Source organism: Haliotis asinina, chromosome 15, assembly GCF_037392515.1.
Source record: "Haliotis asinina isolate JCU_RB_2024 chromosome 15, JCU_Hal_asi_v2, whole genome shotgun sequence".
Classification (NCBI taxonomy): domain Eukaryota; kingdom Metazoa; phylum Mollusca; class Gastropoda; order Lepetellida; family Haliotidae; genus Haliotis; species Haliotis asinina.
In genome coordinates, this window is record NC_090294.1 from 17,035,099 (window position 1) to 17,179,277 (window position 144,179).

The window sequence follows — 144,179 nt, forward strand, 5'->3', positions numbered from 1 at the left end:
TATTATAAAGACAATTTGATACGGCGAGGTTTTAAAGATGTTCATCGGCCTCGACATAGAGACTGTATATGGGGGAAGTTCTGAAAGATCCAAGACATATCCCAATAGCGTAAATCGATGTTCATGCTGTTGATCACACAATTGTTTGGTCCAGACTCGGTTATTTGCAGACCGCTGGAATATAGCTGAAATTATGTTGACTGCGTAAGACAATAAACAAACATGTCTTTCCGTTGATGCAGATGGGGATTGTACGAACGCTTCCGGTGGAACAGATATGTCGAGCAGTCATCAAGTTGAAATGCACTTAGACGCATCTAGGAGGTTCTAGACGCATCAAGGAGGTTCTAAACTATCTAAAGGATCGTAACACGCTCATTTTTCACAAGACATTTCTCTTGCATTTTACATTTTGAAGGATAAATAATATGACACGTCAAAGCCGGAGACAAAGCAGTCTTGACTGATTGCATCATTAAAAGACAAACAGCGGTTAGAATCACATGACTGGGTCACTGTAAATCAGAATGAGTGGGTTGTACTTCGTTGCTTTTAGCAATATTCCGGCCATATCACTGACGGGGATACCAAAAATGGGCTTCACACACTGTGCCCATGACGGGAATCGAACCCGGGTCTTCGGCGTGACGAGCGAACGCTTTCACAGTGATCAACAACATGAGCATCGATCTGAGCAATTGGGAACCGATGACAAGTGTCAACCACGTCAGCGAGTCTGATCCCGTTAGTCGCCTCTTACGACAAGCATGCTCGCCTTTTGTGGCAAGCATGGGTTGCTGAAGGCCTATTCTACCCCGGGATTTTCACGGGTCTTCAAATCAGATGACTGTAAATTATCTTCTTCAAAGACAATACAACATTTTAGTCATGAAAGAATAATATATAAAATTGCTTAATCTATTAGTCACGTGATCATAACGAGTCCAGGTACTGAGATGGCTACCCGGATCCAACTCATTACCTACCCATCCCGGGTATCCGGGTTACCCTTCCCAGCCCCCCAAAACATAAATTACTTCGTGATATGTACCCAAATCATGCAGATGCGCCATTGGCGTTAAACTCAAAACACTCACTCACCACAGATCAAGGTTTTCATACCTTAGGAATCTTTTTACAGGTTTCAGCAGAAAATGCTCAGTACCCAATATGGCAACACTTTGAAACTTCTCTTCATCTTCGGCAAGGCAACATGTATCACTTCTACACAGATGCTTTATAACATCGATTTGATGTGGGGGACATTGATTGCTTGAATCCTAATGACATGAACTCCACTGAAACATCCTTTGTTCGATATTAACATTCCCGAACTTTGGACGCAGAACTTCCCTTGCCGACTTGCAGTCTCCATGGGTGCTTTATGGCTCCATTAGCTCGCACCATTCTCCTACTGTCCCAGTCCGTGAACTTTAGTATGCAATACAAAAATGTTTCGACGGATGGACGTAAATTGGTGTAAATCATTCTATTTCATGATTGTCGATTTCAGAAAACGTTTTTTCTAGTAATTGAATGTCTGTCACCTTTCCCTTGTTAAATGAGCCACAAAGTCAGCTACAAATGAAGTGGGGATGCTCCGTTTTACGATATTGATATCTTGCAGTCATTTCATCTGTTTTCTGAACACAACCCTCGTTTCACGAGCATAACTCGGTACATTCCTCTGGCACCTAACGCTACCCGAACATTAACACAAACGAAGACGTCCAACAATTGATCTTTGCCAACTGAAAAGATCCTATAAAACATGGCGATATTGTGTTCCTCTAGAATGGCTTTTATGTGATGTGTTTATCACGGTTTGGGTTTAAGGTCGAGATATTTTTGCGTTCTTCTCGTTTCTTTTAACACACCAGATGTTTGATATTATTTCAATATATGGATTTTGGGGGTTTCATGAAGGAATCCACACTGTACTGTTCATAAACATAGAAGATGCATTTTTATTTAAAATTATTATTTTTTTAAATCCAGTGAATTTTTTATTATTTTTTGGTTTACCAAGATTGTTAACTACCAAGAAATATTGTGGCTACATGTGTTGTTTTTTTTAAGAAATAGGATATCTGTAAGACTATGGTGTTGTATGTGGCATGAAACAGATAATCCACCGAAACAGGTATCTTTAGTTGTTAACAAAACTAGCGATGGGAATTACATGATTGGGCTACGGAAAATAAGTGATGATACCAGGTGTTCGGAAACAACTGTCAGCGGCATATACATATATAGAGTCTACTTGAAAATATTGTACTTATATGACCTTCGAATTACATTGTAGCGGAAATATAGACATTCATTCATTCATTCATTCATTCATTCATTCATTCATTCATTCTACAGTATTGTATTTGCATGACCGACTTAGATTGTAGCAGAAATATAGACATTTATTTACCCATTCAAACGGAAATATAGACATTTATTTATTCATTCGTTCGTTCATTCATTCATTCATTCCGAAATATAGTCTAAATTCATTCATTCATTCCGTAAAATTCAGAACATTTCGGTCGCTAATGTTATAAATCATGCCCCACACATGGTATATCCGTTTTATGACGTTAAATGTCAGACCTTCACATTCTTCACTTACTAAATATAAAAAGGAGAAAAGAGTTGCAAGCCATAATTCATGCTCTATTTCCTTAACTTTTGTTCTGGCACGCGAGTACCGCGTTTCTATCGATAAATTGAAAAGTGTATTTTGAATACATAGGCATCTGGGGAAAAAACAACAAAAACTATATTAAGAGATATGAAGAAATAGATAGAAGAAGAAAAAAACTGGTAAAGTGGTTTTGTTAATAGTTCATGATTTATTGGTGATATGGAAGATAGCGACAATAAAAACTGGCCATTAAGCCACATATACAAGGATTGTTCATTACATAAATATAGGTTACAGCCCATATATCAGCATGGTTAATGGTCCAGTCACTTCTGAGAGCGTTTATTTCTGTGAGCGTCTCCATGCAAAAATTCCAGTCCAATAAAGGTTCACTGGAATATGTTTTACAAGAATATTTCGCCTCAAACAAAAAGAAGTTAAGATAATTGGTAAAAGTTTAAACATGGCTCCAGAAACAGCACCGATAATTCTATATTTTAAAGCCTGTGGCATACTTTCTCTCTCTCTCTATCTCTCTCTTATATATATATCACTACATAATATACAGGTGTCACTACATAATATACAGGTGTATATGTGTATATATATAACTATGAATTAGTGCTGATAGCTACTGTCCAGAATAGTGGGCTTATCCTACCCCAGCGGGGGCCACGTCACAAAAACAGCCGAGGTAGTAAAGTATGTAATTTGAAAAATATATGGTAATAGTAAAACTATAACATTGCAAGAGACGTCATTTTTGCCATTGGTGCGTCGACGTTGGAAACGTCCAGATGTCCAGTCTCCAGATGTCCACCATAAACCTTTCATATTTCAAAGAACCACTAGCGTTGTGAATGTCGTAAATCTGATCAAACAACTTCAGAGGTAGAATCGCAAGACGTTTTCCAATCAGTGGTCTTATATAATTGCATGTTCTGTTATGCACCGTAACTTGTGCGGCATCAGCTGGGACATACGTCATACTGAATACACGCGCAAATAATCTCAGAACTCTTAACAGGAATCTACACAGAATAAACACAGACCTGCCATATTCTGTCACACTATTCGTGACTGATCGCAGTGTTACCTGGCTCTTACATGAACCTTCACTCAGGTATGTGGTTGAAAATTGTCGAAAACCAATCCATAGCAATTTATGAGCAATTGTGAATATGTTCTGCTAAATGTGTACCGTGAATACCGCCTCGTACCTGACGCTTTAATTGTCTAGTACATTACACTTGTTGATAGAGGATAATTTCACATGGTTATGAAACAGTTTTACTGCAAGCAGGGTCACCGAGTTAACGTTTCTCTCGTGATAAGGAGGCAGGGTGCACGCAAGCTGCACGCAGGGTGCACGCGGTATTATCATTGATAAAGTGATATTTATCATTGGGTCACAATGTTTCGAGTTGTGAGCGTGAATTGTGGGTCACTTTTCATATCATATATGTTCAATGGCAATAGTATTTTAGCGGCAGGTCTTCTTGATAGCGCACAAGTTACCTGCCCTTGGCAATCTGTTGTTTACTTCCTGTTCGAGAAAGTTTAAGTGAATGGCGATGTTGCCGCGCTGTGCTCGAACGTTCCCGACACTGTGTCGGTGTATAAAAAGGCTGGTTGTTGTGTTGAGGGACACACACACTTACATATAATAATGAAAAAATAGTGAATCAGGATTCGAACCTACACTATGTGTTTCCGTCGTGCCAAAGTAAGCCATAACTGAACAATGAATTGCCCGTACCTCTTTAAAACAATGCCAAACCTTACAGTATATAGGTGGGTTAATTTCATGAGTGAGTGAGTTCAGTGCAACGCACTCAACAATATTCCAGCTATATGGCGGTGGTCTGTGAATAATCGAGCCTGGACCAGACAATCCAGTGATCAACAGCATGAAACTGGGAACTGATGACAACGTCAGCGAGTTTGACCACCTGATAGCGTTAGTCGCCTCTTACGACAAGTATAGTCGCCTTTTTTGGCATGCATGGGTTGCTGAAGACCTATTCTACACCGGATATTTATGGGTGTGTTATTTTATGAGCGAATGGTGACTTTATACACTATTTTAGGCACAAGTACTACTGGCATTGAACAATCTATCTAGATTGGACTTCAAATGATTGTGCTTGAGTTATGTGATCAAGATCATACAGAATTAAATTGTTACATGTTTGACAGCTAATGATTAAATATGTACATACGTACATGAACAAACGTTAATGACAAATAATATTTGATCATGTGAACGGTTCTATGTTTGACCATATGTATACATATAGAAGGTGAAAAGATATATTAGATCATTAATGCGTATGTTTTCATTTTAAAACCTGTTCCAACACTAACATCATATTCGATCATGAGTATGTTTCACCATAAACATAATGGCTATAATATATAAACTCATCTAATATCATCGTAGGCCGAATCGTTCACTTTGTGATACAGGCATCCAAACTGGCATTATTGCTCCCTTTGGCTTCCCTGTCACGTTAGCCAATCAAATAGCCAAAATGGTTGCCATTTTTCAAGATGGCCGGAAGAGGCGACTAATGTGTTGTGAATCTCGCTGACTTGGTTGATACACGATATCGTATCCAAATTGCTCCGTATCCAAAAATCCAGATGCTCAAAATGTTGGTCACTGGATCGATTATTTCCTGTTCCCCCCTCCCCTTCTGCGGTGTAAACAACAAAACAAAATTTAAGAATACACGAAGACCCGTTACAGCGTTGCGGCCACCACTTTCATCACACCATGAGATCAACCGTTCACAGAGTGAGATGATTGCCGACCAACTTCCCCAATCCCCGGTAGAAATCGGAAGTCACGATACCAGGAGAGAGGCCACATATCTCGCGAACCAGTGGTGTAAAGGCAACGGGATGTGGACAAATTATCTCACGCCACAACACAAGGACATAATCAAACATCGGTATGCACAGAGGGAAGCGAACGGCGTAACTCCACGTGGCCTTGTACTTGCCGCGCCGTTAAGATTAATAAAGGTTGACCAGAAACGATTGTCATCAAAGGAATGGCTGCTTGGCAGTCTGGCTGATCGTATTCATACATTCGTACTGGTGAATTGTATTGGTTCTAGATAACTAGGCAGTCCCGTTTTCTGTCCAAGAGTTCCTTTGATATATCTTCTGGGCTGGTTTGATATTGCATTGTTAAAGCGGGCACTTAAGACAAACAATGTATTCATGTAAATATGTAGACACGGGTTTTAGTTCATAAAACATCTGCAACATTACACTGACTCTTCGGCAGCGTCTTGTCATCGATTTTGGACCCACAAGTACTTTTGTAGCTATCTGAAGTCAGATCATATTTGTTGGTTTCAAAGAAAATGATTTGGTCATTTTCTGATCCTGTTCGCACATTTCTTACCGTTTTTATGTATGATCAATACAACAGACAAGACACTTGTGGATAAACGAGGCGAATTGCCAGTCGTGTTGTATAAGAGAGCGTGCAGATTACAAAGATCCAAAGCTTACCGTTAAAACATTAAAAAGTTGGAATCATGCCCCATGTTTGAAGCCTATTCTTGGTATGCACAGCGGAGGGAAAAGATCCGTCGTTATATAAATATTAAGCATCCAGCGTTCACGTTTCTGCGGTAGTGAGTGAGTCTAGTTATAAGCCTCTTTTAGCAATATTCAGCAATATCAATATCTGGAAACACCAGAAGTGGGCTTCAAACATTGTACCTATGTGGGAGAATAGAACCCCGGTCTTCAGCTGACTAGCGAACGCTTAAAACACAAGGCTACCTCACCGCCACCAATTGAGAACACTCATACTCTGTTTCTTCTTTGAAATTTTATGATGTTATCAAGATGTTATCAAGCTGCTATCCCCCAAATGACCGTTTCTCGTCCCTCATTGACAGATCAACCCAGGATAAAACGAGGAAGGTCTGACATGTTTCAAGGCAGTTGATTAAATAGAATATCAGAAATGTTGCAAGCTGAAACCTTCCACGCCGATATCAGAGAGACGAACGTTGCAGGCATTAAAGTATCTGATGAAACTGATATGTTTCCCCTAAATTCGAGGTAACCAGTGAGCGCAACCCAAAGACTGGAAGACACGAAGTAACACGTGACTTAAAAAGTAATATTGAAATTCCGCACTTGTGTTACATAGTGTCTGTTTTCAACAAACACACAAACGCACAAAAGTACTATAGCCCTAGCTGGCGATACAAAATAACGAAACACAGCGAATATAAAATAGTACGTACAAAGTTTGAAGTGAAAATGACGCCATTCCGTCGATAAATGCCCTCGTAAAAATTGTTTGTTTCTAGTTGCATCATTTTGTATTTCTAGTTGCAAGGACTACACAGTCAGTACAAAGTTTTGATTCGAACCCTCATTCACAACATTCTGGCATCGATAAAGAAAGCGCCTTGCCCTACCGAAGTGCGCACTAGGTCAACCTTCTAGCGTCATACAGTGCTCTTAATTTTTTTGTAACACATTTCTAGTGCTGATATTTTTTTCGGCCACTCAGAGTAGGTAAGTTTTTTTTCTGTGAAAGGACCCTAACAATTCTATTTCAATTTTTTTGTTCTTGTCGGGGGAAGTCCCTATGGGGGTAGGTAGAACATTTATTTATAGCATTCCACCGCAATAATCTTGGCGTTCCACCGCAGTTTCGTCTCTTCACACCATAAGGAACAGACAGACGCTCCCTCGACACTGCTGTTTGTAATGTGACGACGATATGGTATCTTTAGATCATGTAATAGTTTCATAAATATTCCTAAATTCAGTTAAGGAACATAATGTCCGAACAAATCGAAAAGTATCTTTTCAAAACTTTGGGTGTTCAAAGAGCTGGTGTCCTCCTTGCACAAGCTTATGACACTTTGATGCTGCAATACTGGGTTTGAATCTGAACTTGGTTCCGGTAGACGGCTTTACGACGAATTTGTTGAATTCCAGATAATCCAGTGAACGATATCATGAGCATCGATCTATGGAAGTGGGATAAGATGATATGCGTCAACCAAGCCAGCGAACATGACTACCGATCCCGTTAGTCGCCATGATGACAAGCATAGGCTGCCGATATTCCACGATAAAAAAAACAGAGCATGGAGTGTGGAACTGTGAACGAAAACATCCTTTCTCTTCTGAAATACAATTCAATTTCAGCGAGGAAATGACAGATCTTCAACCATGATTAATTTTAAAATGAATAGATCAGCAATCTCAACACGGGAACGGGATTGGATTTCGAAATTCCCCAACTTGAAATTCAACACATTTCTGTTTTGCCTTTTTGTTAATCCCAAGTGAGAACCAAACTTTATAAAATATCTTATATTATTTATATGTTTTTCTCTTCATTTTAGCATCCAGGACACCCAAATGCCACAGAGGGGCGTATATCATTCCACGTTGACGTCATGAGAGTTTGGCAGTTGTGCGTGCTCACCTACAACGGAAACTGTATAATCGACAAATTGTCGACAGAGTTTGTTTTCTGATCAGTGGCAAGGATAGTTGGTATTAGATACCGGGTATTCAAAACCTCCGATCGCGATATTGTTCGAAATGATATTTTCAAGAAATTCTTAACAAAATCTGGAAGACTGATGTCCGTATGTGTCTCATAAGAGTGAGTGAATGAGTGAGTGAGTGAGTGAGAGAGTGAGTGAGTGAGTGAGCAGCGAGCGAGCGAGTGGGTGGTTGGGCGAGTGAGTGAGAGAGTGAGTGGGTGGTTGGGCGAGTGAATGAGTGGTTGTGTGAGTGAGTGAGAGAGAGAGTGAGTGAGTATGGTTTTATGCCGCCTTTACCAATAGTCTAGCAATATCACGACGGTAGACACCAAATATGGGCTTCACACATTGTACCCATGTCTGGCATTTTAGTGGTTGTGCAATGCCTGTAGTTATCATCGTATCATTGATATTAGGGGATTAAAATAACAAGGACTGGTTGGTTCAGCTGTGAGTGGGGTATCTGTGTTAAAGTAATGCATAGTATGCCAGTTGGGTAGCACTATGCAATCACCTTAATGACCTAGGACTACGGTGGGGATACGTACAAGCACACACACACGCACACACACGCACACACACGCTCACACACGCACGCAACTACTCATGCATGTACGCACGCACACATATGTATACATGCATTAAAGCTGCTGTATAAATTGAATTTAACGTCGAGTGCAAGATTCTTTGGACTTGTACGTACAAAGCGTCTTTAACCCGGTGTTAACCTTTGGCGGAATAGTATAGCGGTAAAAGCGTTTGCTGGTCACGCCGAAAACTCGGGTTCGATTACCTACTGGGTACAATGTAAAGGCCATTTCTGGTGTTCTCCGCTGTAATATTGCTAGATCAGTGTCAACAACGGCGAAAAACTAAAATCACACTCGAAGTCAAATTTCACATTCCTTCTGAAACGCTGGGTGAAGGTTATCCATCACTTATCGATTTCAACCCCGCCTCTGGTTGGTGTGATTACCTACAGCAATTAGGAAACACTCTCACGTCTCAGTGCCCCATGTTCAGCCATTAATGGTCATCGTCCAGAAATTGGTCGTCTGCCGCTTTTGTTAGTGTCGTCTGCTGTCGTCACTTGTTCTCGTCAAAGATGCATCTGTCAAAGTATGTCAGCTTGTCGAAGGTGTTTGAAACCCCGTTTGTTGTGGGAATGTGGACATTAAAAATTCATGTTGATCGCACTTTTCCATTTAATAGTTTAAAGCAAAACAGGTGCGTTTTTGTTTGATCTTTTGCAAGTAATTTCAGTAATGTTGCGTAAAGCGAAATGAGAGAGAACGAGCTACTTGTTCTGTCTTTCAATGACAAATAAGAAAGTTGCTCCTCATTCGATATCGATCGGGAATTTTTGTTGTGTATTTTTTACAGAATAAGGTGAAATTTGTTAACAGACTTGAAAGGAATGAAAAAGAAAGCTTTTCAATTTTTAATTTCAAATTTGTAAAATTTGCAGTCGGTGGATTCTAACCGAAGAATTAAAAATATTATGTTGACTTTTTTAAAATTCAGAAGCCAAGAGAAAACCTTTAGAAATGTTTGTCCGTATTTGGATTAGCAGTAATGGTTGCTGAATGCCTTTATTATGGCACGACTTCGTTTAAAAATAAAACCCATATTTATTTCTTTTCAAAACCCCATTTAGTGGAATGTGAAGGCGCATTAGAATGACAGCTTCGGGGCAGCCCTGGGGCCTTTCCGTAAGGTGATAGTAACTCCACTCCACGTAGTGGAACGTTGTGGGCCCCGGGGCGGTGTATATACCTTAAAAATTACCAATAAGAAAAAGTGCAATTCAAACACCCAAGATACATGTCCCTAAAAACAAAATGAGAAAAACAGATGTTCTAACGAATATGCTGATGTCGTTCCTAAACACGCAACCTATACAGGACATGGGCGGATGTTGTGGTGACAGAGACATCTGGTCATAAAGCAGGTGTTTGGAACCCCGTTTGTTGTGGGAATGTGGACATGTAAAATTCATGTTGATCGCACTTTTCCAATTCAAACACCCAACATACATGTCCCTAAAAACAAAATGAGAAAAACAGATGTTCTAACGAATATGCTGATGTCGTTCCTAAACACACCACCTATAGAGGACATGGGCGGATGTTGTGGTGACAGAGACATCTGGTCATAAAGCACTTTATTAGATTCCACCAAACACCTGCAACAGAGTCGTAATCTTTAATAATTCACGCCCTTTCCTTGCAAAAAATGCTTTCAGTGTTATTGCATTTCACGGCTGTAAATGTGGACATGCTATAAGGAAATTGCTTACAGAAGAGTTACAAGAGGACGTGACCGTTAATGCGATATTGATGAGAGAGAGAGAGAGAGAGAGGGGGGGGGGGAGAGAGAGGTGGTACGACCTAGGTAGGTCTGCATGTTTACTGAGAACCCGAGGTTTGGCACTAAGAGAGTGCGTGCGTGAATGCGTGTTCTGCCTGCGCTCTGCCAAACAGAGGTCTGGCGTGGAGCTCACGTGCGGGCGTGTGTCCGAGAGCATGTTTTCTTGTGCATGTGTGTGCATGGTACGAATGCTAACCGTCAAGCCGCGGTCTGACAGTCAATCACTGAATTGTGTGGTCTTACTCAATTATTTTCAGACTTCAGTGGCGGAAGTGAAATATTGCTGAGTACGGCGTTAAGCAATAAACAAGTACTTACGCTAAGTGAAATTGGATTCGGAGCCGATAGAATAATGTTGGAATTGCATGCAGCATGGTTAGCGCAGACAGTGTTATGTCGCAAGCGTTAGGGATTAATGAATGACTATATATATCAAGCTTCAACATAAAAGGTGCCTGGTTATTTGTATTCATTCAGCAAATTGGGTTATTTCCATAAATTTCCGATGAATGATTTCTTTTGTCTGGAACCGAACGCTGATAATAATAGACCTCAGACTGTATGTATTCAAACTCGTAATAAACTCCACAAACTACCTGTAGGTAGAGAGGTGGGCGTTGATGGTATTACCCATCAATGGGGAGGTTGGAGCAGATTTAGTATAAGGCTTGATTATAAAGGCAGTGTTTAACAAGCACAACATTCTAGGTAGTTCACGGGTAAACACAAGGGTCTTCTAAAGAAGAGAACAAACATTTATATATATACTTGATGCAATAAGGATTGTATCTTGTGGTCAAGATCAAGATTGTTTATTGTACTTAAGGTCTCAGGTCCGTTTATGCAAACAAACGAGCAAAAGAAACGACACCAAGTCGAAATCACTGATATTACAAAACGACAAACAACCATTGTGAAAAAGGAAAGTGAATTTTAGTAACAGGTGTATAGACAACATGCACTAGTCATTTACCTAACATTTGTTATTACAATTACACCGACATGCAAACTGGGCGAAATCTTCAATGTTTAGTCAATAGCTGTATATGGCCATTGATTAATTAATGTTTGTAAAATATATCCTAGACTCACTAATTGGTTTAAATCACGGTTTAAAGCATGAACTTAAATTATTGTGACGTGTTGCATCCTCTCGTCAGTATTGTGACATGTTGCATCCTCTCGTCAGTATTGTGACGTGTTGCATCCTCTCGTCAGTATTGTGACGTGTGTTGTATTCTGTGGTCAGTATTATGACGTGTGTTGTATCTTTTAGTCAGTATTGTGACCTGTTGCATCCTCTCGTCAGTATTGTGACGTGTTGTATCCTGTGGTCATTGTTGTGACGTATGTTGTAACCCGTGGTCAGTATCGTGACGTGGTGTATTCTGTGATCAGTATCGTGACGTGTTGTATCCTGTGGTCATTGTTGTGACGTATGTTGTAACCCGTGGTCAGTATCGTGACGTGTTGTATCCTGTGGTCATTGTTGTGACGTGACGTGTGTTGTATCCTTTGGTCAGTATTGTCACGTGTTGTATCCCATGGTCAGTACTGTGACGTGTGTTGCATCCGTTGGTCAGTATTGTCACGTGTTGTTTTCTGTGGTCAGTATTATGAGGTGTGTTGTGATCACTTTCACAGGCCTGTTAGAGAGAATCTTACACTCCTCCAAGAGTGAGTTCCTTCCTCTTTAAATGCCTTTCAACAGTATTCCAGTTACATCAGTCTGTGTCCAAGTACTGTGGAGGGAAGCCTGAAGTGATGCCATTTACACCATAAATGAAACTACTTAACGCAAAATTGTGCTAGGAAATCTAGAAATATGAGGGAAAGGAATTCAAACCCAGCTTATCTGTGTTTTGTTGTGCCCAAGGGAAAAACTCTTTCAGATGTTTGCTGCATCAAAACTGCAGAGGATTCAGTACTTTCACGTCTACTGCCTTGATCCTGGGTCCTCAAAATCCACTGAGCCAAAATATACTCAAACGAACATTAAACACAAACACATTTTATTGTGCACCCCTTTCCTGCTTCACATAATTTTCACCAAACAATGACTGACAAGCAACAAATGGTACACTCGCAGTTCAATGATTGACCAGCTTCCAGGTAACATAAACATCTGTTGTACATCCATTTTTACACTTTTCACAAAAGTTTAACAGCTGACCAGTGCAAAACACAGGAACACACACGATAATGTCGCTTAAATGTTTTCAAAATGTGCTACTAATATGTTCCTGTATTCTTTCAAGATATTTCACTTAATTTACACCACACTCAACAATATTCCGGCAGTGGTTTATAAATAGAGTCTGGAACTGACAATCCAGTGATTCAGTTAGCACCAAAACAATTTACCAGTAACAGGTTCTTACTTTTCTGAAGTCCTGGGTGTGAAAATATTGACCTCTCCAAACCATTATGCCGTTTGAGAAAACACTTGGAACTGATAGGAAAAAGAAGCCATTTGCATTTTTTATCATAAGGATTCATGAAAAATCAGTTTTTTTTCACCTTATTGAGATCTGCTTCACTTTTTTCCATAGCAATATTTAAAATGAAAAGATTTTCAAATTAAAAAAATCACTTTTTTGTCTTTCTTTGTCATACTCAAATACGTAGTTTAGTTTACCAAACCAGAATGCAGTTGCCTAAGGAAAGAATTCCTGACAGAGTATCATTAATTTCATCACAGTTCTTGACAATATAAAAACAATACATTGTAAAGGTATTGACAGTTAAGTGAGTCCATTGACAAGCAGAGTTGAATGGATACAGAATATCTTACTGCACCATAAACAGATCAATTAATTTGTTTGATTGTTTTCAACCATGCCAAACTCAGAATCTGTATATCTGTCACATGTAGTTCCACAGAAATATTGACCATTCCTCTCCATTGTCATTTACACAAATGAACAGTTGCAATGTGGAGTAATGATCAAATAAAAAGAAATCAGAGAAAATGTCTCAACAAACATTATCATATCTGATTTCACACTCGACAGTGATGAGTCCTAATGGAATACAATTGTGTTCATTTCAACAGTGTTTATACAGCGAAGCTAGTCATACACCAAAAGGAGCAAAGTGGACCTGGTGCTACAGACATTACAATAAGCATGTGACAGCTATATAACATAATTGACAACTGAGGGTAGTGCAATCAGAACCATTCCTTGTACATAACATAAACAAACAGACATACAATAGAAGCATTATACACACAGATATTGATATTCATGGATTTCCTGGTCATTACATCTTCAATTGCTCAGTGATGCTTTCACAACACGTAATGGTTGCTATTTATACTGATTGCATAAAATTAAAAAATTGGGTCATACCAATATTTGTTACAGATGAAGATATAGATCAAGTGCCAATATGCAAGAGTGACATACTTATTTTATTGCTTGTTCTGCAATGGGTGTTAATGAATGCTTAATGTCTTTTGAAAACAGAAATTGAAATAGGGCTTAAAATAAAAAGATAACTAAAAATTTTAACGAAAATCACTGTTTCAGTGAAAAAAAGAGGTTTCAACCTTGTTACACCAGGGCCTAATTTCTCATAACAAATTTAAATCTGAGCTTTGTCTTATGTTTTAACTCACATTTGAGAAAACAGAAAAAAATGAATTTCCTAGAATGAACTGAAATCAATATTAAACTCAAACATAGTAGACAACTTAAGTTTGGTGGATAGACTTATTTAAGTTGATTAAGCTTGTATATTTTGAAAATGCAGTTGAGTTAAAATATTCAGCCGTTTCAAATTGTCAAACTGAAGTTTGGATTTTCAGTAAAAACTTAAGTTTGCTTTGAGAAATCAGGGCCTGTTCTTGCAATCACATTAATACTATTGTATTACTAGTATTGCTATAATTATCTGAATCTTTCGTTTTGGGGGACAAAAGGGGAATTTTTACAAATACAATTTGTTCCAGCTTGTTGGTGGTTGTCTGCAAGTTGTTGAAGCTGGACTAGACAATCCAATGAGCATCGTCATAATGACCCATTTATGCAGTTGGGATTCAGTGGAATGATCTACTGACATAACAATGTTGAATCATATGATTGCTATGAAAACACCATAAAACATAGCCATGAACTTGAGAATTCTGTGGTATCAGTGAGTAAGTCAATGTAAACACAACAGTCTTCACACAAGTAAACAATGTATGGTAAACATTGGGATAGATCCAGTCAACATTTGACAGGATGTTAGTAGCTTGTCAGACTCCATAGTGCAAAAATAAAAGCAAATGAATTGTGAATGGGACATTTGATTATTCAGGTTGTAGCAAGTAGTAACATGGCTGATGTCACAAATGCCATAGTTTCAGATCAAAGTCCAGAATCCATTTAAAAGTCCATCTCAGCACTAAGATGATTAAGTCAAAGAATGACAATCATTAGATCTTCAGGTAACAAGGCCAAATCTCACTGGCACTGACCAATCTTAGAGCTAAGATCATAAGTCTGTGACTGAGAAAGAGCAACAATCAACATAGCACTGGAACTCTTTGTGTTAAAAGCAAGAGCCCACATGCACACACATATCTCATTGCTATGATAACTGTCGCTATGACAAAGTCTGTGACTGTGTAAGTGTAACTGCTTTGTGGAACACATCCCATTGTTACGATGAATGTGTCTTTAAACAAGCGCAACAATCATCATAGTCCAAGCCCACTTTCTGGAACAAGACAAAGTCCACTTCCAAGCTGCCATCTGTGAACTACAATGATGAAATGCTGGTTGTGTCTGATAAATCACTGTATACTACTAACCCTCTGGAAGAAGGCCAGGGTGCCCCTGTTCAAAACTACCATAGTGCCAAGACTACCTGAAGTCAATGTTAAGATATGGGCGTTACAGTTAGAGCTAAGATCACTTTGTACAGAGGCATCCCGGTCTCCCACTTAAGGCTTTCACAGATGTACATTAATATTATTATATAAACAGTTTTAGTGCTAAGGCCACCACACAAATGTCTTAAGTGCCAGTACTGTATTGAATGGGGGATCCATTGTTTTCCAGACTTTGTTCCTAAGCTTAACAACTTCAAAGGTTTGTGGGATGGGGAGTGAATGTCACCAATACATTATCATGACTTAAGTGAGAGAGAGAATTAGGTTTAAGTCAATTTTCAACAGTATTCCCGTCACATAACTGCAGGTAAGCTTATGTGGTAGGAAATCAAAAGTTAAAAAGAAGGATACTGTCTCCTTGGTGATAAGACTATGATAAAAATTCTATTCAATAAAGGTTTATATAGTTTTGATGCTATGACAGCAACAGAAGACTTAAGCTGCAAAGAGAATGCCTTCGCCCAATGATCTGGGGTCTTAGCGCTAAGATAGTTGTAAGTGTCATATATTAACATTACGTTAAGACTTTATTAGCATTAAGAGAGCTTCGACAATCTAGACCCCGGGACCTGGTCCTCAAAATGATCAATGCGCGAAGATGATTGTACCACCGATACTTTAACATAGACTTTCGCCATGATCCCTTTGAGGAACAGGGCCCAGGTAGTTTCACAGCAATCAATCCAGAAACACAACACAATTCATGGAACAAAACTTGGATTCGATGGAGCTATGATACCTTGTATTTGTCAACGTTTCAATACTTTCCTGGCAGTAAACAAGCAATTGATCCATAAAATTGCAGATTTCTGACACAAATGATCCTCTATCTGAACATCTATAATACAACTAGGGCAATTTCAGTTCTCTGTCACTGGCCTGATAATACTAAATGTCAGTGTTTTGGCATTGTCTTATCACCTATAAAAGTGAATTATATCAAGTTATAAAAACTCAAAATTCATATAAAAATGTTTATTAAAGCAGTATTTGATTTCTTACATCTCCTATGACCTGTAAAAAGAGTGAACTGTATGACACGTTTTACTCGAGAACATGTCTTGAACTCACAATGCTAACAGCAAGAACTCACAAAAATTTTTGATGGCACATCATGAAAGCTATGGCTGCAACCAGTTTGGAATGAATGGGTGATATGGTACCAACAGAGTTAGAGAAGCGAGGAGAGAACAATGAGAGAGAGAGAGAGAGAGAGAGAGAGGGAGAAACACAGGAGATTCACCAGCAAGAACTGATCCACAAGACAACACATATAAAACAACTTATCAGGATTTTCACACAAATTCTCTCATGAAAACAGATTCCTGACAACTCTTGTAAAACTGCCCATATTCAGGGGTTAAAAATTCCCACTGGCCGATGCCCAGGACAAGTCAGTTTTCATTTTGGGCAATCAAATAAAGGTATCTTACTTGTCCATGGACTACTAGATAATTTCCACTTATGGTTTCAGACTGCAAATAAACTTGGATTTCATTTCATATCTGCTCATAATGCAGCTACTACACTTCGCAATAAAAGTAATTTAGAGCTACTGTGCTTTGAATTTTATCACTCTTTGATAAATAGTCCAGTAAACATTAACATCAAACATTGTGTCATAGGGCAAGTTGAAAATTCGCCAGGACAAGTTACTTCCTTTAAGTCACCTGCCCTTTGGCAAGTTGCTTTTTAAAAAATATTGAACCCCTGCATATTGTGGGATCTGATCTGGAGTGACTGTAATGATAGAGGAACTAGGGATGTTTGATTATGACGGGGTGCAGGGGTGGAGGTTCATATTCAACAGTGTCAAGACGTCATCTATAATCTAATTTAAAAAGTGTACTTTTATGAGGAGTGAGTTTTACCCCACTTTTAGCAACATTTCAGCAATATCATGACCTGGGACACAAGAAACGGTTTTCCTACACTGCACCCGTGAAGGGAACCAAATTCGGTCTTCAGTGTGACACGCAAACACTTTAACCACTTGGCTACCCAACTGTCCCTGTCGGACGATAACACATAACCTCAACGTAAAGGATAGTTACAGACTAAAGTACAGTCACTGCATGATGTCATCCTACAATGACGTAACGAAAAATGTGTGTTTTATAATAGGCTTATGTAGTAAGCACCTCCTGTATATCAATGAACCAAACAAGTATACCTTGCAAATTAGGTATACTGCGAGTCTCCCATATCTACAAAACAAGGGCCAATCCCGATCCAAAAAATACACCCTGACAAAGTTGTACAAGAAGGATTGGTTGACATACGTAAACAAATCAAAAGCTGTCAGAAATCTGGTCTCATTTTCTGGTTTTATGATCCTGAGAGTTCACCCTTTACATGATCTCTGGCACATGTAATGAAACACAGTGACTTCTTAGTGTCAGATTAATTCTTACATTTCATCTTGCAGACTTGAGCAGTGCATATCATTCACAAAGCATAATGGCCGACTGACTACAGCACTATCACAAATGACGCGGAAGATTCTTATCTCTACACTCTTCCTTTGCCGGTGGATGGGACTCCCAAGTATTCCATTATGGTTGCATTTTCTTCCAGAGACAGATCGGCATGTCCCATCACAATCACAAATCTCTTCACTGATAGAAAAAGATCTGAATCTTTTCTTTCACTGACAGAGAAATCTTGAGCATTTCACATATATATTCATTCCTTCACATCCTTAAGACTCCAAATGTACTGGGGATTATTCATGTGGTGTTTTTCCAATCAGTTCAAACGGAAAGTGTCAGTACATATGGTGAATGCACTCCTGGGTAAACATGGACCTGCTTCATGATGACGATGTCCTTCATGAAAGAAATCTCAACACTGAGTAACACAGTTTGTTCAATAAGCATTGACAATAACACATGACTCTCACATTCCCCGACGCTGACTTTTAACTAATTTTAACACAAATATCCACAAGATAACACAAAAAGCATCCACATCCACAAATTTTCCATGTAACAAAATCGGAAATTCATTTGAATAAAGTCCCAGCAGAATGACGACCATGACAGCTCACTATGCATTACAAGCGTACCACATAAAGGGAGGTAACTCATCCATGGTCAGAGTCAGGCAATCACACATCTCAGTGGTACAATAATAACAATATCCTATGTACAATTTATACAACAGCAGGTGTCTTGCTGGGCCATCATGACTTCTTGGTTTCAGGCTCTGGTTTGACTATTTGAAATGAGATGAGATACTCTGGGTATGCCTGAAAGTAAAGAGAGAGAGAATTACAAATAGTTCAATGTTTTGTTTTTTTCTGCTGGAAAAAGATATTTGACATCTAAGTCTGCAACCAACATCACTGAAAATTGCAATTAAAACTTCTAATTCATGTTGACAATGCAACATCTTATATAATTACCTTGTACACTACAGTACTAAGCACAACAATGCAAAATATATCCAAAAGTTGAAAAAAAAGTGTGCATAAGCTTCACTTGATTTTGTACAGTGTGAAACTGTGTACAGTGTAGTCTGTTTTGTTGCTAATGGTTTGACTTAAATCAAATGGACCTGCAGATCTCATTTAGGGCCTGTAGTTCTTAAAGCCTGCATGTAGCAGCAGGCCCTGATGGTCGACCAGTAAATTAAAGCATTGCAAGCACTGCTTCATATCTGTCCCTGATAGTTTCCCCACGTCCACAGCGCTTATCTCAATATGTCCACATACATTTCCATAACCAGTCTCTAAATCCATCCCTCTAGACCTCATCTCCACATATCCATCCATGTCTTGTCAATTCTCGCCTGTCTCCATATCCCCACTCCTATGTAAATAAATCCATACCCTATACCTATATCTCTACCACTATCTCCATATTAGTACCCTATCTCTATTTTCCACCCTTATCTTTATACCACCTTCCTATTCTCCGTATCATGACCCTTGTCTCCATGACCCTACCAATATCTAAATCTTTATCTCCACCCTTATCTCCATGTCCCCAACCCTATCTCCACCTTTATCCTTATGTCCCCAACTCCATTTCCACCTTTATCTCCATGTCCCCAGTCCATCTCCACATCCCCCACCCCTATCACCATATCCCGACCCTTATCTCATTATCCCAGTCCCTATCACCACATCCCAACCCTCATCTCCACATCTCCTACCATTATCTCCACATACCTCACTATTATCTCCATGTCCCCACCCCTATCACCATATCCCAGCCCCTATCACCACATCCCAACCCTCATCTCCACATCTCCTACCATTATCTCCACATACCTCACTATTATCTCCATGTCCCCACCCATATCACCATATCCCAGCCCCTATCACCACATCCCAACCCTCATCTCCACATCTCCTACCATTATCTCCACATACCTCACTATTATCTCCATGTCCCCACCCCTATCACCATATCCCAGCCCCTATCACCTTATCCCAACCCTCATCTCCTCATCTCCACATCTCCTACCATTATCTCCACATACCTCACTATTATCTCCATGTCCCCACCCCTATCTCCACATCTCCAGATGCTCACCTGTTCCCCTCTGTATACCACATACTCAGCGAATGAGAGTCCGCCTGTACTGGGTCGACCTATCACAGAATGGTGTCCTGGAGGTGCATGTGCCATCTTCATCGCACTGAACTGGAGGAAAGACTTGCCTAGCGTCACTCGACATAACAATAACTGCCTACAATCAGATCAAAACAAGTCAACATTATTAAAAGTTTCAACAATTTATCTTCAAACATTTTCTAGTAGATTGGTAAGCACTGAACTTTGAACTGTTGAAACAGTAATACAAATAAATATGTCTGGTGAAACAAACGCAGAACAGGAAGTGAGTGTAGTTTCACATCATTCTAAGCAATATTACAGCAATATCATGGTGGTGGGACACCAGAAATGGGCTTCACCAATGGTACCCATGTGGGGAATCACAACTGGGTCTTCATCATGATGAGTGAACACTTTAACCACTTGGCTCTACCCCACTGCCTCAACAAGAAGTGACTAAGGTTGATTGTATGACTATCATATTCACAGGGTGCCATAAATCACCAGCAAGCTATCCAAATGTGGAATGTGATAACTCAGCATTACATTGATAGGAACAAACTATCTGCGGACTCATTACTTACCTATTACATATATAACAGGATCTATCTTTATGTACAGGGCACCCCGTGCCACCACCGATACCATACACATACTGGTTGCTCTTGGAGGAATTTTCAGCAAAATAAATACCTGAAATATACAAGCACACTATGTTGCAGTTTAAGGTACAAACGTGTGACCTATTTAACACATATTCAACTCATACTGTCATGTCCACAGTCTCCAAAATTCACACAAATCAAATAGCCACTGTTGACCAAATTATGCTGAGGACATGCAAATGACATAATCATGGCATTCCATCAGTGCCATATAATCATGGCATTCCATCAGTGCCATATAATCAATGGCATTCCATCAGGGCCATATAATCAATGGCATTCCATCAGTGCCATATAATCAATGGCATTCCATCAGGGCCACATAATCAATGGCATTCCATCAGTGCCATATAATCAATGGCATTCCATCAGGGCTATATAATCATGGCATTCCATCAGTGCCATATAATCATGGCATTCCATCAGTGCCATATAATCAATGGCATTCCATCAGTGCCATATAATCATGGCATTCCATCAGTGCCATATAATCAATGGCATTCCATCAGGGCCATATAATCATGGCATTCCATCAGTGCCATATAATCGATGACATTCCATCAGTGCCATATAATCATGGCATTCCATCAGTGCCATATAATCAATGGCATTCCATCAGGGCCATATAATCATGGCATTCCATCAGGGCCATATAATCAATGGCATTCCATCAGGGCCATATAATCAATGGCATTCCATCAGTGCCATGTAATCATGGCATTCCATCAGTGCCATGTAATCATGGCATTCCATCAGGGCCATAATTCTCAATGAGTTCTAAAAGCCACAATTTTGCTACAAATTTCAATGGAATACATCTGACAGACAATGTTACCACTTTAACGTTTGTCCGAGTACTTGCAACATTCTGATGAAGAGCATGACAACCCAGTGATCAACAGCACGAGCATCAATCTAGGCAATTGGGAAACAATGTCAGCCTAGTCAGCGATGATGACAACCTGATCCCACTGGTCGGCTGTTATGACAAGCATGAATTACTGAAGATCAATTCTAATCCACATCTTCACAGGCAATCCCACGAGAATTCCTCTAGAGAAATCGCAAAGGAACTAATGCACTACCCATCTAAGACAGGATCCCTGGAAGAAGGCAGCTATTCATTCAATGCAAGCATTCAATCAAAAATCTATACAATGGCATACTAAGATCAACATCTGAATGAATACATTTCTGTCCGAACTTACCTGCACCAAACATGCCCCCGATGTAAGCATGTCGTTCATCGAAACCCTTATGCACTATGGAGTTTGTGAAAGGGGAGCCATGGAACAGCAGCCTCTCGTTAGGGTGTCCGTGGTTTTCTTCTCCCACCTCCTTGCGACGGTGACAGTATCGCTCCCACAGTCGCTTGTTACGAACTTTCTGGATCTGGAATGGATGTAAAGTTAATTAGTTCTGGATAAAGACATTAAATTATATCCAATGAATACTTTGTTTTACATCAATGGAGGTCCAAAGATAAAGTACAAATGGTTCTAGTCCACATGATAATTTCACTCCTGCATATTCCATCTTGTATAACTTCCATTACATAAAGAAGTGAACCATCCACATCAGTTGCTAGAAGTCCATACTATTTTAAAATTAATATACAGTACCTTCAGAATGTTATATTTATTGAAGATGCCTCCAACACTGTCTTTATGGTCTCGAATAGTGCTCTGCATCTGCCAAGGAAGTTGACAATGTTGCATTAAAAGGTTTAAATAAGAATACAACACTCGGCTGACCAAATATTAAATAGGTAGTCAATGAAGATTGCTGCACTACCACTTAGTGAGAACAAATGTGCTCATACAATATAGTCTGTTTTTTAAACAACTTTATTATTTTTACGACAAAAGATCTGCAAAAGCCTCAGAGAGTTGGTACGATGTTTTGATTATGATCAGCGTTTCATTGAGTATTTTATGTATATTAGTTTTAGCGCTAGATTGCAATTCATCAGGTATGCCTTTGAGCTAAACAGACCAGTAAGTACTACTTAAAAAGTCACTGTAGCTGTTGTTTGGTATATCACATGGACATTCTGAAGCTTCTTCAAAGAGATTTCAGCTTGTTACAGTAATGAATTTCACGTACATCATTAAGGCCTCAGACTAGGACAGTATACCAGTACCACTAGTTAACTTTCTTCTGATCCATTATGTTCTAATCATTACTATTAGAGCTCAAGTCCATACACTTTCAGATGTCTTCTTACCATGATGGTTTGGGACACAAATTCTGTGATAGTCAATAGAACAACTGTGTCAACATGTGGCAAAATCTTGATGATTCCTACCTGTTCCTCTACAGAGATGTATTCTGGGTCATCTGGGGTGAGGTCGATGAGGACAGTTCCTGAGCTAGACACTCCTGACACGACAGCCGCACCTGCACAATAACATAAACATGAACAGATTCCACAGTGGGATACTCCACTCTGAGCATACACCTGTATGCAGAACAGAACTATGCCATATGTGACAATGGGATGTAATTCCCTGCTGAATATCCTGTATACAGGAACATGATATACAGTGAGTGAGCAAAACATTGTATACAGAAACATCCTGTACACTGAGTGAAAGAGTTTTTAGCATTAGCTTTTAGCATTATCACAGCATAGGGACACCTAGAAGTAGAATGGGCTTCACTCATTGTACCCATGAAGGGAACTGAACCCAAGTCTTCAGCGTGATGAGTGAACATTTTAATAACAATGCCACCTCATCACCCCATGCATACTTGGTGTGTAGTAATCTATGTTAGGCTGCTGGTCTCTGGTCATGGAGGACATGTATTTGCATCCCCCTCACCCTTGATCTGAGGCAAAACTGTTTAGATGTCAGTTGAAAACATCAGGTCTGATATACATAACAGACAAGTCCACAGAGAAAGAGACAGACTTTGTCTGCTACAGTTTAAGGGCTGTCAAGAATGGGGGTGAGATAAGAACAGCTTGTACAATTTCACCAAAAGCTCTACCTCATGAATGACAACACACAACTTCATGGTGCCTGGGTCGTTGATGCCAACCTGTGGTCACACATTTGGAGATATTGTGTTGCACATGACAATAAATTTGTTCATTAAACATTTTCGTGAAATACTGTGATCGGCTATTCCAGGCACACACAATTTGATGGCTTACCTTTCAAAATAGAGAAACATGAGACGATGGGACAACGGGAACCCGAAGTACAATGGGAACCCAACGATAGTGTAAGCATTCATCCATAAGATACAATGGCACAAGATCGATCAGGCAACTGATGAGGATTTGCGTTTATGGTCTATTCTCAACAGCTACCATAACCAAAATGCACTCAGAGACTGTGACATTAGTCAAAAGATGATTTCTCCCTACCACCTGACAACTTTCTCCAGTGATATGGATAATGCTGGAAAGTTAAGTTTTATTTTCATTTTTATTCTTTTATCAATATGACAGCCATATAATGGCAGAGGAGCACTCAGCAATATTCCAGCTATATGGCAACGGTCTGTAAATAATCGAGTCTCCACCAGACAATCCAGTGACCAACAACATGAGCATCGATCTGCGCAAATGGGAACGGATGACATGTGTCAATGAAGTCAGCGAGCCTGACCACCCGATCGCATTAGCCGCCTCTTACGACAAGCATACTCGCCTTTTATGGCAAGCATGGGTTGCTGAAGGCCTATTCTATCCCGGGACCTTCACGGGTCAATGGCAGAGGACATGATGGAGAGTCAAAACAATGAACGGTAGAAAGTGGGCACAAGCCCAGACCATTTCACATATGGTGTACAGTAGAATTTTTTTTATTACAAAATGCCATCATTTGGGCTAGCAGATATTCTTCATGGTAAATTTCCACCTCTGATAAGGTTCTTCAACATGACAATTCTTCCTTTGTTTGAACCACTACACCAACCCATGTGCCCTTTCTTCGGAACGAAACCAGGACAATTTCTTTTTAACAGTAAAAAAGATAAGGGATAAGGGCAACCAACATATTACCAGCAGAGGCTGGAGTTTGTACTTTATTTATGTCAGTTAACTGATTGTTTGTGAGTTGATCATGTGTAGGATTACCTACACTTACCTCACATTACATAACTGATGCACTGGTACATACCTTTGGTAGAGATGAGCTTCTCCACACCCTTAAGTATTTTGTGCCTGTGACCATAAGCATTAATCCCAATGTCTTTCAACTCTTCGTGTCCCATTTCAACCAAAATGTCCATTGTAATTTGTTCCTTTTCAAAAATATCCCGGAGCTGCTCGAGTCCAATTGATCCCAGGAATGCCATGACACTAACAGCTTCGATGCTCCTCTCGCCTTCTCCAATTGACCTTTCCATGTTACATCCGTCACCGACCTGTGGACTCCCTCCCACAGCACCAGCGAACCCATCTGAGCTGCTGTTGAGAAGACTGCTGAAAGAAAGATAACAGTAACGTTAGATTCATTAAGATACAACCTTCAATGGAAAGCAACTTTTTTTTATATGGTTTGTGTGACATTTCCACACAAAGTTCCTGCTGAACAATATCACAAGAACCTGTATTGAAATGTCGTACTTAAGTTTGTTAAATCCTAACGAATTTGTATATCCAAACTTCTAAAACACCACTCATAGAAGTTAGATTCTTTTTGTTGGTAGACAGGTGATACTCTTAACAAGAGCATCAGCAAATTGTTGCAAAATGTATTCATTTGCCTACTCAAACCCAATAACATGAAAAGCAAGTAGATGAAGCAAGAACTAAAACATAAGTAACCTAAACTGAACTCTGGAACATATCAAACCCTCAAATGGTGGGGAACAGATCAAGATGCTTACTTGCTGGATGAGGAACTGCTGCTGGTGAGGTTGCCCCCACCACTGCTTCCTCCACCAACCTGGGCCTTGGGGACGCTTGGGGGCATCTGCACTGGTGGCATGGCATCCTGGAGGAGTGCTCGCACATCGTCCGCCTGAGAGGAAAACATTTTAGTTACAGTAGCGTCAAGCTTTTGATTTGTTTGGCCTGCACGAAGAAATATTACCGCAGTCTGTAAATAATCCAGGTCCAGTCAAACCAGAGACTGGAATTGGGTAGAATGATCTATGCTATCTACAGAGGAGAGGGACAGAAAGAGTATGGGTTCACACTGCTTTTGGCAATTTTCTAGCTCATCATGACGAGACACTAGAAATAGGCTTGAAACACTGTACCCATGTGAGAAATACAAATTTAGTCTTCAGTCTTATCTTCAGAAAAGAAATAAAATGCTTCCTTTTAAAGGGGAATTATACTTGGAATAAGGAGGGAATATTTCAGCTTACCGTTGCAAGATCCAGAGGTGACTGGCCCTCCTGGTTCTTCATGGTGGGATCTGCTCCATGGGCAAGCTAGAATGTAGTAGGTCAACTTGTTAATATACCAAAGTCATAAACCAAGCCTATATAAAGTGCACCATCAGCACAAGAAGATAATACTCATTCATATCTAAAATATCTTAGTAAAAGCATTTAAATTAACTGCATCATTAAATTGTATTTCAGAATATCAATGGACAAATAATAAAAAAGGGGGAGTAATCAAAATTCTGTGTTGCTAATTATCTCCCCTTGATCAATCTTCCAATTCACTGCTGTGCAAAATCAAAATCAGTTGCTCCAACAACAGCATGCAGATCAGGGTCACTTTAAATCATATTCATTCAGCAATTTAAACGGACCACGTTATTCATCAATCAGTGGTGTCTCAGTACACAAATACTGTAAATGTAACAATATATTTTCATTGAAATTTTGAAAAGAACCAGCTTGGTTCAGCAAATGTTTGGCACAGCTCTCAACATTTTGAGCTTTGACAAGTCTGGAAACAATGTCTGGAGTAGACAATCCAGTGATCCACATATTGATCCATTGGCATACAATGGAATGTGAAAACACCTGATCTTGTCAGAGGGCTCGTACGACTAATATATGTTGCAGATGACTAATTCTAACCCAGATCTTCATGGATTCAATGACCATACGAATCAGTGACACACAAATACCACTTACCAGCAGTGAACAGAGCTGAGTCCGCCCCTTCTGTGCTGCTTCATGGAGAGGTGTGAATCCCCATCTGTCTTGAGCATTAACACAGGTGTTGAATTTGATTAGAAGAGCAGCTATTTCTACATGCTGAAAGAAAAAGAAACACATGTTAGCATTAACACACCATACACCTAATGCAGGTCTGCAGATGTTCCGTGGCACATCATAATTTTGATTTATTTTTACACAGTTCTAGTCCCGTAGGCGTGGTTTTATTCATAAATATACAGCTTCTACAGAGGTGAAAGAATCTGGAGTATAAGAAGACTGCATGTATGATGGCGTCTTACCCCATAAGATGACGCATTGTGTAGAGGTATGAGTCCACCTTTGTCCTGGGCATTCACGTCAGCTCCATTCTCCAGTAGAAACTCTGCAACTTCCACATTGTTGTAGCCAGCTGTAACAGATTGTAGAGTTAGCACATGTAGATGTTACTTTAGCACACTGTAGAGTTGCAAGTTGAAGTGTTGGCAATTTGTGAATGAGTTTAGTTTGATGCTGCTCTCAGCAATATTCCAGCAAAATCACAGCTGCAGACAAAACTGTGTACCCATGTGGGAATCTAACATGCATCTTCTCCGTGAATAGCGAACGCTTTAAACATTTGGCTTCACCACCACCACTGGGAGTTTGTGGTATTGATATTTTATAGATAAATGACAGCTATGTCACTGATCTGGACCACTAATACAGATGTCATATTTTCAGGGCATCTCAACAATGCTGACTGGTTCTCCATCTTCCACACTGACATCATTAAATACCATTAAATCACAATAGTCAGCCTATTTAAGTGCATAATGCAATAACGTTGACGAGGGATCCTACCTGCAAGATGTAAAGGTGTGGAATTCCTGCCCTGTGTGTCCCGACAGTTGATATTTTCCTGGGATGCAAGTTTCTGTACTCTGGCAAGGTTCCCCTTCTTTGCAGCTTCCAGCAACGCAGCATCGCCTGAACAAAGTAACATGTGTGATAAATATCAAATACCAAAACACACGTGAGTGAGTTTGGTTTTATGTCTCTTTTAAAGGTATTCCGTAGCAGATAGTGTTGGATTAATGCAGGAGATGTCAGTGAGTGAAAGGCATATTCCAGCAGAGGACACCAAAAATGGGCCCCACACATTGTACCCACGAGTCTTTGGCTTGACAAGCGAATGCTTGAACCACTTGGCTACTCTGCTGCCTCAGGTCTCAGATGCTTGGAGGCCGACAAACACTGGAAACTTTCCAGAGCTATGACACCCCGTTTACATCTGCATGACTATGAGACCTGATTAAACATCCTGAGTATTTGCACACAAACATCCCTGTGAAGATGCACATTCATTATGAACATAAGCAAGAGTTGCTTGAAGAGTGAGTGATTATGGTTTAATATTTCAGCAATATCACAATGGGGGACACTAGAAACAGGCTTTGCATATTTTACTATGTGGGGAATCTTTGCTGCACTTTCGCTTGATAAAAGAGCAAACTAACAGGATCAGGTTAGCATAGATTGCATAGATTGATGCTCATGGCACTCTTTCACTTTCAACATGTGAGCATAACACGTCACATCAGTTTTCATGGCATCAATCACTGGATTTTACAAGCTGACATCAAACAGGATGAATATCAGTTAATGATGCATTACCGGAAACAAAGAAGGTTTTTGTTTACCTCGGAGAAGATCAGCTACATCTTGGTCACCTTCCTTCACAAGGTCCAGTGGAGTATGTCCATCTCGGTTCTTCTTGTTGGGGTCGGCCCCATGCTGATGAATAACAAACAACCCTTTCTCTTTCAACATGTGAGCAAAACCATGTCTACATTAGTCCTGCCTACAGTCATCATCAAAACATCCATGGGTGAATGGGCGAACACCTTAACCACTAGACTATACCACCGCCCCATCCCTGGGGGAACATATACTACTCAAAAGAAATCATTAACACCAAATCCTTACATTAATCTCTCAAGAATCTCAAAGGAATGGTGTTTTGCTTCTTTAAAATAGCATATAGTATTAAAACAGTGTTTGCAACATATTTTATCAACCTCACGGAAAAGCGGATGCAAAAACAATTTTTACATTTTTGCGCAACTTCAAAATCTTGCTAAACACGAAAAACTCATAAAGCCCAAAAATTTTCACCTTCAAAAGCAACTTGCAGATTTCAAATTTGCCTTTTGAAGCTGCTTCATGTAATGGCGTGAACTTCCACAAGTCTGCAACATTTACACATGCTCCATGCTGCAAAAGAAAAGACAGACATATAACTATACATGATTTTTTATTGAACTATAGTGAAAATCTTTTGCAATCAATACTACAGTTCATCAGAAATATCCTTTGCCAATGGAAATGTATGACAGCCACACATCACAGATCTACATCAAAATATATCAGACATTGTTATTATTTCTCAGAAAGTAAATAACAGAGGATCTGTCTGATCTTAATACTTAAATTGCCTATATTTCTTCTCCATGGGACTAAAATTAACTAAACAGCTGATATTAACTCGCATTTAGCATTAACTTTTGCTTCTTCCGAGTTAGTGTCAGATATTATGCACAGAAATCACTGCTATTACTCAGGACAATGTGGAATAAAACTCACATGCTGAAAGGTTAAACAGTGAGAGAGTGGGTGCTGACAGACGTAGGCACATCATCAAGGTGAGTCTGAAACTCCACTCTTTACCCAACAATAACAAATAAGGAAATGTTTCAACTGACCTTAATGAGTAACTCTGTGACTTCAAAATGGCCATAGGAGCATGCATTGTGTAGAGGCACTAGTCCTCCCTTGTCCTTGGCGTGTACGTCTGCTCCTTGTTGTAGCAGGTACTCCACAACACTGACACGGTTGTAGCCTGCGGCAAAGTGCAGCGGTGTCGAGTGGCGGCCGTCAACATCACGACAGTTAACAGCATGGGGGTTAGTGGCCACAAGCTTCTAGAAGAAAATGCTAAGTTGATGAAGCAGTCAAAGATACAATCAAATTTGACCATTATATACATACATGGTTTTTGTAACATCCGGATCACCAACACTAAGGCTGTTATGATTTGCTCACATATTCAGTGAATAGAACCGTAACCCTTCATAAATTCAGAAACCAAACCAAATATTAATGAATATTTATGACTTTTTTAAAGAGAGTTTGTATTACTTGAATGCTTATGTCCTTTTCCAAAGTGAGATATGCAAGAATGGAATATGTTGTATTGTTCTAGCTCTGCAGCAGCATGTATCGTGTTAGTTTGCCAAGGCTGCACATGGTACTGTTGACAGGAACTATTACATACCAAATTTCAGCGCCATGAGATCACTGGTTAACAGATTAACACTGTCGGCATGGGCGTACCATATAGTGCATTAATCACTTAACTACAATATTGTATTTGTGAATAATTATTCAGATTCATTTCTAAGTATTCGTAATGTGTATCATATTCACCACATAGAGTATTCATTGTAGCCCTAACCAACACTGGTATTGATGTTGAGAATCAAACCTGGAGCTTTCACAAAACAAGCTAACACTAATCAGCTGTCATATTATTACATCATCCTCGTGTTCTTTATGGCGCTCTTTTGCTACACCTATGTAAACTGCGGCCCCATAAAAGTGGAAAGATTCAAAGATGAAATATGATATCATCTACATAAAACCACTCATATATAATGAATATCTATTAATTCATCAGTGGTTTGATCATTTGCGCATCACTTTAGTGACAGCTGTTTTCTCTCATAACATAAGGCCCTGGATTAGATCAGTCTGACGTACCAGTGTATCAAATAACAAGAGAATCAGACATCTAAAAGTAGTTTTGCTGGGTAGTTTAATGAGTGGAGGAATCATCTTTTGTCCTGTATGCTATCAAATGACGCAAGATTACCCAAGACAAAAGCATCTTGACATGTACTTTTATAATGCACAAAGTGTGGTGACATATCGCAGGTGTATGGTTTCACCCAGAGCTGGTAAGCCTAATTACTTATTAATTTCACGCTAACAACTGCATAGACAAGTACATCATATTACTGCAGTCAGCAAATTTCAGCTATCTAAATCTGTGGAACAGAACTATACAGCCACAAAATTTGAAGGTTACGATTCACTTGAATGTTGAAGGATACTCAATCACTGAAAATGTGAAACACGTCCGGAAATAAATCAGGGGGAAAAGTATATTTCACCGATTGCAATGGTGACTTACACACCTTAACCATTTCCATATCCCCCGCCTTTGCTGCCTCCAGTAACTGGTAGTCGATGTCCGTCCCTCCAACAGGTGGGTCCTCTGAAAACACAATTATGGTCACAGGCTATTTCTCCAGGCTGTCAACTTAACATTGTGTGAAATGTCACATGCTGATTGGGACGAGTTGTTTATTTAAAGCCAGACAATCCAGTGATCAAAAGCATGAACATTCATCTACACATTTGGGGTACGATGACATAATAATCATGTCAACCAACTCAGTGGTTTAACCATTTTCAGACAAACAAGTGAGTGACTGAGTTTAGTTTTACACTGCACTCAGCAATATTCCAGCTATATGGCAGCGGTCTGTAAATAATCGAGTCTGGACCAGACAATCCAGTGATCAACAGCAGGAACACCGATCTGCGCATAGCAGCCTTTTATGGTAAGCATGAGTTGCACAAGACCTATTCTATCCCCGGACCTTCACAGGTCTTAGACAAACAAGGTCTGCAACAATAAACTTTATATATATCAGCCAGGTCAGCAAGCAGCAGTCAGCTGATCATCAAATCCTGTTAGTCGCCTCTTACGACAAGCACATGTTACTGAGACCAATTCAATCCAGATCTTCAGAGGTAAAATTCATGTGATCAAAGTAATTTTAGCGTAAAGTTCACAGGTAATTTTTGTTCAAAGACTTGCAGTTAATAAACCAAGTACTGTCATCAAGTACTGTATTTCCTCAATAAACAGGTCCACAAAAATGTCAGATACAGTGAGACCCTGGATATACACACACATCTGTTTTTGTGTAAATTGTCTAGATAACTGAATATCCAGACATCTGGATTTCTGTAATTTAGTCTTTGCTGTTGAAACGGTAAGGAGCATACACTTCTTGGTTAAAATCACTTCCAAAACAGCATGGTCATTTTGATTTGAGCTTTCTGGATATTTGGGATCTGGGTATCAGTATATAACATTTGTCTATTTGTAGGTGACTTCTGTAAATACTACCACATGTAATTTCTTTGTGGTGATGATCATTGCATACAGATTTTCTGATAGAATTTAACTGAATTAAGATCTAGTCCATGATGAGTAATTCTTGTAAGGATAGTGAGATTAAAGCTGGAAATTTGGCTTACCAATTAGGAGCCTCTGGATGTTTTCTGTGGCAAGCTGGGCAGCCGTGTAGCCCTGGAGTGACACTATACTTGGGTCAATGCCGTATGACATCAGCAACCTACACGCCTGCATGTTACCCTGTTGCCCCACCCTATGCAGCGCTGTCTGACCATGGCCATCTAATGCATTCACCTGAAATGATCAAATATACACATCTATCTCACTGTGTCAAAATCTCTGATATAATATTAAACACTAAGTCAGTATTCCCTTGTGTTTGTTGTTTAATGCCATAATGAGCAATAGTGTAGCTACGAGGGTTGGCTGAAAAGTTCTAAGCCTCACTGTGAAAAAAAGTTACAAAGTCCACGTTTGCAATTTATTTTTCTACATAGTCCCCTTCCAAGTTCACACACTTTTGCCAGCGATGCTGCAAGGCCCGAATCCCGATCAGGAAGAAATCTTCTTCAGCTACCCTAAAAAAATCAGTCACAGCGGAAATGACGTCATCATTACTTGCAAAATGGCGACCGGTGAGTTCCTTTTTCATTTTGGGGAACAGGTGGAAGTCAGAAGGAGCCAAATCAGGTGAATAAGGAGGATGGTCAATGAGTTCAAAGCCACAATCGCGGATTGTTGACATGGCCACCACCGATTTGTGAACAGGCCGCTTTGTCTTGGTGGAAGAGGACACCTTTAGCAATCATCCCTCGTCGTTTGGCTTTGATTGCTTCTCGCAACTGGTTCGGTAGATCAGCATAGTATCTGCCGTTGATAGTTTGATCTTTTCAAGATAATCAATGAGCAGAATACCCCTGGAATCCCAAAAGACTGATGCCATCACCTTTCCAGCTGAAGGAACAGACTTGGCTTTCTTCGGAGCTGGTGAATCAGGATGCTTCCACTGTTTTGACTGTAGTTTTGTTTCTGGTTGAAAGTGATGTATCCAGGTCTCATCCACGGTTACAAATCGTGCCACAAAATCATCGGGATCTGCTTCAAAACGACGCAAATTGTCAAGGGACGTCTGGAACCTGACACGTTTCTGTTCTGCTGTCAAGAGCTTTGGCACCCATCTTGCAGAAACTTTAGTCATTCCTAATTCGTTGGTGATAATATGCTCAGCCCTCTCATGAGAGATGCCCACTACACTAGCAATATGTCGAGTAGTCAATCGTCGATCATCCATCAACATATCGAGCACTCGCGTGATGTTTTCTGGAGTGATTGCTGTTGAAGGCCTTCCTGAGCGTGGGTCATCATCAAGGCTTTGTCTGCCACGCTTAAATTCTGCAGCCCACTTCTTTACTGTGGAAAATGAAGGAGCATCATCCCCTAGAGTGGAGACCATGTCAGCATGTATCTGTTTTGGGGACATGCCTTTCTTTTGCAAGTACTTGATGACTGCCCTGTATTCAGTTTTGTCCATTTCTGATGATTTCAGAGGGTAGGTTTACCAAAAGAGCTGTAGTTGAGATAAAACTATTAGTACGTTTGTAGTTCTTGTGTCTATGATTCACTAAATGATTGTCCTCATTGGTGGCAAACACCTGTCTCTAGTTGGTGGGGAAAAAACCACTCAGGCTGAGAACTTTTCAGCCAACCCTCGTATATGACAGATGCCTGTAAATAATCAAGTCAGGACTGGATAAACCAGTGGTTGATATTCTGAGCAAAATGATCCATGTCATCCAACCGCTGCACAAAATCGGATCACTTGCTCCATGACGACCAATATCGGTTCCTGGGAATCCTACATGTGAAGTAAAGTGCTACCTCATTATCACCACATGCAACATGGGAAGGGAAAAAAATCATCGCTGAGTAAAGGCAGACTAGTAAGTTTCATTGAAATATTTCCCTTCAAAACCCAAACAAAATCAACGTGAAGTCCAGAACTATATCTTCAAGTCTGGCAGTCTAGATCTACCTAGACATTCAAGGCTTGATCTGGATCATTTTTAAAATGTTCTCCAAACTCTGAGCTATCAACTACAGTCTACTTCTGGTTGGTCACGTGATGGACAATAACTAACAATATGTCATGATACAGCCCAGCAGCACCAACATGGTGAACCCACTAACCTAAACTTGATATTGTTCTATTAACTACTGCTGCTATTTGGTTTTACCTTAGCTCCATGTTTGAGGAGGACATCCATCACATCATAATGTGCCTTATCTCCAGCAATATGTAGCGGTGTCAAGTAGCTGTGGGGGAAACAGTATGTTATTCACATGAACTTTGTCAGCATGTCATGGGACCATATACACATAATACATGAAATCTACTTTAGACTAGACATTACCTTTTATCAGACACATTTATTTCATGCAAGGTATTATTCCTTATCTTATTTTTGTTTTGCTATTCTTGTACTTTTTTGTACTATTTTTGTGCATTCTAAAGCAAAATAAAGAGAACACAACGTGCAATCCACTCTAAATCACACAGCTTCTATAAATGTGAAGTTGATTCATTGATTTCTTATCACTTTTATCAATATTCCAGGAATACCACAATGAGGGAATACCAGCAATGGGCTTCACACACTGAACCCAGGTTTTCGGTGTGATGAGCAAACACTTTAACCATGACTCTATCCCTCCATTCCTATGACAACTGCACTTACATATGAAACAACCGATCAGACTTACTCTTTGTTTTTATCGTTGAGGTTAGCTCCCTTCCTTATGAGCTGCTCCACCACCTGTTTCCTCTTCGGGAATGGCGAGGCAGCTGCACAGTGCTGCAACACAACAATTATTTCTAAATTGTGTTTTCCACAGCCATACAAATGTTACGCACTTCTGTCACATTTCTTGAATGACTGAAGGAAACAGTTTTCAAAAATGAATCAACTTCATGTTAGTACTGTGCTCTTTTCAAGTCAAGTGAGTAAGTGTAGTTTTACACTGCTTTCAACAAAATTCCAGCAAAATAATGCCTGGGGACATGACGTCATCAGCATGATGATCAAGCATGTTCACCTATAGACTACCCTACCACCCTCCTCTCAAATGATAAGCTGTAACAGTGCACTGTCCAACTCTGACCCTGTCTTTCTCGGATTGCTGTATATGCCAGACTGAACCTACAGTCCCGACGTAAACATTCTTTATAGGAAACATCTGTGTACTCTGTGTAATATTTTAGTTGGTCCTAATTAGACAGAGTGCACTGTATTTCCTTAAGTGTTCATTCAGGTGAATAGCATGTGGCTCAAATCTGTTAGCTGTATGAGAAGAACAAGTCAAGACACTTGAACACTTTCAATATTTCAGGTTAGAAATGGGGTCTATCAACCAATGGCTGTGGTATTAGGAGAGAGATTGAGCAGAAAATCTCATTGTAGTGCTTAATATGTCGGTGTTATGTCAGACCTGATTTTTCATACAACAAACACAATGAACACTTTTCAATGAGCTCTCAATTTTTAACTGCTTCATTAAATGTATGAACTCACAGTTATCAGTTCACATGAACAAGCACATACTATATCATCACTTCCACATTACTACCTACCAGAGCTGAATCCCCTGTGTAAGGATGCTTAAAGTTGACGACATCCATAGTCAAATACTTCTTCACCCTTGCCAAATCTGACTGTCTTGCTCCCTCCAGTAGTGAATGGCCTTTGTATTCAACTGGAACAGGGAAAGGCATTAAAAACACAGGCTTTAACAGGCAAGTCATACAAGAACACAAAGTTATCAACATCCCCCGCAAGAGAAAATGCTCTTATGAATATGTCTACTAGTTATGATTATATATGCCAAGTTTGGTGAAGAAATAGAGAACAGTTCTAGAGTTCTTCTCTGAAAAAGAAAACTACCACCAATTTGAGTCAAAGTCAAATTGTTGCCATGGACACGCCACAAATATTTTGTTCCAAATTCATTAACCACCAAAAGGCACCAGTACACCACTAAACCTCTCTATCTAACTGCCAGTTTTAAAGATCTGGTCAGGAAAAGACCAAGTGCACTGACGTACTGACACAGCGACAAACAGACACACATTTTAATACCCCCTGCAAAGCATGTTGCGGGGGATTAAAAGACAGAAGCATAACAAATACTCCATGAAAGCATGCATAAAACATGCTCTCATCAAACCATAAATGTAGGTAAAAGTTTTTAAGGTAAAAGATAACCTTAGAATTAATAAACAGCTTTTGCGTCGGAAAAACACAGTAATGAAAGGTGTTACAGTCCATTACAAATCTAGGAATCTGGAGCCCCCAAAATGACTATTATCATGGTTCCTGTAAATTAATGAAACAAACTGTGAGATGTATTAACATTCATATTTACCTAATATATTTATATTTTTGATGAGAACACAGTACAGTGAATATTGTTGTGTTTTGAACTTTATTTTCGATTCCTACATGTTTGTGTGGATGTACAATTCTGCAACATATAAATTCCTGCAATGGCTTGGAATCTAAAGCATTTGATAGCAGACCTTAATGGTCTTGTTAAACTTTCCTCTTTGTACTCACACTGTAGTCTCTCTTGCAGCTCCCGAGTGGGGGCCACGTCCAATGCACTCTTGGAATGACAGTTGACGAGGGTTGGGTCTGCTCCATGAGACAGGAGCAGCGAGCACACTTCTACACGTGACTTGGATGCCGCTTCATGGAGTGGCGTGAACTGCCATAAGTCCATGGCATTGACACTGGCACCAGCCTGTAACCACATCGGGTTGCACCAATTCAGCTTCAGGTCATAAAAAATCGTCAAGTACTTTATTCCAAATGCAGGCCCCAGGCTCATATACAGCATACATGTATTTGTTTACAAGTATACATGCAGGGCCTACATAATAATACATGTGTTATTTGTGCAGATTCTTATAATATTGAATATAAACATATATACTCACCTTTGTAAATGTCTAGAATGGACAAATCTTGAGTTTGATTTCTCTGATTTTATAAGCATGAAAGATATATTTACATAATTTCCTTAAAAGTGTCTAATTATTTGTTGATTAGAGGGACTTAAATTTGTAGCAGTTTGGATGTTTCTGATCTACATGTGGCAAGTATATTAGTCTAAGTGGCTTATATTTTATTTTTATATGTATTAAATATAACTCATAAAAAATATTGTTTAATTCAGGATTACGTTTTCTGTTAAGTGCAGATTCAAGGACTGTTAGGGTTCCATTCAGGATCTGAGCCCCCACACTGGGCAATCAACTATCATGTCATAGATATGTATGAAAGTCTGACAACCATTTGTTTAGATCATATGCTTTGAGCATCCTTTTGACACGTGTGAGTTCATATCGATTTACAACAAATAAACTACCATGGTTGCTTCAACAATTCTTTTCTTTCTTAGTAATGCACTGATCAGTTATTCAATAATCTGTATCAAGTGAAGGTCGTAATTTAAATGAGCAAACTGATAATTAACAAATTGTCCTTAATCACTTCAGTAGATACTGAACAGCAAAGGAAACACAACTCTGACTTTTTGTCATGTTTATAACTTGAAGAAAAGAACATGAATGCTTACTTTGATGAGATTTCATTTTTTCGAAACTTGTGTTTCTTTTGCTGTTCGGTACAGAAGCTGACAACACTGCATGTCAGTTTGCTATAAGAAAATAAGTGATGTTCTTTATACATGCATTACCAAAACCTTTGTCCAATCAAGATTAAGAAATTCCAATTAAGAAAAATGGTGCAACATTTGCACCTACATCTTCCCACAATACAACAGCTAACACACTCACCTTCAACAGCATCTCTGTGACCTCAAAATGACCATAGGAACAGGCATTGTGCAAAGGGACAAGGCCACTGAAATCCAGAAATAACAGATGTTCATAGCTCGTGGAACAAGTGTCTTAGTTAATGCAACATTCAAATAGGACAGTAATTGGGATAAATATACTTGTTAAAATGTTTTCAAAATGTTAAAGTCGCCAAAAAGACCTCAAGAGATAAAAACTTTCGACAAGAGATATATCTGAGAACACAGTCAAACAACAACTGCTTTTGTTTCTTCAGAAGGTGTTCAGCTTCAGATGGTGTTCAGCAATATTTCAACAATAGAGCAGCAAAAACCGGTTTCTAGCACAACAAACATAAACAAACCAAGAAGATGACATTTGTGACACCTGACTTTCTCAAATCACAGTACATGTAGATACAAACAAATCACAGAGGACATATCAAATGCAGTTATAAAAACAATAATAACAGGGATAAGGGAAAGCCAGTTAATAGATGTGTACACGGCAGAGTGATATACAGATAATTAGATTATATTCACCAACATCTAAAGCCTCTCAAGAATTCAAACAGGTGAGCCAGTGAATGAGTTTACTTTTACACCACTTTTAGCAGAAGTCCAGTCATACAGGCATGTAAAAAATGAATAATTTGTCTGTAATCGTGGTACCTACCCCTTGTCTTTGGCATGCACATCAGCTCCATGCTGAAGGAGCAGCTGCACTATCCTGGTTCGATTGTAGCCAGCTGCTAGATGGAGTGGCGTGGACTGTGGACAAAATGGTTACAATGAACAAGTGAATCTTGTTTAATGCTGCAATACAGCATTCAGTATGATCGTAGTTGTTTAACGCCGCACTTAGCAATATTCCAGGTACATAGCAGCAGTCTGTATATAATCGAGTCTGGATCAGACAGTCCAGTGATCAACAGTATAATCATCATGTTACGTAACTGGGATACAATGTCATGTGTGTTGTGGGCACATGTCAGTCTGAAGTCTGAAGCCCTGCATGTCTGGAAAATTAACCCTTGGGCGAAAAAATACAAGCATAAATTTAGTGTTGCCACGAAATATAACCAGGCTAACTATGATTTGTAACAATGATCTTAGGTTTCTGGTGCTACCAACCCAATTCTACATAAACCACTGGTGGTAATAATCTACTACCCCACATCCCAGTCCACAATGTTTCTTTTCGTAAGTTTAACAAATTTGCATAACTCACTGCACTGGTGTCCAGTCGACTTGCCAATGTTAATCATGTTGTTTATTTAAAAAATGAAGAAGAAAATCAGCCAGAAAAGTGGAAAAATTATCCGTGTGTCAGTGATTTTACATGTGCCACTGTACCGAAGTACACTAGCAGTTTTACAATTATTTCCACCCCTGATAAGCCATTACAGAAATTACAACTGACCTATTATGTGGTACATGCCAACAACTTACACAAATTTTCCAAGTCATTCTTCAGTTTTAGTTTGGCATTTCTTTTCTGCTATATTGGAACATCCTAAACTTACAAGCTCCTGTGTTCACAAAAGTGACAAAAGTATCCATTTGCCTCTTGAAGTCTTTACCTTAAATAACATGCATACATTATAATCCCCTGATCACCATGCCCAAATCTGTTTACATCCCCAGTGACCTACCTTCCTTCCATCGCTGGCATGACAGTTGACATTGAGAGGAGTTAACAGTGACATGAGCTTCTCCTCATTGCCGCTGCGTGCCGCCTCCAAGAGCTCATCTTTCTTGTATTCCCCTGGAAAAATAGGATAGTATCACTAAGTGGTTGACTGAAAGCTTCCTTGTCATCAAAAACTACTCACATGCTAATCCTGGATGCAAAGAGTCCAAGAAACCAGCTTTCCAAGGCTGACTGTATTCATGCATACTAGTCATTTGAAAAGGGATAATTACACGTCACTGCTTAAGTAGTTAATAGAACAACATTTGAGTATCATGGAAAGAGATTTTGCTATCAAAAGGAGTTAAGTATGTATATCTTTGTGTACCTAAAAAGATAAGGCATTAGTGTCAAGCTTTACAGCCATAATGTTTCTTAATCATAACCTTAAAGTTTATGTTAATTCTAATTCTAAAGATTTAGCTGATGGTTTTCGCGATGATTCCATAGTTTCACTGTTTTTCAATTGCTGTAAAGAAACCTCACCAGAATGAAAAGGAATTTTATGTACAAGAACAGTTTTTCTTTGCCATGATAGCTCAATCAGGAAACAAAGTAATAATTTTCTTGAACAAATGGCACCTGTTTTGATAAGATCAACTATAAAAATACCTGTAAGAACTGTCTTAGCTGTGGGGTCGGAGAGATCGAGAGCCGTTTTCCCATCAGTATTTCGGATATTTGGGTCAGCTCCATGTTGTAGTAAAACTGACAGAAAACATGCCACCATGGTTACAACAGAACAATCATGTCAATCATAAACATTAATATTGGATCAATAAAAAATGTTGAGTATGGTCTTGGCCGATATTCCCCCAGAATCACAACATTAAACACTGCACACTGTACATATGAGGGGAATATAACCTGGCCATAATGTTTGTGTGCTTGTTGTTTATCACAGCAAACAGCAATATCCCACCTATACAGCAGAGATTTCTAAATAATTGATCCTAGACCAGAAAATCTAGTGACTGACATTGACCTATGCAAATGGGAAAAATTCTAACCCAGATCTTTACAGGTTACTTATATATGATGAGAGAATGCTATAGTGATTTGGTTCCTCAGCAACTCAAAATATACAGAAAGAAGTTTTGTGCACTATTTATCACTTGTGATCAACATTCTGAAAGAGAAATGTATGGGAAAATGCTGTTCCTGGGATTTATATTTTCACAAATTAGAAACAGCAATCCTGCCTTACCAATACAGACATCCAGCTTTCCCTTAATGGCCGCCTCATGGAGCGGAGTGTAGTTCCAGTTGTCTCGGGCATTGGGGTCCGCCCCTTGTCTCAGCAGCAACTGCACCACTTCCGCATGGCCGAAAGAGCAGGCGTTGTGCAGTGGTATGAGACCCCCATCATCCTTCGCATGGACATTAGCACCACAGTCCAGCAGGTGCTCTACAACATCCTTCCTCCCAAAGCCTGCAATAGTGAACAGAACAGTGTGATGATTTTACACAAAGGCAACACTGAATCTAGGTATCTGAATCTTTATGGTATCATACTGGGTCATCAGCATGATGAGCTAACACATACACCATTTGGGTAACTCTGGTACAAAATATCATGTTGGTGATACATATTTAGGCTTTATTACTCGCCCGTTGAAGAAACTGCAGTGTAATATTTTTACGGCGATATTACACTAGTGTAATACCGCTTGATGTATAACGTCAAAATGGTTTAATGTTGTGACGTCACAATGCTAATGTCGCTTTCGTAATTTTACTAGGCCTTGCTTGACTCGCGGAAAGCCGAGAGTCCTCACACTGTAGGCAATTTCGCCACAGTTTCTGTCAATTTATGTTAGTAAGTAATAAACAGAACACTAAACTCACTTCCATGAAATACCATTTTTATTAACCTCGTTAGAGATTTAATCATTTAGTATCAGGCTCACTTTTGCTATTTTTAACAAAAATGGTATTACATGGAAGGTCATTTAGTATGCTCTATAAATCTAACACCTTCTAACAACTTACAAAAGCTTGACCCATAATACACATAACAAACATACTTCTTCACTCACAGAAATAATTGGTTATGTGAGTTTTTACATTCACTAAACATGTGTTTGTACCCTTTGACCAACCTTGCAAATTCCACATGATTATGAAAACATCAACACTGTAACAATTTTTTCCTTGCCAGCCTGTCTGCAATCAACAGTTTGCAATCTTATACCAATATAAACAAACCAGTAACAAAAAATAACTGATAAAGTGATATTTGATCTCAAATCGTAACAAGAAATTTGAACCCATATTCAGATGAGTTGTGCAATATTTCATACATGACATGGGAGTCAAACTAAATGTCAAAGGATATAAAATATTCCACAGGACTTAAAACTGTTCCATTATTTGCCATCACGCATAATTTTCAGACATACCAACATTTCACTCCTGCTCGTCAGAAATCCCACAGGCTTACATTTAGCAGTGACTGATAACGGATGTTCAGCTATCTCTCTCTTAAAGCTAAATGTTGACCTGCATGCTAGATTATACAAAGTGGAAACAGTATGCTCAATTATCCGACATAAACCATATCACATCTTCATCGTTTATATTCATTGATTGGTAACTGGAGAGATTACTGGCACATGCCTGCGTGGGGCCCATACAGCATCACTAACATCATTGATATCTGCTCAGTACGTTGAGCTTACCAATCACAACTCACCTTTGCTTTTTAAATCATCTAAGTGGTTAAACTTAGAAACACAAGAGATAGAAGGAATTCTTGCATATATTTTTATAAAGTTTCAAACATGACAATTTGTCTGTATGATTTCCCCAAAGTCTGAGTCTGACTGCAAACAATTCTTCACAGTTGCGACCGTTTTGTTGACACTGGCAAGCTCAGTTGTAACAGCAGCTTATCTGACTGGCTACTGTGTGAATGCACAGCCAGCAAAGGGAGGTAATAAAATCATCCCGCCACAGTATAGTGGAGACTTATTGGTACATATTCCTGGAGATATTGAGGATCTGCTGAGCCATAGCATGATAAAGGCATTTTTTAAAGAAACTTAGGTCACTGACAGACAGAAAGCTACAAGGAATCAATTTTACAATTAAGGAGATACTGATGTTGATGCTGCTGATGATGATGAAAACAATAATCTATTTAATTATGAGTAAATGCTGAGTCAGCTGTTAGCAAAATTCCAGCAAAATCACAGTAGTGGGAAAACCAGAATGGGCTTCACACATTGTACCGATGAGGGAAATCAAACCTAGGTCTTCACTGTTAAAAGAGCAGGTTTTAACCACTAGACTACCCCACTGCTTCTCTATTAAAGTAGTTGGTGCTCATGCAATGTACTTGACACGGTTTAGGTGAAAGTTCCTTGAGGAAAGTTTGCACACTGAATCTGAATTATCACCTGTACTTTGTCAGAAATGTTTCAATGGTAACCCTACAAAACGTTACCTTCTGTACAAACATTTAATACGTATCCCAACTAATTGGAACATTATGGCATAGTAATAGGAGGTGGTTGCCTGGAAACAAATACCTTGGAACGTTTAAACACTTCACAAAAAATTTTAACAGATTCAGAAGATGTAATTACCTGTGTGAATCATACGATGTTCACAATGGCGTGAAGAAGTATGACGTTTTTGCCTTGTTTTTCTACATTCAAGCATCACTACCTGAGCCATATGAACGATTAAACAAAATGGCCATGCAAGTAATAGCTCAAATATCCTTCTGCAGCCAGCAAGACTCAGGTGCTTGTGATGTACATGAGACAGAATCAGAATGTTTTATTCATCTACAATAAAGTGTCAAAATTTCCACTTAAGGAGATGACAGATGAGGCTAAAGAGATTGATAGGATTACCAGAACACATGTTTTTTATGTAATTCAAGTGGCATTTACAGGTAGTGGAGCATTCATTCAGATGCAATCAGGCTATTAGTTTCAATGTGTTGTCCAGACATTTTGCACTTAATGAGGTGACACTTCAGACACAAAGTCTCAATCAAAATTGTTTGAACAGCAAGGGTGTGGATGGGATATTCCCAGCCAGAGCCATGTGATTACCTCTAAACACCCCCATCAACTTCACTTGAGGCTATTGAGTGGCAAGTGTCATAATGAGGCTAACCAATCAGATGTAAGCAGCTTGCTGTTTCAGCCAATGGGAGTGTGACCCAGGCTCCCCTTTCACTGTGTGCAGCATTCAACACATGTCAAAAGAATTATCTATTGAAATCTCATCAGAGCAGAGCAAGAGATTGTGTGTAATCCCAAGGGACTGTTGACACCCCTGGCAGGTGGTCAATACTACTAAACTGACCACTAGTATTAGTCACTAGTGGTCAACTGTCACAGCTGGGCTATAGTTATAATTGTTATTTATGACTGGCAGCATGACCTGTTGACATGGACAATTTATTGGGGTTATCTGAGACCAGTGATATATGCCTGATAGGGCTTGCTTTTTACTGGACTAATGAATAATTAAAATAACCGTTTTCATTGTAAGGTTTGGCTTAACATTTCAAACAAGTTCTGATAGAGAAAAAGATTAGGAAGGCTTGTTATATGACCACAAGAAATAAACATTGATAATAACTTGTTTTCGAACGTCAATCAAAGAATGAGAAGCATGATCATGACATCACTGTCGAAATGAAAGACTAACAACTACTCCTTGAAATAAATATATTTTACAGGAAAAAGCTCATAGTAAAAACAAAATAATATAATGAAAAGGAGCCATGAGACTTAAAATCTAGAACTGCCACATTCTCTAGACTTGTATCGGCTTTCTTGGATATATTTGCTTCAGCTATGACTGATTATCAAAACTACTGCCACTACCACTACCACTTTGATATCCATACAACAGATTGTATTACAAATCAGAATTTATGGATAATAAATGAGGAAAGAGTTCAGCTCGAAAACCCCTCCTTTCATTTGGCATATTTCCTCTAGGAGAAGCCATTTCCCAGTGTAATACTCCAACACTGAAATAAGTTTATTGATTTTTTTTTACACCTTTTCTAGTTTAATGAATGTATATTTAGGTATATTTCAGCAATAGATATGATTACATTCACTGTACCTCTATATTAACCAATAATTTCCATTTCTTGCTATATCAAAAACATATGACCCCAGGTTCTCCTACATGTTTGCAGAAGACATAGTGCTGAATGGACATATACCTACAGTATGACAATGTGTTCCCTATCAATATAACCATTCAAAATTAAGTTAAAACTTTACATTACAGTTTTGGTTTCAAGTAGGATGAATCTCACAAAATTCTAGCTCTCCAAAATTAACATCCTACTGACTGAAAAAATTCTACTTCAAAAAAGGAAGATTAACCAAATTTCATGCAAGTAATCACAATGAAATTAGGTCTGAATCAATGGATGAAAGAGCTTTGCTTCAGTTCTACCTCATATTAGATATTAAATTACTTGTAATAATGTCAGCAGCTGAAACCAATACTCTTCATCTACTGGATGCACTTCCTCGGTCACCTGAAGTGTGTGTGTACTTATATACAAGTCATAAATTATTTAAGAGACTGGCATATATTTTACATTATACTCTGCATTAAGAACCCGAAATACTTATCTGATTTGCTTCTAAAGTCTTCAGTCATGTTAAGATGTATCCGTTTTTAAAGATTTCAAAGAACACTGAATTTCTTGTGATTTAGTCTACAGCTAATGTTCCTTCAACTATCTGTACATCATATTGTTTGTTTTTAAAAAGGATCTGTGAAATTTACACAGGAACCCGATATCGCACTGTAGGTTAAACATAGACCATTGATCTACACTCACGTCATATATATTAACAGAGTAATGGAGCAGCAGCTGCCATATTGCATTGTCGTGCCGACGTCAACTCGTTCCGATTTCAGACTGAAATGTACACTAAGAATTCTGTGACATTCAAAACCATGCACATGTACCTCTCAATTATACATTTCCCCACACATCCTGTATGATTTCCACGACATAACACCCATTTAATTAACTTTAATATGTCCTAAAACTCGAAAATCAAACCAAAACACCTCTTGGGTGACGTTAGCCCGTACTCACAGTCCCTCAGCAATCTCATTGGAAGTATTTATAGTATCAGTAAACAAGACGGCATGGTTTGTGAGCGAAAACTCTTGGATGAACTATGAATTTGACACCTAATGAGCCTTCAACAAAAAAAAAAAAAATGTAAATTTACCGAGAATGTAATGAACTTGTTCTGGAAAAATTACTTCCGTTCAGTGGACCAATAAGATCGCTCGAGATCGTTCATGTCATTAGTCAAAGAGAGTGACCCCGACAAGACTTAAAACACATAGTATTTCCGGTAGTAACAACACGACATGATTGTAAATATTTCAAACAGTATAAGAACCACTCTGTTGAACAAAACATGTTCTCTAATTAAACATGTAAACAGACCACTCAGGTGTCTGTCTGGAAAGAATGGTTATTGTAAGGTTCCCAATTCACACATATGAATCTTAGAGTCCCTAATGAAGTCTAGACTATGTGATTGTCTAAACCTGAGGCAACATGCAGCATCTTCCGCCTCAGGCTTACTGATCAGCTAAAGCAAAGATGGATAGCCACATTGTTGACCTGATGTCAAAGTTTGACCTAATGACCTGACCCCTCCAGGGTGACCCAGGGGAGGGGCTGTGACAGTGAATGAGGAGGGTGAAGGTTGACAGTTGACAGACACAGACAGCAGATCAGTGACTTCTGACACACATGCTTTTCTAGGTGGCCCTGTCCCTCAACAGCAGCGCCTCTCCACAAACACATATCAGATGTGACCCCATCTCAAAGGGCAATACACTCTGGCATAAACAAACAAGGATTGAGAAATGATACTCTGTGTTTAAATTTTGACCACTTGGAACAAAATAAGAGTAAACAAATTTCAATCAGGTGTGGTTCATTACCATGATTAGTTGAGCTGACTAAAGAGATCAATAATCAGAAACACTGTCCAGACAAAATATGAACAATCAATAATATCAATAATATCTTTCATGAACTATCACCATGGCATAAATATAAATTCATACACAAAGTCATGTCTGTATTTGTTTGCTACAAGTAAATTATGTTCAGAATGTTATTTCAAGAGGAATTTATGCACAAAGTTAATTAATCAATAATTATTTGATACAGGGCCATTATTCAGTTAATAATCACAAATCTCTATCACCTCAAAAGCAAGCCTGAATAATCATCACATCATAATCATATTCAGAATATTTCAACTTGTACATTTCTCCCACTTTGCTATGTTTAACATATAAGATAAGATACTTATTGCATGCCATTCCATCAGTGGCAATATTCTATACACTACAAATATAAACATAAAGGTACAGCGTTATATAAAGCATTATATAAATATACACAAATGATCCTTATCATAACAGTTAGAAACTATATGCTACATATGCCAGGTACATAGCGAGACATAAGAAAACACATATGATACAATGTATGTAACAATATGTAACATGATTTTAGAAATATCAACCTATAAAATATTGAACAGACAGGTTCTTAGAATCCATGACATACAGCGCAGAGCTTGTAAACAATCAGTATTGCTCAATTCAATTACGACTAGTGGTGCACAATGACGAAATATTGTACTGTATCTCCATACAAGACTCAGTCTTAGCTAGATTTACCCCATTCCTTCAGTTGTTAGCAAAATACACATGTGCTACCATTAAAAACAGTAGAAAGGTTTAACATACTTTGAATGTTTGGGGACTTTAATACCCTCTCAGGACAATATGTCTACAGTCCTTTAACTCCCTTTAAGGACACAGACACTAACCATGCTAACTAACTAAGCTACTAATCTGTTCACACAACCTATCCTTAAAATACATCTGCATATAGAATGATACAAGTTAAATTGATGTAGAAGCATCTGAATAGTAACAGTAACTGCCCGAGAACCAGTTTATGCAGATTCTGTTTAAAAAAAGGAGAATCTTCAGAGTGTCCACAAGCTAATGCTTCTCAGCCACATTATCCCGCCTTGGCTCTGTGGGCATTGTGATTCAACTGAAGAAGGATGATAATCAACTTATGAAATAAGGCACTTTATTGGAATAAATGTCGTATCACAGCCAGGTGACGAGTATCAATCATAATGTACTATCATATCGTCACATTCTTACACATCTAATCATGACCTCATGATAATACTTCTTAAAATTTTACACAGCATCCTGACTGTACAGGTATGGAAATCAAAAGAAGCCTGCTTACTCAGACAGTTCAGCTCATGCTAAGGAAAGATACAGGGATGAGGTTTCAAACATATTTTTTTTATCCCTACTTGGGCCAACAGAATCTTTTGATTACTCTCACCCATGACAAGGAGCAGTGATGTGATGATTATACTGTTGATTACTGGATTGTCTGGTTCAGACTTGATTACTCACAGACCATCGCCATGTAGCGGTGACATTCCGGCGTGCAGCATTAAACAACCTAACCTAACTTTTGGTTTCTTTCTGTCCCTGCAGACTGTGCAAATAAGTGACAGCTATAGACTAGAACATCTAACATTGTGGTACATGTTGCATTGTCATACGTAAGCAAACTGTCATAAATTAGCATACTGTATGCATTTTGTTCTACATGTTGACATCTTTTGTGTATTTTATTCATGGACTTATTCTGCTATTTGCAGTATCTTTGACAAAGTTATGTTGGGTTTGTTATTCCTTTGTGTATCACAAACATGACTGACAATATGTTAACTGAAGCAATGACATTTCGTGAGGTTATGTCACATTCCAAGCTGAAGAGATGAACAAAGAAGACAATCTGCTAAGTTCAGAGCAGATTACGTAATCAATCAAATGCCCAAGAAACCATGGCAACTGGATCTTAACTATCAGCATGCCACTGTCTCAACACATAGCAATCTATCAAACTGATCTGCCAATAGATTATATATAATGGTCACATAGGAGATAAACTGGCATTATTTAGATTTGAGGAAGCATGACTTAAACGGCAATTTACAGATGAGCAATAGACATCATCATGTTTGTGCTCAAATCTTTCATGTTCTTGGAATATTTAATGTGCCACCTGAGATACAGCAATGTTTATTAATATAGCTGTGTGTCAAAATAAATGATATATTATTATGATAATTGCAAATGAACAAAACATATTTTATAATATTGTTTCATTACTTTACAAGGACTTCAGGATTAAATACCTGGCTTTCTTTATTCTAATTAATCACAATTTTAGAGTATTAATCTTGACTACTGAATTTTTATAGAGAAGAACTTATCTGATTACAACTGACTACAAGTGTACATAGGACTAAGCATGAAATTAAAACAACTAAACCAGGTCAATTCATAGAACTAGTAACTGTAGTAACCAATATGTGTTAGTATATTCCGATCATGTTATTTGGCTGTCATTATGATTATGAAATTGACCTGCACTAAAAGTACAGTTATTACCTGAAACCCATAATTCTGGCACTGGTACAGAGACATGGTCAGTGAGTACTAATTCATCATGAGCAGTAGGATAGCCTAATACTAGTTGTAGTGCTCGGTTGTGAGTAAGCAAGTGAATATGGTTTTATGCTGCTTTTTGCACTATTTCAGAAATATCACTGCAGAAATGGGCTTCACACACTCTACCCATGTTGGGAATAGAATCAGAGTCTTTGGCATGAGCGAATTCAGCATCAACCGCTTGGCTACACCCTGACTCAGTATTCACTTTTCATACCAAAGAACAACAGGCCCAGTTGAACTGCCTACATGGATACAAGATGCAAAGAATATTTCTGGTGTCTTCTGTAATGATACTGATGCAGTCTACATAGTCAGCATGTGCTTCTTCAATATGCTGGATTATGTATAGACAGGTCAAGAATGAAGTGACACTAACAGATAAATCGCCTCTCAAATACAGTAGATTCTTGTATTCAGTGATTCACTATGCTGCTGGACATCAATTTTGATTTATGCCCAAACTGATCACTAAATTATACTTCCAGAAATTTACAAGAATATTGTGTTAATTCACAACATTTGTCAACTATGTAAGACAATGGAATCTTTTGGGTCCTATCCCTTTAGTGTTTTGTGGTCAATGACATAAGCCACAAAAATGAGATATCAAAACATAACTTTTCCAAAGAAATCAGATTATGACACAAGTTTACAAATTTTCTAAAGTATTCAAGATAATCACTGTTGTTCAACAATATAAAAAAAAAAAAAGAAATTAACACGGTAGACAAAGATCCAATACTGGCCACTGCACTTTCTGACACTTATTGAAATACTGCCTCTCTATGATTAGTAATGTAAAATATCAACATTTGTGATTGTCCTTATACATTCATCTCTTCAAGTGAACATGGAGTACAATGCTGAGGTGGGTGAAGTTTTAACTTTTTGGTTCCCAGTGAATCAGGATCAATCATTGCTGTTACTTACATGTTAATCTATTGACTGATTCCCAATCCCAGCAAATGAATGTCCATTACTCAATCACAGAATCATCACTTTTCACATATACTAGAATTTGGCATGTCCAAAGAACCAAAATGTTTTAACAACAAACTGTTTATCATAAAAACAAGGCAATGTTCATCAATAACACTTGTAATTTGATATTACGGTTCAGGTGTATGTCCTTATCAATCAAAATGGCCCGTTGGATAAAGATCATCATGGTGCCAATGGCAGAAATATTTCGTAATGCTTCAGCGGAATTTCTACATAACCTACCAAGGCACTTAGAAAAATCTTAATTTGTAGATACTCTGTGATGACACGCGAACGAAAAAGAGGCCTTGTTTCATTGTTTACACACCAACGTGCGGGAAACAGCTGATCGTTGGTTATGGTAAAATCAAACCAGAAATACACAAATATGTGTTGGAAACTACTATATACTTAACATACATTCAGCATATCCAGAGTTTCCTGGGCTAGCAGTTATTTTGACTTGAAAATCCTCGACGAACTTTGAGCCTTGTCAGCAAATCATGACTAATTGATCTTACTTCAACCAGCTGTCGGTGTCACGCCAGACACTTTATGTTGCTTTAAGTACTTTTTATGTAGGTTTGTTGCAAATAGGAAAACCCAATTCATAGAATGTGACATGAAATAATATGTAAGAAAAATGGAGTAGCAACATCTACAGATAACATTACTCAGTTTTGAGCACAACTGAAAACACCAGACTGCAGGCCCGAAAACACTTCCTTACCAGCAGCGAAATGAAGAGGTGTAGATTTCCTTCCAGCGGTATCCTTGGAGTTAACGTTGTGAGAATTGACTAATTTTTTAACTTTGCTTAAGTCACCATTCCTACAAGCTTCAAATAATTCCCTTCCAACGTCATTTGAAGAGGGAGAAGAAGGCTCATTTGGGAGAATAGGACGACGGCCAGTCGCCATTTTGGACTAAGTTGCTAACATCTCGTTCATCCAACGGGAATCTGCGAGACTAATTTTGAATTTTCTGCGAGATTAAAAAATAAATGATTGTTTGTTGTAAACGTTATTTTCGAATTATAAATCGAAGATAATCAATGGCAGAATATACAGACTACCAATATAGGAATCAGGGTATAGATGTTTGTAAATTTATTTTCACAAGTCTTTGACGGGCGTAATCACGGAGCTGTCATGGCGGGAAATTTATCGTGAAGTTGTTTACATTATACGAAAGTAGTGTCTTTTATTTTATATATATATACATATTAATACCGAATTATTGATAATACTGAAACATGTCGGAACTTGATGGACTTTCTCTGGAGGAAGATGAAGAGGTTGAAACCATGACAGCAGCTGAAGTGCTTCAGAAGTTAGAGGAGGTATCGACCTTAGTTTGTCCTGATTTCGATAAGTATTTGCCCACAGTGTCTGGTGGTGTAAAACATCTATGAATGGTATCACTTGGTTATTAAGGCATCGGATGAATGGGTTAAAGCAAGGGATCAAATAAAAAAGCTTCCCCTCCCCCCACCTTCCCCTCCCCCCACCCACACCCAACACACGGTGCGCGGTGGGCGAGCTGGCTAAAGCGCCAGGCTAGTGATCCAGCGAGGTTGAGGTGTCGGGATCGAGCCCACTTGTGACCGGGTGTAAAAACCTTGGATTCAACATTGTGTGCAGACTCTTTCCTTGTTGTCACAACCCCTAGTGTGCAGTACACAACCCTGTGCACTTAAACGAACCCAAGAATCCGTTGGTAGATGACCAGATGGTGGCCACACGAATACGTGCATACACCTATTTGTGGGTACAGCAACGTGCAGTAAACTGGGACAAAGTACTGTGACTATGTGTCCCAGTCCACCCAGCTGTGAACTGGGTACCTCGTTAGGATGAGAGAGCCACAATAGACTCGGTGCACCTAGTGGCAGCGAGAGTTTTATACTCCCCAGGGAGTTTAGATTGATGATACGATGTGCTGCTGAGATGGACATCCAATAATCAAGGGAAACAAATACCAGTGCCTTGAGCAAGCAATAGTTGCATGGATATGTGCGCTATATAAATATCCAATAATAAAATAATAATAACACACCGCCATCAAATGATCAAAATTAAAAACTGACATGCATACCTCACCCTAAATAAACTAGAACAGGCATAATAAAATGGATCGTCTTTAGAATACAGCACCACAACGTCTTGTGAGGACCCAAACCAGCCCAACCCTTAATCACCTACAATTACATAAAAGAGTATTATGACATGTTTGTAAAGTTTCTGATGCTGCTTTCTAAAGGTAGGCCTATAGTACAATCAGTGAACATATTTCAGCAGTTCAGTGTTGGAATATTTTACTGAGGAAGGACAGTCCCCCCTGGTGGAAATTTACTGCTTGAAAAGAGGGTGTGAGGGCAGAATTCTTTCCTAAAGGTGTTACAAGGCCCCAGTTGCCAACGATGGGGGTGTTTTTAAACCATGAGAATAAGGCACAATACAACCTTGCAGCATATTTGTTTCAGATGTAATCATGGAAGGTCAAAGAAAACAAAGAAAACTTTACTGACAAGGGATTTTCTCAGCTCCAAACTTTCAAACAATATAACTAGCTGGTGTAATTTGGAGGAAAATAAGATATATGGTCAATGCGAGATCATTTGGTATAATCCAGGATTTGCATAAACAACATGAAATTAAGAAGTGGAAGGATTCTGCTGCACAAAAAACCCCATGTCATAAGGTTTGAAAATACATGTCATATGGTTTGAAAATGTCAATTCTCCTGAATCTAACTCTTTTGTACGGATCAAGCTCATCATATATTTCAAAGGGTTTGACCTACCTCCAGGTACACTGTTGCGGTTAATAATTTGCTGTGACAAAAGGTATAAGAAATCCCCTCAAAACCAGCAAAGTATAACACAGACAAGTCTAAAATTTGCAGTAATATGTATTCAGCAAACAAGAACAAAATGCAAAGGTACACAATAGAGGTTTCATGTACAATGCAACTGAGTCCAAACTAAAGTGATGGGTCACAAATATAATATCAACTCACCCAAGTTTTGATTTGAGTATGAGCAACAGTTAAACCGAATGTAACACGGCGAACGGTCAGGCAGCAGTCATGTAGGTAGATTGTTGACAAGGGCAGGCAGATTGTGTACTCCAGTTAATCTGTGTGTCTGTGTTGCAACACAATAACCAGCCTTTATATACATAGTCACCGATTCTTCAATATTCAAGCACATGCCACCATCGCCATTAATATAGAATTTTCTTGTAGTCTCCTGGAAGTACCCACAACTAATCAAAACACACACTAAAAAGGAGGTAACTCTAATGTTCTACCTTGAAGCCTGCTGCCAAAATACGAAAAGCACTGAACAGTTATGATCCGAAATGTGACCCATAATGACAGTCGCTCAAAACTCTAAACGTTGTGCCCCAATAACAATTATCACTTAATCAACAATTTACAGGAAATACACTCTCGTAACAATATGGTTTCTGTAGAACTGAACATGACTGTCGCCATTACCAGGCTACGCCTGGTTTATACTTGTTGAGTAGGTGGCGTAAATATAGAGTAGTAGGCCTTGCATAACTGTACCTACATCTAAGATATGCATTCCATTTTAACCATACGCCTGGATTTGAATTTATGCCTGACATATGCATGCTGCCACAGGAAGACCTGTGTTTAAAAATGGAACTGTATTTAAAATGCACAAATATCCTGTTCCATATGATTCTTCACAGTGCCTCACTCTGTTGTATGCAAGAAGACCGCCCTAAAAAAACAGCATGCTGTATCTTGTGATGACTGTGACCTATGGACTCATCATGTCTGTGGTATCATGGTACTGTGAGAATTGTCAAAATGATGAGTAAGGTAGCCTTGTGGTAAAGTGGTCTTTCGTCACACCGAAGACCCGTTTCCTTTTTCCGGCACAGGTACAATGAGTGAAGCCCATTTCTGGAATGTTGCTAAGAGCAGTGTAAAAGCATGCTCACTCAAACTGAAGATTTCCCTTTCCTTTTTGTGTGCGCTGTCGTAGGATTTCTTTTGACCACATAATGGACAGAGTGAACTTTCTTTTTCATGTACGTTGTTTTATATAGCTTATCATAATCCTTTTAGTGAAGTAAAAATATAGCTCATTGTCATACTTTGTTTTATCTATGGTGCCATTTCAGATTAAAAATCAGTATTTTTGCCAGTGTGATGCCATTTTCACCAAACAAATTTGGTGCCATTTTAGCTATAACCCTCCCCACATAGGTACATTTCTTGAAGCCCATTTTCAGTGTCTCTAGCCATGATATTACTGGATTTTTTCTAGGACTAGTGTGAAACCATACTCACTAACACAGATCCAGTTAGCACTGCTTCCCATACACATGAATCATGTCATCGTATCCCAGCTGCTTATATTGATTCTCATGACATCAAGCAATGGATTGTCAGGTCTAGACTAAACTACAGCCTACCTGTAGAATACATCTTTGAACATGCTGCTTGTGTTCAGCAATGATTCGAAGGACAGCTCACCCTCATGGCATCACTAAACATGCTCATGTCTCCCTCAGTCCTAAGTGCAATCCACATTTAATGATTTATCCTTACAATGTTCCTAGTAACTCTTTTCTGTCAAATCACCCAATAATTATTTTGAAAGCATGTCACTCATGCATACTGTGAATTCAATGTCTGACTCCTGATGTCATCAGCAGTTTTCAGTTTGCCTTATATTGGTTGGTTCCACATACAGTATCTTGTAGATTGTAGATAGAATTGAACGAGCGTGGGACTGTTCATCAGTTGTCTGTAGATTAAAATCGCGGGACACTTATGTTTACACGTAACCTCCGTAGTGGTCAACGTTTTCTGTATTTTTTCCATATCTTATTACTCGCCCATGGAAGACTTTGTAGCGTAATATATTTACAGCAATATTACACTAATGTAATACTGCTAGATGTATGACATCATGATGATTCACAGTTTTGACGTCACAATGCTTATGTGGCTGCCACAATGGTACTACATCTTTCTTGATTTGCGGAATGCTGAGTCCTCACACAGTTGGCAGTGTGGCCACAGTTTTTATCAATTTGTTTTGGTGAGAATTATAGGGAATACTAAACTTGTTTCTGTGAAATACCATTTTTATTAACCTCATGAAAGATTTAGCATCAAATCATTAACTTGTCTAATAAGAATGATATTACACGGGAGATCTTTTAGCGTCCTTTATGTCTCATTTAAGACTAGATAAATTTGCACATTGTGTAAGAGTATGGACATTGTTCATCAGGTTAGCTGTCAGGCTAACAGTGTGAAGGTCGTGACTTTGCGTCTGACATATTCTCACATGACCCTCCACATGAAGTGTGGTGCTGAATTATAAAGGTGCTCCTGCACTACATACAGAAAGAACTGACACAGCTGTAGCTTGGCGTTTAACAAAAAACAAACAAACATGATTGGCTGCACACACTCATATTATTATATTTCAGGCATGGTTGGATGAGAAATTTTCCCCCGACCTCCTGGAGGCAAAGACTGACCTTGTAGACTGCATGTTGGAGCAGATCACAGCTATGGAGGAGAACATCAGATCAGCAAAGAAAGGAGATTTTAAAGTCAGCATTCATAGAATGGAGGTAAAAAATCACATGTCACTGTACGTTTACAAGGCCTTTGTCATCTATCATAAAACAGTCACTGACAGTCACATCTCCCTTTCAACAATTACTGTTTTGTTCTAAAGTAGACGTAGCACTGAAAAAACATTCACCATGAGTGAGTGAGTGAGTTTAGTTTTATGCCGCACTCAGCAATATTCCAGCTATATGGTGGTGATCTGTACACAATTGACCAGACAAACCAGTGACCAACAACATGAGCATTGATCTGTGCAATTGGGAACCGATGACATGTGTCAACCAAGTCAGCGAGTCTGACCACCCGATCCCTCTTATGACAAGCATAGTTGCCTTTTATGGCAAACATATGGGTTTATGGTTGCTAAAGGCCTCTTCTACCCCGGGACCTTCACGGGTCCATTTATCTTGACTTGGGTGAAAATAATAATTTGTATGTCACCTCACATCTTACTCACTTGCTCACCGTAAATTAAACATGTTCAGGTTCACTCACTTGCCTATTAAACATGTTAATGCTAACACTGAGCATATTTACATTCATTCACTGTCTCATCGTACATTAAACACATTAATAGTCACTCTCAGAACATGAAACATATGAATACTCACTCTGTTCATGAAACATATTATTATTCACTCTCTGTACGTGACACATATAAATACTCACTCTGTACATGAAATGTATTAATATTCACTCTGTACATGAAAGTTATAAATATTCACTCTGTACATGAAACATTAATATTCACTCTGTACATGAAAGTTAAAAGAATTCACTCTGTACATAAAACATTAATATTCACTCTCTGTACATGGAACATAAATACTCACTCTGCACATGAAATGTATTGATATTCACTCTGTACATGAAACTTACAAACATTCACTCTGTACATGAAACATATTAGTATTCACTCTGTACATGAAACATGTTAATATTCACTCAGTGTACACATATTAAAATTCACACACACACTGTACATTGAACATGTTTACAGCTTTGTTCAGAACAAATTAATATTTTTCATTGTCAGCTTGATTCCTTCTTTTTTCAGATTGACAGAATCAGATATGTGCTCAGCAGTTACTTGAGATTGAGATTGGAAAAGGTAATTTTAATAAAACTCAGAGGAGTGGGTAGATAAGACAATGTAGAATCTCTAGGGGCAAAATTTAAAATCTTTTAAGGTCATATGCTGAGCCATGTTTTTCAAATTGGAATAGAATTTGGTATATATTATTACATAAAATTATTCAGTGTTTGTATTTTTCCCTTTTGTTTGTCTTGTTTATAAGTTTGATTTCCTCTCTTTTTGATATAATTACCCTGACATTCCTTGTCCTAATAGCAAGCTGAATCTTGTTATCATTACTCCATAATGTAATGAAATTCAGTGAACGTATAGATAAAAGGTGAGTCCTGGAGGATTTGGGGGGGTGGGGGGGTTCTTGTTGTTTAAGTCCCAATCATGTTTAGACTTTTACCATGCTTCAATTTTTTCCTGAAGGCATTCCTTTATGCTGGAAACAATGAGACCAACAATTTAGAATTTCACAAACTTCATGCTTTCCTACCACTGGTTACACCTGAATTTACTAATGTCATTTTAGTCCAGTGAATTCAACAATGAAATCTGTTCCTTGTGTTAAGGTATTCTGCTTCTCCCTAAAATCGTGCAGCTAGTCTTGTATACAGTGGTGTTGTTGCTGATGTTGCAGATTGAGAAACACTCAGCATATGTCCTGCAAGCTGAAGCTAAGAGAAATGAGGATGACGGTCCTTTGATGTCGCCAGGCGAATACGCTTTTGCAAAAGAGTGGGTAAAATGTGAATGCATTTGTCTGGTGTCAAGTCAGGGACTTCAGGGTAGCTTAGTAGTTTGTACAGATGGCCAACATTTCGATTCCCTACAAGGTTACAGTCTTTGAAGCTCATTCAATGTAACCCACCTTGATATTGCTGGAATATTGCTTAAAGTATTGCAAAGTCACTCACTCACTCACTCACTCTCTCACTCACTCACTCATTGGAAGTACAATTCATTCGTTCTTAAGGTTTGCTCGTCTGTGGTATATTGTTTGGGAGTCATCATGACTGTGTTTTGTGGAGGGAGTCATAGATGTATTGCATGGCCCCTCCAATAAGGCCCCATACATAGCTAGGGTATTGCTGAGTGGTGAAAAACTCATTCCAATAAAGCAACTGACATCTTGTTTGTGAACAGAAATATCATATAACAAACATTTAACATTTGTAACAGCTGAGAAAATGACTTGCATCTCAAATGACAGTCATATTTTTAATAAAAATGCTGCATCCGAATTACTGCCCATTTGGTATAGTTTTTATAGGTTATGCTGATGCTCGGTGAGAGATCATCCTCATCAATCTTTTATTGAAATTTATTTCAGGTTTCAGCAAGGGATTGAAACACATTTCAAGACTTTATCACTTAGACACATGCCGGCCAATCTACAAACATTAACACCTGCCCAGTCCAGTAAGTATACCAAGGTCCGTCATACATTTTCTAGATTAGAAGAGGCCCACTGCAGTCAATGCCGTTCTTAAAAGGCAGCTGTGTGTATCAGGTGATTGGCCAAACCGATTGTGTAATTTTAAGTCAGATCGTTTGGGTATTGCTAATACCTTTGATCACTGGATTGTTTGGTCCAGATTTGATTATTTACAGTCTGCCATACAGCTGGAATACCACTGATTGTGTTTAAAATCTTAGTGAAAAAGTGGAAACCAGTTCTCATGCTTGAAGATTTGAAAATGTAATCTCTAGCCTCTTCAAATACATCTGTGTATAACTTGCAACGAGGCTCAATAAAATGTTAGCTGATGACCAAGTTGGGTCATTGATTTTAAGGTGTGGAAGATACAATGACTTAAGCTCTACTATCACTTTGTACAATGGGGCCATGGCATATACTGACAACTGTGCACAATAGTTAAACATTTCCTTGCCAAGTAAGACCCAGGTTTTATGACCTGGTCAATAATCCTGTGACAGTACTGTTGTCTTCCTCTTTCATTGTGAGGTTCACTGGTCTGATCTGCACATCACAATGCATGTTTGTTTCTCCATCACTCTCCACAGGTAGTATTCTTCAACACTGCAAATGCAAAAGCAAAATTCCCTGTCTAGGGTAGTCACAACGATTGAGTTTAGTTTTATGCCACACTTGGCAATATTTCAACCATATGGCGGTGGTCTGTAAATAATAAACCTGAACCAGACAATCCAGTGATCCACAGCATCAGCACCAATCTGTGCAACTGGGAACCGATGACATGTGTTAACAAAGTCAGCAAGCCTGACCATCCAATCCCATTAGTCACTTATTACGACAAGCACAGTTACCGTTTGTGCCAAGTATCAGTTGCTGAAGACATACTATCACATATCTTCACAGGTCGGATAGTCAAAAGGCTGAATTTAAAATTATTTATTCTACTAATTCAATACCTTTTCCCTTGTTTTGCTTTTCAGTATAAAGATATATTTGTGGGCTGTTCTTAAATGATTTAATGTGAATTTTATTGACAGTATTCATTTTTCCACATTTCATTTTGTGACTGGGTCAAGGGGAGGTAACTGGACAGTATGCTTAGCATGATGGTTTTCAGTTTATGAATTCATGGATTTATAAGAATGTCCTTACTTATTGTTATTAGTTACAGTGTTATCTAGGTTAGAATTGGCCTCAGGCTTGTCTTCAGAAGCAACTAATGGGATTGGGTGGTCAGGCTCGTTGACTTGCTTGACACAAGTCATCATATCGGAGTTGCTCATGCTCTCCATATGTACTTGATTATTTGATCCAGACTTTGATTTTTAGAGGGAAATTTGCTGAGTGCTCTGTTAGTACAATACAGTACAGTACAGTATAGTATGGTAATTCTGTTAAAGCTACGTAATATGGGCATGTATCATGTACGGTCTGCAATTCACTATATATCTATTTGGTTTTTGTGTAGCCAAGTTTTCAGCAGCTATTTCAAAATTAACAGTGGCTTCATGCAAAGTCAGTGTGGTGTGGTATCCTTCACAAGCTGCTGCTGTCTCAGGGCTCACACAGGTATCATACGAAGGGAGGTAACTACTACTTACAGACAAATGTATTACCTCCCTTTTACTACAATGGCATGCATGTAAAGTAAAGACCTGAATATTCATAATGAAGTATGTGAAGCATACTTAAGTTGATTTGCTGTTCACTCTTATGCAGATATAAAATAAAGAGATTTAAAATTAGATCATTTGAATGTAACTTTGACAGAGATAGAGGCATTACAACTCATATCTGCTCACAGATGGTTTTAATTACTGAAACAAGGCTCTGATCTTTTGCTTTGCATACATTAATACATTTCTATCACCACATCTGAATTGACTGGGGAATAGGCAGGTGACTGTCCCCAGTAAATCAGTTTTGATGGAAACCATCAAGATTAGATGCAACAAAATGTTTTTCAATATTGACTTGGCAAATAACCTGCTTCATAGTTGGCAAGTGAGTAAATTGCCAAAACGTGACACAGGAGCATCATATATCCCAAAGCGAGCTGAATTCGACGTCCTGGTGATTTTGACGATTGCATTGCTAGCACTATATCGAGGAAGTGCATGCACGATCGGAGTGCACAAACAGTTTCATCGGTAGGGTGGATGCCCAGTTCCTGGCATGAGATGAAATCAAGAAATTAAGTTATGTAAACAGCAAATAAACAACAATATTATTTACCCTCAATCGTTAATACCACTTCAGATGCAAAATCAATTGCCTTTGTAACAAAAAATAGCAAGCAAAATTCAACAAGATCAGTCGTCTGATAGTGACAGGGTATGTATCAAACAGGAAGCCACTCAAAACACTCTCTCGCAGTGCGGAGGGAAAAGTATGGCTCACCGTCAAAAACACATACAAAAATACCCGGATGTGACATGCGAGTGCAGTTTCACCGATACGATGTTATAAACGCTATTTTTGTTGAAAACACATGATAATTTTTTGTGAAATAGATGAATATACCTTTATCACTCAATTTTAGCAAAATCAAAACTAAAAATGATATTAAAGATAAAAATTACGTTTTTGTCTTATACCGTCGAAAAGCCCTAACACTGGAATACAGACAGTCACATCAAGTGCAGGATTGTGTAAGAGAACATAAGTTTGCATCACAAGTTTATTGCTCCCTTAAACAATCCACAGTCAGAGCTGCACTGTCTCAGGCAACATATGAAAAACAGAAGTTCCTCTGGCACAGTTGCTTTTAGAAGGAAGATACGTCTTGGATATAGACAGTTTTATTATCTCCCTTAGACCATTACCTTATGGTTGCAGTATAAGTGAAAGGGTTATGTTAACTATTCTGTATACAATCTTCCATATGTCAGTGTAAAAAGTGTATATCTTCTTCAGCTCCTCTGTGAAAATGGATTCCATTTGCAGAATTCTGGTTCTGTTCATAGAATTCCCATCCAGTGTCAACAATATCAACAAGTTCATTAAACAAGAGGTTTTTTATTTATGTTCACGGCATTTGACGTCCACAACTGGTGATGTCAGTTATAAATACATAGATTATTGTAACTGATTATTGTTCCATGTGCTTGATATTATTTAAAAAGAAATCTCTTAAAGTATTGATGCGTCTTATCCACAGGCATTATCTCCACTAAGACAAACATTTGGCTCTAAATGTGCTTCAAGTGTCAGAAAACATTCTTAAATGTGAATTACCAATATCATTTCTGGTTCTTGCTATTCTGATCAGACAATCCAGTGGTCAACAGCATGAACATCGATATGTGAAATTGGGAACCAATGACAATTGACATGTCAACCAAGTCAGCAAGCCTGATCATCTGATCCCATTAGTCGCCTCTTACCACAAATGTAGTCATCGTCTAAAGCATGGGTTGCTTAAGATCTACTGTAATCTGGACCTTCTCAGGTGGTTTCACTGATAACAGGAAGAGATTTTAGTTCCAAATGTAACATGGCATACTTCAATAAATCACTTGAAAACATCCACTGGATCATTTTTAGTACTACAATTGAACAAACTAATGATTTTATTCAAGTTTACCTGAAAGTCACTTTGGAATCCTCAAGTTTTGTAAGCTGATTTGTCATATGTTCCCAGCAATGTCTACCAAGGCTCATGATGTTTGTTATTATTATTATGATAAGTTATTCTTAATATTAAGATTATTATTAATCTACCAGACTACCAGAAAGGCAGCTAAAGGGTTCGTGTAGTCAAGCTCATGACTTGCCATCATATAACAATTGTGTAGATCAGTGTTCATGTTGTTAATCACTGATTTGTCTGACTCGATTATTGACAGCCAGCCAGCATATAGCTGGAATATGGCTGAGACTAATGTTAAACAACAAACAAAACTTTGCATAAGGGCGTACTCCAGATCAGTCTACATGGGGATTTTTGTTTTGTTTTGTTGTTTTTTTTTCCACATGAATAAAGTTCTACAGGAAGTAGTCATGATTACGACTGATAGTTGCATGTTGATATGATTTATCCTCGATTTTGAAGGGGTGTAGAGGGGGGTCGCATCATATGCGGGTATACACGGTATGTTGTAATTGAAAACATGCAGGAAGGGTTTCAAAAATCCCATCACCCTATGCCCAGGACAAGTCAGTTTTTATTTCAGGCAATCACAAAATGGTGTCTTACTTGTCCGTGGGCTACTAGACAATTTCTGCTTCTGGTTTCAAACTGCAAATAAACTTGGATTTCATTTCATATCTGCTCAAATGTTGCACTAACTTTCACGATGATGATAAAGTAGAGTTATCTTTCTGTGCTATTTATCACCTCTCAATAAATAGTGAACTAAACATAAACATGAAATATCATCTTGATTTAATCTGTCATAATTACAACAGTTTTGAACCCCTGGCAGGACATGTCAGTATCAATTTTTATAGTACATTTTTTTTCTCATCATGTATCTGTGGCTAGTGTTTTCACACTGACCATTCTATGTGATGTTTTCCAGTTATTCAGCCGAACCTTGACAGCTACGTGTTCCTGCGGGTGAATGAGGATACAGATGGTGTGCTAGTGGAAGAGGAAACGCTTGACACTGGGTGAGTTGACTGTAAGCTCTCCTATACCCAATAGTTGTCCCTGGCAACCTTTTTCTGGAACAAGAGGAAGTAGGGTAGCCAAGTGGTTCAAGATTTCAATCCTCACGCTTGTCAAGATTTCCTACATGGGAACAGGGTGCGACCCCCATTTTTAGTGCCCTCTGCTGTGATATTACTGAAATATTGCTGAACTCGTACTCACTCACCTTCTCTGTCACACTAATTTACTGTAATGATTGAGGAAGGATTTTCTTTCATTCTCTTTCCTTTTCTTTTTCTCCTCCTCCTCTTTCTCTCTCCTCCCCTCTCCTATCTGAAAAAGTTCAAGGCAATCAACATTTTATTATGGTCCAAACTGGATTATGACAGGTTACTTTCATTTGACCGGAATAAAGCCATGACCATATTCAAGAACTCATGCACCAAAACCCTAAAAATGCTATATTTGGTGTTGCTATTTCTCATCTATGCTCAAAGAGCAGTCTGTGATATCCATGATTATTTTGATCTGTGACACAAGGAAGGTTGCAGGGTCATCCAGATAACTGATGCTGTTTTCAATAATATATCATGATTTTTCCCTTTGGATGTTTGAAAGGTGTTTAGATCCCAGTTGTCTCCCTTAGACCTCAGAACCTGAAATGCTTCACAAATTTCTAACAACCTGTTGCTGTACAATGAACACAGCTTTGTTAGCGTTGTGGGAACCAGCTTATATTGAATGCTAAGTGGTTTTGTGAAATGCTGAAGATGATGGATTCATGAAATATTATAGTTTTAAATAAATATCAGTTCTTGTACGGTATTGGAATGGCATTAGGGCATTATACACTCAAATGTAGTGGTCAAAAGGCCCACCTAGAACCTGACCACCTACTTCATAATGGTGTATGTTATCAAATATCATGGACATAATGTAGATCTTTTGAATCAATATGTCATCCTTTGCTTTATTCTTACGTCAGCTTTCATGTGCCAGAGCTCTAGATAATTCTTCAAGCAATAGGGTATTTACTCCCATGTCTGTTTATGTATGAGTAATTGCATTTTTTGAGGAGTAACAAGCATTTTATGTACTCCCACTAATTAAAAGAATTGAGTACTTTTAAACAGTTTCTTATCTTTATTGGGTCCTCAACTCTTCTAAATATATATATATATGAATGCATCTCAATAGTTCGTAGTAATTGTCATCTTGCCAAACATTTGACAACCGTTTCTGAGCAGTGAACACGGAAGTCATGTGACCATTAGAGTACCGCGGGCAATGGCTATAGCTATAATAGTATGTGTATAAATAGGCATACAGCGCCATGATGACTCATACTAAAGCCAATTTCGTGAATTGAGTAATGTAGGCAAGTTATTAAAGAAATACTTTGTTTTAAACGGTTCTTATAATCTTTTTTGTACTCCCAGATTTGTAATTAATTGAGTAGATGTCATTTTTATTGAGTAAAATACGCAAATATGCGCCTTATCTGAAGCTCTGATGTGCTAATTAAATTGTTTACAACTGTGATTAGCATCTCTTTGTGGTCGGACAGATGTGATTATATGTTTCAGTTATTTGTCATACAAGAACAAAAACAAACATGTAGTACAAACACCAAGAATTATTTCTGATATTTCCTTATGACTTAAATGTCTTTATTTTTTTTAAAAAAATAATGCCAACGCTGCATTTTTGGCAGTTTTTCTTGGGCATAATTAGGACTGATTTTTAAGGTTTCTCCAGTGGAATTGTATTATTAGCAATGGTGTATGGAATCCTTTGTGATGGGGTGGGGGGATGGGGATGGTGGGTTAGCCTACTGGTTACAGTGTTCACTTGTCACACAGAAGATCCCGCAATGTTTATTAAACAAATCCATCGTATAAAACTGACATGATCAACTGCTGCATTGTAAATACATATGTTGGTTTGGTTTATTGTTCTGTGATATACAGAGCAGTATTTATGCTATGTGTCAGCGATCTGTAAATATTCACCGCTTGACCCGACTCCAGTGATCAACAGCATGAGCATAAGTATAAGATGACATGTGTCAACCAAGACTATTGACCCCTTTAGTCATCTCTTATGACTAACACAACACTGAACACCACGTCTAACCCAGATCTCAGGTTATACATTTGTAGAACGGGTCTAATATGGAAATCCTGGTTTTCCATTTCAACATTTGTCATCACCTCGTGTGACACAGAAATGGCTGTGTATACATCTGCATTACATCAGGGTTTTTCACAGCATAATGCAGACATGGTCGGGGTAACATTGTCATGGAAGTGAATATTCACCGAGTGTTATGCAGACTTTCACTGAATAGTGAAATGATGTTTTGATGAAAATATTGGGAAATGATACCATTTGCAAAGGTGTTATGTCATGAAGTGTGTATCAAGATTGAGAACCTTTCAGGGACTGTTCTTGCATAAGAGTTTTTCGTCATTTTCAAATGCAGTTCTGCTGTTTGAAATTTGTGCTATTCCAGCTATTCTCGGGGAATTAATGGCTGCAAGTCAAACCAATGCATACACAAACTTACTTCCTGCTTACTGGAGATGTGTAAAGGTGACTCTTTAGAAGACACAGCAAGGTTAAGGTCAACAGGAAGGAGAGATGTTAACGCAAGGTGAAGGTCATGCAACTGCACATTTCAGATGGGAGAAAGGTGTGTCTAGAAATAAACATGCCTTAAGTCAGAGCGAGATTTGTAAAGGACAAATGGAGAAGCCTGGTGTACTTGTTTAGGCTGTGGCTGCGCTGGGGATTTTGTTACAAGCAAGTTAATTAAGCCATTAGTTGTGTCATGTACGTGGAACATGATGAAACTTTCTGTGTTATGAAGGTACCTCCATTTATCCTTCCTCCCCTCCATACGCCTATCTGTCTATTACCCAAATGAGTATAGGGACCGTGGGTGGAGTGGTAGCCTACTCTCCATCTATCTATTCGTCTGTGTATCTGTGTGTCTTGTAGGTACGGTGCGGGAGTTCAATGGTTAAAGTGTCTGTAGACATAATATTGCTGGAATATTGCTGAAAGTGTCATAAAACCAAGCTCACTCACCCAAATGAGTACACAAATTCATAAAACTGAAACAAATTGCCCAAAGTTACAGGTTCTGTTCATTCTTAGTTATAAAAATGAGTATGACAGAATCTATTTTAGGTGTTGTGTTACATTGTTGATGACTGGTACATCTAGGTGTGTGTGTCTCACGACCAATCAAAGCCTGTTATCGCTTCACTACTCATGACTAAGCCAAACATCGCTCTATTGAACATCGGAAGTCAGGTGTTCCCAAATAGAGATGTCCAGCACAGCACAAGATGCATTTGGTTTTCCAAGTTTTGGAGTTTCTGTCAAAATATGCCTCTATGTTTATATTTTCAGTTGCTATGACTGTCTCATAATGAAGGTAACTAGCTGTAAATATAGCTGTAACATGGCTCCGGGTGTGAGTTATAATTAATTATAATTACTTGTAACATGGGTTCCAGCGTCCAAAATTTGTACCCATACCAGTTGTGGTCTGTAGAATTTACACTGGTATGTTTGTTCAAGATTACTTCCTTTACTGAGGACAAGTAAAGCAAAGTGATGTTAGTCTTCTATTGAACACACTGTGTTATGAACAGCTTCTTTTGTTTCATAAGTGTGACATTTCAAAACAGATTCTTGTACCATTGTCAAGCAGGAATGACTGTCCAATATTGTATGTCACAACTTCTAAAATGATAGCTATGGTAGTCGTCTGACAAGAAGCACTTAAAGGTTTTTATTCTGAACCATTTCTCTCAGTTGATTTGAATTGCTGCAAATTAGAACAAAATAAAACTGATAGAAAAAGAAGCTAGAAACAAATTGTGTCCCCTTTAGACATGACCAGCCACAAACTCAAAGGGTGAGAGCAGTAAAATCAACATCAGTCATCTAAGCTAATCGTTGAAACAGTTGCACTGTATATTCACCATATGTTTGTGAAACAATTACATCTAAAAATGGTTTTCGAAAATATAGTTATCAGTTTCATCAGATATAAACAACCAGAAACTATATAGTAAATAAATATATTTCTGTTAGGATTATTTATTAATATTATTGTTATTTGTAGCTACAACTTAATTGGATTGTTATTGTTGTCTAAACTTTGTGTATGACGGAAGATCTAAAAGCAAAATAATTCTAGCGAGAAAATGGACATGAATGTCCTCTGTGTTTGGTTGTTTAATCTGAAACTGTCTCATAATAATCAGTTGGGTTTTTCAAATTAATATACTTCTACCACTGGAAAAGAAACATAATACCTCACTATTGAGGGTCTCGTCTGTTTATGGGTGTGGCCACGCAGACATGGTACTTAACCTTGAAGTATGTTTTGAAAAGACAACCTCTCCTCAATGTATGTCAGTCCTGACAACCTGTCACATGACTGCTCTCTTTGTAAATGGGATTTGGAGCGTTATGAATTTTTGCTTGTGTCAGCAGTGTTGGCATCAAGACACCTTGATTCTGACACAAAGGTTTAGTAGGTATATGAAATATTCAATAATACCCTACTTTGCACATTTCCCCTCAAATGTCTAGGCTTCAAGCTTAGCTAAAACTCATAATTTAGGTCATGGGTGTTTGGTATTCAAGAACCCGAGACTGTTCTTTCAACATAGGTCACATAGTAGGTCGCACCTTTACATCATATTAAGTACATCTGGCCGACCTGACATTGACCTAGCCTTATATGGGCATAGCTGCCCTTGAACTTGACCATTTATCAATGGATGTCCAGATGCGTCCAGGAGTATTTCCACTGTTACACATGGGATGGGATTTATTTAATGGTTTTCCGTTTCTCATCCTTTAAGTGTCTGAATCGGATCTGTTCCATTGTGATGTTTTGTGTAAAGTGCAGCATGTAGGCCAGGGGTCGATGTCCCATGACAACCAAGGTCAAGCCATAGTCATATCAGTATTTGTATAACAGATCACCTGTTCTGTATGGAATTTTTTGTACCCCCTGTACTCTGTGCTTCATCATCAAGGAGATATCCTGGACATTGTTTGGTGGTTGTGCCACGTTATCATTGTGATACTTGTAAAGCTGGATGAATGTAGAAACAATCACTCTGAGATAAGCACTGCATAATATTGGGTGGTTGGATCTGCTACTTACCTCTGTGGAATCAGAATATCTTCTCTGTTTGTGGCACAGTCCATTATTACCTAGTTAGTCATCCTGCCCACCCCTTCCTTCAAAACTGGATGTAATCATGCTTTTGATCACTGGATTGTCTGGTCCAGACGTGATTATTTACAGACTGCTGCCATATAGCTGGAATATTGCGGCGCAAAACTAAACTCACTCACTGACTGTCAATTGTATCGCTATGGAATATTTAGTTTTAAACTTTTTCAACAGTCACCTTGGTTTGAAGGGCTGCTGTAAAAATGATTTTGTTTGTTGTAATCTCTTTACTAAGAAATGCCCATGATTTTTTGTCTCCTCACAGCTCAATGCTGTCAGTTCATTTCAATGTCTCATGCTCCACTGACTATCATCTTTTCCTTGGCGAGACAAAAGTCCACTACATTTGACCATGACATTTTAGGAAACCTGTTAGAGACCCATGCAGCTTGTTACCCTATGGCTCCAGTATGTGGCCTGACAGTATATAGCCCTTTATTGTTATGTGTTGTAAAGAATGGCATTATTTTATGGTAATCATGCTAGTTTAAAAGCCAAATATGTGATATAATGTGTGTGTGTGCATACCAAAGACCTGGGTTTGATTCCCCACATGGGTACAATGTGTAGCCCATTCCTGGAGTCTGTGATACTGCTAAAAGTGGCGTAAAATGAAGCTCACCGACATTGTAAGAAACAAAATGGATCGGAGAGTCATATTTAATGATTTGGTTAATTATGTATCATCATTTGCACATGCACATCCCCCTTTTTCAAGAATACTTGATTTTTTATCAAAAATGTTATACACTACTCCTTGCACATATGTGATTATCTACAAGTAGACATGAACCAATAGTAATAGTTTGACTATGTTTTGACAAAATAGAATTAGGATATATGAGAGGCTATTCACTCACTCTCACTCACTCACCCACCAACAACTTTCTCAGAAACATCAAAATACCTTCCCACTAACCAACCACCCTATCAACCAGTCATTATCCAATCATATAAACATCCGAATACCCTCCCGTAGCTACCTACTCAACCATCTGTCTTACCACTCTCTCCTCAAGATGTTCAACCTTCCCTTCAGTTACCCTCAACATCAACAGCCCAACGATACGACCACCCCTAAAACCACTTACCTACCCAACCATAAAGTAAGGTCAGTCACCCACTCAACCATCAAACCACTGGACTAGCCCCATAACCACTCAACCATCAAACCACTGGACTAGCCCCATAACCACTCAACCATCAAACCACTGGACTAGCCCTATAACCACTCAACCATCAAACCACTGACTGGACTAGCCCCATAACCACTCAACCATCAAACCACTGACTAGACTAGCCCCATAACCACTCAACCATCAAACCAATGGACTAGCCCCATAACCACTCAACCATCAAACCACTGGACTAGCCCTATAACCACTCAACCATCAAACCACTGACTAGACTAGCCCCATAACCACTCAACCATCAAACCACTGGACTAGCCCCATAACCACTCAACCATCAAACCACTGACTGGACTAGCCCCATAATCACTCAACCATCAAACCACTGACTAGACTAGCCCCATAACCACACAACCATCAAACCACTATACTAGCCCCATAACCACTCAACCATCAAACCACTGACTAGACTAGCCTCATAACCACTCAACCATCAAACCACTGGACTAGCCCCATAACCACTCAACCATCAAACCACTGACTGGACTAGCCCCATAATCACTCAACCATCAAACCACTGACTAGACTAGCCCCATAACCACTCAACCATCAAACCACTGGACTAGCCCCATAACCACTCAACCATCAAACCACTGACTAGACTGGCCTCATAACCACTCAACCATCAAACCACTGACTAGACTAGCCCCATAATCACTCAACCATCAAACCACTGACTATACTAGCCCCATAACCACTCAACCATCAAACCACTGACTGGACTAGCCCCATAATCACTCAACCATCAAACCACTATACTAGCCCCATAACCACTCAACCATCAAACCACTGGAGATTTTCTTCTGTACTGAAACAACTTTTGGGTTTCATCAAAGTGTTTTTTTATCCGAATCATTTCACCTTAGTTGCCTTCCAGTCAACATCATGTGTTTAACCTTCTACCAGAAATATGGTTAAAGATGGTGTGTTTCACAACTCAGTAACTTACTGGTTATGCCACCATACATGAGAAATAGTCACACCAGTACCCAGTGCAGACAGGTACATTTTTCATCCTGAATGGGTGCATTGCTAAAACCATCAAGCTCATTGAAAATGTGGCCTGGAACAAATTGAAATTTAAATATGTATGTCTTACAACTCATTAACATACTGTGAGAAATAGTAACCTGACCTGCAGCATTGTTGATTTTAAAGATGTGAGTCTGACAACTCATAACATAATGAATATGTCCTCACGTATGACAAATGCGTGCAGTTGTACCCAGAGCTGACAGCTGCATATTACATCTACACCAAAGCAAACTTAAGTGTCTGATAAAAATCTTGGCACAAATTGTCACCTTCAAGTAAGAATTTGGCCTACATTAGATCAAATGTTTATCAAATAACAAAACAAAGCCATGAACTTGTGTTATTGAAGAGCACCCAAGCCATAACCTTGAGATCCTCCACGAAAACAATTTCACCCAACCAATCCATGCAAGCCATTGCTTGATATCCTTTGCAGGAGACAGCAGAGCTATTGTTTCATATGATATTGTTTGGGGGGAGGAAGGGGAACAAGTTTTTAATTGTGATTTATGCTCATCTAAAAAGAGTGCATGTGGCAAAGTTATTTGGTTCACAAACTTAATCCAAGAATACTTTTGGTTTTGTTAAAAGTCTGGGTGACCTCTTGACAATATCCGCTGTTGTGCAAAGCAACCTTGGCCTTACAACAGTAATAACTTCATGTAGAGGTATGGGAGTTACTATCACCTCAGAGCGAAGGTTGCAATTCATAATGGTGTCCAAGGTTTCATTTTAGAAATCTGTCATAGTACTGAGATGATCACAACTCCTATATTTTAACATAGACTTATGACAGTCAGCTACAATAGCTTTGTGAAACTGAACCCAGATCTGGAAGGGAACACCATGGTTTGTGTTATGCTTGATAACCTGCCTTATACCTCAAGCGTGAATTTCGTACTTGCACTATTTGGATTGGACAGTTGTCAGATTGAAGGGGAGTTACCCAGGTTTTAACATGACTTCTTGGCATTCATTTTGAAAAAAAGAAATTAGCCAATAATAAGCCACTTTTGTTCAAGTGCAATGAAATTCTGTTTGTGTGTGCAGTTTACAGTGATGCTGAATGATTTCATTCTTTCTCTCTCTCTCTCACTCAATCACTCACTCACTCACTCACTCACTCAAGATGACAGGAAAGGTAATACTGTTTGTCAAGAGGCTTCCAAGTATGAATCTCCAGTATGGAGTACCGACCACTGGTACCAAAGTACCTAGAAATTACAGTGATCTCACTTATTACATTTGCTCACATTAAACCATACAATGCAGACAAGTTGTCACACTCCATGACCCTTATCGTGACTACAGACATGGTTCAGATAGCCACTAAGAAGCTGTAAGATTTGAAGAAAGCCTTCAATTTGGCAGTTGTTGACTCGACTGTTAAATTGATGTTTCTTTTTTGTCAACTGACGCTGGATGAATTTGAAGGAAATGCTTAGTCAGCAACCTTTTGCAATTATATAGAATCACATTGGGGCGGACTTGTTATTTTAATAGGTTTTTAAAAGCACAAATACAGCTATTGTGGCTCTGCTAAAATGTATGGTGTATTAAAATAATTTCTTGCCCTAAACTTTTATTGTTAAAGTGGGAGGATGTATGCATTTGAGTAGTAGAGTGAACTATTTTCTTTTCGTAGATTATGCTTTAATTTAAGGCAGAAAACAAAGAGAAAACTGACTGTGTCAGTAACCTAAATTAACTGACATGCTGTTTTCTTGCTGTGTCAATTTGTAATAGCACATGTTACCAGAAAACAAATGGTCAACAGTTTAATGACTGTAAAGTAGTTTACTTTAGGGGACTTTACAAGGCGATGACAAGAGACATGCATCATGATGTCAGCTACCATGGGTATGTTTGATAACAAGGGATCAGACGAGAATGGAGCAGTGACATTAAAACAGTGTGACATCATGCAAAGGCGCTTACTTTATCACCTGATCTAAAGAACTGTCAGTGCCTTTGATCTTTGAGCAAAGCATCTTAGAATGTATTTCATTGTTCACATTGCCATTCTCTCTTCCGCAGGTGATATCACTTTGGTGTTATCATGTGATATCTCCTTGAAGATAACCTGTGAAGGTCCGGGGTAGAATAGGCCTTCAGCAACCCATGCTTGCCATGAAAGGCAACTATGCTTGTCATAAGAGGCGACTAACGCAATTGGGTGGTCAAGCTCGTTGACTTGGTTAACACATGTCATCGGCTCTCAGTTGCGCAGATCGATGCTCATGCTGTTGATCACTGGATTGTCCAGGCTCGATTATTTACAGACTGCCGCCATATGGCTGGAATATTGCTGAGTGCGGTATAAAACTACACTCACTCACTCCTTGAAGATACTGCTGCAATCAACTTGGATCACAACAGTCATAGTGACGTCAAAATCAAATAACCTCACTCTCCTTCCTCCCACTGAAGCTAGTTGGCTTTTGTGAATATGTGGGTTCTATTTACAAACTGAAAAATGTGGAAGGATGGTATTTGATTCAAAGAAAATCTTCAATATTGTTTCAAGAGGTCACAGATATGTAAGCCAAAGCCTATATTATTGTACCGGTATTGATTCAGAAGGTCATAGATAAGTAAGCCAGTGCTTATTATGTCTTTGTACTTCCTTCATAAAGGCAACTTGATCTTTGAGAATCATCTTATCACACTTGTTTGTCATTCATGATGTCAATGGATTACCTTATCACTATTGTTTGTGTCCTTGTTGTTAGTCAATTCATGTTTACTTCACCAGCTCTAGTACTTTCTACGTTATCAGCCTGGTAATCATGTACATGTACTCCAGGCACGGAGTGAACATGTGTGTATTTATATCTGGACATGAAGGTCACAGGCGGTCATCACAACACAACCAAGATGATGTTTCTCGAAGTGCAAACTCAGGTTTTCCTATCTATCGTTGACACTGTCGGTCATAATAGGTTGCTCGTATTACATACTCGTACCACATACTTGTATCACATACCTGTATTACATACTTGTACCACATACTTGTATCGCATACTTGTATTACATACTTGTACCACATACTTGTATCACATGCTCGTATCACATACTTGTACCACATACTTGTATCACATGCTCGTATCACATACTTGTACCACATACTTGTATCATATACTTATATCAAATACTTGTATTACATACTCGTATCACATACTTGTATTACATACTTGTACCACATACATGTATCATATACTTGTATTACATACTCGTATCACATACCTGTATTACATACTTGTACCACATACTTGTATCGCATGCTTGTATTACATACTTGTACCACATACTTGTATCATATACTTGTATCAAATACTTGTATCACATACCTGTATCACATACTCGTATCACATACTTGTACCACATACTTGTATCACATACTTGTACCACATACTGGTATCACATACTTGTATCACATGCTTGTATCACATACTTGTACCACATACTCGTATCAAATACTTGTGTCACATACCTGTATTACATACTTGTACCGCATACTTGTACTATTCAAAATAGGGCACTACAGAAATTGGCATATTATTATTATCATTATGGATCTGAATAGGTCCACTGGATCCCATGCCTGTCTTTGTCAGTCAGATTGGATGCCATTCACTCATGTGAATAACTGAGAAAGTGAAAGAGTAAGCAAGTAAGTTCAACTTTACCATCACAATGGCAATATTCTGGTCATGATAATTGTGTATTACATACTTGTACCACATACCTGTATTACATACTTGTACCACATACTTGTATCGCATACTTGTATTACATACTTGTACCACATACTTGTATCATATACTTTTATCAAATACTTGTATCAGATACCTGTATTACATACTTGTACCACATACTTGTACCACATACTGGTATCACATACTTGTATCACATGCTTGTATCACATACTTGTACCACATACTCGTATCAAATACTTGTGTCACATACCTGTATTACATACTTGTACCACATACTTGTATCGCATGCTTGTATTACATACTTGTACCACATACTTGTATCAAATACTTGTATCAAATACTTGTGTCACATACCTGTATTACATACTTGTACCGCATACTTGTATCGCATACCTGTATTACATACTTGTACCACATACTTGTATTACATACTCGTATCACATACTCGTATCACATACTTGTACCACATACTTGTATCACATACTTGTACCACATACTGGTATCACATATTGGTATCACATACTCGTATCACATACTTGTGCCACATACTTGTGTCAGATATTCGTATCACATATTGTATCATATACTTGTATCACATGCTTGTATCACATACTTGTACCACATACTTGTATCACATATTCGTATCACATACTTGTACCACATGCTTGTATCACATACTTGTATTACATACTTGTACCGCATACTTGTATCACATACTTGTATTACATACTCGTATCACATACTTGTATCACATACTTGTATCACATACTTGTATTACATACTCGTATCACATACTCGTATCACACACTTGTATCACATACTTGTATTACATACTCGTATCACATACTCGTATCACACACTTGTATCACATATCACATACTCGTATCACATACCTGTATTACATACTTGTACCACATACTCATATCACATACTGGTACCACATACTCGTATCACATACTGGTACCACATACTTGTATTACATACTTGTACCACATACTTGTATCACATACTTGTATTACATACTTGTACCACATACTTGTACCACATACTTGTATCACATACTTGTACCACATACTTGTATCAAATACTTGTATTACTCATACCACATACTTGTATCACATACTTGTACCACATACTTGTATCAAATACTTGTATTACTCATACCACATACTTGTATCACATACTTGTATCACATACTCGTATCACATATTCATATCACATACTTGTGTCAGATACTCGTATCACATATTGTATCATATACTTGTATCACATGCTTGTATCACATACTTGTATCACATACTTGTCTCCCTGTGGGGATTCTGTTGGGATTCCTAAAGCCTTAGAGTGATCTAGAAGTAATTCAAAATAGGGCACTACAGAAATTGGCATATTATTATCATTATGGATCTGAATAGGTCCACTGGATCCCATGCCTGTCTTTGTCAGTCAGATTGGATGCCATTCACTCATGTGAATAACTGAGAAAGTGAAAGAGTAAGCGAGTAAGTTCAACTTTACCATCACAATGGCAATATTCTGGTCATGATAATTGTGTCAGTCATAAGAATCTGGTGCAGACTCAAGTGAGTGGATAGTGAATGACTGAGTGAGAAAAAGTGAATTAAAATTTAATTTCACATTAGTAAAGGTCAGCTAAGTGCATAGTGCAGTAGAGAGTGAGTGAGTGCAAGAAGAAGTGAGTAAAAAAATTGATGTCACATCAGCAGTATTTTAGCCTCATGGCACAGATAGACGTGTATATTTTGCTGGAGAAAGGTGTTTTACACATGCACAACTCTCTCTCTCTCTACCCCGCCCCCTCTTTCTCATCCTCTCTCTTGCACACTCTCTCACTCACTCACTCACTCACTCAGTGATTCACGTTTGGTAATTGAATTCAAACAGTCATTTTCCGTCATTTTGGACTTCAACCACAAAGAAATGGCAGTTAAGCTTATTAACCGTGACCTCTTGACTGGCCGTCCTTGCCCAGCCCTAGGAAAACTTAAAGGAGGGATCAAGCAAGTGACTCTGAGTTCGTTACTTTGTGGAGGACTCCTTGTTAACGCCATGGTAAATGTTACAGGTACTTGAGAACATTTCCTAAAGCATACGTGATCTTTGCTGGAGACAGACTGTGTCCATGCTGAGTAGTCCAATATTTAACAGGTAACAGGAAAAAAGAAATATTTGTGGTTAAGTAAAAAAGAGGAATGCTCCTTGGATCATTGAGAAATTGGTGTGGATTTTCAGTGTGTGTTTATGAGATTTTTTTCTTCGGTTTTTTTTTTTTTTTGTTTGGTTTTTTTTTACATAATTGATTATTTATCAAGTGCATATGACTGGACCTTGTTACAAAGCGTTGGGTTCTTTTAGGATGGTGATCTTTTTCTTCCTTTGGATGGGTATGCAGAGCCCATATTTGCAAATTTTACTCAATAAAAAGCACATTTACTCAGTTAATTACGAAAACAGGAGTATAAAAAAAAAACATAAGGATCACCCAAAACCCAGTTGCTTGAGGTGGGGCAAGGACATGTATAAAGCATTCACCATTTGGGAGAAATGTGTTCATCCCATTTCTGGTGTCCCTGCCTTGATAATGCTGGGGTATTGCTTAAAGCTGCATAAAACTTCACTCACTTCACTCACTCACTCACTCACTCACTCACTCACTCACTCACTCTAGGTATGGGTAGCTTTTGTCTCCAGTGATGGGTATCTTGTCATTGGTGATGGTAATACTCTGTATGTTGTCGGTTTATTTGTCTCAAGCAGATCCCTTGTCTTTTGTGGTGTCAGTGTGATAGCCTTATGGTTAAAGCATTTGCTCGTCATGAGGAAGACCCGTGTTCAATAACCCACATTGATTCTTACTCACTATGGTGTCACATAAATGAATACCAATCCCTTGTCAATCCATACATAAAGATGACTGTAAACAAAGATTGTACACAAAGATTGTACACAAACGTACAGAAATGACAAAACATCTCTCTTAAGATAGGTATATTTTCCCACAAGGGATTCATAAGTGTCCAATAGAAATGACGGTTAAGTCAAAATGAATGAAACCTTATGTATAAGAAGTCATTGTCTTCCCGAAATAGAAATTGATCTGTTTGGGATAGTTTGTTATTTTTGTTTTGTTTTGTTTTGTTTCTGTTGTTGTTTCTTTTTTTTCTGTCTTTCTTTCAAAAACTGTTATTCAATTTAGAAGTGTCAATATTTGATTTGTAAGACACCAGGAATCATAGGTTTGGGGCTACAAGCTTAACAGCTCCTCACTGGGGATGTGTTCAAATTTGCCTAGGTCTTACAACTGTTAACTTTCAGATTGAAGACGTATGAGGGAATGCAAGCGGCGGAACACAGGCCTGTTGATGCTTCTTTGTGATAAATCATTACTTTATCATTAAACAAAGACAAAATTTATGTCTGTATGTTTGTGACATATTGGTGAACACCATTGCCTGATGTGTTGTTTTTTTTCCAAATACTTTAAACATTCATTGTTAAAAATATACTCCGACTCATTTTTGTTTTATTTCTAAGAACTGGGAAATGGGGCTGCAACGATTTGGTTCTGTTCATCGAAAATCGAATCTGACACTTTAGTTTCGATTTTCGATAGCCAGTGTCACTATATTGATTTGACGTTTGACTATATACATTTAAATTGTTTCCACACAGCCAGAACATAATTTTGACTCCTACTAGAGTCGAGGATCGAGCATTGGATCGAGGCAAAATATGATTGGTTGACAGGGGGCTAATATTTAATAATAACTGTGAACATCACCAAGTTGTCAAGATGGATTTTCAGCTGAAAAAGCTGTCTCTCAGAGTTAGGTGAAATCTGATGTTTTCACTTGGATGAAGAATCAACTTGAAAATGATCAAACAAAGGGTCCTGTATCGAATATCAAATTGAATTGAGGTGGGGTAAATCATTGCAGCCCTACTGGGAAAGAAAATTAAAGAAAGAAATGCATTTCAAATCTTTCCTTTCTGGCGTGCCTGCATTGGGTAATATTTTTGCAGTAAGACAGTATTGTCGTTTGTGTCTTAAAGGTTGTTTTGAAGTAGTAAACATTCTTGTTTTTCTTGTGTTTTGCCTAAAAGCTATTCAAGGAACATTACAATCCCATCTTGTTATTGCAGGTATGGATTGAAACATGTCATACTTGTGTGAAAGGCTCAAAAGTTTTTCTGTTAATTGAATTTCCATTGTTTCTTATTGTTGGATATATCTAAAGTGCGTAATTTCTAATTGTTGTTTCTTGTTTGCTACAGAGAGGAGATTGTTGACCTCCAGAAAAATGACCAGCACATCATGAGATACAAATCCATAGCTTCCCTTGTTGCCACTGGAGCCGTTTCACTCATATGAAAGTGTGACATATTTTTGTGACATGAAACACTGTGAGACATTTTGGTGACATGAAACGCTGTGAGACATTTTGGTGACATGAAACACTGTGAGACATTTTGGCGACATGATACGCTGTGAGACATTTTGATCTGAGCAGATACTGAGCCAGTTTGCTCACTCAGGAGATTGAAATATTTTGTTCGAAGGACACACTGCAGTATTTCATTGGGATCAAATACTCTGGCAGATTTGATTCACTCAAGACATTGTGCCATTTTGTTCAAAGGAGACACTTCATTAACAGACACATTGTGAGACTCTTTGGTCAAAGGATATTTTATTCTCATGAGACTCTGGGATATTAGATTTCCAGTCAACACTGCGAGACATGTCATGTTGGTGAGAACTGAGAAACATCATTCCAATGAGACAATGTGAAATGTTTAGATGAAACACATCTTATTCAGAAGAGATAGGGATGTTTCCTTGAAGGAAAGTGGTTTAGCAGAATTATCTTTTGGGTTCGTTAAGCTGATGAAAACATCCTCACTATTCACAGGGGCTGTGGGTAGTGTAGTGGTTAAAGCGTTCTCTCACCACGCCGTGGGTTCAATTCCCTACACTGGTACAATATGTGAAGCCCATTTCTGGTGCAGTGTAAAACTAAACTCGCTCGCTTACTTATTTTTCAAAGTGTAACATCTCCATTCTGGTACATCCCATACTGGCTTGTCATCGTGGGGCAGTGGGGTAGCCTAGCGGTTCAAGCAGTCACCTGTCATGCCAAATAAGACAAAGAATAAGAGGTTCGATTCCCTTATCGTACTGTATGTGAAGTCCATTTCTGTTGTTCCAACCTTGGTTGTGAAATATTGCTAAATTCAGAATCATTTTTGTAATGATGTTATTTGAATCTCTCTTTGGTAAATACATCAAAGGCCTGACTTCACGCATGAAACTCAGTAAATGGTTATTATTGATCCTTATCATGTAACATACTTTAATTGTTAGTGCATACTTGTTGAGTAGATAATATGTACCACAGAGTAGAGAATGGGTGGTAATTATTTCCAATGGAAATTGGATCACTGATCGGATAAAATAGCTCATTTCAAAAAGACGACTGTGGTTGTACTCTTTCATATCAAACACAAACTTAGTGATTAATCATAACTGAAAGGTTGTCAGATTGGGTATGGAAAGTTGAATAATGACATGGTTGACTGGACAGATCAGCAGAGTTCACCAAACAGATGCAGAGATGACCAAACAGATCTGCAGAGATGACCAAACAGATCTGCATAGTTGACCAAACGGATCTTCAAGATTGACGGTATGGGTCTGCATGGTTGACTAATCAGCAGTCATTTCACTATTTAATGTCATTCCATTCTAGTAAAGTAACCAAGGTAGATTCAACCTTGACTTCTTGAACCTGTTTTGTGTTGTCATTGAAGTGGTTGTCCTTTGTATTGTAAATGTTCAGACCTGATAGGCTGATAAACTTCATTTGAAGGAGTCCAGTCAGATTTTGACATGCAACTAGCTTTACTGTTTAGAACTTAACAGCCATGTATTTCAATATGAGCGTGTTGGGTAGTGATAACCAAAATATTCATGTGAAACCAATACTAGTGACAAAACTAATGACCCTGAGTATGGGAACCTGATGCTTTATACCCAGAATGAACTCAAGGGTATCATCTACAATGACATACTGTGAGATTTCGACTAGAGTGCAGGAAACTTGATAGAACTTTCAGGATTGTGTTAATTCATGGATTACAGTGGGGGGACATTTTGTGGAGGTTGAAATCTAATAATAGCCACAGAGATATTTTTCTGTTTACGTAAATGTTATTTCTCTTGCAAATAGTTTTGTAGACAACAAGTACATTTAGGATAAAAATATATGGCATTCATTTACACCTTAAATCATGTGAAAGATACACAAGTCTCTAAATTATGTGTGACTGAGTGAAAGAAAAAGTAAGTTCAAATTTAAGGTGTCATTAGTAATGTTTCAGACCTGATGCCTGATGAATAGGGCAGTAGAGAGTGAGTGAGTGAAGAATTGAGTAAAAAACTTAAAGTCACATCAGCAGTATTTTAGCCTCACCATGGCACAGACAAGTGGATATATTTTGTAGAGAAGTTTGTTTTACACATGTACATGTACATTTACATATTCTCTCCCTCCCTCCCTCCCTCCCTCCCCCTCCTCTCTCTCTCTCTCTCTCTCTCTCTTTCTCTCTCTCCCTCTCTCTCTCTCTCTCATATTTTGAATTGAACAAGCACTCTCAGTTCTAAGACTACAATTTCTGTGTGCAGTAATCATAATAACATTGAACCATCATGCACACTAAACACTGACTACACCGTACCAACACCACATAGAGGTACTGCTGGCGACCTTCACCTTCCACAGTGTTTATAAACCCAGCTGTGTACTCAATACTGTTTGTTGTCTATATATACTGCACTGTCCTTAATCGGGGCCTTGCATTCAAAAGTGTGTCATGGACTCTTGCAGCCGGGAACTGTTCTGCTGTGCTCGGTGAATTCCAGATCACAGGATTAGCTCCACAACAATCTATGTTCTGTCTGTTTGTTTGATTGAGTAAACAGCAATATTTCAACTCCTTGAGGGTGGTCTGTAAATATTCAAGACAGGACTATCCAGTGTCATTACCTTAGACCACCCGATTCCTCAAATCGCCTGTTGAAGATCAGGGTGCATTTGTACAAAACCATCTTAACGTAGTAACTCAATACAAGAACATGGACTTGCGGTAGACTGAAAGCTAAGGTTGCATTGTACAGGGGCATCCTGTTGCCAGATCTTCAAGTTGGTTGGTTGAACTAACGCCTCAGCAATATTCCAGCTAGATGGCGGCGGTCTGTAATTAACCGAGTCTGGACTGAACAATCCAGTGATCAACAGCTTAAGCACCGATCCGCGCAACTGGGATACAGTGGACTTGTCAACTAAGTCAGGGAGTCTGACCACCTTTAGTCGTCTCTCATGACAAACATGCGTAGTCAGTTGAAGTATAATATTGACAGTTTGGATCGGATGTAATTCGAATGGATATGACTGTAAATTGCAGCTGTGAAAGATCATTTAGCAACATGAAACTGATAATTTAGTGTTTGAAACACACACACACACACACACACACACACACCAAATGACCACAGCTGTAGTGTGAGTGAGTGAGTGAGTATATGCTGCACTCAGCAATATTCCAGCTCTATGGCGGCAGTACAGTGATCAGCAGCATAAGGACTGATATACGCGATTGGGTACCGATGACCTGTGCCAACTAAACAAGCGAGCCTGACCACCCGTTAGTGGCCTCTTACGACAAGCATGGGTTTCTGTAGATACATTCTGATCCGGATCTTCGCCGGTCGGTGCAGCTGTAATTGGCATGTGTTGTCACATTTTTTCTAACAAAAGATTAACTAACATGACGTATGTTTTAGCTGATTTTATAAGTTATATGAAAGATGGTTGTTAGATGTTTAGAAAGGGACGCCATCTCAGTGCTTGTCATAGGCACTATCACCTATGATTGCAACAACGCCAGAGCAAATAGGTCCAAAGTCTATTACTTGTGTAATGTTATACATAAAAATAGATTTAGCAACACGCATTTTGACCGACAAAATTACCTAACAATCGTGATCCTTAACCTTCTAAAACGCTGACTTAACAATTACGACCACCTTCGATTATCCAGTGTATCATACACTCATTACTTGATAGAGATAAGGCACGCTGAATAAGCGAGGCTAACACCCGATACCAGTTTATAATCCCACTTTTAAAGCAATGCGTAATAAATGACCCAACATATCTCCGTTTCCACGATACTACTGGGTGTAACGTTTGTCATTCATGCAGGAGAGGGACACTTGGATCCTAACACCGGCTACACAAAAACAAGTTCATGCTTTGTCCACGTGCTCGCTGTCCTTGAATGTGAAACCTTGAATGGACTCGGTTATTTCATTCAACTCTGGCGATAATTTGATCAAATCAGAAAGAGATTTACATTGCATCCATGCATCCATGTGGGGAATCGAACCCGTGTCTCCGGCTTCACAAGCATTGTAACCACAAGATTACGCCATCGCCCCTTATCTCACACGGACCTTCCCTGTGTGAAAGTGACCTGAAGTTACATCTATGTCTTCAGTGAAATATCATGTGAGTTTATACACAAACCTCGTTTTGCTGTGCGTTTTTTGACCACGGTGTTCTTGACACACCGTGTATATACTGAATACTACCCGGTTTGTAGAGATTCAGAGCCTGTTTCCATTCGATCTGGAAAAGACAAATAAAATGCAATATTACCCGTTTGTTAATAGTAAATATTAAGAAGACACCACCCCCAAGATAATATTCCACATCACGTCATCTGTATTATGCCACCAGAGAAGGTCCAGGTTAGGATATGTCTTCGATGTTCGTGATGTCAACTGGTTCGGACTCGATTATTTACAGACCGTCACCAAACAGCTGGAATATTGCTGAATGTGACGCTAGAAAATAAACAGACAAGGTATATTGTGCGCTATCAGTTACAGACAGGAAAATGAGTCTTGCTCGGGTGGACAGGCTCGCTGACTTGGTTGGCACGTCATCGGTTCCCATTTGCGCAGATCGATGCTCATGTTGTTTATCACTGGATTATCTGATCCAGACTCGATTATTTACAGACCGCCGCCATTTTATGCTGGAGTATTGCGGCGTAAAATATAAACCCTCACTAAAGAGGAAATTCAGTGGGAGGGGAGATTCAGAGCCTGTGGAAATACAGACTTGCTTGTTTGGGGGATTTGGCGTTACAGATAGGGCTAAAGAAAGGAAATAGACTCGGTTCAGAGTTTATGGGACAGACTTATTCGAGACAACACGGTTTGCGATTAAAGTTTACTCATCCTGGTGTATTGCAATTCTTTGAGTGTGACCGGTATCATGAACTACACCGGGGATCGATGGCACCGAGCATGACTGTCCCATCTATTCAGTCGCCTCGTACAAGAAGTACTTGCTGATGGGTTCTAATTCTAACGAACGTAAGTTCAAATTTCAAGAAAATCAGTTATGATGAGAAACGTCGTTTATGTACACAGAATATCAATGGTCGCCGATGACAATGTGTTAACACGTGTTCAAGTCCCGCCAAAGGGGCGTGTTCAACAAAAACACTTCCACTGGCGTCATAACATCCGCACGTATACCGATATACCACAGCTGTGCAGGGGATATGATTGCTGCGTGTGCCTGCTGGTCTGCATGTGTCATTTTCTTTGGACACAGACCTTCTTTGTGATTGGACTGTTAAATCCGGGCCTTGCAAACCGATGGTTGAGAGAATAAGAGCTTGTACAGATCCGCACTATTGATATACTAAGACAATCAGTGACGTCACTTACATAATCACCTGGGTGCGGTTGTACAGGGCGACCTTACCTCCGAGAATGTCGTAAGTCTGTGCTGACACATGGAAGTTACGATCACCTTTGCCTTATGCCTAGATTTTCGAAGCTAACTTAGCGTTAAGATGGTCGTAAGTTAATGTTAATGGGACGTACTGCTATCATAACGCTAAGAGAGCTTCGAAAATCTAGGTGGTTGTTTTGTACAACGGCACCCTAACACCCTCGTAATCATACGATGATCGTAAATCCTATCCTTAGACTTGCGACTGTCGCAGTGCTACGATCACTTTGTGAAACGTGGTCCAGACTTGCTATTCTCGAAACGTTCGTAGCCCTACGAACTTCTTAAGCCAACTCTCAACACATTGGCTACGATCAAAGTTAAGAATTCTTAGGGCTGCGAACGTTTCGAGAATAAGGACCCAGATCTTTATTTGTTGGTCCACGCATAGAAAAAAATGGTCGTGTGAACTGCATCCTACCGCGAATCAATATTGTGTAGAGAGAGAGAACGTTCTGAGTTTCAAAATACCCTCCACAGTCGTAATATCGTAATTCTTTTCTAACTGTCAATCAGTGAATACGTTTTCAGCGCTAACGCCATGGGCCAATATCCGGTCGACAGTTTATATACAATAATACTTACTATTTTTGTGGACAATAAGTATTTTCTTTCAAAAGCAATAATGAAGAAGCGCATTTGATTGAGTTTTCAGGGTTGTTTGGGGCAATAATTTATTTGACATGTATGAATATTTACCCTTCAAATAGTGGTTCGAGTTGGGACCCGCAATCCAGACTGTCAGTACCAGCTTTAAGCTAAGTCTCCATACCGTTGTAATATATGTACTTCCTACTCCTCTGTATACACATATGTACCACCTGACACATCACGCAACCAACACACTCCGGCACAGAGCCATAGCAGACAGGTAACATCACCCATTCAGGTAGTCGACCTCGACCCTTACCAAGGGTGAGAGACACTGATAAGAAAACATGATGTTTGTGGTGGGTGAAACAATGCCGCGACTGTGTGTTTTTCAACCACGGAGCTATCTTTGGCGGGGCTATTAAAACATCGGGGACGGGGTTTTTTTTCTATGCCATAGGATAGATATGGAGTGAGTAATTTCAAGACGACGGATCAAAGTATTCCAATAGGGTTATTTGGGATGGGGCCTTGAGCTAAAGACGAGGGTAGGGGTGAGGTACTTTACACTGTTAAACACGTTTTCAGATGAGATTGTACTGGGCTTGTGAATATGCGCCTAGAGGTGTAATAACGAACTTCATGCGAACTTCAACATAAGGCAACCTGAAAGATCTGCGAACAGATCATTGATGATATTGAGAGCGATTCCCAGCGTGGACACAATGTGTGTAGCTAAATCTTGGTGTACCACTTCTGGAATATTGTTTAAATTATCGTCAACCCTCATTTACTTGAATTAAATTTCAGTGAGTAGAAAGGTTTCTTTTGGAGGCCAGGGTAACATTTTCAAAATACGACTTTTATCCAAAACATATATTTTTATTATTAGATACATCGAACATGATAAACACAAATGGTAGCACACCCTCTTATATTTCCTGAGATCCATTTTCTGGTGTACCCCGCCGTGATAGTGCTTGAATATTGCTAAAAGCGGCGTAAAACCAAACTCACTCACTCACTCACTCTTATATTTCCTGTATAGTCTCTCCACGCTACTTGTTTTGGTTACGAATGGGTAGCCTAGCTCGTCACGCTGAATAGACGGTTTCGAATCACCACATATGTACAATGTGTGAAGTCTATTTCTGCTGTCCCCCGCAGTGATATTGCTGGAATGTTGATAAAAGCGGCGTAAAACTAAACTCACTCACTACTAGTGATGTCGCTGTTCCTTCCCAACTCCAAGGAGAGTTTGTTCAACATTTCCTGGTGGGTGGTGACAGGGTAGCCTGATGGTCATAGCGTTCGCTCGCCTCGCCGAAGGACCGGGTTTGATTACAATGGTTTTGTTTTGTCATTTATTTATCTCATTTATGTTGTGTTTTGTTTTTTTGGGTTTGTTTGTTTGTTTGCTTGTTGTTGTTTTTTTGGTTTTTTTGTTTTTGTTTTTGTTTTTTTGGGTTTTTTTGTTTGTTTTGTTTTGTTTGTTTGTTTGTTTTTTTTGGGGGGGGGTTTGTTTGGTTTTATTTGTTCATCACTTCAAATCTGTTTAATATTTAAATATTTAACTACTCGCTCAGCATGTTCCCAGCTTATTATCAGCATGATATGATATACAATGTATGCCACTTCGACATAAATAATCGAAGATATATCCCCTATGTGACATTAGTCATCCACGTGACTCACGTGTGTACACAACAATTTCCTGTAGAGATCAGTGTGAAACAGCTGTTGTGTGTGTCAAGTTGAGATATTGGATTATATCCTAGTTTTGATTACTCACCGTCTGTGGTTTGTTATTTGAAACACACGACAACCGATAGTGAAACCGCAACTGTCCTACTAATCAAATATGGTCTAGACAATAACCTACTTCCTCCAATTTTTTCAAATGCTACATGAAGTCATTTTTCGAAAAAAGAGACGATATATGAAGATTTACAGATATTTTGTCAGAAAAGGGGGCGGGGTGTATATATTGAAGTCTGTTCAGCATGAAAGATCTATATAGAAGTTAACAGTTATCTCGAAGTTGATAGGAATGAACAGATTCAAGGTTATTCCGCGACACAATACGCCCCACCACCCAGGACATAATATGCCGCAGGCACCCCACGCTTGACTCTGGTTGGTGATTATAGAACAGAATACACCCCGAGTATGCCAAGCCTGCATCTGACGGGTGATCCCGGACAGAATACGCCCCACCACTGGGACGGAATACACCCTAAATTAGACTAACAACTAGTCTCTGAAATGAACATGTTTTACTGAAAAAACATCCTATAGTGATAAAAAATAATATAATGAAATGGGGCCCTGAGACTTTCTTCATTTTCCTGAAGCTATGGAAATCTAGACTTGTCACATTTTCTAGACTTGCGTAGGCTTTCTTGGATATTTATACTTAAGGGTCTGTACGACATACTAACCCTAAATATGCCACGCTTGCCTGTGCATGGGGACTCCAGGGCAGAATATGTACGCGCCATGCACCCCACGCTTGTCTCTGGGTGGTGATTCTGGGACACAATACGCCCCAGGCATCCCAAGCTTGCCTCTGCTTGGGGATCCTATCACCGAATACGGCCTACCACCCGGGAGAATACGTCTCCGTCATCGAACGCATTTAGCTTGTCATTCCGGGACAGCTTAAGCCCTACCGACCTGTGATTCGAACCCATGGACAGGCGATCTATGTTCCATTTTCCGTCTTCAAGTTTGTTTGAAAATTGTTTTCCAAAATGCTCAGAAATTTTGCTGCGCGGGCAGTTCTTGATAATTCTCTTGATGGTGTGAGCAAAAACAGGAATGCATATGTATAAACAATACAGGACCATATGAGTAATAGCTCTCTGTAGATGTAAACATCTGCGAAGTCAATACCTCCACTGAAGTCAATGTATGCGTTTGGGAACATGTGGACATGCGTGATGGCTCCATCATGCGCAAGCTCCTTGCATGGTGCGATCACGTGGAGGTCGCGGGGAGCTCCGGAGTTGTGAATGAACTCGGCAACAGTACATCACAGTATTGTCACGTGATGAGGTTGACTATTTTTAACGACTCGCGTGTGCTTGTTTGTGTTTTAAGGGCATTACCATGACCGTATATGAACACTGGCTATACCCATGTGGCCTTGATTTCCTGGTGACCCATATTGTTGAACCTGCCTACATTGATGTTTAATATTATTCTGTGTTGTGGGCAAGAACTTGTGTCGTCTTTGTCACCGAGAATTATGATATTGTATCTACCATCGTTGTCAATCTACTGTTCGGACACCGGCATTACTTTGCACTCATCGAGCTTTGTGTTTTTGATCTTTCCTTTTCAGCTTTGGTTTGATTTGTTTTTGTTTAACTTCTTTTTGTTGTTGTTGTCTGTGTTATTTTTAGGTTTATTTTGTTCTTGTTTGGCTTATTTTTGTTGTTGCTATTTGTGAGGTTTTCAGGTTTGTTTTGTTCTTGCTTGTTTTGTTGTTGTTGTTGTTTGTGTTATTTTTAGGTTTGTTTTGTTCTTGTTTGGCATCGTTTTGTTGTTTGTGATTTTTTGGTTTGTTTTGTTCTTGCTTCACTTTTTGTTGTTCTTTGAAGTTTTTTTTAGGTTTGTTTGTTTTGTTCTTGTTTGGCTTCTTTTTGTTGTTATTGTTTGTGAGGTTTTTTTTAGGTCTGTTTAGTTCTTGTTTGGCATCTTTTTCTTGTTGTTAGGGGGCTTTTTAGTTTTTTTTCTTGCTTGGCTTTTTGCTGTTTTTTTTTGTTTTTGTTTTTGTTTGTTTTTGTTTTGTTTTGTTTTTCTTAGGTTTGTTTTGTTCTTGTTTGGCGTCTTTTTAGCTGTGGATCTTTTAATGTTTGTTTTGTTCTTGCTTGGCTTTTTGTTGTTGGTGTTTTTTAGGTTTGTTTTGTTCTTGTTTGGCATCTTTTTGTTGTTGTTTGTGAGTTTTTTGGGTTTGCTTTGTTCTTGCTTAGTTTTTGTTGTTGTTGGTGGTGGTGGTGGTGGTGGTGGTGTTTGTGAATGTTTTAGGTCTGTTTTGTTCATGTTTGGCATCTTTTTGTTGTAGTTGTTTGTGTTTTTAGGGGGTTTTTTCTTGTTTGTTTTTGTTGTTGTTTGTAGGGCTTTAGCATTTGTGTTTGATAACAATAAATGTAATTTCAGTAGATTCGGTTATGTAAAGTAACAGGATTGCAGACATCTTTTTCCAAGTTGTAAGTAAACAGGAAATACAAGCAGAATTGTTTTCTTCAGCAGAATGTATGTTACAGACATTGCAAATTCTCTGATCCCGACTGATGTGCCATTTATATTATTATGCATGGACGGATCCAACGGGACGGGGGTCACGGGGTTCGAACCTTTTGTCCCGACTGAAGTTTAGATAACGTCCGGTTTATATTTATGCTTAGATGGTTCCAGGGGGGCAGAGGATGTCCCCACACCCCCTTTCACAATTTCTGGATTCGCCAATGTTATGAGATACTGTTATAGCATAACACTGAAGATGCACACAATAGGGCAACATCCAACACAGTGACAAATACTCAATGGTATAGCAGCTCTAAAGGGACAGCGGGGTTGGTAGTGGATAATGGCAACTTAAAGCATTGTATCGTCAAGAATACCCGCAAGTAGGTACAACGTGTGAAGCCAATTTCTGGTGTCCCCCTCCGTGACATTGCTGGGCGATTACTATAAGCGGCGTAAAACACACTTACTCACTCATCAACTGCCAGAGACCTCATGGGGAATTCCTTGACCTATGTACATAAAACTGGGTTTAACAGCACAAGGATAATGCTGTCACGATGTGTCTTGTGTGAAATGATCATTATATGTCAACTTTTTTTCAAATTGTTTTGTTGAGAGGTGAATGGGTGCTACTGCTGGAAAAGCAGAGATTATTTGTGCACTATTTATCATTGTAAAAATGGTCCTCAGAAAGGCAACTTTTCAGAAAGGAGACCCCGAGGTGAGGACACCGATATCAAACAATGTTTGATGTTACAATGCCGTTATAGATACCTACAATCAACCAACACCACCTGTCAATCAAACAACGTAAATGACCTACCAGAGAATGAATAAGGATAGATAAACAAGTGATCTATTCACAATGTAGGTACACTGTGACATGAGAGACAGCGTTGGCGGGACACCGCGACTCTCCTGATAATCAGCTGTCGCGTTGTATACCCAGGTCGTCTCAGAGTGGCATAGTAGGCAAGTGGTTAAAGCGCACACTCGTCTCCCCGAAGACACGGGTTTGATTCTCAATAGGGGTACAAGAATCTCATATTGCTACATGCGACATACCCACACACTCACTACAAATCTAGGTCTTTCTGAATTCTTTGGGTAGATGTTTCTCAAAGAACAGCTAATCATGAGATCGAAGAAAAACGACTTATAATACGTTCGGTCACCCACCATAGTGCAGTTTTGTTGTATTTTGCGGGTAGATACTCTTAGCATATTCATGCTGTAAGTTGGTGAGTGATTTGAGTTTTACGCTGGCTTTAGTAATATCACGTCTCGGGGGACACGAGAAACGGTTACACACACTGCACCTATTTGGGGTATCGAACCTGTGTGTTCGGCTTGTCGAGCGAACACTGGAACCAACAAGCTAAACCTTGGTCCTCGTGATGGACGTTTAATGGCATTATGCGTGTATAAAGTATAATAGAGACGTTAATGCCCATGACATATTACCTTCACAGGTTCCAACCGACCTAATGAACACCACGATATGGGTCACAGCTCCCGCACGAATCGACATTTTGACATATACTTGCCAAATAAGTTAAAGTGAGTGAGTATGGTTGTGCACCGCTTTTAGCAATATTCCAGCATTATCACGGTAGGGGACGACAGAAATGGGCTTTATGTATTGTACTCATGAGGTGAATCGAACCCGGATCTTCGGCGTGACCCACGGGTGCTTTAACCACTAGGCTACCCCAACTGGTAAATGAATACCCACAAATGGCGCATTGTGTGTTGCAATTCTCATCAGCCATGCAGAATAACTATGTTGGACAACTCCTCATTGTCAAGCGCGTATACCCGTGAAGATCCGGGTTAGAATTACCTTTCAGTAACCCACGCTTGTCGTAAGAGGTGACTATCGGGGTCAGGTGGTCAGGCTCGCTAACTTGGTTGACACAATCATATCATCGGTTCCCAATTGCCCAGATCGATGCTCATGTTGTTGATCACTGGATTGTCTGGTCCAGACTGAATTATATACAGAGTCACTTTCCAACGTGTAAGATCTAAACGATTTAAGTCTAATATAAATACTTACTTTTAAATTATACGTACTGACATCATGTCCACGCTTTTAGTAATAATAATACTTAGTAATAGGCATTTTATTAATTAAAATTTTATTATTTAAATTTATTATTTATTATTTTTATTATTTATTTATCTTCTAATAGTTCCTGTAGTTGAGTGACCTTGAAGTTGACGATACCTTATTTCATTTTTTTCAACTCTGACCCTGTTAGGATAAACACACTATATGAGTTTTCCATTGAGATGTTGAGATAAATGTCCTCTATGAGTTTAAATGCTAAACTCAAGTGTATATGGCCGTACAATATGAAAGGAAAAAAGTTTCATTGCACCTTAAGCAGCGATTGATGTTCCGTGCATGAGCACCATCACCGATACCTGGACTATGTTGAGTACATATAGGTATGTATGCATCACGGGCCCCTCGCCTGACATTCATTTATTTCATCATGTACAATAAACCAATGATCGTTCACGCTTGCTGCACTTGTCGTGAGTGTTGCCGGTATCTTATAATTTTATCCTTGTAGTTATGACATGTTCAGGCTAAGTGTCATCTTCACAAAAGCAAGTACTTTTTTATTGCGCATGAATATTTCATTGCGACCTCGAAACGATCAACGAGAGGGTGCTTTCCCGAAGGCTCGTGAACATTTTAAAGGTCAAGGCTGACACTATCACGTTGCACCACGTGGGTACTTGTTTTCGTGAATGGAGATCTGTCCGGATTTGTTGCTGTCATTTATCTTTGTTATCTACTTATTGTGTCTGAAGCGCGGGCAATGAATCAGTTAAATTTCTCATGTTGTATAAATTTTATATTATTTAAAACATGACGGCGGTTACTTGCTAAGCATTTTCAAACTGTTTTTCTGTTAGTTTTTGTTTCTTTCTTGCCAAGTTAGTGGATTGGGCAATTGGAAATGACCTAGTTTCAGATCAGTAAGTGACTGAGTTTAGTTTCATGCCGCTTTTAGCAATATTTCAGCAATATCACGGCTGGGGACACCAAAAATGGGCTTTACACATTGCACCATATGGGGAATCGAACCCGGGTCTTCTGCGTTACAATTACAAAGGAACGCTTTAACCACAAGGCTACCTCACTGCCCCCATTCATATCAATAGTAATCGGAGTAAGAGGATGTCGACACTGTCTCCTATGACTGCCTCACGGGTACAGATTATGTCCTCCATAGCTGTGACCCCAGAATCTGTCCCACTCCCTGGGGAGTACGCTACCAAAGCTGCCTGTTAGGTACTAGAAGGTTGAGTCAGATTATCATTTCCTACCAAGTACCCATTAACTGCTGGGTGAGCAGATCGAAGGACTTTCCGAACACATTCATTCGGCACCACGTGTTACAGAATTACCTTGATACTTTGATTCAGTTTTACACAGGCTAAAGAAAATAAGGCTGAAAGGGAGACTGAAAAAGTCCACATGATTAACAGATTAACGTAAAAATGGAACCACTGAGAAATGTCACAATATCATAACGCTCTCATAAAAATAAGGGCCGAGAAAAGAGCAAGAATGAAGATCCCCATGTAAGTTTAGCAAATCACAAAAGTCGTGAATTTCACCTGTGTATAAGTCTCCTATGTAGCAGGGAGTCTGAGAAAAAAATAAAGATCAAAAACATTAAGAAACAAATAAACGCCGGAATAACGTACATGACGCCGATTGTCATTTTTTTCCCGTTCATAGATTGTCAAAGGGAACAGTTCAAATAGAAGAGGTAACTACAATCTAAATATATTGTACTGTCCAGCGTTTCAAGTATTCTAGATATATTGTACTGTCCAGCGTTTCAAGTATTCTAGATATATTGTACTGTCCAGCGTTTCAAGTATTTTAGATATACTGTACTGTCCAGCGTTTCAAGTATTCTAGATATATTGTACTGTCCAGCGTTTCAAGTATTCTAGATATATTGTACTGTAAGCGTTTCAAATCGGGGGTCATCCCAAACTTTTCATGTTTAAAAATTAAAATCTTTAATGCTCGCACTGACCCGAGCGCCGGAGACCATATGCCGGTATGTTGTATCTGTTGAAAGACTTGTTTTCGAATCGACGCGACCTTGACCTCCTCCTTTCGACGTGCCTGTAAGCTCTGAGGCAGATATACAGCCACGAGTGCTCCCCATCCATTGTGTCAACTGCCTATATATTTATGGGTTTTCTTACTGCTTCATTGTATTTACTTGATCATAGACCTGGTGGGAAGAAGCAGGATTAGCGCTGAAAAATATAACACTGACGACTCAGTGAGTGAGTTTAGTTTTACGCCGCACTCGATCAGCATTATTCCAGCTATATATGGCGGCGGTCTGTAAATAATCGAGACTGGACCAGACGATCCAGTGATCAATAACATGATCATCGATCTGCGCAACTGGGAACCGATGACATGTGTCAACCAAGTCAGCAAGCCTGGCCATCCGATCCCGTTAGTCGCCTCTTACGACAAGCATATTCGCCTTTTATGGCAAGCATGGGTTGCTGAAGGCCTTTCCAACACCGGGACTTTCACGGGTCCTGGCGACTCAGAGTGTGAATATGGCTTTACGCCGCTTTTAACACTATTCCAACTAGATCACGGCGGAGGACCCCATGTTGGGAATAGAACCCGGGTATTCGGCGTGACGATTACTGGAAATAAACACTTGAAGACATTGAGTGAACACCTTGACAATCCGGGAAGGTTCAAGCTTGGAAAATCATAAAATGAAATTGCAAGCACGTGTAGAGACTAATAATACAAAACACATTGTCCGCTCTTTGTTAAAGGTGGAGCACGTTCAGACACATTTTCTTCTGAGCTTTTTGATTGAGAACAATGTGATGCAGATGGGAGGGAATCATTCCCAAACTGTACAGTAGCCATAGTTAACCGACGTTACGGAGTGACAGGGCAAACAGTCTATGATCTGGCGGGCCAAGGCAACAATAATGACTTGTGCTGGCATCGGCATACAAACTGTGATACGATACATCATGAAACAGTTTAGTTACAACGATATATACTGACACAGTGTTGCCACGCTTTGATATGATATAGATCCTAATATAAGGGTGACGATAACATACATATCATGATACTAAAACCTTTAATTCTAACACAAACTATAAAACACCTTAAAATGAAAACAAAAGCAACGTTTAACAAATGAAAGAAACTTTAATTTGAAAAAGGGCACATTAGACACCCTTTTTTTAAAAAATAATGAAATAAAAAACAGGACAAAATAAATAAAACATAATGCTGTTATAAACAGAAACCATAGATAAAAAACACCTTTAATATATACATGCTACTGGATACTGCAGTTTTAATGATCTTAGTCTCAGTGTCATTCGTCACACTCCTTCAGTAGAGGAGTGTAACGAGTAATACTGAAATCAGGTTTATGTGGAGTGCTGCATGCTGTCACAGCAGTTACATAATAGACTGAAATCTGTGATGATTTTAAAAACAGTATATCTTGACCATGTTGACAGATATCGAGATTCGGCAACATTCAGAGTTAAACATCGATGTATCGCGGCCAATTATTAAGCATCGTTTCGGGATATTCAACAGTGCAAAACTTTGTATCGATTCACTGTATCGGCGGCCTATGACTGTAAATCAGGGTATCTGGACCAAGCAATCTTGTGACAACGGATCTCGGAAACGTCGACCTACAAGGTTGGGTTTCGATGGCATCAACCACATTTACGAGAGTGATAACACGATTCTTTTAGGGATTCTGACCATTCCATTTTGGAACGATCTTACAAGCATGGGTTGCCAAAGACCAGCCACAACAAATACACATTTAAAAACGAATGGTAGCCAAAATATTAATAGTGACAGTGTTTTTGATGTTGACGCTGACATTGTTTAGTATATCAACCCTGACACGGGTATCCATTCACCTGACAGTTTTTCGCGTGATTATTTGGTTGACACATGTCATCGCGTCCCGTTTGCGCCAAGCGATGCTCATGATGTCAACCACTGAACTGCCTAATCCACGGGTATCCATTCACCTGACAGATTTTCGCGTGATTTAAGTATGCGTGATTCCTCTCAGGGATGTTCACCTCCATTTATTATTGTTGTTGTAGTCAGCACTTTTACATGGAAAAATGCCAATTCTACACGTCCTTCAAGTCACAAGGAGACAACTACCCAAGTGTTATCAAGAACTAACAAACGTTACTGCGTACATAACGCTGAGAGTCCTTCAGGTCAAAACATGATCAGGTTACCAGGTCAACGAGGGCAGGTGAGAAGAAAGGCTGGCTGGAATGGTTTACCTGTTGGATATGATAAGGGGTGCGCCTGCACACCTGAACATCTTGGGGAACAATGAACTAGTGTTGTCGTCTCGTGTCTGGGTCTGACCCCGGGGGAGGGGTATATGTGATATATTGCATATGGTTCACCTTGTACCGATCTAATCAGTAGCCAGAATCACTAAATCCACTTTATAGAAATTACCAGTTACCGTAAACTTCCGTTAAATGAGAACAGCATTTGGAGATTATTGTTAGGATTGTTGGGACAAAGGTAATAAAGATATGTTACTATTTTCTTTAATGTTGTAACGCTTCGACGTGTTTCTAATTTCATGCATGATTAAGGAAAAGACCAAGGTAAATTGGTATACATTTAATGACCTTTGTGGAGCCCATTACTAACTGATCGTTGGTTCGAACTTCAAATTTGCCAGAATTCTGTCTTTCAGTTAATCGGTTTCATAAGCGAGGTCAATATCTACCTGTTGTTAGACATCTATAGGCAGTTTCTTTGACTTATACTCGATGTGGCGTGACCGAATGCTGCTTATTACGTTCAACTCGTGAAAACCCGAGTACGAATTGATCTTCAACAACCCATGCTTGTCGTAGGAAGCGACTTACAGGATTAGGTGACGAGGCTCGCGGACTTGGTTGACACATGTCATCGGTTCCCATTTTCGCAGGTCGATGTTCATGACGTTCATCACTAGATTGTCTGGTCCAGACTCCACTATTTGCAGACCGCCGTCATATAGCTGGAATATTGCTGCTTGCGGCGTAAAACACATGATTTAAACAACAGCCAACCAACCAGCCGAGATTGCAACCCCTTAATACCAACCTCCAGACAAGTAGCAGCAAATACCATCTCCTTTCATTGCCTAGACTAAAAGTTAGTCTCTGAAATGGACACATGTTACTGAAAAAGCGTTCATAGTGAAAAAAAAATAATATCATGAAATGGAGCCCTGAGACTTTCTTCATTTTCAGAATTTTCCCGAAGCTAAGGAAAGCTAAAGGTAAGACCTGCCACATTTTCTAGACTTGCGTGGGCTTTCTTGGATATATATACTTCAGGATCTGTACGACAGACTATTCATTGCCTTGCATGACCTTGTTTCCGGATGACGCTCTATACAGCAGACCACGAAGAGGACCCAAGCATGGGTGTGGCCTTAAACATCAAACAAACAAGGTCGGGTGACAAAATCCGTTATTTGATTGACACACGTCATCGCATCCCGATTGCGCCAAGCGATGCTCATCATGTCAACCACTGAACTGCCGATTCCACTGCGTTATTACAACGCTCATTGGACCTTTAAAAGTGAAACCCCTTTAATCCATATCGTTTTAATGTAAACTACATGTAATATCTGTTGTCCAACAACAATCCAAGCTTATTAAATTATTGTATAAATGAAGTATTGTTTCTAAAATTATGGCAACGTGCATTGGTCCTTGTACAGTGAAACCTCGTTATTCCGTCAGATGTAAACTATTTATAATATGTCAGTTTTCCAACAGACAAACACCGGAAGGTTGTGTTTTCGGATAAATGAGGTTTCTAAGTATATCTGTTTGTCTTGTTATCACCTGGCCGGAGGGAAGAGGGTACGTATAGAGGGTGAAGGGAAAGTTTTTTGTTGGGGCGTAATACCGCCTCTACGTCCTAAAGTATACAAGACATTTTCGCCACTGCAAAGCGACTCAAAGTACATGTCCCACTTTGATACAATCAATGAGCGTAGATCCTGTCTAGGTGTCAGAACGTCAGCCGTAGAACCCCCAATATCACCACGTAAGGATGAAAGGAACTGAGGTACAACACCGCGAGACGTTTTAACGACATGCATACAGGCGTCTGGCTGAGTAATCTGTAGTTCAGACCACTCGATCCCGTTAGTCGCCTCTGGTTACTGAAAAATCAATTCAATCCCGGATCTTCACAGGTCTGTTTAAAAAAAACCCCGAGTATTGACAACTTTCCATGCGTTCAGATCATACGTAAACATCGTAACAATGGGGACTTGCTGGTAGGTGTATGGCGAATATGGTTAGTGATATGTAAGCACTTACAGACAGACAATCAGTTTCCTTTTACTACCTGCACGGTGCTAAGAAAGCGGTTATGCTAATATGTCCATTCATTAACATAAGTTTGAGTATCAGTAAACGTGTGGTTTATATACCGGAATCTCGACAGTTCCGCCTGTCTGTGATTCAACGCCGCACCCAGCAATACTCGTTTGGGGCTGATAATCTAGAGACATTTGATTTACACAAAAGCAGCACGATGACATGATTAGATCCCATTAGTCTCCTGTTACCGTCTCCTCTTCCTCTTTGTTGTGGCCATAGTTGGTGACTAGGGAGGACTGACACCCCTTTCCGAAATGTTAACGTGCGGAAGACAGTTGGACAGGCACTACACTGAACTGCCTAAGCCGTGGTATCCAAGTGGTTCAGTCGTTCGCTTATGACGCTAAAGGCCCGCGTTCGATTCCCTACATGTTACAATGAAGTTAATTCCGGTGTTCCGTCAGAATGCTGGAACGTTGCTTAAGGAGTCACAAAACACAACTACCTCGCCAACAAACTCAAATGTCTCGGTCACAAAAGCGCAACATCGAAACAAAATTATTGTTTAACAGTCAGCTTAAATCGCAAGGGTCGAACACTGGGTAAGAATGAGTTAGTAAGGTACGGTTTGAGCGTTAGCGAGTTTCTATGCCCTTTGCAACATTCCGGCCACATACCAGAGATGACAAGAACTGGCCTCCGCAACACATGAAGATCGGGGTTAGAATTGGCCATCAGCAACCCATGCTTGTCGTAAGAAGCGACTAACGGAATCGGGTGGTCAGGCTCGCTGACTTGGTTGACACGTGTCATCGTATCTCAGCATAGATGCTCATGCTGGATTGTCTGGTCCAGACTGGATTATTTACAGACCGCCGCCAAATAGCTGGGATATTGCTGAGTGCGGCGTAAAACTAAACTCACTCACATACATCTCTGTCTCCAGAAACTGTGACATCCACGCACCTTGTCTTGTGTTTTGCGGCCTCTTCAACTTTTTACCATGACGGCAACTGGTATAATGAATTGCAAAATAGGTGTTTTATGGACATTCCGTCTAGTTGCCATGCATATGTCTCATAAATCCAACGTGACTCTCCCGCCGGGGGGCACCCACTCACGACACAGTGCCCTCTAGTCTCACCAGGGACGTCAGTGGTGCTTCCACCATCTTGATTGATGAGGATGATTTCATTCCGCCATACTTCTTCCTCTCGATTTCGCTCATACCTTTTCTTTTAGATCGGTTTAAGGATTTTGATATTAACAAACGTGGGCGGTAGGACGGTAAGGCGGTAGGGCGGTAGGGCGGTAGGGCAGTAAAAAGTTAAAGTAAGAAGTACTGGAAAGAATTTCTTTGTAATTATCGTGAATGTTTTGTAATTAACAAAGACCTGGCTCGGCTCGGTGTAAAATGGATTGGTTTAAGATAAGATACTACCCCTATGACGTCATCGACGTCATCCGGGTTAGATTTGGTCTTCATCAACCCACGCTTGTCGTATGAGGGTATCGAGTGATCGATATTACGGACGTAGTTGACACATGTCGCCTCCAAATAAAAAATATTTTTGAGTGCGTTGTGAAAAAACAAACAAACCTACCTTCATCGGGCCTTACAACAGCCTACGAATATCCTTATTTACACGAATACAAAACTCTCTAACTGATATGTTTCGTTTATTTGTGCAAATGTTTGCTTATTTATTGCTTAACGCCACACGTAGCCACATTCCATCTGTATAACGAGGGGGGTCTGGATCAGACTATCAAATGATTAAGATAATTATGATCGCTGCAACATGCACTCAACCAAACCATCGACCTAATTAGTCGATATGCTCATGCTGTCGATCACAGGGTTGTCTGGATTATTTACAGACCGCCGCCATATAGCTAGAATACTGCTGACTGAAGAGTTAAACAACAGACCGAAAAGGAGTCAAGAAACATAATCAGGATTCTCAAAAGTGGGATTCGAACCCACAATAATAGATTTATGGCGTTCCAAGGTACGCAACTCTGTATGTCCAATTGCGATGCCTAAGACACCATATTTTCTGGAGCCCCTCTTACCATAATCACACATTGTTCCGTACCTTACGAGTCTATATCCTAAATCATATGCTCTTTATGATATTACGTTTAATTTCAATGGATTATGCATAACATTCTTACTCACGAGACAGATGGTAGTATCTATAGATACAAAACAACAACTACAACAACAAAAAAGAAAACCAAAACAAAACCAAAACCTTTAAACCTTTAAAACCCTGTGCATGTTCAAATAATTGAAATAATTGTTTTTGTTTCAAAAACTTAGAAAATAAGCCTTTTCCTGTAATGTATACGTTTGGATTCGTTAGTTTAAAGCATCTGTGGAAGAAAAAGACTTGTTCTCATTCATATGTACAGAACTCATGACTTCCATAAGAACTTCCAAAAGTTTAATTTCACAGATCATGCAAATCCTGTGAGCCATAAGTGTCAAAGTATACATTCTCCTTTGTGAAGTACCTGGAGTGTGTTGGTGTATAAACGTTATATAACCTTCCTGAGTATATATCATTGTCAAATAAATAAATAAATCTGATCGGTGGATTGCCTGTTCCAGACTCGATTATTTACAAACCAACAACTGGATTATTGCTGAGCGTGGCGTTGAACTACCAACCAACACAATTCCCTCCTTAATTAGAAAAAAAAAACTGTGAAAAGAGGGATTCAGATTCTAAGGAAATCTGAAATTATATACATCATTTAGGCTTTAGCAGTGCGGAAAGGACTGACGGGAAGGGGCAATGCGGTTCAAGGACTTTTGAGACAGACTAAGTCTTGCTTCACAGGAACTATAGGGCTCTGTCTGGAGCGACCTTAAAGAAAGACGTAACTTCATCCTATTACAAAACCACACAGCATGATGCCTGTAGATAAGATCATGTCGCTGCTATGGTTACACGCATACAGTTACGTAATTAGACGGGTAGATTTGGTGTTTGATCGGGTACTTGTCGGGTAGTTACAAGTACACAAGTAGGTAATTGGCCTGATAGTTATAACGGACGTGGGAAATGACGAGACCAACAGGAGCCATTAATCTGATAAGGCAGCGAGATGAAGCGTCGTGTCAAGATGTAATCCAGTTCTTGTAACACATACTTAACTCCATGTCACCCTTGGGGACAATTGACCCCGGGTCAACACGTGCTATGAAAACTGACCAATTGACCCACAGATGGACAATCACGTGTCGTTGGGATGGCCACCACGCTCTGACCTTGTGGTCTTTGAAGTACATGCATGTATAAGGGGTTTCTCTTGGATCTTGAACCTAGTATAAGGAAACCGGTGACCACCAAACGATCCATAGCCCGTTAAGATTAAGTGAGTGTGTTAGTTTTACGGGGCTTTTAACAATATTCCAGCAATAATTACACATTGCCATATAGAAAGTGGTCAAATGTAACCAGAGACTAGAATATTATATGGTCTCTGATGTAACATATATTTGGGATTACACTTTCTTAGTACAGTACAAATTCTAGTATGTTTTTGATCAAGTCGAGTCCCATCCGGGATTCGAACCCGCACCCTCAGAGCCAGGCACCTAATCGCCAGCACACAAAGTCAGCCGCCTAACCCGGTCAGCCAACGCTACGTCCACGACTCTGAGGGTGCGGGTTCGATGGGACTCAACCAACAACGTACTAGAACTTGTTCTTTACCTAGAAAGTGTAATCATTAATATACCATACGTTACAGTATTCCAGCAATATCACGGCGGTGGAATTTTGATTTCTCCTTGTTGTCACTCAAAATGCATTTGACAGTTTCCAGCTGTATCTTGTGCCGATGCAATGTTGGAGGCAGACAAACTAATCCTTTTTCAACAGCTTTGGTGTACTTAATTTACATCAACCCAGGTCCTCCTCCAAACAGCTCCTGAATGTTAAAAAGATGGTTTATATCGATCGTTGTTGAGTTAACTGGATCGTGCATACTGTCCACACTTTAAAGACATGTATGGTGTCAATGGTGAGTTCAGTGTCACTGAATAAATGACGGTAGTAGTACATGCTTACAAATTGGCAGACACCTGGTGTCATCATTTATGTGCAGTGATTCATTTTTATAACTGAGATCCCTATTTCGTCTTTTACAATGTAAACTGTAAGCAGATAATTGAGACTGGTTATTCACTGGTGTCGACATTTGGGACTATCTCCTCTGAAATATAAACCAATCAAAAATGAGAAATGAATGATATAAAACACGAAAAGCTCATAAACTGGAATCAACGGTATATTCTGTTACAATCTCAGACAAATACCTTCGCATTTCATGACAGCGAAATACAGTAGTGTCCATCTTTACAATAATGATGTTATCTGGTCGATCTGAAAAGCACGTGTATCTTGCATGTAGACACATTCGACTCAGGGCTCAGGTTCTTGCTGAAAATACCAAACCACCTTGGCCTATCAACATGGAATGCACTTATTATACAAAAAGCCCACAACTGTCCAGTGGGATGCATGTATATCTTGACCGATGTGTATTCTTCCTTTGTTCCAGGCTGAGAGACCTGAACTTACGATGTCCTGTTATCTCTGGGTAAATATCGTAGATCATGTCGGTCAACGTCAGGTCGCCTCTGTTGTACATGCATTAGTGCCTGTCATTGTGGATACTGCACATCTGACACGTGCTGATGTCATGACCTAAGTATGCGGTATGTTGTGATCTAGGATAACGAAGTGGTATGTGACCATCTGGAAAAAACCAACAGCTTTATATCTCAGCCACACAGGGCATGAAGTAATAATTGAGAAGACAGAAAACTGAATTTTTTGTTAACGCTAATAGCGTATATTAAACGATGATACTTGTTGTTGCCTTGCCTGCATAAAGTAGGTGTAGCGTATCTGAAGTGGGTAGCTACGGCAATGTTTCATTTCTGAGTTTATTTGTTAATATGTTTTGTGGTGTAAATGACAACTTGTCTCAATATTGACACTGGTGATTTGGGGGTTGATTTGTTGTTTAACGCTGCACTCAAAAATATTCCAAGAAGGACAACCCAGTGATGAACAGCATGAGCATCGACCTACACAAATGGGATACGATGACATGTGTCATGGCGAGCCTGACCACCCTATCCCTTTACTCGCCTCTTACGATAAAACATGGCTTACTGAAGACCTACTCTGAACCCGGGACCGAATGTATATAAATTGTTAAGAGAGTGTATTTTCTGTAAATTTTTGATTAAGTGATAGTTACCATAGGTCAATTTTCATATCATAAGTGTTCAGTTTTATTAGTATTTTAGCGGCAGGCCTTTAGGGTAGTTCTCTAGAGTTACCTCCCTTCGAGAATGTTTTGACTGAGCTAAACACGAGGCTGGCCAAGACATTTCTGAGTTAATGGTGGTGCCAGCATGACCACTGCCTGACAGCTCGCCGCGGTACATTCAGCATAACTGTTTCTGACTGTAAACCAAGACTTTGGTGAGTTGATATTATATTTGTGACCCATTACTTTAGATTTGACCCAGTTGCATTGTACATCTATTGTGAATCTGTGTATCCTGCTCTCTACTCGATGCAAAATGTTGAATATTTTAGACTTGTCTAGACTTGTTATATTTTTCTGGTTTTGAGTGGATTTTTTGTACCGTTTGTGACGGCAATTCTTAACCGTAACAAAATACGCCCCCTGATCTTTACGGATGACATTTCAGTACACACACATCTAACAATGGACATGCATGTTATACAAGTTTTATGATTGGACTTGAAGCAGAATATATTTAATAGATTCGAACTTGTAAACATTTGTAAGCGACCTCGTCGGCGCTCGAGGCTAAATATTAATACCGTCAGACATCATAAAATTGCAAGGTCTGAAAGAGTATGTACATATTGTGATTCAAACAATCCCGAAGATCTACCATTGCAGCTGGATATACCCTTCCTTATAGAACATTCGGAAACAACATATACCCAATAACTATCTTAAGTCGAAATGACTGATACTGCAAAACGACAAACGACAAACAAACGTGATTTTTTCATAATGTGTATAATTATATGTTGTGTATAATGTTGACAATCGAAGCCCGAACCGTCGGGACCTGAGATCGCAGAACGACAGCTCCAACTGCAAGGTCGACTTTGTCTTTCTAGATCTGCATGGGCAGTATCGTTAATCAACCATTCACATCCATTATCGCAAGAATGGGTTTGTGTCTGTAAGGAAAGGCACAACAACCAGATCAGTTCAGATATCGGAGAGTGATTTTGTTATAATATTTTGTGCTTGGGCAACATGCATGTGCCCGTTAGTTTACGCATTTAAATCGAACCTCAGGCAAACAGAAACAAAGTTTAATATCTGTTATATCCTGTTATTTCAAATATGCATTCAAGAGCAGATGTATTGCAAAATGTTTATGAATACAGGCCTTGAATACAGGTTATTCTCTCCTGAGATAAAATGTCCCAACATCTAAACAAAGCTAAGGTTACAGAGAAGAAACGTGCAGCCAAAACATCAAAACATCAAAACATCAAGGAGTTTCACAGAAACTAGCATAATCACCGAAAGCAGCATGGACCTTTTATGTTGCATGTATTCGACCCAAAGTCTCGTACTAACCATTTCTGTGTATTGCGATGATTTCGTTCTTCAGAATGAGTGAGTGAGTTTAGTTCTACTCTGCTTTTAGCAACATTCTGGTAATATCGGGACATTAGAAATGGGCATCACCCAATATGTCGCAAATATTTATACCTTAGCATTTGTGGAATACAACGTTCGTGTCCCCAAGACTATATCCTTGACAACAGAATTATCCTGTGGAGTAATCCTACATGTGCACATGTTCAGAATTATCCTGTGGTGTTTTCCTATATGTGCACATGTTCCCTTTACCGAGTCTCTTTGCTGATTGGTCAGTTAAATCCCGATGCCGTAACAGTCTCAGACTTTGATAAAATTACCATGGTAATATGATATTACCCATGAAGTCACAAACTGCCTTAATTAACATTATCTCTAAACAACTGTTTGGTTTCAATATAGTTTCTCTGTAGGTCGACATCCCATAAGCATGATATTGCGTCGTTTGAACTTTAAATGCCAGTGAGTAATATTTCGAGTAGCCTACTGTCCCTTAAGAATGAATGCCGTGAGAACACCAGGATTAACTATGGTCATGTAATCCGTACGATCCATAATCGCAGGTTATTCTCTACAGTGATAAAATGTCTCACTAACTACAGAAAGGTCAAGGTTACATAGAAGAAATGTACAGCCAACACAGCAAAATATCAAGGAGTTTCACAGAATCATACGAAGAGGTGCCTCCTGCAAATCTTTGACGTGAGTGCCATACTGGCGTAGCGCATTCATAGTATAGGCCATTTCCTCAACATCCGAGTATGCACGTGGTATATGCTTGACCTATACGACATCTGTATTCACTGAGCAGCATCGCAAAGCAGTGCGTCATGATACTCTGATTAGAATTTACACCCAGTACGGCATGCATGCGTGACTCTATTGATAAATATTCAGGACAAAGGTCTGGTCACCACTCAGAGTATATATTTATGCTGTTTCTTTTGCGGGAACACTGATGGCTAGTTCAACTGAGTATTTGTTGTGTATATGTTGACAATCGAAGCCCGAACCGTCGGGACCTGAGATCGCAAAACGACAGCTCCAACTGCAAGGTCGACATTGTCTTTCTAGATCTGCATGGGCAGTATCGTTAATCAGCCATTCACATCCATTATCGCAAGAATGAGTTTGTGTCTGTAAGGAAAGGCACAACAACCAGATCAGTTCAGATATCGGAGAGTGTTTATGTTGTAGTAATCGTTGAACCGTAACGTACCAAGATGACGGCCGGAAGAAGCAGTTGCCAGGTAACCACGAGGTTGTCCTGAAACCACTTTGGAATAACGGCTTTGGCGAAAGTCTGCTCCAGATACTACTTCCGTTATAGCAAGTCGTGGTAAACGTGGGATGAAAAGAGATCTGAGAAACCCTCAAACGCCGGTATGGAACAACAGACCAAGGACCAAGCACTATGTTGATTAACTCCATTACTTTCAAGATGATTTACGGCAGCTCAACGACTGCTTTGAAGAGACCCTGTTCGTAGTGAACCCGGGACACGAAGTCCCGATCTCAGGCTTATGTCATGCCTAAGGGAGACAACCCTTAACAACTGCCGCACAGTACATTACTGGGTCCCATGGAAATGTTGGAAGGGCATGAGTACAGTCGTACTGTAAATATCGTCGGCTCACTTACAGAAACTTGGCATGATCACAAAGGACGTCGACGGTATTCATGTTGTCTGAAAACAAAGCCGTAGACATAAAACATTTTTTTAAAAACATGGATGCTGTCACGCTACATATATACCAATGTGCGTATGTGCGGTTATGATAACCCATTCTTGAGATACGTGCGTGCGTACGTGCGTGCGTGCGCGCTTGATGTTGAAGCTCTGAGGTGTCCACGGTTCCCCAATCTCATACCTTTTCTTGAGGAAAGAAACGTACCTTCTCATCCATCATTCACAGAAACAGCATTTCATTCTGTACCCACGCGTACCGCAACACGTACATGTTTTTGTTTACAAGACCTTCCAGACGTGTACTATCTGCACCGCCATGGTTTCTTCACAACAGAAAGCTATCAAGTGCCTGTCTTTAACATGCATGTGGAAAGACTATTAGCATTTATCTCTCACGTGAAACAGTAGCTAACTCAATTAAACATGTTTAGAACCAGTAAATAAATACACCCGCCCTGGTCGTGAATATTAACAGGTGCCAAGTCCGGGCGAACTTCCGGTGAGTATTTTTGGCGCGAATGATTGCTCGCTGACGTCACCAACATGTTTGGTCCGGACGAAAGTGGTTGTGACGATAGAAGCGCTCTGTGAATCCCGAAAGCTGCAGAAGCTATAACAAAAAAGAGGTGTTTGTTTGTGTTTTACACCGCGCTGGGTAATACTGAAGATATACGACGGCTGTCAGTGGTTTGGGGGTTGTTATGGAATTAGTGTCGACGCAAACAGCCTATTTAAGTTATGTGAAGGTTGAATTCTCTCATAGTTATCTACTAGGGGTATTTTTGCCACACAGAGACAAGATACGTTGATGATGTCATGGTGTATGCAGGTATAGACGTATATCCTGGCCTGTTAATAGGACTCCGTCAATGCAGTCCGTTTATTTAGTACTAAAGAGGGCACATGCCTGTAGTACATTTATAATATGCATATGGTTGAACATAAGCAATCACTAACGTTCATATAACATGACATAATTCAGACGGGGCAGTCTTTCTATTGCTAAAAGCATTGAATATGTATCTTCACACAATATACCCATGTGGGGAATTGAACCTGGGTCTTCGGCGTGTTGAACGGACGCTTTAACCACTCGACTGTCCTACCGCTCATTGAACCTTCAGAGAGTGAGGACCCGTGAAGGTCCCGGGGTAGAAAAGGCCTTCAGCAACCCATGCTTGCCATTAAAGGCGAATATGCTTGTCGTAAGAGGCGACTAACGGGATCGGGTGGTCAGGCTCGCTGACTTGCTTGACACATATCATCGATTCCTAATTGCGCAGATTGATGCTCATGTTGCTGATCACTGGATTGTCTGGTCCAGACTCGATTATTTACAGACCGCCGCCATATAGCTGGAATATTGCTAAGTGTGGCGTAAAACTAAACTCACTCACTCACTCACTCACTCACTCACTCAGAGAGTGAGAGTGAGAACCTTCGCAAACAACCCTGCTCATGTTGTTTGACCCTCATTCCAGGCAGATCCATACACCAATCAACAATTGAGGTTTGCAACTGACTCAAAACGTAAAACAAATATATACCCCAACCTTACAGAAGTGTATTTCTAAGTCTTTCAACTCGCCTTATACACTGTTTTTGCGACTTTTAAAATGAATTAAGCTTATCTGCCCATGTCATGCAGAGAAACATAGATGTCACTCAGTGAGGTTTCCAAATTTTGGTAGCCAGTCGGGCTAGCTATGTCTGGAAGTTATTAGGCCACAAAACAATTTACTAGTCAGAAACGTGAACGTAGAAACGGGTTTTATAATTAAGCTACGGATATGGTGAACATTTTTATCAGACTACAGTCTTGCATGATTTAAAAGTGTGTAATGACTTAAGTCGGAGAGAGTGATGTACTTACAAAATTACCCCAAGAAAATTCACTAGTCAGTCGATCCAGTGACTTGCGAGATAAGGTCACGAACACATTCAAACAAATATCTCAGAATGGACACATATTCCTATATTCTATGAAACAAAAACACACCCAAAACAAGCAAAAACACTAGCATGTATGGTGTTCTCGTGGAGCTAATGAGACTGGACGCCAGACTGGTTCCTTGGATCTGTTGCGCCGGTGCTCACGCTCTGACACTGAGTCAGGGAACCAGACTGGACCGGATGTCAGTTTTCTACTAAATCACTTCAAATGGAAATATAAGTGAAATATATCATGTTTTTTTATAACATTTTCCAGGAATTGCACACACCGATTAACACCCCACGGTGTTCTGGAGATCGATATCCCAATCGGATTCTGTTCACATCAATACCTTTTCTGTGCGCAGAAATACTATAAAGGTATAAGCTCTGTGAAGAATGGAGACTGGACTGCTCACTGACTCAGTTTCGATTACTAGGTATAGAACTTGATGTTGGCTTAGATAATAATACAGATTTGAACTATAAAAAATCTTTGAGGGAAATGAAAAGAAAAATACAGTGTGGACGAAAAGAACTTTAACACCATTGGGATGAAATGTTATGTTGAAACCACTTCTACTTCCAAACCCTAACCAACTGTTAAGTAGTATTCCCAGTCCCTCTAACAAAACAGTGGACGATTTTCAAAAGAAGTGCCACCAGTTTGTTTGGAAAGGTAAAACTTATAAAATCCAAAGAAATATTATGCAACTACTGCATACATATGGTTGTATTATTGTTCTGATGTAACTGTTATTGTCGCACAAATACTGAGTTTGATGAGGAGGTTGATCTATAGCAATGCTATCGGGACAAAGTTGGTCTCAGAATATATCATAGCTTTAAATGTACTTTATTTAGCAGATTTCACTTATATTAAGGAGAACAGTATCCCCCACATTCATAATAGGTTCGGGAATGAGATATTCTCCCCATGGTCAACATACTTGTACAATGCTGAACACGGAAGTGGTGAAGAGATAATGTCAAAATCCATTTGGTATAACAAGGACATCAGAAGTTATGACTATATGAATATGACTAATAAGTATAAAAACTTTGTAAAATGATATAATGTCAAAACAGACGTTCTGACTTATGAGGGAGTCAGGAAATCAGTGTCATCCCTTGTATACAACACCAATCCTTGTGCTGCTCAGCTCTAGAGCCATTCTGCCTCACAACATGTCAATAATAAACAATAAACAAAACTGCTCAGCTTTTATATGCGTTTATTAGTTCTAACATTTACAAAGTTTAACACACTGTTGAAATGGGAAGATCATTTACAGAAAGAATACACTGACATAGAATTGAAGAATATTAATCTTATGGCAAAACGACGTACACAAAGTAGTGAATTGAGATGGTTTCAGTTTAAAATCTTTCATAATGTATTGAGTATCAAGACGTTGTTATTTAAGGTGGGATTCGTGGAATCCCCAGCATGTTTTTTATGTAATGACTCACTTGAAACCGTTGTACGTGTTTTATATACCTGTCAGTATGCTAAAATCATATGGAGAAAGCTTTCAGAATGGCTTACAAAATATACGGAAGGAAATATCGAATTCAATGAAGAGAAAGTCTAATTTGAGTTTGAGAGGGTGCCTAATAATCCTTTGAATTCAGTCATTCTTATAACAAAATCTATGCTTTACAGATGTACAGTTAGGAAAACCAAACCAAATTTCAAAGTTATACAACAAGAAATATATAGATATTACCAGGCAGCAAAATTCACAGCATTCTCAAACTGTAAGCAAGGAAGCTTTCACGCCTTTTGGTATATCTTTTCATATACTTTTCAGAACCCTGTGCAATGATCAACGTGACATTTATTGCTATCACAATCCTGTAAACAAGTGTGACGTCCTTGGTCGCTTGTCAATATTCGTTTTTCTCTACATTCGCTTGTCAGTAACCCTGTGTAAAGTCTTTGGCGTTGTTCTCTACATACGCTTTTCAGTAACCCTGTGTAAAGTCTTTGGCGTTGTTCTCTACATACGCTTGTAGTAACCCTATGTAAAGTCTTTGGCGTTGTTCTCTACATTCGCTTGTAGTAACCCTGTGTAAAGTCTTTGGCGTTGTTCTCTACATACGCTTTTCAGTAACCCTGTGTAAAGTCTTTGGCGTTGTTCTCTACATACGCTTGTAGTAACCCTGTGTAAAGTCTTTGGCGTTGTTCTCTACATTCGCTTGTAGTAACCCTGTGTAAAGTCTTTGGCGTTGTTCTCTACATACGCTTTTCAGTAACCCTGTGTAAAGTCTTTGGCGTTGTTCTCTACATACGCTTGTAGTAACCCTGTGTAAAGTCTTTGGCGTTGTTCTCTACATACGCTTGTAGTAACCCTGTGTAAAGTCTTTGGCGTTGTTCTCTACATTCGCTTGTAGTAATTCTGTGTAAGGTCTTTGGCATTGTTCTCTAAATACGCTTTTCAGTAACCTGGAGTAATGATTATATCATCGTTACATGAGTCATAACCTTCTGCACATTTATATGTCCTTGTATATATCCTTTTTCAGTATATCTAAACGAAACACTATCCTCTGTACATCTATATGCACATATGTATTCTGTATACTTATTGCTATAAAATGGATGGAAATGTAACCAAGAAGTGGAACTCAGGTCCTTGAGTCATCTGAACCTGCAATGCATTTGGAAACGCTGGGGCACATTTTCTTGTCTCTCAGTCAGAATTTATGGGACCAGGGTTGTTTGTTTGTCTGTCTGTCTGTCTGTCTGTCTGTCTGTCTGTCTGTTTTATCCAAAAGCTGACGAACACTTCATCCCCTTTGTTGCAGATTGAGCCTTCTGTAGTCGACACGACACGACACAACAGCTAGCGATCATATATTGAGAGTGCAAATGCCTTTGCTACTCGTCTTTCGACGGGGGCGGGTAGCCTACTGGATAAAACGGTCGATGGTCAAACCGAAGGCCCGGGTTCGAATCTCCACTTAGGTACAATACGGGCAGCCATTTTCTGGAGTCGCCGACAGTTAATATTTCCAAGAGACGGCAGAAATATTAACAAATTCACTCCTTCGGCAATATGGAGACTGTTTGAAGTGAGTGATGGAATCTGCAACGTCGCTTCATGCTCCTGTTGAGTTCCATAATGGCGGCTCTGCGCGGGTAAACGACCAATTTAACACAATTCATTGACTTTTGCCACTTCGGCGAAATGCGCAGGTACGGTAAAATCATTAACAGTGAGAAGCTGTCTGCGACCAGCAGGCATAACCCTTTGCTCAGTAGGTCACCCCCGGCTAGAGCCGCTAAACACTTCATGTCATTCGTGGCGATTGATCTGAATCCTATTAAGGAATCATTAATCCGTTACCATGCCAACATACACTGTGCTCAGTCACATCATTAATCCGTTACCATGCCAACATAGTTACACTGTGTACAACGTTAAGAATGCAACAGAGGCACAAACAAGTATAGTCCAGCATCTTTCTAATGTGCAAAAATACAGTATATGTCATTTTGATTGAATTTATATGACATGCTTAGCTAAGGTTACCGGTTACTAAGGAAACCCATCAAGAACGGGAATGCACATAGAATACATGAAATGAGAAGAAACGGAAAGTGTAAAAGTAGAAGTTCATCTTGAAAAGTCGTCAAAACCCTCAACGTGATATTAGATCTGTCAATACATCCTCAAATATAGGATGTATGTCTAACTATGAATAACAGACGAAATATATCACTAGAGGGTTCAAGATATCAAACGTTATTACATATCCACAACGATCCGAACATCCATCCCCCTGGCTGTCTTAAATTACCATTGACTGACAATGGAATTTCTGTTTCTGTACGGTCTGTGCAGATCGAGGGGTGGTGGGGCAGCCCCGTGGTTCTTCGATTCACGCCGAAGACACGGGTTCGATTCCCAACATGGGTACAATGTGTAAGCACATTTCTAGTGTCCCCTGCCTTGATATTGCTGGACTATTGCTAAAAGTGGGGCGAAACCACACTCACTCACTCACTCAATGACTATGCAGATCTGATTCTTGATGTTTTTCCATTCATAGTGAATCACATGTCACGACATTTTTTATTCAATGAGAGACATAAGTAAAACGTTTAACTGTTAAACATAATTACAATTTTCATGGTAGACATTTATCACAAAAATATATTTTCATTGCAATGCCTTTTTATTACGTGTACGTCGTAAGGGTCCCATACGAAATGGCATTGTCATGAAGATGTATGACTTGTAAAGAACAAACACTCAAAGGTGAATGGGCATCAATTATTTTAAGGTTGTACCTGTCGATCAACACGTCGGCGACTTTGATCATTGTATCACCTGTGTTTACATTAAACAGACCTTGACACGATCAGGTGTAAACTTGCTGATACAACAGGTAGGACTCAGGTGAATGACAGAGGGATCCCGACAGGTATTGCTTGATGTTCCCAAATTAGATTTTGCGACAACTTGCGTCTCTGAAGGGTCAACAGAGTTTGAGTTGGCCTCGAGACATTTGAGTTAAGGCAATAATCTGTTCGATGATGCATCTGTTATAATTCAAAGTTAAACAGCAAACCATTTGTGCACATAAGGGACATATAAATAGATTCTGTGGCTTTGTGGCTTCATTTATTAAAAACGTAACGAAAAAATACGGTGTTTTTTTATTTTATTTTATTTTTTGTTTGTTTTCTTTTGGGGATTTTTTTTTATTTCTTTATGTTGTTGAAGTTTTTGGTTGTTTGTTCGGGTGGGGCTTGTTTGTTTGTTAGTTTTGTTGTTCTTTTTCATGTTTTTTTACGTGAATACTGGCGTCTTTGTGACAGATCTCAGACGGACACTCCCCTACTGATTTCTTTAATCTCTCATCAGTTGTCGGTTTAGACATATCGAAGACTGGCTACACCAAGTAATAACGTATTATCATGTTAAGTTATTATCCTGGCATTTTCATTATATTGATCCAAGGTCAATCACATTTACCCGAGGCAGGTTGAACTGGGCAGTAAGACTTTAGCCAATAACAAGACCGTTACGGACACACACATGTAATGAATATTAATTAAATGGGTACCCGCATTATATGTATCAAAGAACGACCGACAGGGATATCAAGATTAAAATAGAAACTGAACTCTGTGAGCACTGTTTACTTAACAATGGAAGTATCAGTGTTGGAGAATTATGTATGGAGAAGTAGACTGAAGCATTGTGCGGTTGGAATAAACAGCCGAGAGACATTAAACTATGAGCATATGTATGCTATGTATTCAGGGCCTCACGAAGTGTGATGATGGCAGGTTGCAGTCATCTTAACGTTGTGAGCGCAATGGCAAGAATGCAATCAAAACAAACGCATGCCAGACCCACCCAAACAAAGGCGTAACGGGATCGGGTGGTCAGGCTCGTTAACTTGGTTGACACATGTCATCGTATCCCCATTGTGTAGATCAATGCTGTTCGTCACCGGATTGTCTGGTCCAGACTCGATTATTTACAGACCGCCGCCATGTAGCTGGAATATTGCTGAGTGCGGCTTCAAACAACAAACAATCCACAGAGTAGTACAGGGCCCTTCCCAGCTCACCCCGACACTATCCCTCCTCTCACAAAGCTATCAATCAAAACCCGAATTCTGTCAATTCTATGCGACGCTATCCTGCCCAACCCAATCCAACGTTATCCAACCCTACCTTATGCGCACCCTACTTCATAAGGTTTAACCCAGCTTAAACCCAGTTCACACTAACTAACCGGATACAAAGGAAACTGTCAGAAAACGGTTTGTTTAATTAATGGAGAGAGGCTGGTGTTTTGTTCACTAGCATCTAGTCACTGGGAATATCGATACATATCCACCAGCAGACTCGATTACGTGTTTTAGTCGATGATATATATATAAATCGTTATCTTCACCGAACAGACTTGGCTTGAGTCGCGTCACTGCGTTCGAACAACGAAGCCACAACGTCCTCGTGGATGGGTTCGTCCACTATTGTCAATACATAGACTAGGAGTGTCAGTCAGTGCATTGAACACACAGTAAGTGGTCCCCAAGTAAACCGTATCTCTTATACCTATGTTTAATATAAATGAGTGGATGAACTTACTTTTACTTTTACTTTTACTGGGACACCAGAAGGGGGTTTCACACATTGTACCCATGTGGGGACTCAACCCCGGGTTGTCGGTGTGACGAGCGAACGCTTTAATCACTTTGCTACCCACCATCCCATTTACTATAAGTACTGTCAGTATAAATGCTTCGATGCGTTCTTGTTATTAAATTGGTGGAAACTAAGATATGGGAACATATGCAAGTACAAGTGTCCCTCCATGTTTCTTTGCGTGATCTGCTGGTGACAATCTGGAAAAGTAAATGAACACGTTCATTTTTCATGCGTCCCCCTGTATGTCTCCACCAAAATACGAGTTTCGTATAACACTTTCAAATCCTGTCAGAAGTGTACCTTTCATCCATATGGAACATCGTCCCCCCCCCCCCCTCCCATCCTCACACACACGCACGCGCGCATGCACGCGCACGTACCTTGAAGACACCATCAGCCCCGAACGAGAAACGATGAACGGTGCCTTAACAGGAAATAGTTCACCACTAATGAAATTAATAAGAAGATGTGTTTGTTGTTTGACAGACGTCGGCCTGTCGATAATAGAGTTTGAACTAGACAATCCAATGACTGAAATCATGAGCATTCATCTGCACAAGTGGAATACACACAGGTCAAGCAACTCTGCATACCTGACCATCTGATCCTGTTAGTCACCGTTTACAAGAAACATGGGGTGCCGGAGAACAAAGTTATCCGGATGTTCACGGGGGACATCGACATACAGAGAGAGAAAATCGAAATCAGTAGGGCTGACACGTACAATCCTATCGCATTACCCGGCTAGAAATGCTAGGCCTGAGCGCCGGCCAGACTAAGAACTAGTCTCTTTATATTTTATATAAAGAACAGTTCCTAATAAAAATAATATAATATGATAATATAATGAAAAGGTGCCCAGACAGTTTTCATTTTCAGAAACCACGAGAATTTAGACTTGCCACATATTCTAGACTTGCATGGATTACGTTGAGTATATGTGTTTCAGCTTTTATACGATAGACTACACCCCTGCAAGACAAGGGAGAAGTCGGTGTGTTGTATTCCCCTTCCCGTCTCAATCCTGAACAAAGCTGTCAGCCATTGATAAATATAAGTGGCCTGGTTTATGGACAGTTACTGGGAGTCATGACACAAATGACGTATACATGTTGCTCGCACAACTTGCTTACAGGTCTCTGAACCAGTCAACCGCGAAATTATGCTAGTAGGTCATCATAATGAAATACTGCCTACGTGCAGTTTCGATCGTGTTCGATGTATTCGGCTCGCGCCAGCCAGTTTTGACTGGAAGGAGGAGGTAAACAGAATGTTTACAGTATGTGGGTCGCTCTGGTTCAGTGATAGGACTTTCTGGACATATGAACCGCATACATTTTAAGGCTAGTGGGGTGATGATGATTTTTAATGGGGTGGAGGGGGGTTGGGGGTATAGGTGGGGTGGGAGATTCACTTCGTAACAAATCATCATCACTGCCACCCAGCCACACAAAACGTCAAGTCAGCCAACTGTGTTGCAATGTCCTATTATATGAAGTGGTCATTAATTTCATATTCAAAACATTCCATGACCAAAATCATATGATGTTATTTTAAAAAAAAGAAAAACACGTTAATTAAGGAATTTCAGCGTCTATACGTGAGTGACTCTACAAATTGAACTATTTTGGTGACGTGTTTGAAGAAATATATACATTACCATGAGGGGTTATGTACAAAAAACAGCCACAAAGAAAATTCGGAATTGAAAATACCTCAACAGATGGGAAACTGGATACAAATTTAGCATGAAAAAACCAGTCCGTGATGAGAAATAACGCACCTCATGTCCAATTTATTTTCCCGTGATTCCATATTTTTGTTAATTATCCATTAACATAGTTCACTCTGAAATTTTATCAACACATTCGAGACGTTGATTTCCCGTTACATTGGACAGGTACTCTAATTTTTAAAATCTGTATTTGAAATTCTTGTCAGTAATTATATATTATATATTCATTTGAATTCATTCTCACCTGACAAATGATCGTATAACTGCTGACCTTGGGAGAGGGTAGTCACAAACACAAGGTCGCCGTGATTGTTCACACAGGTAAAGTACTGCTTCAAAGCCGTAGAGAAATACTACCTAAATATGATTGGCGTTTTCCCTTGCAAAATACCCATTGAGTGCAAAGATTTTAGCGTTTTACGCCAACTTGTTATTTTTAGATCGCTCACCTTGCTGGCAAGATGTCTCAAACAATTCCGCCATTACGTTGTTTGGTTTTCAGACCGTTGTTTGTCGCCAGTTAGGCACACAACAACGATGTGTGTTGTGCAACAGAACGTTGGAATGTTGCAAAGCATACAGTCATTCAGCATACTGCATTCAGTCATTCACAACTTACCGGGGCTATCATGACTCAAATATCGATTGGATTTCCAAGGTCAAATGCAGAGACCTCCCCTTATTTGACAGTTTTGGCAGGGGTGGTGGGTAATGGGTCAAACGCACCCGGAAGTAATCAGATGTGTCCCTGCTAAAAAGAGGCCGATAACATAGGCAACGAATCGACCCACGATCAGATAGGGGTAGAAAAATATCAATAGATTCGGGAGAAACTCCTACGTGATTTTGCTCTCACCCTCCTTAGGTGAACTAGAGCTGTAGGGTAGCCTACTGGTCAATGTGTTTCCTCGTCACGACGAAGACCCGGGTTCGATTCCCTACATGGATACAATGTGTGAAGCCCATTTCTAGGACATTGCTAAAAGTGGCATAAAACTAAACTCATTTAGAGAAAACTTTAATTACGTGGTGTTGACTAAGTGTGTCGGGCAATCGATCGTCAAGTGCACGGAAGACCAAGGTACGATTCCATAAATGGTAATCCTCTCAGAACATCATGATGAAGTATTGATGGAATATGTACTCATCCAAACTGGTTGCTTGCTGGATGCTTGTTGGGCACATAGATCGTGGTGTCCGCAGTAGTTTCCTGTAGTCAGTGCTGAACATATACCCCTAAACAACTGTCTGGTGGTAGAGGCTGCAGTGACGCGTCCGTTGCGAAGATGACGTGGCCCGATTTGTACGTCACCGTTGAATGACGTCACAAGCAATTCCAAAGATCTTGCATCGGTGGATTTGAAACGGCGCCCGTCTGATGCTCTCAGAACCCCGCGCTGTGTAATGTCTGGCTACTACAATCCAGGGCCCCGTTTCACAAAACTCTCGTAAGTCTAGGATCTCGTAACTTTTCTCCCATGATTTGTACCTGGTATACTGTAGCATTCGTACTACCCATGTTACAGAATAGTTGGTACGAATGTTACGAGATAAGTTACGAGATCTTAGGCTTACGAGAGCTTTGTGAGCCCTGTGCTCGTGGAACTCACAACACATTGCTCTATTCTTAAAATTGAAATCTGTATTTTTAAAAAGCGATTACGAAGGTTATCACGTGATTCACTGCACACACATACACGTACACCCGTGTTTATCAGCCTGTGGTGTTGTGAAACAGGCATCCTTCCTGCTGACATTTAACGCAAAAGCCTCCATATAAGGAGCTCGCGATTAACGAAATCGCGGTGTATGTAAATTAGCCTGGAAAATACTTCCCCGTGTAAAGGTTAGCCCTTGAAGAACGTGGGATATTCATGTACTTGTACAAGCAGTGGAAATTGGCTTGCAGTCAACACTTCAAGACAGTGTTACATGTACCGTGACTTGGAACACTTGCCAGCACAACGTCACGAACTTTACTGGCAATGTAAGGTCGTATTTATAAACACACACACGTACACGCACACGCACACGCACACGCACACATCAACAACACCTACGATCCACACTCAGGATTGCCAGTGTTTTTACCTTACTTCTTCTTTGATAGACATTGTACTGTTGATTGTGGCTTTAGGTGTCTGAGTGTGTGAGTGTGAGTTTAGTTTTATGCCGCTTTTAACAATATTCCAGCAATATCACAGATAGAGACACCAGAAATGGGCTTCACGCATTGTACCCATGTGGGGAATCGAACCCAGATCTTCGACGTGACAAGCGAACGCTTTAACGTTTATGCTACCCTACCGCCCTTGTGGCTTTCAGCGCTACTTAGTCGTGAAACGTACATTAAAATATAATGTGACATATGCATACATACATACATACATACATACATACATACATACATACATACATACATACATACATACATACATACATACATACATGCATACGCACGCACGCACATACATACATACCGACAGGCAGGCACGCACGCACGCGCACACACACACATCCATCCATCCACAAACAAACACACACACACACACACACACACACACACACATACATACATAGATACAGACAGACGATTCCCTATGCGCATGCATACGCACATCCATCCATCCATTCGTCCATCCATACTTGTATGCAGGTAGACAGACACGAAAGAAAGACAGAGACACACACACTTACAGTCAAACATACAGACAGACGATTTCCTAGGAACTACGTCGTCCGGATTAACAAGGTGCCACTGTATGCCGACTCCACTAATTCACTCACTCACTCGTTTCCCCACATGGGTACGAAGTGTGCTCCTCGCATCAATATTGCTGGAATGTTCCAGAGCGCAACGTAAAACCGTAAACACCCTGTTTACGCTCGTATTGAACAAAGCACTATGTATATGTGGCGACTAGCACGTACACCGCATTAACAATATGATGGACACGCTTGATACTATCGTGGCGGTATATATAAATGCCGAACAGTGAAGAACACTATTAGTGTCTCTATGAGCGGAAAGGGGCGACATACATTGATTCTATTCACTTGGTGTTATACATAGCCATGACTGGATGGATTACTTCTTGAGAGGTACACCGTACCCTCTGATGTTCTCTCGGTCGTAGCGGACTTTTTCCTGGGTCATCTTAAACACCAGATTCTGCACTGCTGCGGATGTTACACTGAGCGAGGATATATATTGATCTGTGTGTTGCCGTTCATAAGGATGGATGACGGTAGGCCCTGTGTTTGTTTTTGTTTGTGTTAAATCGATGGCATTGTTGATACACAATGTATTTTTACACTGTTTGTATTTTCTGTGGTTTATAAAAAATGTATTTATTTAACAGGTGCACATGAACTGCTGGGTGTCTAGCCATGCTGACGTTTTGTATTAATTGTTCATCCTTTCTCATGGTAGATAAATATGTGCTAAGTTAGCATTTGGTGCTAGACAGAGGACTATATCAATCAAATCACAGATAAATATATCCAGGGAAGATAGTAGGCTTCCACAAGTCTCTATAGTAAAAAGTAATAGTTCAAATGATAATTTCTAAACAATAATAAATAACAAAATTTCCTTAGACTTAGAAATGTGTTAAAGGCATCATTTTATAAAAAAAAAAGAATAGAAATATGTTCATAATATCATTTGGTAGAAAAAGAAATGTGTCTACGGTAGCATTTGGAACACGGAGGAAGGTGTCCATGGTATCATTTTGTAGACAGAGAAATGTGTCCACGGTGTCATTTGTAACACAGGGACATGTACCCATTGTGTTAGTTTATAGACAGAGAGATGTGTCCATGGTATCATTTGGTAGACAGAGAAATGTGTCCAGGGTGTCATCTGATAGAGAAATGTGTCCTTGGTGTCATTTTGTTCACAAGGCAATGTGTCCATGGTATCATTTGTAGACAGAGAAATGTGTCCATGGTATCATTTGATAGAGAAATGTGTCTATGGTATCATTAGGTAGACAGAGATATGTGTCCATAGTATCATTTGGTAGACAGAGAAATGTGTCCATGGTGTCTTTTGTAAGACAGGGAAATGTGTCCATTGTATCATTTGGTACACAGAGAAATGTGTCCATGGTCTCATTTGTGGACAGGGAAATGTGTCCATGGTGTCATTTGGCGGACAGAGAAATGTGTCCATGGTATCATTTGGCGGACAGAGAAATGTGTCCATGTTATCATTTGGTAGACAGAGATATGTGTCCATGGTGTCATTTGTAAGACAGAGACATGTACCCATTGTGTTATTTTATAGACAGGGAAATGTGTCCATGGTATCATTTGGTAGTTTGGTAGACAGGAAAATATGTCCATGGTATCGCTTGGTAGACAGGGAAATGCGTCCATAGTATCATCTGGCTGCCATAGGAATGTGATCATTATATCATTTTGTAGACGCAACAATGTGTACATGGTATCATTTGTAAGACAGGGAAATGTGTCCATGGTATCATTTTGTACACAAGGCAATGTGTGCATGGTATTATTTGGTAGACAGAGAAATGTGTCCATGGTATCATTTTGTAGACAGAGAAATGTGTTCATGGTATCATTTTGGACACAAGGCAATGTGTCCATGGTATTATTTGGTAGACAGAGAAATGTGTCCATGGTGTTATTAGGTAGACAGAGAAATGTGTCCATGGTGTCATTTGATAGATAGAGAAATGTGTCCATGGTGTCATCTGTAAGACAGGGACATGTACCAATTGTGTCATTTTATAGACAGGGAAATGTGTCCATGGTATCATTTTGTAGACAGAGAAATGTGTTCATGGTATCATTTTGGACACAAGGCAGTGTGTCCATGGTATTATTTGGTAGACAGAGAAATGTGTCCATGGTGTTATTAGGTAGACAGAGAAATGTGTCCATGGTGTCATTTGATAGATAGAGAAATGTGTCCATGGTGTCATCTGTAAGACAGGGACATGTACCAATTGTGTCATTTTATAGACAGGGAAATGTGTCCATGGTGTCATTTTGTAGACAGGGAAATGTGTCACGTCACACTAATCAGACTATCTTGTCTCTTTCAAACAATACATTGTCCCCAATCCTTTTCCAACTGTGAATGAAATATGTTTAAATCAAGTGTGTCTGGCAAACGGAGTAATGTTGCCGAAATATTTTAGTAAGGTTGTGCTAAGGAAGTTTGGGTCGGTGGTAATATGACTTTTATTGGTTTGACTGTGACAAAGTGGGGTAACCATGAGTGAATCATCGCCTCTATCGCTTAGAAATATATCATTTCTTCAAGTGCACGTGTTACGTATAACCATACCGATGAAAATGAAAAATGATAATATGCATGTGTTATCAGAGTTCCTTCCGTCTATAACACTATATCTACTTTAACACAACATCGAAGTTGACAACATGACCTAGTTGAGTTTAGTTTTACGCCGCTTTTAGCAATATCACAGCAATATCACATCAGAAATTGGTTTCACACAATGTACGCATGTAGAGAATCGAACCCGGGTCTTTGACGTGACGAGCGAACGCTTTAACCACTTGGCTACCCCCCGCCCCAGTGCATATGAGAGAGCCGTAACCACCCAGCCACACCACTACAGAGTCAGAGAACAGATTGCATGTGAGAAACAGATAAATAAAAAAAAGTCGACTATACCCTATTACTAGTAGATGTCTGTTCTTTGATATATAACCCGCCACATTGTCGTCCATTACATCCGGGTAGAATAGGCCTTCAGCATCCCACGCTTGCCATAAAAGGCGACTCAGCTTGTCGTAAGAGGCGACTAACGGGATCGGGTGGTCAGGCTCGCTGACTTGGTTGGCACATGTCATCGGTTCCCATTTGCGCAGATTGATGCTCATGTTGCTGATCACTGGATTGTCTGGTCCAGACTCGATTATTTACAGACCGCCGCCATATAGCTGGAATATTGCTGAGTGCGGCGTAAATCTAAACTCCCTCCCCTCCATTACATCCGAACCCCCGCCTATTACTTACAACGACCCGTAAAATTCTGTGACGAGACTTCATGCGTGTCGACGCAGGTACGTCATTACAGGCTGCATACTTACTCTGAATGAAGAATTTGCATTGATGTGAGTATAGGCACATCATTATGTGTTCGACGTCACACATTCCTGTCTCGGTTTACGTTGCATCATTAGTGCACCTGTACGGTCGGGTTAGGTGATGGCGGTGCGGGAGTTTTGAGCGTATGCTTTTAGAGTGTGTTGGGGTAAACAGTGTGAGGTTCAACACGTAGTCATGCCAGCTATTAGATAAAGTCTTAGGGCTCCTTTCACAAAGCAGCCTTTACGCAGGTTAACCTTAACTCCCATTCCCTAACATTGCTTTAAGGTTACCTTAGACCTAAGGAATGTATTGGTTTTTGTTTTCTGTTTTGCTTTGTGTGTCGCATTACTAATGGTCTGATCGTTAATACAACATTGTTTTGCTCTATGCAATATACCAGGATTTGTAGCCGAGTGCTACATTACCGTGCCTTAACCAAGGCTTTACACGATTATTCGTAATTACTTGAAACAAACGGCCTCCTCCATTCAAACTCCACCTTGTCTACTCCAAACGCAGCTTCCTAATCTTTCAACTACACGCTGAATCCACCCCACCCCTATCTACTTCTGACCCCCACCCCTATCTACTTCTAACCCCACCCCTGTCTACTTTTAGCCCCATCTCCTCTCAACACCAAAGTCAACCCCTAGCTACTCGTAACCCCACCTCCTATCTAAACCAAATTCATCCCACTACCTACTGAAAACCCCACCACTATCTATTCCTAACCTCACCCCCTATCTACTCCAAACCCCGCCCACTTTCTACTCCAAACCTGCCCAGTATCCTTTTCAAACCCATCCCCTATCTGCTCTAAACCTACCCACTATCCACGCCAAACCCTGCGTACTATCTACACCAAATTCATATATCCCTCCCCTAAACCCCGAGTTTGAATTGCCACATGCCTTATCCACAGGAAATATCGTCAAACGCAAAACACGCACGCACGCACGCACGCACGCACGCACACGCCATCCCCCCAGCTCCACTAAAGTGTCAGGTGTCTCTCCATCATGCTCATCTCAGAACATGCCACGCCCCTTTTATTCACCCCATAATACACAGACAGTGGTCCATGTCGTCATTTCCTATATACAGGTCGCAATAATAAAGCAAATCACGTACTGTAAATGACTTAAGCACGATTTGATCATCTGGGTGACTTAAGCACACTTTGATTATCGTTAATGAGAAGCGAGCCACAACAGAGATCGCTGTTAAACGATGACAAATGGCATATAAAGATGGGATTTAATTACGAGTTGACTAGGTCAGATTGACACTTGGGAGATCGAAATATTCATGAGGCAATACGTTGTTTGTGAGAAGTCATTTCTCCTTCGCAGACACAGAATACCTGGGCCTGTTTATGACAGTTTGAAGAGATAGTAATGTGCATCGAAAAGTCGGATCATTATTTTAATATACATTTAAATCAAGAGACCTAGAGTGGTGGATCATGGCCGGGATATTTAACATCAAGAATCACACATAGCTTTAACATGCAAACAGAGCCGTGTTTCTGATGTGGAGCAGCGTAAGCGCAGCGTACAAAGAGAACCTGTCTGCCACTGATAGGCTAGCTATCAATTAGTTGAGCATTACATCCAAGACCAATTAATTCTAAACGTGTAGGTTCAATCTTTCCCGTTTCTGCTTTTGTACTGATGAGGATCATAGGATTAATGTAACATGCAATATATTTACTCAGGTAATAGTGATCATGTGTCCGACATTTACGTCAGACTATGGGCGTTCCATGCGTGCGTCGAGACTTTAGTAACTGAACTTCCCTTTGTTGGCTATGTCTTCCACCACATGATGACGTGTTGTTAGTAAATAAAGGCGAAACATGCGTTGTTTTGGATTAATCAGCAACGTGATCGTGAAAAGCAATGAATTGCCGAAACCCTGATGTGACGACCGTAGAAGACTCTTTAATTTGTCTTTGGCGTGTCTCTGTCTTGCGTCAGGGTTGGGTCTGCGATTAGTGTCTGTGGCGAGTGTCTGAGTAGTGTCAGTAGCGGGTTTCTGATTAGTGTCTGTGGCGAGTATCTGAGTAGTCTCTGATTAGTATATGTAGCGAGTTTCTCAATAGTGGCTGTGTCGTGAATCTGAATGGTGTTAGTAGATAGTCTCTTATTTTGAGTATCTGAGAAGTATCAGAAGCGATATTCTGATTAGCATCTCCGGTGAGTATCTGAATAGTGTCTGTGACAAGTACCGAAATAGTGTCTGTGGCGAGTATCTTAATAGTGGCTGTGGCGAGTGTATGGTTAGTGTGGCGAGTATCTGAGTAGTGTCAGTAGCGAGACTCTGATGAATTAGTTTAAGTGGCAATGGTGAAGGGAAACGGTGGTTGTGGCGAGTATCCGAATAATGTCTGTAGCGCGTATGTGAATACTGTCATTGGCAAGTATCTGAATACCGTCATTGGCAAGTATCTGAATAGTGTCTGTGCCGAGTATCTGAATATTGTCTGTGACAAGTATCTGAATACTGGCTGTGCCGAGTATCTGAATAGTGTCTGTGACAAGTCTAGAAATAGTGTCTGTGGCAAGTATCTGAATAGTGTCTGTAGCAAGTACCTGAATAGTGCCTGTGGCGAGTATCTGAATAGTGTCTGTGCCGAGTATCTGAATAGTGTCTGTAGCTAGTATCTGAATGGCGTCTGTGGCGAGTATCTGAATAGTGTCATTGCTAAGTATCTGAACAGTGACTGCCGAATCTATGGTTAGTGTCTGTGGCGAGCATCTGTGTAGTGTCAATCGCGAGACTCTGATTGGTATATGTGGCAAGTATCTGAATATTGTCTGTTGCGGGCATCTGATTAGTGTCAGTACCGTTTTTCTGAAACGTGGCTGTACCGAGTATCTGATTAGAATTTGTGGTCAGTATCTGAATAGTGGCTGCCACCTGACCACAATTTCACTTGCCTAACCACCAACACGAGCCCATGTAACTAGTCATGGAGCTGCGGCGAACGGACGGACAATATCACAGCCTCAGGAGAAATGGGTATCAAAAGGGTATGACTGCATACGCAGGTGGCTTAATTTCCTCCAAAATGCGGGTGTTGACTTCATAGACTGGCCATCGAGATCACAGAGTATGTGTGGCATGTCTATACGTGAGGATTGTGGTGTTTTACAAATGTGCCGAACCTTTTCACAGAATTCATTTCAGTATCATTGTCAATTGTCCAGTATGTTAGGTTTTCACTCAAACAAAATATAACTCAGAGGTCATTCCACCATATGTTGGGCCCGCGCCAAATACTATGATATGTTCCCGTGCCAAGACCGGTGTTATGCTCTGTGGGTAAGTGTGGGTGAGTGAGGTTTCACACGGCCTTTAGCAATATTCCGCCAATATCACGCAGGGGAAAACCAGAAACGGGCTTCACACATTATACTAATCTTGCACATCGAACCCGAGTCTTCGGCGTGACAAGAGAAAGGTTTAACAACTAGGCTGACCCCTACACCCCGCGAATTAGGTATTAAGAACAAACACCACTCCAGCTTGACCACACCACAAGGACATGGTTTAACTAGCATCAAGTGATTGTGAAATCACGTATTATTGTCTGAGAGTTAGTTCACCAGTTCCATTCGCCTGACAGATGAGGCGGGTGAGTGAAACCCGCGTGGATGTGGTACTGACAAACCGTCAACAATCAAGTCGTATCTTGGAAACAAACTCACGATGATAGGGCCCTAGATCGCCAAAGGGACGCAACTCTTCACAGAATTTGACTTTATGAATAGTTACCACCTGACACAACTTCGACCTATATAATGAAAACTTTAAAAATATAGCATTCAAGCACTGTGTCTTACTTTGCGTTCGAATTACAGCTTTTTGAGTAGTTGCTTTGGTTTAAACCGTGAATGTAAACTCTCTCTGTGTTTCAAGTGTGCTCTTAGTAAAACTGAACTCGCCAACTCACTTCACATGTGATAAACGTTTCGAACACACGTGCATACTCCATGCATTAGTCCCCCTAACCCAGCATTAATGGATGCCGACTACCCATTCCCATGTATCTGTCACCTTCTGAAACAATACACACTTATCATTGACCCCAATAACAAATTGTGTATTTCAATCGAAATATTATGTGATTTAAAGTTAATCCGCCTGTCTTTATCAAGATATAAGCCAAAAATCCCCTCACCTTAGCACTTATAAGTGCCGTTTCTGTCGTGTGAACCCCATTTCGCATGGGTTGTGGCAGCATTAATGCTGGACCATTTGTAAAAGCGGCGTACAAATATACCCACTCACTCATATTTCTGTCAACTTGAGAAAGTGACCCCGTAGTGGCCTTATCTGGGTGGTTGTCTCCCCTTGTAGATCTGCGATCAGTGACCCAGATTATAAAAATCAGGTCATGTTAACAAACCTGGACAATGCGACAGGTTATACATATGCTGCTTGCTGCTGTAGGCGACGTTGATATAACGTTGTAATAACGAGTTCAAAGAAAACCATGTGATTTGTGGACATAATGTCGATCAGATATCGGTTAATACGACTCTCTCCGATCATGACCAGGTTTAGCCTGAGTTAGAATTTGGCAATTAGTACAAGATTTCTTTTGTCGGGTAGTTTTAATAACTCTGGGATGGATTAACACCGATGTTTGTGAGTCTTTTTACGTAATTTATGTATTACGCTAGTTCGTGCCACTCAAATCGGATTTGATTGTTGAAGGTGTCGGCATGTGCGAGTACGTGTGTGCGTCTATGTGTGCGTGCGTGTGTGCATCAGTCATTGCAACTGTTACTTATGTCCGTTTCATATTCCGTGAAGCCTCGTCAATCTAGACGAAGTCGCTTGGGAGGAAATAGTCCGACTTTTAAAAAATCCTGCATTACTGAATCACGGGTACCGTGTATGTGTATAATATATCAGATAAAACAGCATGGGTTTGGCGCAAACAAACCAACGATCATTAATAGCGGGAATCGAACTTTCGAAGACAAATCAGCGGATCCTGTCACCTAAGGTTAACAGTTCTGCAATTACCTTAACATATGACTAGGTGTTTGAAAAATAGTTCTTCCACAAAATACCTAAAATATACTTGGTGGTGTCTTACAAAAAATAATCAATCATTGTTTTCCAGTTATAATACTCTCCGTGTTTTTTACCAAATCGTCTGTAATAAAAGCAAACAACAGAATGCTAATTTCCGTAGTGGAAGAGGCCATAAAATTATATCTACATGTTTTCTGGTATGAGTTATATATCTAGTTTTCTTTTTCACCAAAGACATTCTGTATTATCGCAACGTATTTCATATAACTTTATCCTCGGCCAACAAAAGCGGGTTTTCCACAATAAAGAACCGGGCAGTTGTACACGCATGAAAGCCATGCAGCCGTATCGTGGGCAGTGATTATGTGTGTCACTGTCCTAGTCACCTCAGCCTGACCCCGGACTCTAGGCTTGCACAAGTCTCTGGGGCAATATATATATGTTAGTACAAAATACTAGCTTCTATATTATATAAATATTAAGAAAAAGTAGTAAGTGTAACAGACTGGTGTCCCTGTACTGACAGCTTAAGACTTGCCTACTGGGCATAATTACTACATATCCATGGGCCAGTATCGCCTGGGGCAAGACTCCCTGTCTCAGTCTAGATCAATACTTCCAATAGTACAGGTCAGGTCTGAGGTCTGTTGGTAAACACAGGATTCCTGCTGCCATTGGCTGACCCTCAAGGTCAGAACGGGCCGATTCTGTTATTAGTTCTTGTCATATAACTGTAGGAGATGTTCCGCGATCGGAAATGTCGGGTAGGTACGGCAGTTTTTGTCATATGAAATGCACATTTAATTGTATTTTTTCTAAAGCATAATTTGCATGAACACGTTGACTCATGTTTTTTTTATTTACATAATTAATTTTACCAATGGCGTCAAGTGAATGCATTTGTTTGCATGAGTAAATATATTCCAGGAGTAAATGGACATAAGTCAAAGTATGTTTGTTTTACCTAAGTAGGTCTTATAAAAGTATATTCACTTATATGTATAAATAGGTAATCGTTGTAAACATATTTTATGTTCTAACGACTTTATGTCCGTGTGGCTGAAAAGGGGAGTCGAAATCACAGGTGTATTTGTTCTGCCGATTTTCATACAGGATAAGAAACGTATTTAACTCAGAATGGTATGCAGGGCAAAAACTGTCTACCTTTCTTACCAAAGAAATATTTGAAACCTGTATTTCCATGTGAACTAGTTTTAAGGTTTGAGTAAGTTGTAAGTGTATCATATCCGTGATGCTAGAAACATTGAAGAAATTCACTAGATAAATAAAGCACTGATTATACAACTGACGAAAGTTCAAGCTCACGATTGCACAGATTATGAATAAAGCACTGGTTCAATAACTGAAGAAAACACAAAATCACGATTGCACAGATTATAAATAAAGCACTGGTTCAATAACTGAAGAAAGCACTGGATCACGATTGCACCGATTATAAATAAAGCACTGATTATATAACCGAAGTGAGCACCACATCACGATTGCACAGATTGTAAATAGAGCACTGATTATGTGCTAGTAACTGAAGAAAGCACAAGATCATGATCGCAGAGACTATAAATAAAAGTGATGAAGGCACAAAATCATGACTGCACAGGTGATAGATATGCTCGGATTTTACAAATGAGGAAAACAACAAAACAAAAAATATTCTCCTAGATTATGCGATCTGCAAAACAGTGAAGTAAAATAAAATTCCGAGATGATATAATCATGGACTAGTTTCATAGATCGTATCGTCCTTGTCATACCTTTCCTAAGTTTGCACACGAAACAGCTTCCTAGTCATCATCATTTTCTTCATCACTTTTATTAACAGCACCCGCCATATAGTTTCCTAAAACAAATTGAACATTGCCAGCGTCAAACGAACAAACGCCTTCTCAGTGGTTATTCGTGTGTGGCTCAATGTTTACTTGTAGTGCATGTATATATCCATGCCAGTGATAGTTGTCATCCTGGGTCCTATCATCCGGGGTAGAACAGGTCTTCAGCAACTCTGAGGGGACTAACGGGATCGGGTGGTTGGGCTCGCTGACTTGGTTTGACACATGTCATCGGTTCTCAATTGCGCAGATCGATGCTCGTGCTGTTTGTTGATCACTGGATTGTCTGGTCCAGACTCGATTATTTACAGACCGCTGCTATATACCTGGAATATTGCTGAGTGCGGTGTAAAACTAAACTCACTCACTCACCCACCGCATCCTAGTAATAAAACGGAAGTGGGTGACAATCATTATTGGCATGAGCGTATTTTCCTCTCCCTCACTCACTCACTCTCATGTTGACAGTGTGGGTATTTGGTTTAAAAGCCATGATTTCAGAGGGACCATTTTTGGAAGAATTTGTTTGATCCCTTTCTTGTTGTAAAGTTCTGAGCTGCTAAAAAGGTGAGTGAGTGAGTTTAGTTTTATGCCCCTTCGGGCGATATTATGGCGGGGAGCCCACCAATGGTGGCCATAGTATCCATGTGGGCAATAGAACCCGTGTCTTCAGAGAGGCGAGCGAACGCATTACCCAGCTGGTTCTTCCACTGTTGACTACACATACCCCATGACGAGGTAGCCTAGTGGTTAAACCGTCCGCTCATTACCCAGAGCTCCCGGGTTCGAATCCTCACAATGAGTAAAGCCCATTTCTAGCGTCTCTCGCCGTTGTATTGCTGGAATACTGCTCAACGCAGGGTAAAACTAAACTCACTCACTCACCCATGTGAATGAAGTTTAAGATTGGGTGAAGGTATTTTGTGTAAACTGTCATGGTGACTAGGAATTATTGTAGCACAACCGAGTAAACTTGATTAGAGATGTCATGAACACTGCCATACGAACATGACAAAGGTACAAACTTTCACGGACTCCTGTTGATATAGTGGACGTCAATAGATATTCCGAAGTACTCTCTGTTCATTCACTTTCGGGTGTTATGAGATACAGAAAAGGTGTGCAGGGGTATGTATATCAACTATTTTGTCGTACCGTATTTTCCATCTTCAGGTCATGCATCATCTCCTTTTAACCGTGCAATAACTGAACTCTCACTGACCACAAGTTGGCAATAACGGAGTTTATATCCATTCCGATTATTTACATCTCCTGAAAACTGGATGCGTCAAGGGGTTTTACTGACCATTTGGACTATTAAACACGGGATCCTCGTGGTTTAGCCTGTACTTATTCTTCATGCATATACGGTAGAACCACCTGACAAAGGTTAAATTAAGGCCTTTTTAACGCCTGGCCATGACATTCTCTATTCTGTAATGTTTTCCACTGTTGAGCTCGGCTACGTTACTACAGTTCTGGGTTTGTTTGTTTTTTTTTGGTTTTTTTGTTTTTGTTTTTTTTGTTTTGTTTTGTTTTGTTGTTTTGTTTGTTTTTTGTTTTGTTTTGTTTTGTTTTTCTTTATTTTATGTCTCAATACTAAAGGCGGGGGCAAGAGTTAGGCCTTATGTCACACAGCCTTGAGAACAAAACCGAGATATTTCAAACGCCACTTACCCGACAATTATCACCGTCTTCTTATTGAAATATGCCTTCAAAAGCAGTAAAGACAGAGGGGAAATAATAATCCTCAAACTAAGAACAGGAAAGACAATGCAAAAACTGAATTTGCATCCACACAAAAGGCAGGACATCCAAAATTGTTTCACAAAATCCAGGCAAATTTCAGCCCTTTAGAACGAACAGGACGAAAGAAAGAAATAATTTTGTCCTCCGTTGGCATTACAAACAGCAAAGCGGCGATATTCGAATCTCATGTTAACAAAAAGCTGTTTTGATTCAAGTGCTGAGAAAGACAGGACAAGGGTTGGAAAGTGCAACCAAGGCAAATGTTGGACCTGTCAACATAGGATGGAGGGTAGCTCAGCAACATCTAGAAACTTTTTCTTCGGTGGTTCATGTGATTTCCGCCAAACATGTCACGCACATTAAAGGACACACCGAGAACAAGTAGGGTTCGTCTAAGTTAACGCTCATCACGTACCGCGCGTGCATTTGTGTCACTGTTCCAACTACTGCGCTTACCCCTTGTCATACACACCAATAATAACGATTCCAATCTATGATCGTTTGTTACACAACTTTTATCCTAACTTGAACAAAATTCTGAGACTCACTTTTCCCATTGGCAAGGTAAAATCATGAGGATTCGTCTTAATTTCACTTTATTTGGTTTACTTTTTTGGTTTAAAATGAAATTCATCGGTACTGCGAAAGGATTATACAACGTGCTGACATCGTGAACGTCGTTATTGCCTTAAAGTTACAATTTCAAAAATATACATTTTTCATCAAAATTGCTAAAAACTCTAACAATGCACACGCACAAAAATTATTTTTAAAAAATGGCACCCAATAAATCAGCCTAATGAATGGTTTTTCTCCCTGCATGCGCTTCCGGGCTCAATTGACTATTTTCCCCGTCAACTCTATGTCTCAATATGTCACATTTCATTGGCTCAGCTGACGGGTGATTGACGTGATAAGTACACCCATCTTGTCAGCTGTCGCGTGCAAACCATTACAGTGGCAGCGCCTCGGGGCAGATCTTCTTACACTGTAATTGATTTCAGGTGAAACTGAGATAACTGTACATTATACGGCCTGTGAAGTCAATGTAATTACTTTATTTCGAGTACTTCATTGTTAAGTGTGTACCTATGATTTTATGTGAACGGCCACATGTTGAAATGGGTTGTACGTTTATGACGCCATTTTCAATTGCATCCTACAGCCTATATATCAAAATGATGGTATCGACCTCATTCTGAACACGATGGCGTACTAAAAACACGGACCCATTGTAATATAACAAAAGTAAAGCCTCCGAGATGTTTTCATTTTTCAAATAAATATTATCGTGTTACTTTTTACTATTTTGATATTTGCGAACTGTTTCATTATATTAACTGCGTAGTCCAACAGCAGACGTAAATTGACTCATCAAATGATTCGGGATATTACGGGTTATTGGCTCCTAGCAACCAATGCTGCTCCTTAGAGACGACATAAGGGATTAAGTAGTCAGGGTCATTGACTTGGTGATCAACAATGGCGGACCCGTGCTCGTAAAATCAGTCCTAAGATTATCTGGTCCAATATTGATTATTTACAGACGGTAGACGTTTGGTCTGTCTAACAGTCCCTGCAGTGGTAAAGCCTAAAATGAAGCAAGGATACATGTCCTCAGGTTCAGAATCTCTGGTCTCCCTGGGGCTCCTTTTCAATTAAAATGGGTTTGTTAATTACTCTCGAAATTATATATATTCAGAGACTAAGAATTAGTCTAGTGGGCGTTTACCTCAGTGCCATGGAAGAACCGAAGACAATTTCAGACTTCCTTTTCGTTCAGGAAAGACAGGACGGAAGTGAAAATAATATTATTCAGAGACCGGGAGACAGACTGACCCATCTTCTCTGAAAATATAGTTTTTTAACAGAAAAACAAAGAAAAGGATCTCCAGTGACGTGGGAGATTCAGAACATGATAATAATCTAGACTTGCTTCATCTAAGGCTTTTACATAACAGGAACGACTGAGCGGTAGGGAAAATGATATGGTTCAGGGACTATACGTCAGTCTAATGCTGTCTAGTTCACGCTATAACTCACTTATACGTAAACGGACAGGTGAAGGTACACAAGTTCTATAAAGGGTCGTCATATAAATCTGCGCACGTCCTTCACCTTCTTCTAACTACAAACCAGGACGATGTGGTAGTCTAGTGGCTGAAGTGTTCGGTCGTCACGCCGAAGAACCGGGTTCGATTCCCCACTTGTGTAATGCGCATTTCTAAAACTAGCAAATTATAAACCTAACGCTCTCACTCACTGAGCAAACGAAATTCAGGACCACGTTTTCCAGAGTCTGTAATTTCCAACCAATCAGCCACAGGTGAGTGAATTAGTTTAGTTTTACGCCGCACTAAGAAATATTCCAGCTGATTGCGGCGGTCTGTAAATAATCGAGTCTGGATCAGACAATGCAGTGATCAACAGTATGAGCATCGATCTGCGCAATTGGGAACCGATGACATGTGTCAACCCAGTCACCTAATCTGACCACACGATCCCGTTAAGAGGCCTCTTACGACAAGCACAGTCGCCCTTTATGGCAAGCTTTTATTGGGTTGCTGAAGGCCTATTCTTCCCCGGGACCTCCACAGCCGTTAGTCACAGGTAGATAAGACCACATACTGCAGGAACACATGCTGTATTATCTCTTCATCATACATTACAATTATACTAGTGATAGATGGCTTTTTGAGACGTACACCGAGAGTCTGTTTCCGAGTCATTCAATAGCAGGCTTCAGTAAAATTGTATGCATCTGAGAGCTAGGGGGCGCCGTTTAACCACGCAAAATACCTCTGGTTTATATGTCGATTAATCATGCGTGTGTGCAATGGGCGCCTCAGTTTGATTGACCGATAGCATGTGAACAGTATACAGTGTATACTACAGAAACTCAAGGGCTATACTTTTTCCAGGACCGCCTACAATATACATACGGTATAATTATGCTCTTACGGAATATCGTACCGCAAGGTAAGATGATTGGCCAAAGATTTTCTTTGTATCGGTTTTTTTTTTTTATTCAACTCCTGTAGGCGGCTGCGCGGTAGATCAGTAGTCACAGCGTTCGCTTGTCACGCCGAACGCACGGGTTCGATTTCGCACAACCGACTCTTGTGACACCAGCAGTGATATTGATGAAATAATACGAAGTGTGGCGTCAGGTCTCACTCACTCACCCAACAATCAGCTCACTCAGTATACATACCACGCAAAATGTATAGACGTCCTGGCTCTAAAATATGTTCGTAGTCAAATAGTGAAAACTGATTTCTATGATCGAACATGTAAGAGGGGCAGTATGTTAAAGGGAATCTCGGCTCGGCTAATGTGCATTCCCAGCAAAATTTGTTCTTAAAAAAAAAAACCCTTCATCTGCTGGTTCTATATTCTAGTCCAGGGTCAATTACTTGCTGGAATATTGCCGAGTTCGGCGTAAAATTAAACTCATACACTCAGTATTTGAATGATGTTTACAGGTCGAGTGGTGAACAATAACACAGAATGTCTTTAACAGGCGTAGCAATGTTAAGACAGTGAGTACTGAAGCCTCGTCCCCAGTGCAATCGTGACACTAACACCAACCTGTTCCTATAACTGGGCTCTGGCTATCGTAAAGCAACGGTCGTCTTGTGGAACGGGGGACGAATTTCCCTTTAAATCATTCAAAGCGGTCAGGGGTTCATACTGCACATATGGACGTTAAATCCTCAGTGAACATATACTTTAACGGTGGTGTTGAGAAAAAATGGAATTTAATGTCGCGTTCATGACTATTACTGTTATATCGCTAGGTTCAAGCATATCCAGACACACACTGGACCCGATCCATCTTATATCGGGGTTGGGGCAGCAGAAAATGTGATAAAGTTTGACGATATATCTCACGGAGTGGATTAACGAATAATGTGGTGCTTTATTAGTACAACTGAGCATAGTCAGTGCCATAACGCCTTAAAGCCGGATTTAGACCAACAGATTCCTATACATTTCTTTAAGTAAATCATTGATTATAACTACAATTGATAATGATCATTTCGACTGTGGTAAACACATGTTATTGTTCAAGAAGCATCATGGCGTCCTTTCTGAGAATGGAAGTAAGTTAAAGTTAGTCAATGTGACTTTGAGTAAATATTATGTCTGTGACCACTTCTATTACGACATCGCTCCGGACATGCTTGACGTCGCTGTCGACCCGGGAGGTTGGCACCTCGGAAGTTTCAGTGTTGTTATGTAACTCGCACAGAACGCTCAAGTCGTGAAGTCATTCTTGTTTATCTATATAGCCCTCCAACCGTATATCTATACAATTGCGACTATGCATTGGTGAATGCAAATGTTAATATCATAGACAGAACTCAATAGAACTACTATTCACCATATTTTGAATTCGAAATTTCTAGTATGATGAATCTGTTTTTATAATTTAATTCACAGAATGTATCGAAAACTGCAGCTTTGATGTGCCATGCATTAAATTTAATAGCTCTTTAAACCATATTTTGAACGAAATTTCTAGTATATCATGTATCTATTTAATATATACAATGTGAAAGCAATAGCTTTAATAAACTATGTATTAAAATCAATAGCTCTTACCGACATATTGCAATTTCAAAAGCTCTTCGAATCTTGATTTTTCCTGCATAATGTTTATAGGTTTTATACAACCGTAGTTTATAATTGGTAACTGTTTTATATTTCTTCTTTGATAAAATTCAGGTATTGAGCTGCCAGGAAACATCGATTTCAAAACTGGATTAGGCTACATTAACACTGTCGTTATCAATGCGTTATGGAGTTGAAAATGAAATACATTGTATTGTCAATTTAAGGTCCGAAACACAACTGCGACACTTCTATCAAATACATCCTTAGATGTTGTATCTGACTTTTTACATGTGTTTTAAGTAATGAGTGTAGCTGTAGAATGTCCTAAAAATCCATTTCTTCACCTATTTCGTTCAAATTTGAAATATATGTAAATTATAGCATCTAAAAACATTATATGATTGCAAAAGTCTAGATTTATAATTTTGAAAAGTTATTGTCCAAACAGAGATTCGAATCCCTGTGGTTGTATCAAATACATCACCGGATACTGTATCACATACGTAACTATCGAATAAATATTCATACTTTCCAGGCAATTTATAACATACATGTACCACAGATGGTATTGATGAGGCCATATACCAGGGATACCATCTAGAGTGTGGTGTATAAGAGACAAGTAAATTTATCAGATGGGAGGTGCGTTCTTTCATGTCTTGCAACCTGTTTAACGGATTCTGACTCATGCTTGAAGATAGGTTATCAATTATCCCACTGGGTTACATAATTCAGCGGGCCCATTATTCCCCGGCACATGACTCAGCGATTGCTCAAGACAATCTCTGTCTAATCCTCTCTTTGTTCGGGGGAGCTTCACGCGAGACTCATCACTGGGATAAACTATCGCTTGAGTATAAACGTCTTAAATTGTCAGGCTCACACTCCCAGAGCCACATTATTGCCCTTCTATCCAGCCCTTTCTGCGATGCTAAGGCCCAGAATGAAGCGAGCCAATATTTCCTCTGATACAAGACCACACAACTCAACGGGGCTCCTTTTCACTTTAAAGGAGTTTACTTGTTACAATCAAAATTACATATATTCAACTACTTAAGTGTCAGTCAACAAGGTTGGGTCCACAGAGACTTGTATTGCTGAAAATAATACGCCCTGGGTCCAACATATGTATGTATGTATGTACGTATGTATGTACGTATGTACGTATGTACGTATGTATGTATGTATGTATGTATGTATGTATGTATGTATGTATGTAGTGTAGCTGTGTGTGTGTGTGTGTGTGTGTGTGTGTGTGTGTGTGTGTGTGTGTGTGTGTGTGTGTGTGTGTGTGTGTGTGTGTGTGTGTGTGTGTGTGTGTGTGTGTGTGTGTGTGTATGTGGATATCAGTGTACGCTTGTTAGACCCAGGACGTATTATTTTCAGCAATACAAGCCCACGTGCCTCGGTCTGCCTCTTTCCATCCATCTTAAGAATCGAAACGAGTTAGTGATTGACTTGGTTTTTAACGACATTCAAGTAATTTGACAACCAGAAAGCGGAAGCTGAAACCCGGAAGTGACGCGGGTCTCAGACGTGTGCAACCTTGATGAACTCAACGAGTACTGGTATGGTGCTGACAAACCTGGAAACATAGTCGGGCCATTAGTTGCTGGTGGACGATGTACACTTTAACGTTCACGTCATCCAAGTGCATTGCGGACCCGGAACCAAGCAGTTTTAGCCGATCCATATCACTCATCAATTTCCGACAGATTTGCCAAGTCTTCCGGAACTGATTCCTGGAGTCGTACCAATTTTGGTCAAGAACATGGATGCATTCCCACTAAAATGCTTACGTGTTCACTCGCAAGTAATCAGTCGTTGTCGAAATGAAACTGGAAATGATGATTATCTAAAACACAACGCAATAATGCTAAGTCGATGATAATACCGTAGTATCTTCTGTGCTAGCATACTATTGGTCCATAAAGAAGGCAGTTCCGTTTCTTAATCCTTTGAGTATGATATGAGCTGAAACACTATTTGGAGGTAAAAGTAAACGGTCGTGGAAAAGATGTCACGCTCAGTATGCATAAGAACTCTTTCTATCAGTCATGTATCATTACATGCCATTTAAGGCGGATTTCTATTGCTTAACTGTACGTCAGTACGGACGTAAAATGGCAGTCTGTAAATAATCAAGTCGGGACAAGACAATTCAGTGATTTTGACGTTAATCATGCTCTGTTATCCTTGCCATGATACAAGTCATTAAGCCCGACTGTCCAGCTCTTATCGCCTGCTGCTGTTGACCCATGTTGACCTTGATTCAAGCCGTACGTACAGCCATTAATTTAAGAGTTACACACTAGCGTACGTCCAGAGGTTGTCTGTTTGATGTCAAAGGTTTGCTTGCTTCTTGTTTATCACTCTCAGCAATATTCTAGCAATGTAATTGCAGTCTGTAAATCATCTGAACCAGGCATTCCAGTGATCAACATCATGAGCTCCGGTCTATTGTCTAATTCCAAAGGGATGCGAAAGGTGGATATTATCTAAGGCATTCTTTGTCAATCAGACCACAATAAAACGCACAGGGCCACAAAAATGATCTTGTTGAAAGCATCAGTTTACCAAACTGAAATGTCAATTTTCTTATATTTGGTGCTTGATAAATAAATATACCGTCGAAACAAGTAAGCAACAACTGAAAGTACAGGTGTTTCTTTATTCTTTCCAGAATTTCATACACAGTGCAATACAAAGATTGTGGAGAAACCTGGGAAGGAACAAAGGAACACTTGTCCTTCGCAGTGTTCCATTCCTCATTTCTATGAGTATATATCGCTGCGCTTATCGTTTCATCATGCTCCTCTCGTCCGATAACCGTTCTACTTTAATCCGCTTAACGTTTGGTAAAATAACGACAATCGGATAAGAATAACACTGCCTATAAAAGCGTTGACGTGTTGTTGTTTATGTGTAATCATAACACTGATAGATGCATAAACAAGTGGGCGACGTATCTAAATTCAGACGCAACTTTCCCCCGACTTCATTGATTTTGAAGATCTGGCAACGGTCTTGCACTCACAGAATTTATGGGTGCGCGGATGAATGCGCAGATGTACCATTATTGGTAAACCACTGACCTTGATTTACGATTAACGATTTGCGTTGATGAGATGCAATTTTCCTACACTGTGACTTTCCAGTCTGAACACGTAACTGAAACTGAAAATAGCAAATAATATTTTTAAAAGGGTATAATGAAATCAATTTCAGCGCATAAAGGGAGCCAGTGAGTCGCGATCTGGTTTCTCTTTCCAATCACGGCCTAGACGTTGTGATTAATGCTAAATGAAATAGCTATTGGTTACTGTTTTACGTCACGTTGAGCAATAATCCAGGAAGGGGACAGCAAAAGTTGGCTTCAGAAGTGTTATGCGAAACTGATACATTATTTCTGTAATTACAGACATTTTTAGTCTGTCTCACAGTCCTTGAACTGCTTTATATTTTCCCTAGCGCCTTGTGCTTCCTGCAATGCTAAAGTCCAACATGAGTGACCGAGAGAGTTTGGTTTTACGCCGCTTTTCAGAATCACCTGTCACACCGAGCTCCTTTTCAAATCAAATGGGATTATTTATTGCCATCAAAATAATATACAGTCGAACACAGTTGTCTCGATATTTACGGGACCACGAAATAATATCGAAATAATGAAAACTTTTGCCGGGACCGAGAAATTATATCGAGAAAGCCGAGTTATCGGCTTATAAGAGTTCGACACAACGGTGTTCGACTGTACGTTCAGAGACTTACATCTACAAGTCGTTGCGATCTTTGAGTAATATGAATTTCGTGGCCATAGCTGGCGATAGCGTTAATCAGATCAACATTGTCAGTAACTGTCATATTGAATATATTGACTCGGGACAAAGGCATCCATGTGGAGCCCCAGCCAGGACTTGCACTTTCTTCGTGAGACCCGTGAAGGTCCGGTGTATATTAGGCCTTCAGCAACCCATGCTTGTCATATAAGGCGATTAGTAGTGTGCTTGTCGTAAGAGGCGACTAACGGGATCGGGTGGTCAGGCTCTCTGACTTGGTTGACACATGTCATCGGTTCCCAATTGCGCAGGTCGGTGTTCATGCTGCTGATCACTGGATTGTCTGGTTCAGACACTCGGTTATCATTCACATTATCGGTGAATGTGCAGCCTCGGGGGTATTTTCTTGGGTTTATGGCTTATTTCGGTTTTGGTGATCAAATGTTCAGACATAATTATTTTGACTTTTCGTTTATTTTATGAAACGGGAATACGAACTGCTTCATCCCAGTACAGAATAAAACTAGTGGCATAACATATTTATTGCTGTATTGCAACTTCCACTGTAGTATCCAGACTAGAAATACTTGTAGTCAGGGAGGTTGTATTTCACTGTGCATAGTCCATGTCTTTTTTTTAAGGAGGTCAAGTATTTTTTGTCTGTGTTTACATTTTCTGTTATCAAGTTATATATGCTGACGTGCGTTTCTTGGCGTGCAGTGACACAGATAGCAGGATGTGAACTGTCTCGCGGAACCTGAACTGCATTACTTCCCTCCTGCCGGTCCTTTTCGGCAATGCTTAAACCCTAAATGAAGCAGGTCCAGATTTGCTCAGGTTTTGATTCCCCATCTCACAGAGGCTCCATTTTTATGTAAAAGGAACTATTTGCTTCTATCAAGTTAACCTATATTTAGAGACTGGGCGTTAGTCTAGGTGTGAACCCGCGATGACCTTATCCAGCAATCACATTGTGTGTGGGTCACCGTGACCATGTGCGTGTTGAAGTCTCTTGGACTCGAGCATGGACGGTAGGATAGCCTATAGCTAATGGTTAAGCGTTCGCTCGTCACGCCGAAGACCCGGGTTCGATTCCCCACATGCATATGGATACAATGTGTGGAGCTAATTTCCGGTGTCACTCGCCGTGATATTGCTGAAATGTTGCGAAAAGCTACGTATAGCTATACTCACTCCCGAGCATGCACCTCTCACTGGATCAGTCCTGATACCATGATACATTCGCTTGCTTGTGGCTGTGTCGACTGTTGTGGCAGCCTGATTTTAAATTGAGCTTTACCTTGAAAATGTACTTTGCAACAGTTTATACATTTGTTAGGAAACATTTTAAAGTCATATAGAACATCCCTGCAAAACATCGGAATCGTAACCCTCAGTTTCATGAGAATCAGGCTCTCTTATAATATTCAAACATCTTACATCTTCACGTCCACTTAACATGTATTGACATGCCATGTTATTCCAGCTGGTTTTATGCCGCTTCGCCGGGCTCAGTCATTAAACAGCAAACTGGACGTTTACACTCCGTGTCCTTGTTCAAAACACGAGTTCGTGGTTCCCATACATATTCTCGCATGGATGTCTGTCAACTGTATTCGTCCATCGTGCAACTGCACTCATCTACAAAAGCTGGGTGCAGAGCTTGTCGGTGCAGGCGGCAAATATTGATCGATGCGTATTTACACTAATGCAATATTTGTTTAGACTGCAGACATGCGTAGAAGTCAACAGCTCACGTTTGTACGCGAACAGTGTTTTACGATTCGTCACGTGACACAAGCAAGATTATCAGCTAAGGGGAATTAAAAATATAACACTTTAAAAAGCACAAAGATTTTTTTCCGAAACAAGAACATGTAATTTAGACAGGGAGGTGAAAGAGTTTGCCTTGCAGAATGCAATCACTCACCTGAATCTAGAATTCCCCTGAATTGTGTGTGGTAGATTGAAGGGGTGTGTGTGTTATATTATTTACATAAATTGGTCTGTGTAGAAATATGTCCCAAAAAGATAGTCTGGCAGAAGCAAAAAAGTGAGTGAGGGGGGAAGGAGGGAAGTAGGGAGTGAGTTTAGTTTTACGCCGCACTCAGCAATATTCCAACTATATGGTGGCTGTCTGCAAATAATCGAGTCTGGACCTGACAATCCAGTGACCAACAACATGAGCATCGATCTGCGCAATTGGGAACCAATGACATGTGTCAGCCAAGTCAGCGAGCCTGACCACCCGATCCCGTTAGTCGCCTGTTACAAGCATAGTCGCCTTTTGTGTAAAAAAGAAATTAAAATGTTTTGTGAGAGATTTCCAAACGTTTAAACGTTTAAATTGGTCTTCAGCAATATAAACATGTCGCAAAAGCCCACTAACGATATCGGGTGGTCAGGCTCGCTGGTATCCCAATTAAGAAGATTGGTCCTCACGCTGTTGATCACTGGATTGTGTGGTCCAGACTCGATTATATACAGACCACCACCATATAATTGTAATATTGCCGAGGACGGCGTAAAACTTAACTCACTCACGATACTTGAAGGCTCTTGTTGAAAAAGAATCACCTCACGATTCAAAGCATGTAAACCTCGGCAACTGATAGGCGGTCCTACTGATCCCGAAAAGTATACCCAATACAGACCATGCGAGTCCAGAATATGTAGCACGTCTAGATATTCACAGTTTCAGGTTACAAATCTTCTGAATCCACAAGCGAGGACTGTCATGAGAGTTTCGTGTCAGCACAGTCTACAATTCTTCCTCGGGTTCAGGGTCATCCATGTCTCTGGGGCTCCCTTTCAGTTTAAATGGAATTAGTAGTTACTACCAAATATATATGTATACATATTCAGTGACTAAGCGTAAGTCTAGCGCCCTGACGCGCTTGTAGTTTTTCCCCAGCCGCCAGGAAGCCGAGGGCAAGGTAATGTATATTTAGACTGTTATTGTGACGGTTACCTTCAAGGGGACATAACTCCATACAACCGCCACTTGTAGTAAGGATTTTTTTGAGCTGACAACGGTGTTTATGCATGATACCCGCTGACAGGGCATGTATTCTAATATCGTTATGTCTCATGATCATTAATAATGCATTGTTTGCATAATTATGCGTTATATTTTTATTAATTTATGCTAGCCACTATCATTGCAGGCCAACCTGTTGTTCCGGGTTTGTTTGTTTTTGCTTTTGTTTTTTTTTTTTTTTGTTTTTTTTTTTTTGTTTTTTTTGGGGGGGGTTGTCTTTGTTTTTGTTTTTTTTGGGGGGGGTGTTTTTGGTGTTTTTTTTGTTTTGGTTGTTTTTTTGTACGCGACGGTGTTAATATGGAGCATTAACCATTCAGTAACCACGTGCATGCCCCGACCACTAGAACATGTATTGTTAATCGGACCGGTCAAACAGCCTGACATGTGCCTCAGATAAAATTACGTGCAACATAAGTGTGCTTTAGTCGGCTTCATGTTTGAGACAGTGATCTTCTCCTAGAAAGGATTACAGTTTCTTGATGAGAGAAGAAACCTTCTATCCAGATCCCAGTCAAATCTTATTTAACCGTGGATATTCTGGAATGATGGTGGGTAGATTATTAAGTAATTACAATAATGTGGATATTATTTTTTATATACTTTACTGAATGTGTATATGTCATAGTAACGCATGTCACAGCTGGACAACTGAAACAAATTGCACATGTTTAATATGGATAATTAATTAAATAAAATGTCGGCAAACAACGTGTGTATTCACGTGTTATTGTTGAAATTGAAACGATCGGGAAAATAATATTCAGCGGGGATGTATTCCATACTGATATCAAGTACAATAATACAAGCATTACATCGATGACTAACAGGTGCGTGCACACGACGTCTCACATGCACATCGCTAATTCACTGAAAATAGCAACGAACAGGGTGAGGTGGGTACTTTCCAAAGCATACTATCCTTGTGCGGTTGTATATATTCTATCAACGGGACAAAAACCATTCTAATTAAACATATGCATCTTGCTTGCGTGAAAACTTATACATGCCTGTTGTTTAACGCCGCACTCAGCAATATTCCAGCTATATGGCGGCAGTCTGTAATAATCGAGTCTGGACCAGACAATCCAGTGACCAACAGCATGAGCATCGATCAACGCAATCAGGACACGATGACGTGTCAACCAAGTCAGCCGGCCTGACCACCAGATCCCGTTACTCGCCTCTTACGACAAGCATATACATACATGAAGAAAGCCAACAAAAACCATTACTCAACATGGACCTCGCTCCTACATGTTTAAACTCCATCTTCAGGTGTGAAAACTGCAATATCGATAACAACAACGTTGCTGATTTAGAATGTGGTATGCGGATTCATTACTCCATGGTGATTATTGTGTGGAATTCGCAATATATATGAAACACTATATAGTGGTGTTAAATATTATACATTATTATGAAACAGTATATAATGATATGAAACAGTGCAATCAACGCAACACGTGGCGTAATCAATGTTAATATAGAGACGAGTTCATCAGATATAGAGCTCTGCACAAGTTCTTGAATATTTCTTTGTGCAAAGTGGCCTACAGTGACGCAGCTACCATTGTGTAAAAAAAATAATTGTTGTTATAAAGGTTTTATAAGTACATGTATGGCGTTTTGCAAACTTACGCGGAAACATTGGCTTGCAACGCGCTGGCCTGGTCTGGTAACTGCCGAGGATACCTCGACAAATATATACATATAACTCTTTCAACTTACCGTTTTTGTTAATCATAAATATGTTTCCTTTAGCGTCATAATAAAAGCCACACAACTTCGATACTTACACTGATGATATTGAACACGTTACGTCAATACGTCGTGTATAGACTTCGTGTTTATCAGTTGCAGAGTCAGCTTATTTGGTCAAATGCTCCGCGTGATTTTAAGACGGATGTTCTATAAGTGTTCGAATCAGTATTATAGCTCGTGTTCATAAGATAGACATTATCTATCACCAGCGATTCATTGTAGGGATACAGGTGCAATGGCATGTCCCATTCCCCATAAGCGTGATCCCGCACTGAATAGTCAGGAAGCGAAGCACAACCTTCCCCAACGAGTGATTATTTACCTCATCTCGTCATGTGGTGGGCAGGAGTCTGAGAGGCTCTCTGATTGGACGGCTAGTATAAGACCTGCGTTTTCATTGGTTGACCTTAACCCGTGCACGTGAACATGTAGGAATGACATCAGACGGCCTTGACAGTGAATGGTGGGATACCGGCTTTCATACATGTTGAGTCGTTCGAGCTGTCATTGGGGAGGTAGCGAGCCACTGGCACACACGTAATTGTACACCGGGAGTCAAACAGGTAAGCACTGTTGAATTGTTTTGTGTCTTTCTAAGATCTCTTTCACATGATGGACAATATCACTCATATCGCCCAGTCGATTGATCAATACTTCCTGGGTGGTTGTTTCAGCTGCCAGTGAAATACGGCGATATCGAACCCATCCACTTTGATGTTTTAGACTGTTGCGGCACACTGGTACGTCACATCCCATTCAAACCTGACACTTTTGTTTCTG

General features: G+C 39.7%; 3 protein-coding genes and 1 long non-coding RNA gene across 7 annotated transcripts in view; 2 read left to right on the forward strand and 2 right to left on the reverse strand.

Annotated features, from left to right (window-relative positions):
* Positions 1–16,390: 16,390 nt before the first annotated feature.
* On the reverse strand, positions 16,391–51,057 carry LOC137265979 (poly [ADP-ribose] polymerase tankyrase-1-like). 2 transcript variants are annotated; one of them, XM_067801468.1, is made up of 27 exons: positions 50,844–51,057; positions 40,746–40,970; positions 40,151–40,246; positions 39,501–39,613; positions 38,522–38,616; positions 37,847–37,913; positions 36,603–36,789; positions 35,621–35,742; positions 34,753–34,844; positions 34,227–34,305; positions 32,115–32,286; positions 30,980–31,059; positions 29,486–29,701; positions 28,899–28,997; positions 28,424–28,517; positions 27,585–27,710; positions 27,044–27,153; positions 26,718–26,840; positions 25,992–26,057; positions 25,506–25,639; positions 24,794–25,098; positions 22,969–23,060; positions 22,283–22,351; positions 21,869–22,052; positions 20,580–20,688; positions 19,972–20,128; positions 16,391–18,680 (listed from the first exon to the last, which is right to left on the reverse strand). In XM_067801468.1, exons 1-27 carry the CDS (start codon positions 51,031–51,033, stop codon positions 18,615–18,617), a joined length of 3,468 nt encoding a protein of 1,155 aa, XP_067657569.1. In that variant the 5' UTR covers positions 51,034–51,057; the 3' UTR covers positions 16,391–18,614. The 2 variants fall into 2 exon arrangements, with proteins under 2 accessions (XP_067657569.1, XP_067657568.1); XM_067801467.1 differs by having other exon boundaries at positions 29,486–29,704.
* Positions 51,058–51,240: 183 nt separating this feature from the next.
* On the forward strand, positions 51,241–79,885 carry LOC137265988 (DNA replication complex GINS protein SLD5-like). Its single transcript, XM_067801488.1, has 7 exons — positions 51,241–51,455; positions 55,600–55,746; positions 56,805–56,858; positions 57,469–57,566; positions 58,162–58,250; positions 62,793–62,883; positions 78,373–79,885. Exons 1-7 carry the CDS (start codon positions 51,369–51,371, stop codon positions 78,467–78,469), a joined length of 663 nt encoding a protein of 220 aa, XP_067657589.1. The 5' UTR covers positions 51,241–51,368; the 3' UTR covers positions 78,470–79,885.
* Positions 58,007–65,495, reverse strand: LOC137265991 (uncharacterized). Of its 2 annotated transcripts, none has more exons than XR_010954956.1 (3): positions 65,433–65,495; positions 63,090–63,196; positions 58,007–58,872 (listed from the first exon to the last, which is right to left on the reverse strand). It is a non-coding gene; the product is annotated as an uncharacterized lncRNA (long non-coding RNA). The 2 variants fall into 2 exon arrangements; XR_010954957.1 differs by lacking the exon at positions 58,007–58,872 and adding an exon at positions 61,272–62,937.
* A 63,910-nt stretch (positions 79,886–143,795) lies between the features above and the next one.
* LOC137265987 (protein phosphatase 1 regulatory subunit 3B-like) overlaps positions 143,796–144,179 on the forward strand; it is a 93,834-nt gene continuing 93,450 nt past the window's right edge. The window contains exon 1 of one of the 2 annotated variants that reach the window (XM_067801487.1): positions 143,796–143,962. The gene's annotated coding sequence lies outside the window, so the exon portion shown is untranslated. The remainder of the gene's footprint in view (positions 143,963–144,179) is intronic. The other variant, XM_067801486.1, reaches the window with a different exon arrangement.

What these genes read in the sequence shown, in the direction of transcription:
- LOC137265979 (XM_067801467.1), bottom strand. Translation starts at nt 51,033, where the DNA reads ATGGCGACTGGCCGTCGTCCTATTCTCCCAAATGAGCCTTCTTCTCCC. An exon ending in GAAGCTCATCTCTACCAAAG is followed by an intron (nt 23,061 to 24,793) that starts GTATGTACCAGT and finishes GTTATTGTGCAG; the next exon opens with GTGCGGCTGTCGTGTCAGGA. An exon ending in TGGTATACAGAGGGGAACAG is followed by an intron (nt 18,681 to 19,971) that starts GTGAGCATCTGG and finishes CTTTACTTTCAG; the next exon opens with GCATACCCAGAGTATCTCAT.
- LOC137265988 (XM_067801488.1), top strand. Translation starts at nt 51,369, where the DNA reads ATGTCGGAACTTGATGGACTTTCTCTGGAGGAAGATGAAGAGGTTGAA. An exon ending in TGAGATTGAGATTGGAAAAG is followed by an intron (nt 56,859 to 57,468) that starts GTAATTTTAATA and finishes CTGATGTTGCAG; the next exon opens with ATTGAGAAACACTCAGCATA. An exon ending in GAGGAAACGCTTGACACTGG is followed by an intron (nt 62,884 to 78,372) that starts GTGAGTTGACTG and finishes TGTTTGCTACAG; the next exon opens with AGAGGAGATTGTTGACCTCC.